Below are 144,179 nucleotides of genomic sequence, written 5' to 3'. Positions count from 1 at the left end.
GGCGTCTCCAGACTCCTGGAATGATCCCCACCTGGAATCCTGGAGAGCCACTGCCAATCCGGGGGTGCAGAACCTCAGGCTGCGGGTCAGATATGGCCCTTCAGCTTCTCTATTCACCCTCAGGGCTGTCCCAGGGCCACACCTCTCTCCTAACAGGCCTACTCTGCACCCTCAAGTTCTCTAGCCAGGTTGGAGTGTGCCTGTGAACTCTGATAATGCCTCTTTTTTGCACAAAGGAGACACGTGTGTGAGTGTGAACACTGCCTTTAGCATAGCTGCAAGGTAGCCTGCTGTGTGAAGGAGAGAGGTGCACCTGTTGCTTCTCCCACTTTTGCTTCTGGCCTCACCAGCCACTTGCCTGTGGCCCCTGGAAGATTACCCACAAGGGAACGAAGTCCTTGGGCTGAAAAATATTCCTCCCCTTTGCTGCAGACAATGCTGAGCTAGAGGGACAAATGGTCTGAGCTGGTACAGAGCAGATGTCAAGGCTTCTGCCTGCCTGCACAACACATAGTGTCTCCAGGAAGCTGTGGCCCTCTGGTCTCCCCCAGGATTGGGTGTGCTGGCTGACAGTGCCTCTCCAAGAGGCAGCCCTGCAAAGGATTCTGGGGGACTTTGTGCAGGCCAGCGTGCCATCATCCCTGGCTTCATTTCAGCCTGCAAAGAGCTGCACTTGGGGGTGAACAGATGGGTCAGCTTCAGGTTCTCTTAGTTTCTAATTTTTCCAATCTTAAACTCATTTTGCCACATTTCTGAATCAGTTTCCTTTTTTAAAAGCCCTTGTGGAAATCTCACAATTATAGCGCACATTTCTCCTAATACAAACATTTTTTAATACCATTTTGCCCAATAAAACATTTTAAAAGCAATTTTCTGTATCATAATGCATTTTTGCATGCTGTTTTTGCTAATATATGCATCCTTATGCACAGTTTCCCCTAATATACACATATGCAACTGGAAAACATCATCCAAAGATTGCAAAAGTGCAAATTTTGAGGAATTGCTGTGTTTACATGGAAATTGTTTCAGGAAGTGTGAATTATGTTGTTGTTTAGTCATTTAGTCGTGTCTGACTCTTCATGACCACATGGACCAGAGCACGCCAGGCACTTCTGTCTTCCACTGCCTCCTGCAGTTTGGTCAGACTCATGTTTGTAGCTTCGAGAACACTGTCCCACCATCTCGTCCTCTGTCGTCCCCTTCTCCTTGTGCCCTCCATCTTTCCCAGTATCAGAGTCTTTTCTCTTCTCCTGAGGTGGCCAAAGTCTTGGAGCCTCAGCTTCAGGATCTGTCCTTCCAGTGAGCACTCAGGGCTGATTTCCTTCAGAATGGATAGGTTTGATCTTCTTGCAGTCCATGGGACTCTCAAGAGTCTCCTCCAGCACCATACAGTGGTACCTCGGGTTAAGTACTTAATTCGTTCCGGAGGTCTGTTCTTAACCTGAAACTGTTCTTAACCTGAAGCACCACATTAGTTAATGTGGCCTCCTGCTGCTGCCGTGCCGCTGGGGCACAATTTCTGTTCTCATCCTGAAGCAAAGTTCTTAACCTGAAGCAATATTTCTGGGTTAGCGGAGTCTGTAACCTGAAGCATATGTAACCTGAAGCATATGTAACCCAAGGTACCACTGTAATTCAAAAGCATCAATTCTTCAGCAATCAGCCTTCTTTATGGCCCAGCTCTCACTTCCATACATGTATGGAAGTGAATTATGTAGGCTTCAATTAAAATACAAACCAAACCTATTTTATTCTGTACCCCTAGTTGTACCTGGGCTTACTTTTATTATCTGAAAACTCATCTGCTTTCTGTGCAAGCCTTTGGACAGTTGCTTCAGACCTCACCACACTGCCAACAATGCCATTTGACTTCACCCTTGGACAGAACCACAGAGCAGGTGGCAACAGCTGCCTTGACCAGGCATAGGCAAACTCAGCCCTCCAAATGTTTTGGGACTACAACTCCCATCATCCCTAGCTAACGGGACCAGTGGTCAGGGATGATGGGAATTGTCATCTTAAAACATCTGGAGGGCCGAGTTTGCCTATGCCTGGCCTTGACAGCCCTCAAAACCCTGTTTCAGCTTGCTCCTCCACAAATGCTTTAAATGAACAATAGGAGACAGTGTGATGCCAGTAAGAAGAACATACTGTATTTCAATATCAGTGGAAGGCCAAGTCCAGGTTTATATCTGGGGGTATTGTGCAATCCAAACCTCCTTTGAGTCTTCCTCTCTCCACAAGAAAAAGCATCAAAATCTTCAAAAATTACATGGAAATTTACACGCATTCTGATTTACACCCTTCTCCCCACTGCCAGCCTCCAAACCAGGTCGGGGAACAGCGGGAAGGCGCCGCTCTGCCTCCCCGCTGTCCCCCGAGCTTGTGGGGCTGGCGGTGGGGAAAAGCGCTGCTTTCCCCACCGCCAGCCTCCAAACCAGGTCGGGTTGGGAGGCTGCTATCCGCAAGCCTAGGGAGCCTGGCGGGAACTCCCGCCGACCTCCCAAGGCTTGCGGATAGCTTCCTGAAGCCTGGAGAGCGAGAGGGGTCAGTGCGCACCGACCCCTCTCGCTTTCCAGGCTTCAGCGAAAGCCTGCATTCGCTCCATAGGACGCACACACATTTCCCCTTCATTTTTGGAGGGGGGAAAGTGTGTCCTATAGAGCGAAAAATACGGTACATAAAAAAAATCCCTGGAAGATCTTAGCTTCTCTGCTTGAGTTATGTAAAACCCCCAAAAAAGAAAGAAAAAGAGAGAGGCATATTTGATTATTAACATTAATTCAGACTTCCTTTCAAAATAGCTGAATTAAAGTATTTTATGCTGCATCTTAATTACAATTCACTTTCCAAAATCAGGTTACATAGTTCATCGTCTCTGAGTGGAAGTAGAGAGATGGCAGCTGTGTTTGTTTATTAGACTGTGAGAGATGATTTACTGTTCAGCCATAACTCCTGGAGGTATAAAGAATGTTAATTCATCTATTTACCAGTAAGGTCTGAACTGATGCTAATACCAAACATGCACTTTTAAATTTCAGACCAAGAATCCCCTAACAAACTGGGGGTATCAGAATGCAGAGTCTCTTTGTTTATTTTCCTTCTGTCTCACTAAAATGGCCAGAGGCAAGGGAGGGCAGGCCTCCTGTTGCTTCATGTTTTGCTCAAAAAGGGTAATTTCTGGGCGTGGGGGGCAGTTTTTCTCACACACCTGTACAAGCTGCATCCATGAAAAATCCCTCTTCCTCCCAACCCTGAAAGGTATAGGATTCAGCTCTCTCTCTTTATCTTCACCACGCCATGGCCATGTTCAAATCTCAGAGGCTGCATTCTGTGCTTTCAGAACTGAGCTGCTCACTTGGTGCATGGGGGCACCACAATCCACGGCATCCCCTCTGCATCCGCTCAACTTTGATGTTGAGCTGGAACAGAAGATTAAATGGCATTTCTATAAATCAGGCAGTTGGAGCCACCTTGCTCCTTTGCAGGGAGCATCCATCTTTCCTGGATAAAAGTGGGATAGGCTAGGAGAGGGAGGCGTACCAGAATCTTCCCAGGAACAGCTCTCACTCTTGTTAGTCACATGCGCACATGATCTGGCTGCCACATGGGGAGGGGAGATATTGATTTTATTGATGTTCACACTACCTGAGTAACTCCTTTCCCAGCAGCTCTATAAATCTATCTTGTGTGTTCATTAGTTATTACTACATAAGTCAAATTTTATAGAGATCACAGTGTCTTATTTCCCCCCTTTGTTTTAGAACATTAAGTCTCTCTCTCTCTCTCTCTCTCTCTCTGTGTGTGTGTGTGTGTGTGTACACCTATTAAAACAAGTCATGTTGTTTTATCTCCCCCAACATTCATTCATTCATACATTCATTCATTCATTTAACTTACCGGTAACCTGTATTCTGCCCTTCATTGGAAGATCTCAGGGCAGTTCACAACATAAGCATACAAGATAAAAACACAAAAAAGACATAATAAAAGCAGGAACAAAAACCAAACAAAACATTGCTCCCCACCCCCTATTCCTCTTCTTTCTTCTTTGGCGATTACCAGTGGCGTAGCGTGGGTTGTCAGCACCTGGGGCAAGTAATTTGCGCCCCCTAACTCGTGAATTTGCACCCCCTAATCCGTGGATTTGCGCCCCATAACCCTAACCCCCAGATGTTGCGCCCGGTGCGGCCGGCCCCCCCCTGCACCCCCCACGCTATGCCACTGGCGATTACTCATAGCCGAGTAAGATTGTCTTCCATAAACAAGGTTTTAACAATGAGTCCGTAAGTGACTGTGGAGGCCAATTCTGGACCCTCACATCCTTCCACAGTGGGGACATTGGTTTCCGGGTGGGAGCTGATTACGGTGTGGATTTGCAAAATGTGCCTTCCTCTTAGCATGTTTCTCCCTTGTGTTCTGAGTTCGAGTGTCTTCAAAGTCCATGACACCTTTGGCAAAGGCTGTTCTCCAACTGGAGCACTCGCAGGCCAGAGTTTCCCAATTGTCCATGTCTATACTACATTTTTTAGATTTGCCTTGAGACAGTCTTTAAATCTCTTTTGTTGACCACCAGCATTAAGCTTTCCATTTTAAAGTTTGGAGTATAGTAGTTGCTTTGGAAGACGATAATCAGGCATCTGCACAACATGACCAGTCCAACGAAGTTGATGTTGAAGAATTCAACTCCATCTCATCCACTCCAATATTCCAGAGCTCTGGCGGCGGAAGCTGGTGGGGGGGGGATTAGGATATTCCTTTACAGGAACATCCCAATTCGCTCTCAGTGGCCAAACTCTTTCAGACCCAGCACCACCTTGCTGTGCCCACTCCTGGCACCTTCACCTTTAGGCCCCACACAGCACTTGCTTTCAAACGTGAACTGAATCCGTTTTCTTCTCCATAGCTAACTATCCAAAGCCAGTCACGTTATTTCGGCACCTGAAAGAAAACCCTACCAGTACTCTCTCCACCAACCACAATGGCGGCAAAAGTACAAGCGCCATAAATTAGATAACAGATTGCTGCCCTTTCATGGCATCCCAGCTGCCAGAGGGGACAGGCTCAGCAGCCGCACCAATTCTCCTTGCTTAACTTCTCTAAGCATTTCTGTATTCACCCTGAGGTTTTCTACATCAACCTCTATTTTGCATTTGTGGAGTGCAGGCAGGGGGAGCTTTACTACAGATACGCAGAAGAATTCCCAACTGTGAGCAGCTCCAGTCAATGTTTTCTGGCGCACAATAGCCTCTACCCGCCTCTGGCCTAACAGGTCCTCCACTCGCACAGCTGCCAAGGAGCTGAAATGTTGTCTACACTCTGTGCAATGTGAGCAAATCACCTCCTGCACTGCTGGCAAAGGCAAAAATTGAATCTTGGACTCCTCAGCTCACATGATAGCAGCTGTTTCATACATGCATGATTTCCTCACATTTTATCCCCCCCCCCCAGCTCCTCTTCCAGGAAGACTGCACACAACTTTACATTCTACAATTAAAAATCATGTTGTGGTCATTGTATGTGTTTGGAGTGAAATGGGGAGACAGACCGGGATATATTCCTCCTTTTCTGTGCATGTCTCACCTTAAAAGCCCACAAAATAATTTTGAGTGCAGCAGCACCAGCCCCAACATTTTTGCCCCTGAGGCAAACCACAAAAGGACTTCCCCCTCCCTGCTAGGGAAGAAGGGGTGAGGGAAGATCTACCTCAGGAACAAGCAGGGAAGAAGGATCTGCATTGGGATCTGCTGTCCTAGTGGCTCCTGCCACCTGAGGCAGTCACCTCAGCTAGCCTCATGGGTGGACCGGCCCTGCAGAAGAGACACTTTCCAGAATGTTCTAGGCAGCACCCACAAAATTGTTGAGCTTTTTGAGGGACTGTTTTTGAATCTGTTTCCGCTGCTTTTTCCATTGCATTGCCAATGCAGCAAAATTCTCCCCTGACGCCATTTTTACACCCAAAAACCAAGACATGTCAAGAATTTTCCTGCTATATGACAAGCCTACTCCTGGCCAAAAAGAGGCAGCTGGTGGGAAGGCAAAAGAAGTTTTAATCTTAGCTGTAGCATTAGAAGGCATGGCAGGATAGTTCCAGAAATCCGAGCATAGAACAAAGGATGCACAAAGCATTTATGCAGTTGTAGTAAACACACAAATGCATGATCTCTCTTGGCTAGGAATGAGCTTAAATCACACATTCTTCTACTTGGCTACAGAGCAGTGACTTCTTGACCCTCCCTTATCTCAATCTCAGACCAGGCCAGCAAAACTGGCCTTGCTGTTGCAGCTGTGGAAACATCTTGCAGTTGTTGTTGTGGGGATGTGTTTAAGCAGACTCAGCACTCAGCAGGCTGAGGTGAACGTGACGTGCAAACTTCAGCATTATGGCACCTCTGAGTTATAGCTTTCAGGTGTAATCAGAAATCTGTACTCTGTCCACAGAGTGTGTGAGAGATGTGAGCATACAGATGTACCACGTTGCGCCTGCAGGTTCTGGTATCTACCTAAGTCATGGCTTTCACCTGGGTTCCAAATCATTGTACACCACAGGTTAGGGCTGCCCACTTCCAATCTGAGCATCTCTGTTTTTAAAAATGTGCATAACAGATGCAAATTCAACAGGTGAAGTGGTTCCCATCACCTTGTGGATCAGGAATTGGTTCAGTAGCAGGAAGCAGAGAGTTGGACTAAATGGACAGTTCTGTAAACAGAAGGATTTGGAAAGTGGAGCCCCCCGCATGAATCTTTTCAGCTTCTTCATAAATGCTTTAGGAGTTAGGGGTGAGCAGGGAGGTGGCCAAGTTTGCTGAATTATTCACTGAAACAAAAGAGATTGTGGAGAGCTCCTAAATGCCCTCTTCAAACTGGGTGAATGGGTGATTAAAAATGGTAAATGCCATTCAATGTAAACAAATGTAAAGGGATACATGTTGAGGCAAAAAACAAATCTTAATTTTACATATACAGTCATGGATTCTGAACTAACCGTGACTGATTAGTTGTTATTTTTATTCTCTTCCTCTGTACAGCTGTGTTCACACCACACATTTAAAGCACATTCCTTATCCCCGGGCGAAAAAATCCTGGGAACTATGGTTTGTTAAGGGTGTTGGAGATTGTAGAATTTGAGGGGGAAACTAGCAAACTTGGAAGCGGGGATGTGCTTTAAATGTTGGATGTGGAAACGACATGAGTGCATGAGGCAGGCCTGTTCAGCAAGATTCCCCACTCCCATCAGCCTTCAGTTGCAGTGAAGGGAACCTGCTTCCTTCTCAAACTTTCCAGAGCAGAGGCCACAGTCTGAGGGTCCCTCCAGACTGTATTCTGCAGGAGGGAGTCCATCCATCCATTGCAGACGAGAGCTAAATCATTGTGGCGTTTGCCCACTCAGTATGGAGATGTCGTACTGGGGGGGGGGAGAGAGAGAAAGGGTTAATAGGCTGACCAATAAGAAAGCCCAGGGGCGGAGCCTAACTGAGTTTAAGGCTCAACACAGGGCTTTGGGCCATAGCTGTCAAGTGTCCCTTATTTGAAGGGACAGTCCCTTATTCCAGCGCCATGTCCCGCTGCTGTCCCTTATTGATGGATGTCCCTTAAATGTCCCTTAAATGATGTCCCTTAAATTTCAAAGGAAGCAGCTCCTCTCCCTCCCTCCCTGCCGGCCAGGGAGGAGGAAGGCTCCAACTGTGTTGCTCACCCAATAAGAAGTCTTAAGAACGACTGGGGGGTGGAGCTTGCATGCCTTGTGTGTGGTTAGTTAATGCAAGCTGAGGGGGTTTTTGAACGCTGGACACCATTTTGTTGCACGTGCTGCTGCAAACTTTGCAGTGCAAAGCCAGGCCGGGGAGCCATCTTAAGTTGAGGCTGCATAGGCCTTGTGGTACATGTGATTCAGATTATATTCAGTTGAACCTCTGGTTACAAAGTTGGGTGGACAGCTTCTATCTCCTGTTCAGTTATTTTGTAATTCAACATTAATTTATTTTCTTGAGAGATTTTTTTGTAATCCATTTGTTTTCAAAAATCGATCTACATCAGTTTCTTTCTGTGGCCCTTGTGTATATAGTTGTTTAAAATACCTCTGGAAACAATTTCTAATCTCAGCTGGGTTCTGTATATTCTTTCCTTCCACTTCTAAATTTGTAACTGTGTTTAATTTTTGTCTTTTTGTCATTTGCCAGGCCAGCAATTTCCCACATTTATTAGCCGACTCGAATGTCTTTTGTCTCATTTGTTTAATTTTCCATTCTATCTCCTGATTCATCATTTTCATATATTGCACTTGATATAGCTTTATTTCTCTCAAAATCTCTTGAGACTTTGGTTTTGCTCTCAATTTTTTTTCACTTTCCTTTATTTTCTCCAAAATTTTATCCTTCTTCTCATTTTGGATTCTCTTCTTTAATGCATTCTGTTGTATCAGAAACCCTCTCATAACCGCTTTACTTGCGTCCCAGATTACTCTTTATTCCACAATGGTGTTCATATTTATCTCAAAATAGTCTTTCAAGGTTTTTTGGGCCTTCTTAAGCACTTCTTCATCTCTAAATAAGGTGTCATTCATCCTCCATCTAAAGGAGCCAGTTGGTATTAGTTTCATTTCCATCTTAACAGCATTATGGTCGGAGCATGTTTTTGGGCAGATTTCCACTTTTCTTGTCTTTGGTGCCATTCCTCTAGTTACCCATATTTGGTCAATTCTTGTCCATGTCATATTGGCTTCAGAGAAGAAGGTTCCTTCTTTAGCCATGGGGTTCTTTGTTCTCCAAATATCAACTAAGTCCAAGTTGTCTGTCACCTCAAAGAAAGTTTTTGGTAGTCTACCATCCTTAGTGACTACCTGTCTTTGTGCCTTATCCATATGTGTAGATACCACTCCATTCATGTCTCCCATCAAAATCACATTATAATCCAGATAGTCCATCAAGGTCTCATGCAGCTTTTTAAAGAAATCAGATTTCCCCTCATTTGGTGCATAAATTCCTACTATCAAAAATTTTTCTCCTTGTATTTGAATTTCAATTGCCACAAATCTTCCTTGGTCATCTTTAAAAATAAATTTCGGTAATAATCTGTCCTTTGCATATATCACAATCCCTCTTTTTTTAACCCTGTCTGATGAAATAAACTCCTGACCAAGTCTTTTATTGATCAATAGTTTCCTGTGTAACCTTGTTATATGTGTTTCTTGTAAACAAATCAAGTCCAATTGTTCCTTTTTTCATAAATGAAACACAGATCTCCTTTTCTGAGGGGAGTTCAAACCATTACAATTCCAGCTTAATAGTTGCAGAGCCATGATGTAGTTACTTTACTTCTCCTCCAACTGCACCCAGTGCCTGTTGCTGTTCTGTCGGTGGTATCACCTTCTTCAGGTGGTCTTTTAGTTCCGGAGGTAAATCTGGTATGTCTAAAGTTTCACTTACAAGTGCTCTTAGCTCTCCTGTAACTTTCTTCTGCAGGTCTTCTCCGTGGTCTCTCCAAAATTTATCTTTGTCGTCTTCTGATCTTATTTTTATCTTCTTCCCTTTATAACTGAAGGATAGGCCTTGGGGGAATTCCCACCTAAAAATGATTCCATTGCTTCTCAACAGGGCGACCAAATCTCTATAATTGGACCTAAGGTCCAAAAGATGTTTCGGAATATCCTTATATATTTCCACTTTTGACTGATGTATTTCCAAAGTCTTCTGGAAATGCAGACTCAAGATTTTGTCTCTCTCCTCTTTTGTTCGGAGGGTGATCAAACAGTCTCTCACCCTGTTCTTCCTCCCTCCTTTTCCAAGCCTGAAAGCTCTCACTATCTTGAAGCTATCCTTCCCCAAATCTGGGTTCCAAAAGTCTGCAAATTCCTGCGTAAGAAATTCAATCAAATTGTCTTTCTCCAATTCAGGTACGGCCCTGACCCTTAAATTCACTTTTTCTCTTTCAACTCAATCATAGACAGTGTTGACTTATGGTCTTCAAGTTGTTTATGCAACGGTGGTATCTTCTCTTCTACAACAGTGGCTGTAGCGGTTGCAATTTCCTTAGCCTCCTCGGCTATCTTTCGTGTCGAGGTAGATTCCTGCAGTAATTTCTGAATAGTTTCTGTATTATTATTTACCTTCTGTCCCAAATTATTAATACTTGCAGTGTTTTGATCAATTTTGCCCGATGCCTCGGCTACTTGTTTACTTATTCTTTCCAAAGATTCATTAATTTTAGCTAGTGCCTGAGCCAGGGCATCGTCAGTTGCCATACCTTTAGGTTTAGGTTGTGCAGATGGGGTTGCTATTGGTAAACCAGCAGGGCCAGATGTCGATGCTCTTCTTTGCAGCCCACTGTCTGTACGAAATACTCTGCCAGACCTCGTTGTTTGTGACAAGTCTATCTTCTCTTTCCCATCTGCCATAACCCTCAAGATGTAGCCCAAGGTCAATCTCATACTCAAAGCCAAAGTTGTTTTGAAATGGAAAATTCCCTTTGGCCCAGCTGGTGCTGTAACAATTTCAAACTTCCTCTAGGGGGACACAGTAGCAGTCAAAAATGTCTTTAGGTAATTAACTTTCCCCTTCCGTTCCCCAATTCACAAAAAAGACAACAGTTTCTATCTCAGTTGTTGCCTGTTACTTTAAAACCAGGAGAAGCCAGTCAGAAATATTGTATCCTACTTGTATCTCAGCTGCAGAGTTAACTGTCAAAAAGTACTATCAGCCAAAGCGCGATTCTCAATACGGCTTTCTTACTGTCACTGGGAACCCGTTCCAGGGTTTTAAGCGGTGGATTTTTGCTCCTCTTCCTCTCTTTTTTCAGCAGGGAAATAACATTCAAACCTTTACCCCCCTCCTCTCCTGCAATCAAGGGGGGAAATCACTGTTTTGATGCTCGAATTATAATCCTTTTCCAACGTCTTTTAAAGCTTCCGCTTTCAAGTTCATTGCTTTACTCCATTTACAAGAACGGAAGGCAGACTTCCTGTTTATGCCTCTCCGCTTCCAAATTATTCATACAATTTGTAAAGTTCCTTTAATTCCGAAGTTAGCCTACTCACAGATCGTTGTTTTACAGCCAAATTGTCCCAGGAAAAAGGCAGCGCTCTCTGGTAATGGCTACGCAGCTTTGCTCCACGGAAGAAGCAATTACCGTATTTTTCGCTCTATAACACGCACCTGACCATAACACGCACATCGTTTTTAGAGGAGGAAAACAAGGGGAAAAAATATTCTGAATGAAACAGTGGACGTATCATTTTTGTGCTTCATGCTGTGGCCACAGACATGTGATCTGATGGTGAATTTGGGGTGACCCAATGCAAAAATCCTGAGAATCCCTGTGGATCCATGCTTTGTAACCACGTTTTTGCACCATTGCAGCCCCAGGCAACAGTGGGTGCGTGATTTTTTTTTGGGGGGGGGGACAGGCTGTAGCCATGGACATGCTATGTGCTCTGATGGTGAATTTTGGCTGACCCAATGCAAAGATCCTGAGGATCCATGTGGACCCATGCTTTGTAACCACGTTTTTGCACCATTGCAGCCCCAGGCAACAGTGGGTGTGTGATTTTTTTGGGGGGCAGGCTGTAGCCATGGACATGCTATGTGCTCTGATGGTGAATTTGGGGTGACCCAATGCAAAGATCCTGAGGATCCATGCTTTGTAACCACATTTTAAGTGGGGAGGGAAGGAAAAACACAGAAGGCTAAGAATGCAGGAGAGGGCTATAACGTGAGGAAAGGAAGGCAAAAGTTTTTTCCCACCCACCCACACAAGCCATCTCTCTCTCTCTCTCTCTCTCCCTCTCTCTCCCTCTCTCTCCCTCTCTCTCCCTCCCTCCCACCTGCATGTTTTCCGGCTGCCTGATATATATATTTTTTAATTGCCTTGACAGAAGAAAGCATTTTAACTGCATTAAGAACTATTTAGCAGCGAAACCTAAGCTTTGCCATCCCTTAAGAGGTACAGACACTGTAATCTTCCAGATCGCATGAATTTACAGGCAAAACACTGTTTAAGGATTTCATCCTTTTAAATGGAAGAAAGCATATCTGAATGCTGTGTGTCCCCAAAAACAAAAAGCAGGAAGTCAAATCAGAATTTTAAGCTGAACCTGTAATCTCTCTTCCCTTCACAAACATTGTTCCCTCCGGAGCATGGAGAGGAATTAGAAGGACGCTTTGCTTTCCCCTCTGCTTGCCTGGAAGGGAGGGGCTTTCCCTGCTCTTTGTTCCGTTTGAGCAAACACAGCAACGAAACAGAGAGGGTGGGCAGTAAGACCCTGAGGCAGAATGCAGGAAAGCAGCCACTTCCTCTTTTCAGGTTTCCCTTCTCCGTGAAGCGATTTGATTTTTGCCTGATTTTTCGGCTCCAGGGACCACACATTCGCTCAATAACACGCACAGACATTTCCCCTTCCTTTTTAGGAGAAAAAATCTGCGTGTTATAGAGAGAAAAATACGGTAACTCACAGCACCGCGCCACTTCCCCGCTCCGCTCCAGAGCCCGTTGTCGGGCTCCTTTGCCAATTGGGGGGGGGGCGCGCAAACAGTGCCCGCCGAGTCCCACGGTCACAGGCTTCCCCCGCATGTGATTTTTGAAGGGTCCCCGCTGCGCCGTAGCGGTACAGACCCGATTTCCGCAGAGCCGGTTCCCTCCAAGTCAGAGGGAATCCGCCATTACCGATGGCGCCACCCTGGAAGTCCAGGAGATAGAAGGTGCCATTCAGAATATGCAATTGGGTAAATCTCCAGGACCAGATGGACTGACTTCTAGATATTACAGATATTTAAAAGAATGGCTAGTACAACCTTTGAAAGAGGTCTGTAATTAAATAATGGAGGGGAAAAGGGCACCAGAGTCGTGGAAAGAAGCATATATCACACTTGTACCGAAAATAGAGACTGAAAAGACGTAGCTTAAGAACTATCGCCCCATATCATTGCTTAATGTGGATTACAAAATTTTTGCAGATATTTTAGCTAAAAGATTAAAAAGAGTCTTAGTGGAAGAGATACATAAGGACCAAGCAGGCTTTCTCCCAGGAAGACATCTATCTGATAATGTGAGAAACATAATTAATATTTTAGAAAAATTACAAGTGAATATAAACACTAAGGCAGTTTTAATTTTTGTGGACGCGGAGAAAGCCTTTGACAACATTTCTTGGATTTTTATGGAAAAAAAACTTACAGGGTATGGGGGTAGGCCAAGACTTTGAAAATGGTATAAGTGCAATATATTCTGAACAAAAGGCTAAATTGATTGTAAATAATCTGGTGACGGAGGAAGTTAAGATAGAAAAAGGGACACGACAAGGTTGCCCAATCTCCCCATTGCTTTTTATATCGGTCCTGGAGGTTTTGCTGAATATGATAAGAAGGGACCAGTTGATTAAAGGTATACAGGTTGGAGCCAAACAGTACAAATTGAGAGCATTTGCAGATGACTTAGTATTGACGTCACAGGAGCCAGAATCTAGTACTAAAAGAGTTTTAGAACTGATTCAAGAATTTGGTCAGGTTGCAGGGTTTAAACTGAATAAGTCAAAAACCAAGGTTTTAGAGAAAAATTTAACACCAGTTGAGAGAGAGAGGTTTCAGAATGAGACAGGTTTAACAGTGGTTAAGAAAGTCAAATACTTGGGGATTAACATGACAGCTAAAAATGGGAATTTATTTAAAGACAACTATGAAAAATGCTGGGTTGAAGTGAAAAAAGATTTGGAAATTTGGTCAAATTTGAAGCTTTCGCTGCTAGGTCGTATTGCTGCGATAAAAATGAATGTATTGCCTAGAATGTTGTTTTTGTTTCAAACACTGCAAATTGTGGACAAAATGGACTGTTTCAAGAAGTGGCAGAGAGATATTTCTAGATTTGTCTGGCAGGGCAAGAAGCCCAGAATAAAATTTAAAATACTAACAGATGCAAAGGAAAGAGGTGGATTTGCCCTGCCAGACTTGAAACTTTACTATGAATCAGCAGCTTTTTGCTGGTTGAAAGAATGGCTGCTTCTTGAAAACGCAGACATTTTGGATTTAGAAGGTTTTAACAACGTATTTGGATGGCATGCATATTTGTGGAATGATAAGGTCAAAGCGCATAAAGCATTTAAAAACCATATTGTCAGGAAAGCATTGTTTAATGTTTGGATAAGATACAAGGACTTATTGGAAAATAAAACCCCAAGGTGGCTGTCACCGATCGAAGTGAAAGCCCTGAAAAAGATCAATATGGAGGTCAAATGGCCGAAATATTGGGAAATATTGGAACAAGATGGAGATAGATTGAAATTGCAGAGTTTTGAAAAACTAAAAAACAAAGTGCGTGATTGGCTTCATTATTATCAGATAATGGAGGCATATAAATTGGACAAGAAAATTGGCTTCCAGGTGGAAAAATCAAAATTAGAAACAGAATTGTTAGAACCCAAAACTAAGACTTTGTCAAAGATGTATAACCTGCTGTTGAAATGGAATACTCAGGATGAAACGGTGAAATCTGCGATGATTAAATGGGCACAAGACATTGGACATAACATAATGATGGCTGACTGGGAACAGTTATGGACCACAGGTATGAAGTTTACGGCATGTAATGCCTTAAGAGAGAATATTATGAAAATGATATACAGGTGGTAAATAACCCCAGTTAAGCTTGCAAAAATCTACTATTTGCCCGATAACAAATGTTGGAAATGTAAAGAAAATGAAGGTACATTCTTTCACCTTTGGTGGACGTGCCCAAGGATTAAGGCTTTCTGGGAGATGATATATAATGAATTGAAAAAGGTATTTAAATATACTGTCAGGGGTTCAGGAGCAGAGGCAAGGGCAAGGGAGGAAACAGAGAGCGAGGGGGAGGAGGCAGAAGAAAAGATGAGTGATGACGACGACCCGAGATCTCCGAGTCTTTCCAGTGAATCAGAAGATTCACAGAAAGGAGCACCAGTGGCCAGGGCAAGGGGGGAGCCTAGGGGGACACCCCAGGAAGATAGAGCCAGAGGGGACTCAGAGGGGAGCAGTTGGAAATCGGGACCAGCGTCACCGCCAGAGAGCAGGGAAGAGGAAGGGCGCCAGGGATCAAGCGCTGGCAGCTCACAACAGGGGGGAGGGCACGAGTCAGGAGTGGCCACACCTCCATCGGGGAGCGAAGAAACGGTCAGACGGAAAGTGGAAGGTTGGGCGCGCGCGCCAAGTTCAAATGCACAGGAAAGTGACGCAGTAGGCAGCCCGGAAAGGGAGCCAGGTCCTAAAGCCCGGCGCAAGGAGACAGGAGGGTCCGGGGGGTCGGCGTCAGAAGAATCCCGGAAGGAAGAGACCCCGGGGGGCAGAGGGACCCAGAGGAGAACAGTCAGGCGGAAAAGGTGGAGCAGGGCTAGGATATTAAGTTGGTGTACAAGGGGCGGAGACTCAGACGGAGCTTCGCCGATCTAACGCATAAGACGTAGAGTTGCACGCAGCAGCGTGAGAATGGAAACTGTAACTCAATAAAGACTTTTACTTAATGATCGCTGGCTAGCGTGATCCTCTGTGAGCTAGGATCTGGGAGCAGCTCTGACATATACCTTCTTGAAGAAACCAGAGGCCTTTCTCCTGGGCATGGTCGGCCAATTAAAGAAGGACAGAATTTTCTTTATGTATGCTACAACAGCAGCAAGAATACTTATTGCAAAGTATTGGAAGACACAAGACTTACCCACTCTGGAAGAATGGCAGATGAAAGTGATGGACTACATGGAATTGGCGGAAATGACTGGCAGAATCTGAGACCAGGGAGAAGAGTCGGTGGAAGAAGATTGGAGGAAATTTAAAGACTATCTGCAGAAATACTGTAAAATTAATAAATATTAGAATGATGTTGGATTGAGGTTAAGTGGTTTCTAGCTGTAATGGTTTAAAAGAATATGGAAAAAATGGATTTTTAATAGGTAAAAATTTAATGTTATAATATATTAAGATTAAGGATCAGGATAAAAAGGAGGGAAAGGAATTGCTGAACTAATAAATTAAACTGGAATACAAAAAAGGGAGGTATGAGGAGGTACGGGAAACAAGTAAATGAAAGATAAGTGATGTAAAGATGGAATTATTTTTAACTGTTTTTTATTTATTTTTTCTTTTTCGTTATGTAAAACTTTAATAAATATTTATAAAAAGCAACAAAAAACAAAGTTGGGTGGACAGTGTTCTCGAAGCTACCAGCATGAGTTTGACCAGACTGCAGGAGGCCAGGAAGTCTGGAGTGCCTGGAAGAGGTGAGGCTGCAGGTCCCTTATTTTGGCTGCAGGTCCCTTATTTTCAAGGCTCCTGGTCCCTTATTTTCAAATCTGTAAGTTGACAGCTATGCTTTGGGTAGTTCCCTCGGTTGGTTTCTTGTGGGTGGGAGGCACAGGAGTCAGAGTGAGTTAGAGACAGAGGGGAGACGAGAGAGTGAATCGGATTACAGTGTTTCAAAGCATTTAAAACTTGTTTGCATTCACAATAAACTGGAATATTTGTTAATACGTTAAAACCTGACTAAGTCTGAATATATTACCGGCGAAACCTGGTTGGTGGCAGTGGAAGAGATAAACCGTGGTGGTGCAGGGTCAATAGTCCGTGGAACGAGCGAGGCCACAACCACGAAGCTCACCGGGTGACCTGGGGCCAGTCACTGCCTTTCAGCCTCACACAGGGGTGCTGAGGGGATTCATTGAGAAGGGGGGAACCAGGTACATCGGCCAAAGATCCTTGGAGACTAGGTGGGATATAAATAATAAAATAAAACAATAAAAAACGAACCACGCTCAGACATTTGTAGTTGGAAAAGTGCTGAGGAAATGCTTGAAAAAGTGTGGAATGAATGAACAGGAAGACTTATAAATACCTCGCAAGCAAATGGGGTTGAATGCAGGATGAATATTGTATTCATTATTGTATAACTGTCCTACCCCCAAGCAAATCAGAATGAATATTGGATATAATTCCTGCAATACACTCCATGTCGGGCTCCCCTCGCATGGGATCCAGACACTGCAGTTGGTGCAGAATGACGCAGCACAATGGCTGACAGGAGGTCTTGTCAGCATCTAATGCCGGAGCTCAGAGATCTGCACTGGTTGTCCATTTGCTACCAGGCCAAGTTCAAGGTGTTGCTATTATATTCAGACTGACGGGGTGTGGAGTTTGGCACCTTCAATTGGATAATTTATTCTTCTCCTAGAAATACATTTTGTATCTAAGTGGAGTGATGCAGGATCAAAATTAGCATATTTAGCAGCTCTCTTGTTGGCAAATAAACAGGCGAGCCCACCATCAGGGAATGAAGATCTCACCTACGACAAGCAATTCCCTTGGAAAACAAAGATTTGCATACACCTTCCTTTCCTCAGTTCCATTTAGGATTGTGAGCAGCAAGACCAGGGATGTATAGTTCTGTCCTTGCTAGAAAAAGCCCTGTGTCACATCACATGTCACATCACAGAACACAGGGCTTTCTCCTTTTAAAGCACATGCACATCGCTGCTCAGCTGCAGGGCTGGTGGGGTGGGGTGGGGGGTCAGCGAAGCTGAGTGTCGCAAGAGTCCCGTCACATCCTAGTGCTGGGCAGGTTAATGGGTAGGAGTCAGCAGCTTACAGGAAAGTGATTTAGCTTGTCCTGGCCAAGAACATAAGGCTGAGGAAGCACGTCCATCTGTGCAGCAGCAGCAGCAGCAGCAGCAAGAGACAACACAGTTATATGACCAAAAGAGATTGGCAGAAGAAGGACATTTGACTGGAGCAGCCCACTCTGTGCCCAAGGGGACGTGAACCTTGGAGGTATTCTGCCTTCTGGTCCAGGAGAAATGCAGTTAAACTGCTATGCTCAATTGGTCACATTTCAGGATGCAAACAGAGGCCAGCTGTCCTTGGGATGAAGCTATTCCATGAGAGAGAAGCAAGAGGCAAGGCACTGCCAAAACATCTGGCCCTCACAGGCCATGGCTAATTTTCCACATTTCTCTAAGCATCCAGGAGGGTCAGGGTTTGGCTGATGGAAGGAACACTGGAGCGTGCATTCCCTCTGCACAAATTAAATTTTGATCTGTCCCATAAGAACACCACAGATGGTGGAGTTGGCCCTCATGGACACAGACATCAATCTGAGGAGCACAGGCCGTCCTACAAAACAGGTTGCAGAGCTGGAAGAGACCCAGAACTTGTCGGAAATTTCTCAAGGGGTGACGGCAGAGCAAGTTTGGAAGAGATAAATCAGGAAACGTTTGTGAGAATGCAACTGCAAAGCCACTACAGCGGCTCTGAAGTTGAAACCTGTTTGTAACGTCAGAACTTGAGTCAGAAGTTAACAGATGGAACATGAAGATGATGTCCTGCCCCCCAAAATTACAGAAACAGAAGATACTGAGAAAAAGGGCAAGTACTTGACCTCAGCTGCAGCTTCCATTGCACAGGAGACTGAATGGGGCAGGCTACCCACCTTGGGGGGCACATCTGAAGATATAATTAAAAAGCAGAAAATTGCTCCCCATTTTGTATTTAATGGGAAATGTGGCTTTGATTTTCTAGTGCAGGGACCAGGATGCTACGCTCTACCTCTGGGACCCTGGGGGCGTTCCAAGTCATCCATACCAATTCTGTGCATGCTTCCCTGGATGTAAGACTCATGTATTTGATCTGGATGTATTGCTACACTTTGGCTTAGTACATTCCAGGCATCTTCTTCCGTCTCCATTCTCCCCCTACATGGCTGGGAGAAGGAATTCTGCAGCAATTCAGTTTCATTTTCCATGAATTCTGCCTTGTTATGTATGGATTGAGATTTTAAACAAACTCTGGTCAATTTCTAAACAAGCCTCTCTCAAATCATGGCCTATGAAGCAGACTTATTAAGCTAGCCAGTTTGTTTGAAACCAATACAGTGGTACCTCGGTTTACAAACTTAATCCGTTTCTACAGTCTGTTCTTAAACTGAGGCGTGCTTTCCCTAATGAGGCCTTCTGCCGTCGGTGCCCTTGCACCATTTGGTTTCTGTGTGTAAACTGAGGTAAAGTTCGCAAACCAGAACAATACTTCCGGTTTTGCGGAGTTCATAAACCAAATTGTTCATAAACAGGGCTGTTCTTAAACCGAGGTACCACTGTACTGCATTCATGGAAAGTGAAATGAAAATGTTACAAAACTCTTTCTTCTGGTCATGTGGGAGGAAATGAGGTGAGGACAACAGCACACAGCATGAAACTCATGTAGTGTTACGTACAAACTAATCTCTCAAGTAACTATGATTTGCTTAGTTTAAAAGACTCTTCCAATCTTCTCCTTGTAATCATGCCAGAAGAGAAAATATCACAAGTTCAAGGCTAGTTCATGATGTTAAACCATAACATAGTGTTATGTCTGCATGAGAACAGTGTGTTCAGCTAATTTCATTTCCAATAAAATCTGCAGAGGATTTCAATTTAAGTGCTCTTCCTTAATCTACAGTAATCCAATTCGTCCATGACAGTAAACCATAGTTAATTGCTCCTTCCCACTCATGCTGGGAGAAAACAAAGCATGATTTCTGGCTTAGTGTTGCAGTACTTGAACAAACCATAAACCTTGCCTTGGAGGGAACAAAACAAACCACGATCCCTGGTTTGGACATAATGCTAAATCAAGGATTGTGAACTCTTTCCTTACAATGTGAGCAGGGAACAGTTTGTACATAGGAAAGAAGGGCTGTAGCTCATGGAGAGAGAGGCACTGCATACAAAAGGTTCCAGGTTCAATCCTTGGCACTGCAAAGTAGGTCTGGGAGAGACTTCTTCCCAAAATCCTACAGAGCTGTTGTTGAATTAGATGGACCCAGCTTCCCATGTACTGTGACAGTAAGATTTGTAATAAATTTACTTATCAGAGAACTACAGCTCAATCTCTTCTTGATTTGCAGGAGTTCACTCTCTGGAGTGTCCATTCAGCTATATTTCCCCTTTCCATTACAAGTGGATTTTTATGAATGTGACACTTCCAAATTGCATTGGAAGATGCAGTGGGAAAGTGTGTGCTACGAAGAAAATGTAAGTAACACCATACGCAGAACCCCTTATCAGTTTAAAAGCAGACATCTTCTACTGACAAACCAGTTCTATTTAATTTCAGCATTTCCCACTTGAGGACAGAGTTTTAAGTTTTCAAATCTTCATTCAAAATAGTGACACTCCCAGTCTGTTCCATCTCTACCCAAATAATGCACATCTCCCAATAGCTACAGTGAGATTGATTCACAGGGAGACTGATCCAGAGTGGCTGGGGAAACCCAGCCAGATGGGTGGGGTATCAATAATAAAAGTATCATTATTGGTCAGAGCACTGTGCTAATAATGCCAAGGTCGCAGGTTTGATTCCTGCACGAGACAGCTGCATATTGGGCGCGATGATCCTCAGGGTCCCTCCCTTCCAACTCTACAATTCTGATATTATTATTATTATTATTATTAACCTTCTCCCCCTCCCAGTGATAACTTTCATTCAGCCCCGCACACCCTGCATAGAGCAAGCAAATTAAAGAATATATATATATTGGTAAAGGCTTCAAACAGAAGTGGAGAGCCATTTTTCCCCCTGCCAAGGGCTGAATTCCATTGGCGGTGATCAGTTGGGAGCTTCTTCCTGGTGGCAAGGCCACCCCCTCTTTCTCAGCTGCCCTTTTCTCTCTCTAAGGAAATAACAATTCTTACGTGCTGTAGCCCCCAAAGGCGTGAAATCAAGGGGGGAGGCTTTGTGTTCATGTCCTGCTTATGATATGACCTGGCCAGAGGCAGCTGGCCGGCTGTTCTGAGAACATAAGGCTAGACTAGATGCCACCCATTGTTCCAGGAGCAGCAGTTGAACTTGGGATGGCTGGGGACACCTCCACCTGCCACCACATGCCTCTTCCTGACTGCTCTGGAGGCCCATGGGTGCAAGAGAGGTTGCAAGAACTTGGCGCGAGCAGAGTGCTAAGACATTTCCAGGGTGCAGGTAGACAGAGAATCCCTTTTCTTATGTGTTTTGTGCGGTCTGAAGGTCTTCTCCTGTGCTGAGTTTGCTATGGACAGGTTGCGAGTATGTATGTCTGGCTCATGTGCAAATTTACCGTATTTTTCGCTCTATAACACGCACCAGACCATAACACGCACGTAGTTTTTTTAGGAGGAAAACAAAAAAAATATTCTAAATGAAATAGTGGATATATGATTTTTGTGGTTCATGCTGTGGCCACAGACATGTGATCTGACAGTGAGTTTGGAGTAGCCCAATGCAAAAATCCTGAGGATCCATGTGGATCCATGCTTTGTAACCACGGAGGAGGGAAGGAAGGGGAACCATGGATCCTCTGCTCACGACTGCAGCAGATTCCCCCCGCCACCCGCAGGCATTCGCTCCATAACACGCACAGATATTTCCCCTTACTTTCTAGGAGGAAAAAAGTGAGTGTTATGGTGCAAAAAATACGGTATACACGTGCCCATCTGTCTTGTGGCTTCACTGCTTAATTCCTTACGCACATATAATGCATGTGTTTAAGTAGCATCACAGTTTGTTGCTTGGCTTACTTTTGGAGCTATCTGCTCTGCCATGGATTCAATTATGGTCCTTGGGACTAGCCTTATGTTTTAATATTTTTTAATATTTATTTATCTACGGCTATTAGCCCATAAAATATGTACAAACATAAAAGCACAGAGGCATAAAAACCGATATATTCGACATCAGAAGGTGAACACCATGATGCAGGGGTGGGTCATTGAGCAGAGCCAAATAACAGCTTGGGGCCCGGAGAGCTCCAGGGGACGGATCCCAGAAAAAGGAAAACTGAAAACGAGATCCGACATGCACTCTCATCATAACTGTCCGATTAGTTTTGATGTTGTTGTTGTTTTTTGGTGGTTTTTGTGTGTGTGATAACCGCGTTCAGGAATCTCGCCACCTGCAGTTACAGAAGGATCTGTATCCTGCAAAAGCAGTGCGGCGTGTGACTCAACAGGCCTGCCAACCAAGCGCAATAAAGCAGGACCCAGGAATTTAGTCCTGGCTATGCTATGTAGGGGACAGTTGAACATTATATGTGGAAGAGATTCAACAGTTTTCCCATCACACACGCATAGCAGAGACACCAAATCCTTGGAAAATCTGTGGCTCAGCAGGTTCGATGGAAGGACATTGAACCTTGCACGAATAAATGCAAGTCGGTGTGGAACAGATGAAAGAGATGACATGTATGATGGAAGGCCAAGTGGTGGGGTTATTCCGTGATACCTGGGGGAGCAGACACCCCCACCCCAGGCGAGGTTGTGTTGATTTTCAATGTCTGCTAATCTTTGCTCTATAAGGCTTTTGGCTGAGCGTAAGTTCATCTTTAAGGAGTCCGCTGGGGAGATTCCGATGCTCAGAAGTTTGGCATGGATTTTTCCTACCCACGGATTGACAAAGTCGTCCCGCCAGAGGCACTGGAAAAGGTAATGGTCGGGAAGCCTATGCCAGCTGGACAGCCAATAGTAGCCTTATGTTTAAGGCACACTACCTTTCCTCCATGGGATGCGGGTGGCGCTGTGGGTTAAACCACAAAGCCTAGGACTTGCTGATCAGAAGGTCAGTGGTTCGAATCCCCGCGACGGGGTGAGCTCCCGTTGCTCAGTCCCAGCTCCTGCCAACCTAGCAGTTCGAAAGCACGTCAAAGTGCAAGTAGATAAATAGGTACCACTCCAGCGGGAAGGTAAACGGCGTTTCCGTGCGCTGCTCTGGTTCGCCAGAAGTGGCTTAGTCATGCTGGCCACATGACCTGGAAGCTGTACGCCGCCGGCTCCCTTGGCCAGTAAAGCAAGATGAGTGCCGCAACCCCAGAGTCGGCCACGACTGTATCTAATGGTCAGGGGTCCCTTTACCTTTCTTCCAAGGAGCTGAATATGTTGTGTATATGCTCAAAACAACTTTGTAAAGTAGGTGAGGCTAGGAGACAGTGACTGGCCCAACATCACTTTCACAGCTGCATGGAGATTTGAACCCTGGTCCCCCAAGACCTAATAGAGCACTCTTAACTGCTACACCTGACTCTCTTTCTGCTTTGTAAAATGTGTTAATGCTTTCTAGAAAGACTTCTAAATCTTTAGCTTCTTACCAACATGAATTATTGTCATGTGTGGATTGTGTTAGGTTGATCTGCTGCTGCTGAGATTGCCCTGCAGTGTTGCCCTGCAGTGACTATACAGTACCATGTCATGACTTCTTCCAACTGGTAGATCGGGGGTGGGGGGAGAGTGGACCCCCCAAGCCAGAAGCCTAGCTGCTGTTGGCTTCCAGATGTTCAAGTCCACAGGCTGAAACCCACAGATTCTGGACTTCAAATAAGATATGTAACATTTGCATAAATTTGCATGGTTTATTCTCATTTTCCCCATAAGAAAAAGAAGGCACACAAAGGGGAGAGGGAACAAGAATATCAGCTAATGTCAAGGAGGGTTGCAGGACTCTGTTAAAATCTTTAAAAATAAAAAATAAATTACAATGCCACCAAATTTGTTACAGAATTTTTAAAAAGCACAGTAATCTGACTACACAAAGGCAGGGCAAGCTTTCAAGTATGACTGGCATGGCTCTGGCTTCCAAGATACCACTGAGGAACAAAAAGCAAACTCTTGTTTCTTAGTCTAGACTGGGGGAGAAAGCAGGAAGAGGGCTTGGGAGTCTGCATGCCATTCTGGAAGCCAAGGGCCATGTCGATTATTTGGGGAACGTGAAAATTAGAGCAGTCTTCCCAACATGGTGCCTTCCAGATGTTTTTGGCTGTAATGGCCACCAACCCCAGCTGATGGCAGCTGTAACCCAACACATCTGGAGGGCACCAGGTTGGCAATGGCTGATATAGTGAGTGCTGGAAGAGCTTAAAGTATTGGTGGAAACAGGGCTTTTTTTCCAGCCGGAACTCAGTTCTGGCCCCTCTCAGGTGGGCACCATCGCCATTCTAAGAGAACACGGGATGCATTCATGGTGAGTTCTGGTGCCTCTTTTTCTTGAAAAATAGCACTGGGCACAAGGAATGGTCTTGCCCTACCTCCTGGCTCAAAATGTGCAGTTCTAGTTCAGGTGTTCCCGGCTGCTTTAGAGGAGACCCGGATAAGGCTTCAGGGCCAAACTAGCTATTGGAAAAGAACTGGTAGGAAATGAAGAATTCTGACTAATTTGCTAGGTTGCTCCCATGGAAGATAGGGAGGGAGGGAGGGAGGGACGAGTGCACTTCCTCTCATCTTGTATGGACATGCAAGTTTCCACAGCTCATTTTAAGGCACTCGTGGAGTTCTTCCTTGGCACTGCCTGGGCGGGGAAAAGTTTGTTTGGACAAAACGAGAAGCTGGGGCTGACCCAAGCATCATGAGAAGTCGAAAGCAGGGCCAGAGGCAGCTCTTGAGCTGGTCTTGCTCTGGGTTCCAAGTTGCCAGAGCAAAAGGATGTCAAAACTCAGCTGGGAAGAGCTTGCTCCGGCAACATCACTTTCTACCCCCCAAAAGGGCAAGAGCCATTTCTACCTGCAAAACATCAAAGAAATGCACAGACATGGCTGGAAAAGGGTTCCTCGTCCTCATTGGGCCTCAGCCCCACTGTGGACCAAGATTCTGAACCTAGAAACTGCACCATTGGCACACAGACACCCTTTTCTTGCGCCAATAAGGTGAACTGACTGTCCTCCTGCTGGGCACCAAATTCAAAGGCTGCACTTGGTGGCCGGGACAGAAATCAATGGCAGGGCAAGGGAGGAGGAGCCTAAGAAAGGAGGGAGATAATTTCATAACAGCTTTCCAAAGGGAAATCAACATTAACCAACAAAAATCACTGTTTAATATAACCCCATATAAAACTGAAGCAGCAGCAATTTTATTGAAGTACCTAAATTGAAATAAGTTTTAGAACATAATTTAAAACAAAACAAAAAACCAGCAAAAGTAGCAAAATATATGATTTGTTTTTATAGCAACTGATACCTACCAGCCACTAGTAACTTACTACCAAAGTGATATTAACTCTGGTAAACAGCAAATTTTCTTTAAAAAAAGACATGTAAATATATATTTCATATTTATACATTTTGCAGCTATGTACATAAGCTTGTTTAATTAAAAAAAAAAAGACTCTTCCGAGCACTGGCTTTGTTGGGCTGCATCCTCTCTGTTTCGCGTCAAGTGCTGTGAAGATACTCCAGGCCTTGGGGTTCCTGGTCACTTCCCAAGTTTGGTCCACAAAGCACAAACCAGGGCTGTGCCCCATGCCTGTTTTCCTGGGAGGAAGTCCTGCTGGGCTAGAAGGCTTGGTCCCAGCACAAGCATGCGCAGGAGTGCGCTGCGCCATCCCGACTGGCATCACAGAAGCAGCAGGCCCTCCAGCCCCAGATGCTGCTGCTTGGCTGAATTTAAGACTTCCCAGTTGACAGCTGAATCCAGAGTGTCCTTGGGTCACAGCCTTTGCACCTCAGGCTTAGCTGTCAGCTTCTTGAGCTGTGAAGAGGTTGTGTTGCTTGCATTTGGAAGTAGAGAGCAGAAAATGCCCCCTCTCTTCAAAGGAATGTTGTTCTCCCCAGAGTCCTTTTCAGAGAAGTGGCAGCAGGTTGCTCTTGAAGCCCAGGTGTCTGGCTCTGCCTTTTTGTTTTGTCACTGGCCAAAAGGGGGGCAGGGGACGCAGTTCAACTTAAGTTCATGGGAAATATTCAAGCAGAGATTCCCTGTGAGCTCCTCTTCCAGAGGTCAAGGACTTGCAATCATGGCAGCTTTGAGAAGAAGGGGGCGGTGTGGGTTTGGTTATTCAAAATGGAGTCTCTGCAGATCATGACTATGGCAGCTGGAAGGGGGCTGATGGCTGCCCCATGCGGTGCTCCACCACCAGTCCAGCTGGAAGCGAAGTGCACACACACATATGCACACACACACTCCTCAACACATGCACACAAACACGCTACGCTTGTGTACACGGAGGGTTTGCAAACGTCCCACAGAAGTTGCAGTCTCAGCGCCTTTTGAGTCCTCCATTGGCAAGCTGAGGTGGGTGCTTGGGGAGGCAAGGTTCATCGGGGAGGGGGTCGTGGGAAAACACAGAGTCCTCTCCTGAAGAGCAGGTGGAGCTGCGGGTGTCTGGAAAACTAGGAGAATACTGGTCCAATGGCATGGAAAGGTCCAGGTATTCCTAGAAGGAAAGGAAAGAGCCATGAGGGCTTAAGCACTGGCCAACCCAGGGTCTGGAGGCCTCGGAGAGGAGAGGGGAGCCCCAAGAGACAAATGTCAGTAGAAAGAGAAAGGGGCATTAAAGCAACAGTGAATCACTTCACCCCGAATTTTCCCACACCCAGGGAAAATTGGGCCTATCAGAACAAAGGTATCAAAATGGAGTGTGCTCCAGCGACTCTCCCCAAGAAACACCGGAATTAGTTGCAGCACTCAGCAGCAGGAGCCAAAGCCAGACAGAAGACCTGGTCGGCCCCAAAAGCCAGAGTCCCCAGGGGACTCAAAGCACTGAGCTTTGAATCCATGGTTAGTCCAGGAAGCAGCTCCCTGCAACCTTGCAGACAGACAGAATGACACCCAGGAGCATACAGTCTTTGGAAAAAGATGTATTTTACCTGGTTAGAGGTCATGGCCACAATCCTGTCTAAGTCTTCTACCAGTTGCTTAAATGTGGGTCTCTGGGAGGGAACAGCATGCCAGCAATCTCGCATCATCATGTACCTTTACAGAGAGGATAAGAGAACCGGATGAAAAATGTTTAGCACAGAGTTGCAGGACACGTAACAGAACATGGACAAGCCCATGAAATGGCTATTTTATAAACAGGTTCAACAAAAGCAACAGATTCCATCAAAGCTATGAAGCTAAAGGGAGGCAGTAGACTTCTGAGTATCAGATTTGGTGGGCAGGGAGCATAAGAAGGCAATCACACCCAGGTCTGGTATGGATGCCAGGGAATGCTCTCTACATCCCCTAAGGCCATCAGCTGCTCAGGGCAGCAACTGAGAGGGAAGAACAGACCTCTGGTGTTTTGCAAAACCAGCAACTGTAGCTCATTAATCCGCAAGATCAAAGCAGAGTGGGAAATGACACAGGAGCACATATGCAAGAAGGGCCCATGCATTTTGTGATTGCATGCATGCAATTTTCGGGATGCAACTGTATTTTGATGTTTTAGACTGCAGTTCAGCTGTGCGTTGACGTTATTTGACATTATTTTTTACATATTTTGTAAAAAAAGAAAATTGGAGAGAATGGAAGGTGAAACTTGAGTAGAGTTGGTAAGAATTAAATAAATGCCTCTGTTTCCATGGGAAATAACCCACATGTGTGTCTGTGTGAAGGGTGTGAGATTTTGTTTGCTGGTCTGACAGCCTCCACTACTGGAATGCAATGCCCAACAGCTTTCTACCAGGGTGATGTGGCTTTTGGCTCCAAAATGATTCCCCATCCTTCCTGGAGACTTCTCTGGGGCACTTGGTTTGCCACCGTTGGAAAGAGGTTGTTCAACGAGATGAACCAACCCAGTCTCAGCACTTTCTCCTGACGCCCTTCTCCATCCCACTTGGTGCCCTGCAGATGTTTTGGACTACAAGTTGTGGTGGCGGGGATGGGGGTCCAAAGCACCATCTGGAGGCCACCAGGCTGGCCAAGGCTACCCTGACACTTGCACCTTACTGAACTTGCAAACACTCCATGATCTTCCTGAGATCATAAATCCTTACAACAATCCTACAAAGAATGTTTCAGATGGAAGCTGAGACACAATGACGAATCGCATAGAACCTTGAAACAAAGTCCTCCACCCTAATCTAAGTCCAGGTTTCTGTCCACCACCTCTGACATGTGACAAGTCTTTCCTAGTCTATCATAGACTGTTTATTTCTCTGTTACATCTACGCCTGCCTTTCTTCTGGATGTGGGGTTCACAGGGGGTCTCCAGTGCAGACAACTGAGACCTGCTTAGTTCCACACTTGCGCCTAAAGCAGACCTCTTGGCTCCGGGGGGAGACACAGGCCTGCAAACTGTAAACTTCATTTTCACTGAAAGCACGTGACAGGCTTGTATCCCATCAAGTCCTTGTGTGAGTGAGCAGGACTGCTTGTGCAGTGGAAATCCCCCTCCCTCTCTTCCCCATAGGTTTTTAAACTGCTGTAAATAAATGCCCACCACTTGTAAATCAAAGGTTGCTGCTTTTTATAAATAAGAGTCAAATGAACCAATGGCTGTTGATGAACATTTTGCAAGGCACTGACGGCAAGTCTAATTTCTGCCATTAACATGCAGACTAATGCAAAAGGACTGCGTGTTTAATAGCAATTTAGTATGAAGCAGGGTCTGGATCTTTCAGCTGGGCCAACCAAGGGAACCCCAACACCGGAAGGTGCTTGCTTGAGCCTGCAGCAACCCTTGGCGTGAGCCCCTTCTTAGGTCTGAGCACCACAATCCTCCTCATTGTGTGGCGAAGGAGGGAGGTGGATCTGTTGACAGCAGCCACTGGCCAGGCTGGCTAGAACAAACTGGGAAGGGACTGAGAGTCGATCAAGACAAAAGACCAAGTTACCCCCCCTCCCCCAATTTGGGATATTCTCCTGCTGAGAAAAACAAAAATATAAAGGAAATGAAGTCTTGGTTTATTATCACGCACAGCTTTCAGCAGGGCTGGGAAAATAACGCTGAATTCCTGCCAGCGCTCATAATATGCATCTGCCGGTCAGCGGGGGTTCTGTTCTGCTGTGCCAGGCTGCTGCGCTCGATGGGGCTCTCCAGCCGGCCGGCCCTGCAAGCCTGGCAAGGAAAACCATCTCTGGGAACTCGTGTCATAGGAACAGGCTGACCTTGGGATCAGAATTGCTCAAAGCACCCCTCTTTCCTTTCGCTCCCACGTACCCAGCCACTCTGCTTCAGACGCCCTCGCATAGCAAGTTCAAATATCTGGAGGAAGAGAGACTCCACGGCTGCAGCCCCGAGGCTACGGAAGGGCCTCCAGCAAGAGGCCTGGTGGCATCAACAGCTCTCCTGACTTCTGGGAGGGGAAAGCACGAGCCCAACTTGCTTGGCATTTGGGTCGGAGAAGAAGGGAACCCCCGGCCCCCGGCTGTAACGGCCAGGGTCAAAGGCATGGCTTCTGTGAATGCCGACTGCCGGGAATTGCAAGTGGGGAGAACACCGTGAGAAACAGGGCGCTAGACGAGATGGCCGTTTCCAACATTTTATCTGTTGTGTTTAGGGATCACTTGGATATATGCTGTGTCGATTTGAAATGGCAGTATTGTTGCTGTTGCATTCATTTTAATGAAGTCTTTGATTTAACCCAAGCTGCCCCGGGCACAAGGAGAAGCAGCAAACAAACACTGCTGAAACAGGGATAGCCCCTAACATAACCACTGAAGATTAGATCACATGTAATCTCCTCCAGGAAGTTTTTGGGGAAGGGCCATAGCTCATGAGACATCCCTGGTATCTCCAGGGTGGGGTCGGCAACCTGCCCCTCCAGTCTGAAATCCTGGAGAGCCCCTGCCAGTCAGTGTAGACATTCCTGAGCCAGATGGTCTGGTATAGCTCAGTCAGTAGAGCCTGAGACTCTTCATCTCAGGGTCAAGCCCCACATTGGGTTGGAAGATTCCTGCACCGCAGGGGGCTGGACTAGATAACCGTTGGGGTCCTTCCAACTCTGTGATTCTATGACTCAGTATAAGGCAACCTCCCCTGCTTCCACAGAGACCATAAGGGGCTGATCCTTGACAAAGCAGAATTATTGCTGAAGCTTTCTGAACCATTTTGCAGGGAGGTATTTTTAGACTCTGGATTTAATGGTCTTACACGGCATTCCTCTTTAGCGGGTAATGGGTATTACTTCATTGGCTTCAAGGTATGGCGAACGAGCCCTGGTATGTTTGGAGCACCTCCCGCTCATTCTGCAACAAAGTCCTGTCTGGACAGCACCACTATCAGAGCTGGTAACACCTGAGAATCTCTCTGCCCAAAGCAGGAATAGCCTTTGAGCCAGGAAAGGGCTAAGAGCTGTAGAAATGGCAAATAAAATAAAATAAACAGCCCACGAAACCAAATGTACAATATATTGGCCTCATGCTGTGCTTTCAACACTTTAACGAGAACTGAAGACCAGGGCTGGAAGAACCCCATCTGTGCTTCTTGTCTGAGTCCAGCACAATGCCAAGGACGCGAGAGGCAGGCTGGGAAAGAGCCAGGAGGCGACACTCACAGCTCATTGGTGCAGTTGCTGGGCTTGTCCATTCGGTGACCCTCTTTCAGCAGCTTGAAAAGCTCTTCCACTGGCACTCCTGGGTATGGCGACCCTCCCAACGTGAAGATCTCCCACAGCAGTACGCCGAAGGACCACCTGGCCAAAGAGCAGAGACACAGTGTGTGGAAATGGGGTCTCCCACCCAACTCACCTGCCCAGTCCTCACGGGGCTCCTCACAACATCTGTGTGGCAGGGAAGCAGGGCACCCCTTCTGATGGGACACTGATGGGGCACATGCAGCCTGGCTCCGCTCATCCAGCGCTGACATGGGGGAGGGAGGTGTGGGAAGACACCAGGACGGGAGAGCTCCCTTCTCCAAATGGTCTCTAGCTAGCGTTTGGATTTTTTTTGTAGCTTTTTCCTTTTCTTTAAAGGTATGTATTTTTAAAATGTGTTTTTCCAACCATTCCCCCCCCCCTCCAGCTCTCCCCTATGGTCACATCTCTCCTCACAGTGCTATTTCTTTCATGGTTTTTATTCTTTAAGTTACAAGGTTTGAATAATGATTGGAGAGCCATGGCCAGACAGTGTAGCCAGTACAGAGCTGGCTCAGAGTAAAGGAACTTCCTACATTCTAAACTGAGCATCGTGTGCACATCAGGAATCACAGCAGTAGCTGTGTAGTTTAGTTATGCTTGCTTGGCTGAGAAAGAAAAACCTGCTGGATAGCTTATCTTAAAATGTTATTTCATAAGCATTTAGGTATGTTTTTTGAACTGGAAAAAACTGGAAAATTCTGAGAAGGGAAAAATCCAAAAGACAACTGTATTGCAATCTGCACATTAGTCCAGGCCAGTCCCTATTGGAATTTGTAAAAACCAAATTATTCAAGCACACCTAGCTCTCTTGGCTGTCAACAGGCCTGCTTCTCCATGAAATGGTCTCATTAATTTTTTTAAGACTTCTTGTGGAGGTGAAAAGGTATTGGGCTGACAATAAGGCAGGAGTCAGTAGCAGGATTCAAACAAACCTCAGAGCCAGACTGAAAACCCTCTTCCTGCTTATAATAATTAGCATTTCCTTAAGCAAAGGTGAACCACATCGGATCTATTTCATCTTTGGGAATGGTATCCAGCACACTGGGCTTAGTTGGAGATGCCAGGAGGCTTAAGGGGGTGTTGCCTGCATACCACGGTTGTGTGTGAATTGGACCACAAGCAAAGACACACTCCTTGGGGGAGCCATGAGCACAGGGAGCCATTCAGGAGTGGGTTGCCAGAGCAGTTGGTGTCTTGGAGCGCAACTGTGAATACTGTGGAACCAAAAGTATAGCGGTGACATTTAACAGGTTAAAGGCAAAGCAGCCCAGGGCTCTTTCCCCAATCCCTCCACCCTCGAGGTCTGAGCAGATGGCTAGCAGGAGCAGAGGCTTCAGGGCTGGGACAGAGCCCTTGCCTTCCCGGCAGGAGGTCCTTCTTCCAATTCCTGGCATCTCCAGTCTGAGAAAAGATCGCACAGGTCTTTGCCTGAGCCCTGCAACCAGTTATGCCAGACAGGACAATCTGGATAGTTCCATGGACTGGCTCAGGTTAGGTTCGTGTCTAAAGTAGCCAAGAGATACTCACACGTCACTCTGGTGCGTGTAGATCCTATCAAATAAAGCCTCAGGGGCCATCCACTTGACTGGCAAGCGACCCTAGGAAATAGGAAAGACAGCTGCATCAGCCCAAAACTGTGGGAAGGAGAGAAAGGCCAGGGTCTGTGTGCATGAATAATGCAAAAAATAATAAATATGGAGGTGTTGTGTTGCTATGAATTTAGCAGTTCAACTTTGTTGGACTGGTCATGTTGTGTGGATGCCTGATCTTCCAAAGCAACTACTCTATTCTGAACTTAAAAATGGAAAGCGCAATGCTGGTGGTCAACAAAAGAGGTTCAAAGATTCTCTCAAGGCAAATCTAAAAAAATGTTGTATAAACATGTACAACTGGGAAACACTGGCCTGCGAGTGTTGCAACTGGAGAACAGCCTTTACCAAAGGTGTCATGGGCAGTGGCGTAGCGTGGGGGGTGCCAGGGGTGCCGGCCGCACCGGGCGCAACATTGGGGGGGGGGGCGCGTTTGGCCGGCCCTTCGCAAGACAAAAGTCCATAGGGAAATCTCTGGGACAGCGGGGAAGCGCAGCCGTCTTCCCCACTGTCCTCGGACCTCCTCCGAAGCCTGCCGGTGGGGCAGAGAGACCTCCTCCCGCCGCCAGGCTTCGGAAGGATGCTCCGAAGCCTGGCGGCGGGAGGAGGGCTCTCCGCCCCACCGCCAGGCTTCGGAAGGCTGCTCCGAAGCCTGGCGGCGGGAGGAGGGCTCTCCGCCCTACTGCCAGGCTTCGGAAGGCTGCTCCGAAGCCTGGCGGTGGGAGGAGGGCTCTCCGCCCCACCGCCAGGCTTCGGAAGGCTGCTCCGAAGCCTGGCGGTGGGGCGGAGAGACCTTCTCCCCGCGCCAGCCTTCGGATGGCTGTCCTGAAGACTTGTGGTGGGAGCAGTGGCGTAGCGTGGGGGGTGCTGGGGGGCCCTGCCGCACCTGGCGCAACATCTGGGGGGGGGCGCAGAAGAGACTCGAGTGCTAAAATCCACGGGTTAGGGGGCGCAAATTACTTGCCTTGCCCCAGGTGCTGAGAACCCACGCTACGCCACTGGTCATGGGCGTTGAAGACACTCGAACTCAGGACAAAAGGGAGAAACGTGCTAAGAGGAAGGCATGCTTGGCAAACCCTCACCGTGATCAACTCCTGCATGGAAACCCCACTGTGGAAGGACATGTGGATCCAGAATTGGCCTTCACAGTCACTTACAGACTCACTGTTAAAACCGTGTTCATGGAAGACCATCTTCCTCGGCTACCAGGGGTCGCCAAAGAAGAAGGAGGAGGAAGAAGAAGAAGCATTTAGAAGAGCGCTTCAGGGTTTGCCCTGTGATGCAGGACTGTCCCACTATCCTTTTATTAGAGTCCACTGATTATACTTGGGGGATCTGATTGACTCTCAGTTTTTAGGTTCGGAAGGAAACTTCTCCCAGCACAAAAGTGTCTGGAGATCTGGAAAGACCTTTCAGTTTTCCCTTGAAGTATGTGCATTGTTAGATGCAGAAGAGTTTATTTCTCATGATGTTGCACCATAGCAAAACAATACAAATATATATATATAATCATGAAAAAAATAATCACTTCTGGAAAACAAAATCAAACATGTGCACAGCTTTAAATAAGGGTGTGAGCTGGAAGCGCCCAGTGTAGTTTTGGCATTTCTACTTCTAGCAAAAACTGCTGTTTAAATCTTGTTTTCCTTATATATAGCACATTAAACAAATGTGGCAAGCACCCCACAATCTCAAAATCCACTATGCAATGTTGAAAAGTGACTATACACAAGCAGCAATAGTGCTCTCCTAATTGGATACTCAAGGTTGCTGTTGGGGGTTTTTTAATTGGGTTTTATAAACAAGAATAATGTTTAAAAATCCTTCCATAATCATTAATCAGTTTAAACATATAATACTATGGGGCATCCTGCCAACCTAGCAGTTCGAAAGCACGTCAAAGTGCAAGTAGATAAATAGGTACCGCTCCGGTGGGAAGGTAAACGGCGTTTCCGTGCGCTGCTCTGGTTCACCAGAAGTGGCTTAGTCATGCTGGCCACATGACCTGGAAGCTGTACGCCAGCTCCCTCGGCCAATAAAGCGAGATGAGCGCTGCAACCCCAGAGTCGGTCATGACTGGACCTAATGGTCAGGGGTCCCTTTACCTTTTTACTATGGGGCAGCCCTTTACATCAGATTCCATGAATACATCTTTCAATCCATCTTAATACGGTTTAAGGCCAGCCATGCAGGATAAAAGTCTTCAGATTGAATTAAAGCCTCTGCTTCCTGGCGCAAAGGATCTCTTTTCCGAGGTGCATTTTGAAATTTGCTCTTGAATTTCAATGTGTGATCTCAAGCTGGGGTTGCCTTCATGGTGCCCATACGTGCAAAGGCATCATTGAGGTCTTCTTCTGGTGCCCACAAAGCCTCTGAGACTCCCCCCTCTCTCCCTGGCTTCTTGGTCATGAGGCAACAAGATGTCCTCACCTCATTCTCTAGTTAATTGTGTGGAGAAAGGAATGCCTGAAGTGGCACACAATCTGATATCCAGGTAGAGGCCAGGCCCAGACTTGGACCTCCTCAGCTTCAGAAAGGTTTCTGCACCCACATACATGACATCCACACCTTTTATGGGCAGAATATAATGATGAAAATAACCAATATTTTATTTTGGTCCCTTCACCACAAGGTCTGGGGGTAGACTTCAACAATTAAAACACAATATGAAAAACTGTTTAAAACAACTTACTACCACAGAAATAAGGTGGAGCCTTAAAATATGCATCTCTAGAGTCAAAAGCCACGGTTCAGAGGTGTGTCATCAGCAGTCGCCGAAAGTTGTACAATGAAGGTGTCAGATGCACCTCTGTGGGGAGAGCACCCCGAATTGGGCCCAGAAATGAACGGAGGTTTTATGGGATCTAAACAGAACCCCAGCTGGAAGTCTGGGTGCTACACTATGGACCAATGGATGTTTCCGAGCCATTGTCACAGGCAGCCCCATGTAGAGCGCATCGTGACCATCCAATCTGGAAGTGACTAGCAGCCAAGTCACCTCTGTCGAAAAGGTGCCATCGCTGGCAAACCAGTTGCAGCTGAAACAAGGCACTTGTAGCCTCTGAGGCACCACAGCCTTCCATGACAGTGTGGGATCTAACAGCCTCACAGACAGTGACCCTGTTCTTCCTAGGGGAGGGCAACCTTGTCCAGAAGACAGGCTGGCCGTGAGATGTGGTGGCCAAAACCCCTGAATTGGCTACTCACGTTGGTTGTCTTTTTGTAATAGTCTATGTGATGAATGTCTCGAGCCAGGCCAAAATCAGCAATCTTCATCACACTGTCTTCTGTCACCAACACATTCCTGGCAGCCAGATCACGGTGAATGCACTAGCGATGAGACACAGATTGTTAGGGACCTGCAAGAAAGAAGCAGCAGCCCTGGGAGGCCTTGACACCTCCCTCAGAGGAATGCAGGGGCATTTTCAGCTTAAAACAAAACAGGGAACATAACAGCAAAAGAGGGCAAAATTATTTTTGACCAAGCTAACTTGCAGCCTGCATATATGACGTGAACCAAGCAAACGAGGGACCTACTCTGTTGTTGCAAGAGAAAGAATCTCACTTCTTTGCCTCCATACCCCATTACACATTTTTGTCTGAACTTCTGTGGAATTCTGAAGCCCACACAGCCCCCCCCCATTATAACAACAACAAAGTTACAGATCCAATCAAACAATAAGCAAAGGGCTTCTGCATCCAAAAAGGCAGTATCCAATTGTCAACCTAACCCTTCTGCCTTTTTCTGCAGCAGACAATTTAAATAATTCCCTGGCCCTTCCATCCCTCTGGTCGCCTGCACAGCGGCCTCCTCAGCCCCCGTCCTCCTGTATGCACTGCACACCCACCATTCCTGCTGCGACTGCTCACCTTCTTGGACGCCAGGTATTCCATGCCTCTGGCCACTTGGTACGCGCAGGACACCAGGTCTTTGAAAGAGAGCTGCTCCTCTGGGATGTGGGTGGGGTTGTAGCAATATTCCATGCCTGGGGGGCGCCGAGCCTGCAGGTATTCCCTCAGGTTCCCTTTGGACGCATACTCCACGATCACATAGAGCGGCCCTGGCGAAGAGGAGACAGGCCTTGGGTTCAGAGAGCACAGCAGAGCCTGTCCTCATGCAATCTCCCACTCAACAGGGCTCCTTTCTGTTGTGACCAGTGGCAGGCAGAGAGGATTTGTACATTTGAGTTGCAAGACATGCTCTGGTAACCTCTGTGCTGGATTACTGCAGGGAGTTGTTATACGCAGGGCTGCCTTAGAAGACGGTTTGGGAACTTCAGATGGTGCAAAATGCAATGGCCAAGCTGCTCACCAGAACTAGACAGTTTGAGCAAATTACACTGATCCTGGCCCAACTGCACTGGCTGCCAATTAGTTTCTGGTCCCAATTCAAGGAGCTGGTGTTGACCTATAAATCCTTACACGGCTCAAGACCTCAGGGCCTTAAGAACTGCCTCTCCCCATACAAACCGGGCCAGACCCTGAGCTTGCCATCTGATGCCCTTCTCTATGTACCTCCTTCCAGAGAGGTTCGGAAGGAGGCAGCAGGAGAGTGGGCCTGATCTGTCCTGGCTCCCCACCTGTGGAATGCTCTTCCCCAGAGAAGCTCACCTGGCGCTATCATTACATGTCTTTAGGCACCAGGCAAAAACAGTCCTCCTTACCCAGGCCTTTAACCATTAAATGATCTATGGCCTGTTAAAGATGGGGGGGGGGGAGAGATTATTATTTCATTATTATGGTGTTTTTTATTATGTTTTTTATTACTGATGATCCGTAAAATGTGTTCTTACTGTTGTAATCCACGCTGGGATCTTCTGATAAAGGGCAGTATATATATTAAATAAATAACAATAAGAAGAAATTAAAGGACAAGCACTTTACAGAGTTCAAAGCCCAGCACACAACTATTCGTCTTTCTAATTGACTTTGGAGCGACCTCACACCTATTCTCAAGCAGGAAGGAATATAGAAAGCTTTCTTACACCTTCTAACCACTGGTCCATTAAAGCTCAGCACTGTCTCCTCTGACTGGCAGCACCTGGCTCACAGGCAGAAAAGGGCTTCCCCATCACCTGCTGCTTGAGATTTCCTTCAGGGAAGAGGTCAAGGGTTTCTTTCATCTTAACAAAATATATGTACCTTTTTGTAAGAAAACCTCTAAGTGGCTTACACACAAAAAATAAGATGAATTTTTTTTAAAAATTCTCAATAAAAACAGCTAAGAACAGGTAACATTCAAGAGATGATTAAACTTTCAAGAGATGATAAAAATCAACAGAAGCTAAAAAGAGATAAAACACATTTAACTAATGGATAGGCTTGTCCTTAAACAGAAACACTTTCTTTTTAACTGGGGACATTCTGCCGCCCTCTGCTCTGCTCTTCCACGGAACCACAACATCTCAGCCCTCACCATCCTGAGTACAGGCTCCCAGGAGATTGATGATGTTCTTGTGCTTGCCAATAATCTTCATCATCTCCATCTCAGAGATCAAGTCAGACAGATCTTTTTCCGTGGCGTCGGCTGAGGAAGAAAAAGACATTGGTGCTGGCAGGTTGAGATTAAGAGTGGCTCAAAAAGGAATTAGCAGCTAAGGCTCCTGGGCACCCCCCCCCCAAAAGTAGTGCCTGGCCCTTCGATAGAGACAAAGGAGAAAAAAGTGGCCATGTAATAAAGGTGCCAGCAAACTGGAACATGCCCAGAAAAGCAAAGCGGAAGGGTTTGGGTATGTTTAGCTTAGAGATAAGAGATGGTGAAGGTGATTTGATATCCATCCTCAGATATTTGAAGGGGAAAAGAAGATGGGGAGAAAATTTGTTTTCAGTCACTCTACTGGGTAGGACATGAGCCAATGACTTCAAATGACAGGAAAACAGGATTTATACAAAACCTTAGGAAGAATGTTCTGATGGTATGAGCTATTTGGAGCAGGCTGCCTTGGAAGATCTCAGCAGTTTTTAAGTAGAGGTCGGATGGAGGCTATCAGGGATGCTGCAGTAGTGGGTTTTCAATACTGATAGGGGGTCTGAATATAAGACCAGCTCTGAAGTCCCTCCCAACTGTATGATTCTACTGCCCCTCTCCATGCCTTTCTCAAGATGCGTGGCCCTGAAGGAAAAGCAAGCGCGGGATCCATAGGCCAAGTGGGGAGCATCTCAGGCGACAGCACCCCTGAAGCGAAGCAGCTGTGGACTTGGGCAGCTGCTCCCTTGGAGGGGAGCACACTGGGAGCCCCACAGCAGAGCAGGATATAAATGGAACACCAATTAAGTAATTCTAAAATGTAGCTGCCAACCAGAGAGTTCAGAGGAATGGAAACATGCTTGTGGAAGCTTCAGAACACATTTCTCTTCTATGATATCATAATTTGGATAGATACATAAACCTCTTGGCCAGCAGGCACATATAAAGAAATATATTTTTTAAAAACCTGGAGTGGTGGCAAGCAGAGCCATGATGTCTCAGTTGGTGATATTGCTACATACAGAAATGTTTTTATGCATTTTCTTTCTTATCTCTCTCTCATTAAAAAAAACTTTTTATTTACTTATTCCGAAGGGAACAAATAAACACCATTAAGCTGGCCTTAACGGCAAAAATATTCTATCCATCTTGATTTAATTGTTTAATTAATATAGGTGTAGAATTTAATCATCAGTCTTGTTTGGATAGCTATTTGGACACAGGATTGCCTATGTGAATGCATTTTCTTTCAACGGAACTAGAGAGTCTTGCCGTTATCCTGTTTATATGTAACACAAAGCAAAGCCATGGCTTGGCAGAAGCCTGCAGGTGCTCAGGGAGGAAATCAAAACTACTTTGCTCGTCCTCAGACCCTGCAGGGAGCTAAGTTATGGTTTGGCTTAGCATGTGGTCTGGACCTAGGCTTATAGTCTGCCTTGTTCCAGACAAGTCATGAGTTTGCTCCTTGTGGTTTGTCTGGACACATTCCAGGCAAACAAAAGCAATTAAGGAGGAGGCAGCAAAGTGGGGCAGTTGAGAGGTGTGCCCTGGAGGACTCCATTTGGCCCCTGGGTCTAAGTTCCCCCCATCCCTGCTCTTAAGGAAGGGATGGGATCATTCACTGCCCTTTTTGGTACAAGCTATGAAACCCATTTTGGGACACGCCAGTCACCTGATATTGCAATCATCAACGGATGAACAGATGAAAATATTTCCAAAAGTTAAAAACGCAGACTTAAGCCCCTCAATGGCAGAAAGTCAGCTGTTGTTCTTCAAGAGGCCCTTGGAACAAAGGACACATGCAGGTCTTTTGGAAGGAAACACGGAGCAGCCTGAAGAGAAGCTACAGGAAAGCCGTTACTTACATTTTAGCATCTTCACTGCCACTTTGGTCACTCGGTTTGGCTTGTCTTTGTCTAGCCCGATGGCCTCAGCAAGCACCACCTGCCCAAAGCAGCCTTCCCCCAAAGGTTTGCCCAGAATCAGCCTAGAGGAGAGCAAGAGAAAGGAGGTGATGGCAGGGAGGCTGCCCCTCTTCAGCTCCAAGTCCTCACTTGCCCTGGGCTCAACACCCAACAGAAATTTCTTTCTTCTTGTAGATGGTTCTGGCTTTGACAATCTGGACCTACAGTGGCACCTCTGGTTACGAACTTACCGTATTTTTTGCTCTATAAAACTCACTTTTCCCCTCCTAAAATGTAAGGGGAAATGTGTGTGTGTCTTATGGAGCGAATGCAGGCTGCGCAGCTATCCCAGAAGCCAGAACAGCAAGAGGGATTGCTGCTTTCACTGTGCAGCAATCCCTCTTGCTGTTCTGGCTTCTGAGATTCAGAATATTTTTTTTCTTGTTTTCCTCCTCCAAAAACTAGGTGCGTCTTGTGGTCTGGTGCGTCTTATAGAGCGAAAAATACGGTAATTCGCTCCAGAGGTCCGTTCTTAACCTGAAACTATTCTTAACTAGAGGCGTACTTTCACTAATGGGGCCTCTTGCTGCCGCTGTGCCGCCAGCACATGATTTCTGTTCTCATTCTGGGGCGAAGCTCTCAACTCGAGGTAACTCTTCCAGGTTAGTGGAGTTTGTAACCTGAAGCATTTGTAACCTGAGATGTTTGTAACTCGAGGTACCACTGTAATACCGTATTTTTTGCTCTATAAGACTCACTTTTTCCCTCCTGAAAAGTAAGGGGAAATGTGTGTGCGTCTTATGGAGCGAATGCAGGCTGCGCAGCTATCCCAGAAGCCAGAACAGCAAGAGGGATTGCTGCTTTCACTGCGTAGCGATCCCTCTTGCTGTTCTGGCTTCTGAGATTCAGAATATTTTTTTTCTTGTTTTCCTCCTCCTAAAACTAGGTGTGTCTTGTGGTCTGGTGCGTCTTATAGAGCGAAAAATACGGTAATTTGTGGTTGGGATGGAATTTTACCCTTCAGACACAGCTGTAAGTGGTATTTTTGCGTTCTGATAATGAAAATGTTGAAGAGTGGCAAGATATTGCAGTTTTCCAGTTTTCTGGAAAACCCGTGGCTGTAAGATGGGATGGAGGACTTGTGGCCTCATCATCCCTGACCACTGGCCATGCTGGCTGGAGTTGATGGACTTGGGAGTCCAATGTCTGACAGGTCACATGTTCCCCATCCCTGGACTACAATGAAAGTTCAGAATTGAACAGTTCAGGTACTGACTCCACTTAAAGTGGGGAAAGAATAACTTAGTAATTCCACCTTCCTTAATCACAAGTTATGCAATTGTTTAAAGAGCTGGTTAATACAAATCAGCAGTCAACTGGTAAAACTTTTGCAGGACTATACCACTTTAGTCTACAGGGAAGTGATACATGCCTGAATGCTCTCTTCTAAAAACAACCACCTACCATGCACACCCAAAACTATCATGCCAGGGGGGAGGTTTCAGTCTAGTGTTTTCTCTGATATACTGTTTTTCTGTGTGTAGAGCTTTTTGTTTTTGTTTTACATGCTAAAGTCAGCCTGTTTGTTTTTACAGTCCTAGGCAGGCAGCAGCCAAAACAGGAGGTTAATCATATCTCTGGTGAGACACACCTGCTCATTCGAACCAGTTGTAAAGTGATTCCGAATTACATTAGCAGCACATGATCTTGCTAGTTGCCCTTCCATCTACAGTGGTACCTCGGGTTAAGTACTTAATTCGTTCTGGAGGTCCGTTCTTAACCTGAAACTGTTCTTAACCTGAAGCACCACTTTAGCTAATGGGGCTTCCCACTGCCGCCACGCCGCCGGAGCACGATTTCTGTTCTCATCCTGAAGCAAAGTTCTTAACCCGAGGTACTATTTCTGGGTTAGCGGAGTCTGTAACCTGAAGCATCTGTAACCCAAGGTACCACTGTATATCACATCAAAAGAAGGGCCAAACCAGATGAGACTTTAAGAGATACATTATTCGGCCTCCTGCCCCTTTAAATCAGGGATGGGAAACCTTTTTTCAGACTGAGGACCACCTTCTCGTCTGGGCAATTTTCTCAGGGTCAGAGGAAAAGTGGGCAAAGCAAGAAATGTGCATGTTACCTCTGTAGAGCAGGCTAGTTTCTTTTTTAAAAAAATAATATTTATTAAAAGTTTCAAGATTACAGAAAAGAAGAAAAAATAGGAAACAACACTGCAATACATAAAAAAGAAGAGAGAAAAAACAAAGCATACAACAATACAGCAAAAAGATAAAGAAAAAACCCCACAAATCCCATATTACATATCTTTAACTTCCATTTGCTTGTTTCATTGACCTCCTCACACCTCCCTTTTTGTATTCAAGTTTAATTAGTTATTTCAGCAAATTCTTTCCATCTTTCTCAATTTTTATTGATAATTTATCTTAACAATTTAACCTATTAATTAACTCAACAAATCCTTTCCATCTTTCCCCATATTCTGTTATTCAAATTGCCTTGATTTATTTAACCTTATCTTACCATAAAATACCTTAGAGCTTGAAACTTAATACTCAATTATACATAGCTCCTTATATCATTTCTACTAAAGCCATATAGTTTCATTCCAACATTTCCCCTAATATTCATTAATTTTAGGCTAATTCCCTAAATAAAATTTTTTCTTTATAAATTTTCTTCCAATCTTCATCCAACGTCCCTTCTTCCTGGTCTCGGATCGTGTCAGTCCTTACTGCCCATTCCATCTAGTCCATCAACCTGGAAGCCTTATGTCCGAGGCCCTTAAGTCTCTTCCATGTCCCTTCTGCAGATCTTCTTCTTCTTGTTTATACCTGCACTTTTCCTTGTCTTTTGTTGGTCTCTTTCTTAATTTCTTTCCTTTCTCATTGAGGAGTAGGTCTCTGGGAGGTTCCAGCCCAAAATTATCTCCATCTCCCTTCATCAAACCAGCCCATTCCCCACAGTCCCACTCTCCACAGTCATCAATGTAATTCAAAAAATATTTAAGAGCATATTTCAAAGTCCCTCCGAAGTTAAGAACCTCCTCAGCTCCAGACTCCCCCTGGCCCACTCCAACTTCAATCTTCAAAAACAGCGGCTTATTCTCCTGCAGGGCCTCGGATCTCTCCATTTGTATTATTTGAGGTGCAACCACAACCTCCTCCATTTTCTTCTGCACTTGCCCAATCAATACAGGTTCCTGAGTTGGTCCCTGAATGGTTTCTGTATCAATATTCCCTGTTTGTCCACAGTTATTGACCACAACAGTCATCAAATCCGTTTTCTCATTCATCAAATCCATCTTCTCATGCATCTGTTCCAACAAAGCACTTGTCTTGCATAAAGCAAGCACCAAAACTTCCTCCCAGCTCATTTTTATTCAAGGTCAAAAGGACTGGTCCCACGATCTTAATCTCACAGCTGTAGAGTCCTCCAGTAGACTGCAGCAACAATTTAACAAGCTCCCTCTAGAGGAGACAATTTCTATTTGTATCCATCTTTTTAAGCCAAGTCCAACAAAGGAAAATTACTTTCATTTTTCAGATATTTTGTTTCTTTAGAATGCAAAAGGCAACAATGGAATCAGTTTATTTCTCTTCTTTAGCTATCTGTCAAAGTATTCCATTCACAGTCAGTGAACCTCTCCAACAATTTCTGTCTCTGACCCCCCGTTCCCAGGTTTGAGACGGTGGAAACTTATCTTTCTTCACTCCCTCTCCTGCAGTCTTAAACAAAGACCCCCCCCTTTCTCCTGCTTCCAAGGGGTTTTTAGTGGTTATAAATGAAGGAAATTTAGACTTTTTTAACGACTTTCCAGACTCTAGCTTACAAGGTTTTTGCTTCAGTCTATATACAAAAAGCGGAAGGCGGACTTCCTGTTTGAACCTTCCCGCTTCGGTGCCAAATTAGGATATTTCTTGATCCAATTTTCCGTTTCTACTCACGGGTACTTGTTTTAAATCCAATTGTCCACAGGAAAAAGTCAGCGCTCTCTGGCAATGGCTGTGCGGCTTCACTCCGTGAAAGTAGCAATTAGTTCGCAGCACCGCGCCGCTCACCCCACTTCACTCCGGAACCCTGAAATGGGGTTCCCCGTGAGTAGGGGAGGCACTCCTGGTGCCCTGACGAACCCCATGTTCCCAGGCTTCCTCTGCCTGGGATTTCTAGCGGGTCCCCACCTTCGCCGCGGCGGGAAGACCCAGTTTCCACGGAGCCAGTTCCTCCGGTCGGAGGAACTCCGCCATTCGCCAATGGCGCTAACCTGGAAGTTAGAGCAGGCTAGTTTCAACACACACTCGCACAACCCTCTCTATCCTCCAGCCAGGAACCAAAAGGCATGGTCAGAGTTCAAAGGCACATTGGAGCCAGGAAAAAGCACCAATGGGGGTATGAAGTAGGGCTGGGGAGGGTCTGGGGAGGCAGGTTGTGGCTGAAGTAGCATGGCCTGGAGAGACTTGAGGGCCAGGGAGGTTTCCCACCCCTGCTTGGAATTGTGGGTGAGAAGCCCTCCCTCATCCTGGCTCCAAAGTACTTTGTTATCAATAGATAAATGGGAATCTGCTACACTTTCTGTGGAATAATATTCTGTCACCTACAATGGTGAGAGATGATACCACTTTCATAGTATCTGCAATTCTCTGCCTTGTTTTGAAATACAACATTACTAGAGCTTTTCTTGCTCTGCTTCTGAAATTTCTGGAAAGTTGCAGAAATCTCCTTTGTGCAGGGGAAATGGGTTTCCTGCTCACCTCTCCCCAGAGGACCAAAACACTGGCATGAGCACTGGCCTTTTCCAACTGATACAATGAAAAAAGAGAATGAACCCCAAGCCAACAAACACAATAACTTCTTCCTCACCAGTATCTGAGGGCACAGAGTAGAAAAGGTGTCAAGACATCCCCGCTTGGCTGAGAAAGAGTAGAGTTTGTTACCTGTCTCTGGGAAGCTCCCAACGGGGGTCTTCTGGCAGCTCGTATTCAGAGACACCTGCCAGCATTGGGATCCCACTGGAGGAAAGCCGTGAGGGGCGCACAAGCATCACACCAGAGTTCATGGAAGAACTTGAATCAGCTGATACCTGCAGTGGGAAGAGTGGAAGTTACCTTCGGCAAAAGGACCCCATGAGTTCAGCTCTGGTAGGGAGAAGAGTTGCTCACCTCCAAGGAGACTATATTTATCTGTCCTGGGACCTGGGTCCTTGCTGCTGTAAACAAACTTTGCTCACTCAGGGCTTGCAAAAGTACCACAGAATCATAGAATATGGGTCACCTCCAAGGGTCACCTAGTCCAACCACCTGCAATGCTGGAATCTGAATATTTATGGCTGAAAGCCACCCAACCTCTGCTTAAAAACCTCCAAGGAAGGAGAGTCCACAACCTCCTGAGGGAGTCTGTTCCACTGTCAAACTGCTCTTACTGTCAGAGAGTTCTTCCTGGTGTTTAGTTGGAATCTCCTTTCTTGTAACTTCTTGGTTCCATGTGACAGCCCTTTAGAGATTTGAAGATGGCTATCCTGTCACCTCTCAGGGTCCTCTTTTGCCAGCTAAACATAATCAGCTCCCTCAACTATTCCTCATCAGGCTTGGTTTCCAGACCCTTGAGCCTCTTGGTTGCCCTCCTCTGCACACCTTCCAGCTTGTCAATACCCTCCATAAACTGTGGTGCCTAGAACTGGACACAGGACTCCAGGTGGAGTCTGACCAAAGCAGAATAGTGTGGGAATATTACCTCACAGCCCTGCAACCCAGTCCCTGTCATCCTCCTATGGCCAGGTCAAAATTCAGAGAGCTCAGTCATCAGGGCTCCTCTGCATTTTGTAATCTGCATGGTGGAAATGCTGAATTTTGTATTCAGCATCCAGAAATTTTTGAGCTAACTTTTCAAAACAAGCTGCTAGGCATTATGGTTTCAATGGCTGGGGGAGGGGTATATGCAAATCTGTTTAATTTGCATTACATTATACTGGCTACAGGATTCCGTTTTCCATGGCACAGAACCTAGGCTTGTTTTTACTTTTGTTACATGATGAGGTCAGGATTGCAACAGCTGCATGCAGTTTATTAAAAGTGTGGTGTAAATTACTATAGTAACAATTATGACTATGCCTTCTTTTCTCTGCTCCTGCCTCAAAGAAGCAGATCTTGGTTGCTACTGCTTCTTTCTCCTGCACTTGCCTCACTTGTGACCTCTCTTTCTCACAACCAGCACGGTTGGGCCTTCTGGCCCAGACACATGGCAAACGAAGAATGAGGAAGTCACCAGAAGACCAGATACTCTAACACTGTTTAGATGCAGGGTAGCCTACATACCACATCTCATGGAGCAACCTGCGTAATTCAGACCACAGCAGGTTCTGCTGCAGAAAGGGGCCAGCACACAGGTAGTTCTGGGTGCCTCAAGGGAGAATGGGTTTTCCCACGCCTCTCTTTCCAGCAGCCATTGCCTCCTCCTCCACTCCTTGGTTCTGCTGATTGTGGCTGGGAGAAGGACTTGGAAAGAGGCCAGGGCATGTCATTTGCACATTGTTCTTGTCTTTCTGGCCCCCAGGAACTGCAGCGGAGCCTCCTAGGAGCCAGAACAGATAGCAGAACTCTCTGCTATTGGCTTGCACATTTGTAACCCACCAAACTTAACACAGCCTACCAGTCTACTGCTTGACAACCATTTTAATGTTGCAGTTTCTAATGGGCAGCAAAACAGAGATTTAAATCTGGGCCCTGGTGGGCTGTAGCAACAGAGAATTCCTCTTGATGGGTCACAAGTTCTGCAGGCCTCCTTTGACCTCATCTGGAGTGCCTTAAGCCACAGCATGCCCAGCTCTGATCTATGCTGACCATACTAGGCAAGCAGTTGTGTCACAGGCATCACCTGCTTCTCTGTTTCCCCTGAGGGCAACGGTGGGGACTCCACAGCCCCCTTCCAATGTGACTGGACTCCAATTCTCATTAGACTCCCAAGCAGCATGGCCAACGGGTCTGGGGTGATGGGAGTTGTAGTCGTGTTCCCCAACACTGCCCTAGGGAGTTCATCCACATCAGGAATAGCCAACCTGGTGCTTTCCAGATGTTGCTGGGCTACCAGACCAATGGCCATGTTTGCTGGTGCTGATGTGAGTTGGAATCAAGCCACACCTGGAGGGCCACAGGTTGTCAACCCCTGAATTAGACCTAGTGAGCTTTGCTCAGCATGGAGGCAAGGCTCTTGCGGGAAGGGGGGTAGGAGACAATCAAACCCCCCATCTACTTTCTGTTACCTGTCTGCGCAAGGGGATGCTCTTGGCCAGCTTATGCACAGCCAGCTGGCTGTTGAAATCCGACTTCTTTGTGGTGCTCTTCATCTTGTATATGATGACGGTCACAATCATGCAGGAGATGAGGAAGCCCCCTGTGCAGTAAATGATGATCTCCAGGTACAGAGAGGAGGCCATCATAGCTGGCTTGTCTTCAATAGCTGGATTGGTGCAAAGAAAGAATCAGCACACTAGGCACTCATTCAGCAGCAACTAAAAACACCACCATAAAAAAACACCACCACGGGGGTCAAGGAGATAGAGAAAAGTGGAGAGAAAAAGCAGCTTTACTTAACTTCTAAAGGTGCCAGGTGTTGTCTGCCCTCACTTCCTGTGGCAGCCAGATGTGCTCCCCAAATAATGCAGAAGAGAAATGGATGTGCGAGCTGAAGCAGGAAGAAGGGCATGCCCTTTTTGCAAGCAGCCACTTCTGCAGCCTCCACCCTGGCTTCTAAAAATAGACAAAAGGGGGATCCCAAACCAAAGCGCCTTCATGAGTTTGCTTCTCTAGGATCCCAGTCTCTTATGGGACAGGATCCATCCCTAGCAGATTCCTAGCACTTCCTGCAGACAAGCATTGACTTCATTGTTTAGAACTAAACATGATGAAGGTGCTCTATGAACAAAATCTCCTTATGTATTAAAGATTATCCTTTTTAAGGGCACCTGAGACCAAGCAGCCAACATGTGTCAGCCAGAGAGGAAGCAGCTGCAGGGAGTTTGCCTTGTCCCTCCCTCCCAGAAAGAACAGCAAAAGAACCCTGCATCTAATAATCAGTGCCTGAGCTTGCTTTTTGCCTTGTCTTCGTCAATTCATTTTTCCTTTTGTTTTGTGTCTTTTGGACTGCAAGTCTGGGAGAATGGATGGACTTATTACTGAGCACTGTAAGCTGCTTTGGGTTATTTTTTCCAGCTGCAGAGCTGACTAGCTAGTCCTAATAAGTGCAGACCCACTGAACTTAATGGAAATTACTTAGGTTCATTCATTTCAGTGGGTGTATGGGGTGTTAGGGGAGGGGCAGTACCTCCAGTGAGAGACATGCCATGCTCCTTCTGGGGTAGTTTGTCTTACCATTGATCCCCACCCTGCTCTCACTCAGCTCTCACCTGCGGCTCCTAGAAGCTGTCAGCATGCAACAGCGGCCACAATCCGAGAACAGCTGCAACTGACTGGTCAAACCAAGTGAGGATGCTCAATGGGTCTCAAACCGTCGGGGAGTCAGGGTCTTCCCCTGCATGCAAAGACAGGCACTGGCAGATTGAGCAGATGAGACCAAGAGTGGGTCCAACAGTCAAGAAGGCGGTTTCTGCCCATGCTATAAAGGGAAGTGAGGGGCAGGTGGCTTATCAACCTGGGAAGAAGGAACTCTCTGATCTCCTAAGCCTCCAGTGCCTTGCAGAATATCTTCAGGAGAAGAAAAGGCTCAGGAGTAAACTGTACACAAACTCAGAGTGGAGTCCCTAAGACGGTTGGATGGCACCTTGTATGCCTCTTTCTGGCAATTCCTGCAGCCAAGCTGGTGCCAAACATCTTGCTCTGCCTTCCACTGGACACCATCGGCAAGGCCGAGAGAAGGGGTAAATGCAAATTTACAAATGTAAATGCTAAATTCACTGTTCTGCTTATTTTTGTCTTCAACACTGCCTCCACACTAGAATGTGGCCCAGAAAGAATGTGACCCTTGGGCTGAAAAAGATTCCCCAACCTCATCCAATTGGGTGAATATTAATTGGGAGAATAAAAATGGTCTTTATACTCCTCCTCAAGAGAAAGGCCAAGGAAACTGGAAGCAGCAAAGAAGGGGCTCTCATGGGTGTATCTACTTCTTCTAGCCTTTGCCAACTGGGTCCCCTCCAGATGTTTTGGAGGATAGTTTCCATCTGCCTCAAGCAACACGACTGGTGGGAGCAGAGGCCCAAAGTTTCTGGAGGATACCTGGGTGGCAAAGGCTGGCTTGCATGTTAACGGAGGCCAGAGAATTCTGGGGCTACTGGTGTGCTCCAAATAAGAAATTTCATGGAGTGGCAAGTGGGAGTCAAAACAGAACAGGTGCAAAATGAGTGCTTGTGTGTGTGTGTGTTGCTGAACTCTGTTTGTGATTTCCCAACCTATTTCTTTGTAAAAGCCAAGGAGTGTTGAGGACCACATCACAGCTGCCTGCCAAACCTTTCAGAACTACATGAGTAATGCTTGCATGAGTTAAATGTGTCAGATTCTGTTGTTTGCTCTGTTGAACCATCTCTTGCAGGTTTTGCCCAGAAACGTTCTCAGCAGGCCTGTCAAGTACAAAGTGCTTTCACCTGGGGTCTTCCTAGTTGTGTCAGCATCAGCTTAATGCTTGTTTGCAAAGAGAGAACTCTTAGTGAGAAAGTGCAAAGCCTGTGTCAAGGCCAGAAACATTTTTCTGAACTTGTTTTGGAGAGGGCATTGGAGCTGTAATTTGAAGAGAAAGAGATGAAAAAAGGATGTTCCCTCCCTCACTTTAGTCCTCCCACCCTTAGAAAAAACAATAAGCAACAGAGAGAAGATGGATAGAGCATGTTGTTGGAAGGAAACGGCTGCCATCTTGCCCTGTTCAGATCACAGGGCTCTGAGTGGAAGCAGGCTTGACAAGGAAAACAAAAGACTGATAACACAGAAAGTTTTTTTCCCTGTAGGTGTACAAATAGCACATGACCTCAAAAACTTTCTGAAGTTGAACATTACCAGTTCTTGCCAGCCAGCTTTTGATGGCTGAAAAATGAGCCCTGCATCAACCAGGCAGGGTGGAACAAGAGCCCACAAAACAGCAGTTTATGCAAAGTAGAATCCAAAAGAGAATGCAGGAAGAATAGCAGAGACTTCAAATTAAGCAAAGGCCAGATTCCATTCCCTTTCAAGGCAAGGCCACCAAGAAAACAGAGCCATATTCGGGATCTTATGGGAAAGCAAGCAGATATTGGGGAGCCCATTTCCTAGTCTCAGTTCTTGGGGGACTAGAATCCAGTGTGCCCATTTTATCACAGCCACCTCACAGAGAGATGAATCCAGTTAAGAAAAGGGCCATCTTCACCCAAGCTCTCCAAGGCTTGTGCATGATTTATTTTATCCCCCTTTTTGCAGTAACCCACAAGCAATATGGGTTTGAAGGCCCCCTCTACAGACTTCCTGTCACCAGGAGGAAAAATAGCCACCTATCAGTGTGGGGGTGTCTGCCTGTATGAACTACATCGGTTTTCTTTGCACAGATGTATGGATATAAGGGGAAGCTACCCTAAGACAGCTAGTTGCACAAGCCTTCGGTTCTACAACTGGAACATCATCATAGTGAGACTCCTGTGTCAACTGCGAAGTTTTGAACATTTCCAAAACATAGACAAATCAATTGCCAGACCACACTCAAGTCCCAGGAATGAGTAAGTAGGAGCTCTGTGAAAAAGTGTGTGAGAGGAGGAGCTGCACCCCTAATTTTCAGCACCATCAAATAAGCCTCCTCTGGTGGATCCACAAGTACCCAGTTATACTGACTGCAGTCCAATAGCTGCCTTTTGACCCCACTTTAAAATTGAAAATCTGGGCTGGGAGTGAGGTCCAAATAGGAGGCTGTATATATGGAGACCTGTATCTGACACTGGAAACCTGGAATCCCAAAACACCTAGCTCTGCTACCCCTAACTGCAGTATGTGGGTGGTCCATGATCTCCCCCAATGCATCCACATAGGTCCACTGGGCGCAGGTGGGGTTCTGTTTTAGAACTCCTTGCTGAGAAGGCAGCAAAGTGCATGGAGAGACTGATCTTGCCCAAGAGAATGGAACCAGCTCTGTCGGAACACCTGGACCTCACTTCTGGTTAAGCCCAAACTGGAAATTCACCATGCCTTGGTCAGCAAGAGCCACCAGATGTGGAGATGGACCATCCCAATTCCGCAGAGAAGGAAAATGGGACCACAACAGGGCAGATGGCTCACTGACTGTCACACCAGGGATATCTCAATTGCCAAGCTCCAATCATATTTGTTGCTAAGCAACCCTTCCTCTAGGAAGGAACCAATTTGTGAGACGACTCTGCCATCTTGGGGGTGGCTCTTGCGGACCACAGCGTGCTCATCTCCATGCATAGAAGAGGACAGCAAGGAGGCAGAGAAAGGAACAGAACCAGTATATACCTTCCAGAACCGTCAACCATGCAGAGTGGTGGGAGATCCCAATAGAATTACCCGCCAAACATGTATACTGCCCAGCATCCTCAAAGGAGACATTCCTTAAGTGAAGGACTTCCATTTCTTTGTCTGTTGTGTTAACACCAGCCGTCTAGAAAGGGGAAAAAATGGAAGCAAAGGGGGAGAGAGAAAGAAAAAAAAAAGGAAAATAGGACGAGCAAACGTAAGACCCCTTTAGGAACCAAGGTGCAGGAGGAGGAAGAGGGAAGGGATAACATGCCCCCCAAGACCTCCTAAGGAACACAGACACCACTGCAGACATATTGCAACAGAGAGCCTTAGGACAACCTCCAATCCAGGCTGACCTAAAGAGGCAATGTTAAAACAACAACCCTTCACCAAACTGAATTTCCCTGCCCATCTGACATGCTGGTGATGGGCCACATGGAAAAACTAACCTTAGGTGGGGGGAAGAACCAGCTTAGTTTCATGGGATGGGAAGAGGAATAATGGTGGAAGGGAGATGGGAAGACAAGAAAAGAAAAGAAAAGGGAGCAAGGTCTGGGTCAAGAAGTGACAGAGCACTAGGAGGAGAGGCCAGGCTCCTGTAAAGAGAGTCATGAAAAAGAAATTACCTTTTTTATTTTGCCGGGGAGAGCAAGGGTACTCCAAGAACCCAAAATCAGATATGCAAAAAACTCAGGTTTCCAGACTTTAATTGGTAGGTCAATTAATTGGTGACAGCCAGTTTAAAATTGGCAGGGCTGCACAATTAAATGGTATGGACATGCATTTTTATGTGGCTTTGATTTTGCTGTCTCAAAAGGACACCTATATTTAGATTTTTACAATACTAAAATCAATGTAATTAGCTGGTTACCTATCAGGCGATCAAAGCATTTCTCCGGCAGCCTTCGTAAGAAAAATACAGAGAAGCCAATGCAATAAAGTTTAGCTTGATGTTTCAGCAAAAGAATCTGGGGGATGTTTTCTTATATTGGCTGAATTAATATAGATAGAAGGTTAAGAAAGCTCAAAGAAGGGAATGATCTGTTAAAATGAGGAACAGGGAAGGACATGAAACTAAGCTGACCAGCCCCTTCTGAGGATTTTTCCATGGCTTACTGCACCAGAAACAGAGAAGAAACAGGAGAGCCACAAGAGTTTGGTTTTCCCACCACGAAGGACTGGCCATTCAAGCAAGAGCCCCAAAGTGGCGTTCTCCCCGTTTACCTTCAGCCATGGGTCTGGTGACGGTCAGCCACGCAGACTGGTTAGCCTCACCAATATAATTGGAAACCTTACAAACATACTCCCCACTCTCAGCCTCTGTCACATTATACAGGGTCAGCACCTCCGCATCGGAGCTATTAATTCCCGAGCTCTAGAACAAGACCAACAACACAGGAGTCACTCAATGGCCAACGGACGGGCACGTCGCTCCATGATCAACAGCAACAATCAAGTGGGCATCTCCCTATGCCCACAAGCCAGAGGTGGGGGGAACTCAAGCTCTCTGCCCATCCCGCCCCCTCTCGCTGCAAGGATATCTCCTGGGGGCACAAACTGCACCCTTCTCACATCTTAAGGAGCAGCAGTACTTAATAGCTGTATGGCAGGGCCAAGTTCATCAGATGCTAGAACCTGGAGAACTTGCTAAGTGCTTTACAGTTCAAAAAACCCTCCAAACCAAGCCTTTTTACTTGTTAATTTTTAGCATATATAAAAAACCAGTATACCATTTATGTCATAGAATAAGACATGTTTTAGATACATCATAAAAAGTAAACAAACATGAAAGCCACAATACTCTTTTGTTGGGCATACTAACCGCTAGCTTGTGATTAAAAGTACTTTAAACTATTTTATAATATCATTTTGGTGGCATTCAAATTAGCTTAAATGAGGTTTTATTCATGCATACAAATCTCTGTCTTAACACTCACATTTTGGCCCTGTTTGCTGGGATAAATTGGTTCAAAAGCAATGCACTAATCCCCATTTTTCTACCCAATTCTCCTCTTTAAGGTGCTTAGCATTCCTTCAATAAACCTACTGTAAGGTGTTTAAAAGGCACAGATGTCTCTTGATGACCAGGTTTTAGTATCACAACCAGGTTGGATTCTGCTCACTGTCAGAAGCCCAAGGCATGGGATTTGAGCTTTTGCACAGCTATAAATAGCAGAGCAAACACATGAGGCAAATGTGAGTTGTGGCAACATATTGTGGGGTGCTCTCCCCAGAGAAGTTCGCCCGGTGCCTTCATTGTACACCTTCAGGTGCCAGGCAAAAACACTCCTCTTTAACCAGGCCTTTGGCTGACTGACATTCAATGCCCTTTTAAAATGTGTTATTAGGTTGTCCTTGTTTTTATCCTGATTATGTATTTTGTGATTTTATATTGTGATTTTATCCTGTGAACTGCCCTGAGACCTGGGGGTGTAGGGCGGTATGCAATTTTAAAAAACAAACTCGCTGAAGGCTATAAATTAAATTCTGAACCCATCCTCCACAGCACCAGCAGAACCATATCTGCTCTGTTTATATTTGGAGAAGTTACTGGTGTGCCACCAGTTCTTCCCTAGCCTTATGGCAACTGCATGTAACAGTAAACAGCGCCACATAAGACTCACATCCTCCTCCCTATGGGGGATTGTAAAACTTCAGGAAGGACTTTTGCTCCCACTTTTAGTTAATGCCAGCTTCTTGTTCCATCTGAAGCAGGGATAGTGTTTTAACTTTATTATAGCTCCATAACTCAAAGTTTGAAGTTGTATTGTTTAAAAACCACAGTGAGAGCTAAACCATAAATCCTGGTTCAGGCGAAACAACAACCTGGAGTTAACTACAAGCAGAAGCTTTCAAGTTAATCTTCCTGGCCACATGGTTGGGGAAGAGGGAACTGCAGGAGGGAGGCTAGGCCTCTTCACTTGGGGCTAAAGCATGCTTAGGCGTTGTGTCTGAATGAGGTCAGCTGGTGCTGTGCTGTGCTTTGGCATCCCAGCCGTACTCCTTTGGTTGGGAATGGCCAAATTCAGTACCCTCCCACAGCTATTTTTCTTTTGCATGCTTTGCTGTAGAAATCTCATAATGGGGAACTTGGACCCAGACTGAGCTGGCTTGACTTAGTCTGGCTGATCTACCAATTGGAAATAGATTATCCTGCAGCATCAATTTAAAACGGTCTTGTCCCTTGCTTGTAGCCACCTTACATGTCTCCCTCCCAAGGCAGTGGAAACAAGCCCCATGTTAACAAAAATGTCACCCATCACTTGAGATAGTGGGGTTTTCTTTTACCTTCAAGACCTGCACATAAGGCAAGTTATTTGGCCCAATCTTGCTCCCATTGACCTCAATGTGCTTCAACCACTGGATGTGGGGCTGAGGGTCACTGTAGACTTTGCAAACAAATTCAACGTTGCTACCCAGGGAGACGGTCTTGTTAGCCGGGAGCCCAGCTTGTAAGATAGGCCGGTGAGGTGACCTCTCTGGAAAAGACACGGAAGAGAATGGTTTCAGGCAAACTGGAAAAGGAGAGAGAGGAAGACCCACTTGCCTTTTTATTTAAAACATTTATATACTGCCTTCCAACCAGATGGTTTCCAGGCATTTTTTTTTTAAGTAAAGCAACAAGAACATCAATGATAAATAACAGAAAAAACAGTCCGTAAGACCAGCAACTGAAATAGCAGTTTACAATGAAACTCAAACTTTAAGAAGCCCAGGACAGCATAAAGGTGTTTGTCTGGCGCTGGAATCATTACAAAATTGGCGCCCTGTGAGCCTCGCTAGGGAGGCGCAAGCAGGGGGCCAATACAGGGAAGGCCCCATCCCTGGTCACCACCCACCGCACCTCAGATGGTGCTTACTTCCTTCCAAACACCCCAATCTAATATGTCTGAACTCCAACAACCCTCACTTATTCATAAAAGCATTTCTATACAGCCGTATCATAAAATATTGGGGGGGGGGTGTTAAAACATAAAACACAATTAAAAAAAGTATTTAAAAATATCAAAATACAGATAATCATTAAGTAAAAACTGAACAGCTGCCAAGGCTTGGTGGAACAGAAAGGTCTTAGTGAGACTCTTGGAAGTGAAAAGCAAGGGTGCCTGCTGGATCCTTCCTGGAAGAGTGTTCCACACCATGGGACTGGAAGCACAAAATGCCCAGCTTCTGGCTGAGACCAGTCAGCTCTGTGTAAACACCAGCCTCAGTTTACCAGCCTGCATCCAGCCCATCAGCGCCTCCAAGCCCTGGGCTAACATCTCAAGCACCTCTTCTGATTCAGATGGAGCAGACTGGACAAATGGCCACTCCAATGGCCACAAAACACTCAAGAGCCTTGCTGAATGATCATGTCTATGTGGTTGGAGGGTTTGATGGAACAGCACATCTCTCCTCTGTGGAGGCGTATAACATTTGCACAGACTCGTGGACAACTGTGACCAGCATGACAACCCCCCGCTGTTATGTGGGAGCAACAGTCCTGAGGGACAGCTTTGTGCCATAGCAGGATACGATGGGAACCTGCTTCTGAGCAGTATTGAGTGCTATAACCCTATCATTGGCAGCTGGGGTGACATCCCTGGGAACCCAAGGGTGTGATGCTGGTGTTTGTGTGCTGCGTGAGAAGTGACCTTAGGGGGAAGGCCTTGCGAGAGCTCTTCTGTGGAACAAAGAGACGATGGGAGAAAGTACTGGCTCACTTGCAGCCATGCTCTTGTAGCTGTGGATGCAGTGACCATTGCTATCTGGCCTGTGCTGCAGACCTTCAGGCTCATTTTCAAAGCTACTGATTCCATTCAAAAAAACCAATCCACACACAAGGCACTTTGAACTGAAAAGAGAGAAATCACATGCTCATGTAATGAGAACCCTGTGAAAGTGAGTTGCCTAGAGCAGTATAGATGTCTATGCTGCAGGGCAGAGTTGAAGAAGGAGCAAAAAGGGTTTTCTTGTGTGTGTGTGTTTCTTTGTGGCTGATTAGCTGTTTTCCCTGTGTAAAGGTCAGAGGGGGCAGGGTTATACCCATCTTTTAGATTTAGGGGAGCTAGTCTCAAACGTTTGTGGGGGAGACCTAGGTGTTTTTTGTGTGTGTGTGTGTGGAGGGGAAGTTATTTGTCCTGTCCTCAAGCTTTTTATGATGGAGGACCTCTGTAGCCACCCCCAACGACACGATCTCAAGATGGAAGGGGAGGGAACAGCTGCAGTCGCCTGCGATTCCTGCGCAACGTTTGCCATCTTGCCAAAGGTTGCAGGCAGCTTTACCTGCAGCAATTGCATGTTGATTGCCCTTTTAAAAGACAAAGTTCAGCAACTAGAGGAACGTGTAGCTACGCTCCAAAGAATTAGAGAGCTGGAGCTCTTCTTGGAAGCAACAGAGCACACCGTCTCCACCAGAGAGGAGACAGGGGACTCCCCTGAGAAGGAGGATAGTTCAGCAACACAGGAGCCAGATATATGGAGAAACGTGACTCAAAGAAGTAGGAGGCCCAGGGTTCACTCTGATTGTTTAGAAATACACAATCGCTTTGAGGTCCTCTCCCCTAGCATGGAAGACGAAGAGCAGACTCCATTTGAGGATCTCTCCCTCATTACAGTCGATCAGGTATATGAAGACGAGCAGCAAAGTCAGTCCTCAGGGAATCTGCAGGCGACCTTGGAACGGACAGCTCACAGAAGAACCCCGACCAAACCTAAGAGGAGGCGTGTAGTGGTGATAGGGGATTCCCTACTGAGGGGAACAGAAGCAGTGATCTGTGGGCCTGACAAGATGTCTCGGGAAGTGTGCTGTTTCCCCGGGGCTAAGATCCAAGATGTAACTGAACGACTGCAAGGAATCATAAAACCCACTGACGAATACCCCTTCCTCTTGGTTCATGTGGGAACCAATGACACTGCAAACAATAGCCTCCAGAAGATCAAAAGAGACTACGAGGCTCTCGGCAGGAAATTGAAGCAACTAAATGCACAAATTGTCATCTCGTCTGTCCTCCCAGTTGAACGACGTGGCCCAGGGAGAGAGGGGAAAATAGTGGAAGTGAACAGCTGGCTTCGCAAATGGTGTAAACAGGAACGGTTTGGATTCTTAGATCACGGACTGCAGTTTCTTGAAGATGGACTTCTGGCAAGTGATGGGCTGCACCTCACAACGGTTGGGAGAAATGTTTTTGCCAAAAATCTCAGAAACCTCATCAGGAGGGCTTTAAACTGACTAATGTGGGGGAGGGAGACAGTGCTCCTGAAGGTAGGAGTCTATCAATTAATGAAGATGATCATCCAAATGTCATAGACCAAATGGAGCAAACAGCACGCGGACCTAGTGGAGGGAGGAAAAAATCCTTAAATAAGAGACACGGGGGAATGATTAATGGACTTCAATGTCTGTACACTAATGCGCAAAGCATGGGAAATAAACAAGATGAGCTTGAGCTCTTGGTACAGCAAACTAAATATGACATAATAGGCATCACTGAAACCTGGTGGGATAAGTCCCACGATTGGAATGTAATAATGGGGGGATACAATCTATTTCAGAGAAACAGACCAGACAAGAAAGGAGGAGGAGTGGCGTTATATGTCAGGGATGTGTATACCTGTGAAGAGATCCAAGATTTAGAACCTCAAAGCCAAAGTGAGAGCATTTGGGTCAAAATTAAGGGAGAGAAGAATAACAGAGACCTCATTGTGGGAGTTTACTATAGATCCCCAAGCCAAACGGAGGACATAGATGCTGCCTTCCTGGAACAGATGGCCAAGCATGCAAAAGGAAGGGAGATAGTAGTAATGGGGGACTTCAATTACCCGGATATTTGTTGGACGTCAAACTCAGCCAAGAGCATAAGGTCAAACAGATTCCTCACTGGCCTTGCAGACAACTTCATTGTCCAGAAAGTGGGAGAAGCAACAAGAGGAACAGCCATTTTAGATCTGGTCCTAACCAATGTTGATGACCTGGTTAGTGGGGTAGATGTGGAAGGATCATTAGGCGCGAGTGATCATGCTCTTCTGAAGTTTACTATACAGCGGAAAGTAGCAGCCAAGCATACTAGGACTCAATTTCTTGACTTTAAGAAAGCCGACTTCATAAAACTTAGGGAAGTGCTGGGTGAGATCCCATGGACAGCAATACTAAAAGGAAAGGGAGTTCATGATGGCTGGGAGTTTGTTAAGAGGGAGATAGTAAAAGCACAACGTCAGGCAATACCAATGAGACGAAAACATGGAAGGTGCCTAAAGAAACCAGGGTGGCTATCTAAAGAACTTTTAACTGAATTAAGATTAAAAAAGGATGTGTACAAAAAATGGAAAAGGGGGGAAACCACCAAAGAGGAATTCAAACAAATAGCCAGCACGTGTAGACACAAAGTCAGAAAAGCTAAAGCACAGAATGAACTCAGGCTTGCTAGAGAGGTTAAAAGCAACAAAAAAGGCTTTTATGGGTATGTTCGTAGCAAAAGGAAGAACAAAGAAACAGTGGGGTCACTCAGAGGAGAAGATGGTGAAATGCAAACAGGGGACACAGAAAGGGCTGAACTCCTCAATGCCTTCTTTGCCTCAGTCTTCTCCGATAAAGAAAACAATGCCCGACCTGAAGAATTTGGAGCAAATGATTCAGCAAAGGAAACACAGCCCAGAATAACTAAGGAGATAGTACAAGAATATTTGGCTAGATTAGATGTATTCAAGTCTCCAGGGCCAGATGAACTGCATCCAAGAGTATTAAAAGAACTGGCAGATGTGATCTCAGAACCACTGGCAGTCATCTTTGAGAATTCCTGGAGAACAGGCGAAGTCCCGGCAGACTGGAGGAGGGCAAATGTTGTCCCTATTTTCAAAAAGGGGAAAAGAGAGGACCCAAATAATTACCGCCCAGTCAGTCTGACATCAATAGCAGGGAAGATTCTGGAACAGATCATTAAGCAAACAGTCTGTGAGCACCTAGAAAGGAATGCTGTGATCACCAATAGTCAGCATGGATTTCTGAAAAATAAGTCATGTCAGACTAACCTGATCTCGTTTTTTGACAGAATTACAAGCCTGGTAGATGAAGGGAACGCAGTGGATGTAGCCTACCTTGATTTCAGCAAGGCATTTGACAAGGTGCCCCATGATATTCTTGTAAAGAAGCTGGTAAAATGCGGTCTTGACTATGCTACCACTCAGTGGATTTGTAACTGGCTGACTGACCGAACCCAAAGGGTGCTCATCAATGGTTCCTCTTCATCCTGGAGAAAAGTGACTAGTGGGGTGCCACAGGGTTCTGTCTTGGGCCCGGTCTTATTCAACATCTTTATCAACGACTTGGATGATGGACTCAAGGGCATCCTGATCAAATTTGCAGATGACACCAAACTGGGAGGGGTGGCTAACACCCCAGAGGACAGGATCACACTTCAAAACGACCTTGACAGATTAGAGAACTGGGCAAAAGCAAACAAGATGAATTTTAACAGGGAGAAATGTAAAGTATTGCACTTGGGCAAAAAAAATGAGAGGCACAAATACAAGATGGGTGACACCTGGCTTGAGAGCAGTACATGTGAAAAGGATCTAGGAGTCTTGGTTGACCACAAACTTGACATGAGCCAACAGTGTGACGCGGCAGCTAAAAAAGCCAATGCAATTCTGGGCTGCATCAATAGGAGTATAGCATCTAGATCAAGGGAAGTAATAGTGCCACTGTATTCTGCTCTGGTCAGACCACACCTGGAGTACTGTGTCCAGTTCTGGGCACCACAATTCAAGAAGGACACTGACAAACTGGAACGTGTCCAGAGGAGGGCAACCAAAATGGTCAAAGGCCTGGAAACGATGCCTTATGAGGAACGGCTAAGGGAGCTGGGCATGTTTAGCCTGGAGAAGAGGAGGTTAAGGGGTGATATGATAGCCATGTTCAAATATATAAAAGGATGTCACATAGAGGAGGGAGAAAGGTTGTTTTCTGCTGCTCCAGAGAAGCGGACACGGAGCAATGGATCCAAACTACAAGAAAGAAGATTCCACCTAAACATTAGGAAGAACTTCCTGACAGTAAGAGCTGTTCGACAGTGGAATTTGCTGCCAAGGAGTGTGGTGGAGTCTCCTACTTTGGAGGTCTTTAAGCAGAGGCTTGACAACCATATGTCAGGAGTGCTCTGATGGTGTTTCCTGCTTGGCAGGGGGTTGGACTCGATGGTCCTTGTGGTCTCTTCCAACTCTATGATTCTATGATTCTATGATTCTATGATTCTATGCCTCTGGCCTGCTGCATCTCTAGAGCAGCGGCACACACAAGGAAGTTTGAGCATGGCACCAACGGTTTGTGCCTGAATGTTTCCATGTACCAAACATGCTGAAGTGCAGACTTACTGTTAGTGAGCATTGTGTGGGCACATGGTATTTGTTTCTGGAAGCTTTTTACGCTCTGCACAGACTTGCCCATGGTGCTGAGGGGAAGAGCCAGAAACACAGGCTGATGCATGCAACTGATAAACACTGTGTGTTGGTGTAAGCAATCTGGCCTTCCACCGTAACGGAAAAGGGGGCAGTGGAGACTATAGCTTGCTGGAATATTCAGTCTTATCTGCTGGGAAGAAAGGCAAGCAGACAGGAATACTGAATTTCATGTTTTTAACAATTTTACCTGAAGAGAGGGTGTGTGTTCTAGTATCTGTGAACAAGAACCTGTTTACATCTGCCATCTAAGGCAAGTTTTTTAGTGTTAGTGGAGCAGTAAAGTAGCAAATCTTGACATATTGGAGGGAAAGAATATATATTGTGCTCTGGAAGGCGTGCATCTGCCCAGGCCACTTAGGCTGCATTGCAAATGTCCCTCCAATCTCCACAAATCACTGAACATCTCTTCTCAACCCCATACTGGTCTTAAGCTTGATACCCTGTGCAGGCCTTCTGCATGAGCACTGTCAGCACAGGTTGTCTTACACGCAGCTTTTATTTTCTTGTGCTTCTGCTTTAGCACCAAAGTAGGAGCATGATACCGTTATACAGTGGTACCTCGGGTTACATACGCTTCAGGTTACATACGCTTCAGTTTACAGACTCCGCTAACCCAGAAATAGTACCTCGGGTTAAGAACTTTGCTTCAGAATGAGAACAGAAATCGTGCTCTGGCGGCGCAGCGGCAGCAGGAGGCCCCATTAGCTGAAGTGGTGCTTCAGGTTAAGAACGGACCTCCGGAACGAATTAAGTACTTAACCCGAGGTACCACTGTATTTCGTTAAGAGCACACTAATGTTTACACTGCATTGTCGTTTTACCTGCTGTCATTTCTCTCCAGACCCAATTACAACAACAAGGGTTTTTAAAAGTCCTCTTTCACATAAACTGGAACATTTGCTCAAGGCATCTCTTTCGTGGCGCATTTATGATTCTCTTTACGTATTTTAATTACCCCTCTGGTGTGTTATGCAGCTTGTACTAGATATGTGAATTCATACCACATTGCTGAAATGGACACCTGAGCCTGTGGATAATGTACCTGCAACCCCTCACGGATGTGCCCTAAGCATTCAGCATGATCCTGGAGCTCTCTCTCTCTCTCTCCCGCCCCATGACCCTCTGAGCTTCTTCCTGTGTCACACAGCTCTACTGGAAGCCAAGGGGTGAATGTATTTATTTGCTGGGTGATACTGGTACGTAGGCTGAGACCCTATCTGCCTGCGGACTGCCTCGCCAGAATGGTGCATGCTCTGGTTATCTCCCGCTTGGACTACTGCAATGCGCTCTATGTGGGGCTACCTTTGAAGGTGACCCGGAAACTACAACTAATCCAGAATGTGGCAGCTAGACTGGTGACTGGGAGCAGCCGCCGAGACCATATAACACCGGTGTTGAAAGACCTACATTGGCTCCCAGTACGTTTCTGAGCACAATTCAAAGTGTTGGTGCTGACCTTTAAAGCCCGAAACGGCCTCGGTCCAGTATATCTGAAGGAGCGTCTCCACCCCCATCATTCTACCCGGACACTGAGGTCCAGCACCGAGGGCCTTCTGGTGGTTCCCTCACTGCAAGAAGCCAAGTTACAGGGAACCAGGCAAACGGCCTTCTCGGTAGTGGCGCCCTCCCTGTGGAATGCCCTCCCACCAGATGTCAAAGAGAAAAACAACTACCAGACTTTTAGAAGACATCTGAAGGCAGCCCTGTTTAGGGAAGCTTTTAATGTTTGATGTATTACAGTATTTTAATTTTTTTTGGAAGCCGCCCAGAGTGGCTGGGGAAGCCTAGCCAGATGGGCAGGGTATAAATAATAAATTATTATTATTATTATTATGGCCAGAGGATTGGAGAAGATCAGTCTACATCCCAATCCCAAAGAAGGGCAGTGCCAAAGAATGCTCCAACTACCACACAATTACACTCATTTCACACGCTAGCAAGGTTATGCTTAAAGTTCTACAAGGAAGGCTCAAGCAGTATGTGGACCGAGAACTCCCAGAAGTGCAAGCTGGATTTCGAAGGGGCAGAGGAACCAGAGACCATATTGCAAACATGCGCTGGATTATGGAGAAAGCTAGAGAGTTCCAGAAAGACATCTACTTCTGCTTCATTGACTATGCAAAAGCCTTTGACTGTGTCGACCACAGCAAACTATGGCAAGTTCTTAAAGAAATGGGAGTGCCTGATCACCTCACCTGTCTCCTGAGAAATCTCTTTGTGGGACAAGAAGCTACAGTTAGAACTGGATATGGAACAACGGATTGGTTCAAAATTGGGAAAGGAGTACGACAAGGCTGTATATTGTCTCCCTGCTTACAGTGGTGCCTCGCAAGACGAAAAGAGTTCGTTCTGCGAGTCTTTTCGTCTTGCGATGTTTTTCGTCTTGCGAAGCACGGTCCGTCGCAACTGCGTCTCTTCAAGCAGCTTTTAAAAAAAAGCGCAAGACGTTTTCGTCTTGCGAAGCAAGCCCATAGGGAAATTCGTCTAGCGAAGCAACGCAAAACCGAAAAACCCTTTCGTCTAGCGAGTTTTTCGTCTTGCGAGGCATTCGTCTTGCGGGGCACCACTGTATTTAACTTATATGCAGAATTCATCATGCGAAAGGCTGGGCTGGATGAATCCCTAGCCGGAATTAAGATTGCTGGAAGAAATATCAACAACCTCAGGTATGCAGATGACACAACCTTGATGGCAGAAAGTGAGGAGGAATTAAAGAACCTTTTAATGAGGGTGAAAGAGGAGAGCGCAAAATATGGTCTGAAGCTCAGCATCAAAAAAAACGAAGATCATGGCCACTGGGCCCATCACCTCCTGGCAAATAGAAGGGGAAGAAATGGAAGCAGTGAGAGATTTTACTTTCTTGGTGACAGCAGCCACGAAATTAAGAGACGCCTGCTTCTTGGGAGGAAAGCAATGACAAACCTAGACAGCATCTTAAAAAGTAGAGACATCACCTTGCCAACAAAGGTCCATATAGTAAAAGCTATGGTTTTCCCAGTAGTGATGTATGGAAGTGAGAGCTGGACCATAAAGAAGGCTGATCGCCGAAGAATTGATGCTTCTGAATTATGGTGCTGGAGGAGACTGTTGAGAGTCCCATGGACTGCAAGAAGATCAAACCTATCCATTCTTAAGGAAATCAGCCCTGAGTGCTCACTGGAAGGACAGATCATGAAGCTGAGGCTCCAATACTTTGGCCACCTCATGAGAAGAGAAGACTCCCCGGAAAAGACCCTGATGTTGGGAAAGATGGAGGGCACAAGGAGAAAGGGACGACAGAGGACAAGATGGTTGGATAGTGTTCTCGAAGCTACCAGCATGAGTTTGACCAAACTGCGGGAGGCAGTGGAAGACAGAAGTGCCTGGCGTGCTCTGGTCCATGGGGTCACGAAGAGTCAGACACGACTAAACAACTAAACAACAACAACATTATTATTATTATTATTATTATTATTATTATTATTATTACTGACTCCTTGCTTTGGGGATATTATAGCATGGGATAATGATGCATTTTCGAACAACACTGAGTTTATAAGTTCTGTCCTATCACATCAGTGTTTGTGATTAATTTCTTATGTATTTTTTAATAAAAGTATCTCTGGTACCTGAGGGGAGGGGCGGAGATGGAGCAGCGAGATGGAGCTGGGAGTCACCCGCCTACCAAGGGCGCTTCTCTCCAGATCTCCTGGAATCTGCTCCAAGAGGCTTCACACAAGAGGCTGTTGAATAGCCTGGTGGACAATCCAGACCCCCGTTGGTCTGCAGTGAGGCAGCCTGGCCTCGCTCCCTGGTCCCGCGGGGATGCTCCTTCCCATGGAGGGGGCAATAGCTTCCATTCACATTGGAGTGGGAGAAACAGGGACTGCTCTGTAAAAAGTGTTCGGCCCTGCCTGGTTCAAGAAAGATGAGAAGCAATCAAGTGAGCATGAACAACTAGTCAGGTGCAGATCAGAAGTTGGACCCAAACTTCCCAGAAACAAAGAGAATTAGGCTGGCAGGCCTGGAACTGAAAGCCCCCACCCCCGTCTGTGAACCTCGCATCTTCACTTGTGATGTGACAAAGCAGGGATTAAGAAGTTATTTTCCCCTCAACGTTGCAAGAGGTTGGAGCCAAGATTTTCTTCCACTTCATCCTAGTCAGTCACTTATTAAAAATACAAAGGGACTGCTTCCTCCTCTAATCCCTCTAGCTAAGGAGTGGGCCCTCCTATATCCTAAAACCATATTCCACTTCCTGAAGTAAACATCACAGGACCAGCCCTCTCTCTGCCAAAGGCTGTTCTTGCCTGGATTTAAGGAGCATCTTTTCTGCAGTGCTTTATAGGGTTTTCTGACCCAGAAAGGAAACAGACCTTGCCATGCCCTCAGCCCACAGCCCTGGAGAGGATCAGAGCCTCTGCACTTAAGAGGCCTGTGCCAAAGGGGCTAAGATCACACCTTTCCCCTTTAACCATCTTATTCAATCCATTTTCCAAAATGCAAAGCATAACATTAACTGTACGCAGGAAACAGACATCAAGTAAAACATAAACAATTAAGAAACAGACGGACAAGCTAAAAATACTGTAAATGAAATCTCATAATTAGAAGATCAAACTTGCAGCAAACTTGCCACACAAACTTATGTTTCAAAAGTTCTACGCACAAACAATACATTGTGAGATGGTACTGACATAGCAATGATTTGTTTGTGATAGATATAATTACAAATATATGCAAGCTCCTTATTCTTTTATTTAATATTTATTTTGTTACATTCTCTATATATGCGCTGTACACTGCTTAGCTGTACTTGTTTGCTAATTTTTGGTGGCCTATTGCCGTCTAGGTCTTCTTTCCTTGTACAGAGAATTCCAATAATAATAATATTAATAATCATAGAATCATAGAGTTGGAAGAGACCACAAGGGCCATCGAGTCCAACCCCCTGCCAAGCAGGAAACACCATCAGAGCACTCCTGACATATGGTTGTCAAGCCTCTGCTGAAAGACCTCCAAAGAAGGAGACTCCACCACACTCCTTGGCAGCAAATTCCACTGTCGAACAGCTCTTACTGTCAGGAGGTTCTTCCTAATGTTTAGGTGGAATCTTCTTTCTTGTAGTTTGGATCCATTGCTCCGTGTCCGCTTCTATCAATACTCCTATTGATGCAGCCCAGAATTGCATTGGCTTTTTTAGCTGCCGCGTCACACTGTTGGCTCATGTCAAGTTTGTGGTCAACCAAGACTCCTAGATCCTTTTCACATGTACTGCTCTCAAGCCAGGTGTCCCCCATCTTGTATTTGTGCCTCTCATTTTTTTTGCCCAAGTGCAATACTTTACATTTCTCCCTGTTAAAATTCATCTTGTTTGTTTTGGCCCAGTTCTCTAATCTGTCAAGGTCGTTTTGAATATTAATAATAATAATAATAATAATAATAATAATAATAATAATATATTATTTGTACCCCGCCCATCTGGCTGGGTTTCCCCAGCCACTCTGGGCGGCTTCCATAGTTTTGAAGTGTGATCCTGTCCTCTGGGGTGTTAGCCACCCCTCCCAGTTTGGTGTCATCTGCAAATTTGATCAGGATGTGTTGTTTTTTTAAAAAAGATATGGGCGATGGAGTTAAACAATTGGGGAGTATTTTGCTGTTCAGCTTGGGAAAAGAAGGGAGATCAAATATTGGAGAAAGGGTTGCTGCTGCTTTAGATCACAACCTTATGTCCCCTGCTAAGAAGATTAGGAAGAACTTTAAAAGTCCCTTGGTTTCACATTCTTAAACCACTAACATAGTTGAGAGCCCCAAGCTCAGACTCAATAATCATATTATACAGGAACTGAGCCCGTTTATCCAGTTTTAGGAACAGTTTTGGCATTACTACTTCCTTGTCTTTGTGTGTCTTATCAGAACTTACACTGTCTTATCTGGTCTTATATTTTTAACTGGGTGTGTTTTGTTTTGGAAACTTTCTGTACAGTATACACAATTTCATAAAACCTTTTGTCCTTTTGTCCCCCTGGCGGTGTGCATGGGGCTGGGGGTCACAGAGGCATCCCTGGGCAGTCCACAGGCACCATGGTCTCCCTTTCCGGTGAAGAACCCTCTGCCGTCTGGGCTCAGCTGACCCAGGTTACAGCTTGGAAAGGGCACTTCAGAAGGTTCTGACAGTTCTTAACACCATTTGACCCAGAAAAAATCCAGGTCAGATGCAGGCAAATAAAAGAATGAATAAGCGCCACAGTGCTCCCCACGGCTTGCCAAATGCTCTGGGGATTCCCATTGTTTCTTTGGAGGCTGTCTTACAATACCCTATAAAGGCAGCTCTGACACTTGGAATTGAGTTGGGGTATAGAGAAGGAAGGAGGCTGCGATGGGGGGATTCATAAGCAGCAAACAACCAGGCGGCAGAGGAGGGGATTGTTAAACCAACAATCTCTGTGGGGCGGTTAAGGGTAAGAAATAAATAGAAGTTCCCAGGTTTAGTTCCCAGCATCTCCAGGTTGGGGCTGGGAGAGAATCCTGCCTGAAATCCTGGAGAGCCGCTTCCGCCCAGTGAGATGGACGTCTGCCTGTGGCAGCTCATTCTGCTGAGCGCAGCCCTGGGCGTCGGCCCCAGAGCCCAACCCTAAAGACACCCCCGCAGGAACAGTGTGACAGTCCAAGCAGCTTACCCCTGGATGGCCCAGCTGAAAGCCATCATTTTTTGTGAGCAGCCCAGAGAATTTAGGTTATATGACTATAAAGATACAGCAAATGAATGAATGAAACAAGTAAGCTTGTTTCTGGTTCACACATCCCAGGCCACCTCTTCTGGCCAATGGGCCCCCAATTGCACCTGAGAGCACCATGAAGCAACATCCGTCAAAGGCAGCAAAGGAGAAGTGGGCAGGTGAAGTTCTTGTCACGAAACTGGGGTTTGGGTTTGGGGGTGGCTAGCTATTCATCAAAGGTCAAAGGTCAGACAAACCTAATGAGGGCATAGCTGATTAACAAAGGGCCTGCCAGTGTGGGGAGTGAGCATTCACAACCCCCTTTGTTCCCCCTTGCAGACTATTCCCTTCAGTTTGCTCAGTGTAATCAAATTAAATTGCATTTTTAATGGTTCATTTAGTGGCATTTAGAGCAACTCCACAAGTGGAACGGCAGAGATCAGCCTGCCTGGGTTGGGAATTAAGGCTAATAAGGAGATTAATTGGGGAGGGTGGCAAGGAGGAGAGAGTGTTTCCGTCTGGCCTCTAAAATTATCATCAGTGAAAAATGAAGTACAGCTTCATGCTTGGGCTGCACAGCCAGCAGCTTGAGCCCACTCGGTGCACACCTCAGGACAGCCAGTCTGAACAAAGAGACAATTCAGAGCCAAAAAACAAAATTCACCCAACCACTGTCTCCTATCCCCTCCTGACACTGAGCCACATACATCCGGCTACTTGCAGAGAATTCCTGCCTACACAATCTTTGCGTGTACCAAGGAGCAAAGGAAGTGGAGGCAACTCAACCCTGCCCCCCTGGTCCTGCTGCTGCATTTTCCTGGGGGGAAAGCTGTCCACCGAGAGACTGGATAACACAACCCCCACCCCAATGATGAAGCACACAAGGAACGTTTCTCTCCACCCCACCATTCCAACTCTCCATGCTGTAAAAAAACAAAAGCATCAGAACATCCGGGCAACCTGATATGTATTAAAAATAACATCTGTAGCCGCATAATTTGTAACATAGCACAGGCAAAGAAGTGATGAGACACCGGAAATAAAGCAGGCTTGGATGACTATATTCCACTCCTGATTTTCTACAGCAAACCAAAAGCCAACCTTGATTAGAAAAAAGTACCCTGAACACGTCCAGTTTCACATTTTAAACTCATGTAACTCATCATGGTTTTGCTCGCTTCCTGCCTTGGGCCAGTCACCAAAACTTGACCAAAACTACTTCATATGGCTTATGTGAAGCTCCAGAGGAGAGATAAAATGGCTGCAAGAAGGACTTTGTGCTTGCATTACAGGCATCAAATGTTGCTTCCTTGTAAAGCCTCTTTGTAAAGAGATATTTTTCCCACCCTCCAAATTTGTCTCCATTGAGGCTCTGACCAATGTGGCATCATTACTGTGTTACTGCACTCTGACTTCTGAACAGAGATAAACTCTCTAGGAAAGCAATTTATAACTAACCCCTCGGTTTCCACACTCCTTCCAGCCTCCCATTTCCCTTCCTTTGTCCAGATCTCCTTACCAACAACGTCAAGCTGGTAGGTATGGTTTAGGGTTCCGTACTTGTTCTCCACAATGCAGGTGTAGTTGCCTTTATCTGATGGCACAACCGAGTCCATGATGATGCTCCAGGTGGCATGACGGACCTGTGGGGAAACAGACATAGGCTGATCAGGAAGGTTACCTGCTGATTGACGGCTGAGGCGGAGGGAGCAATGGCTCTGTCCCCTTGGGTCTTTTCATCTCAGGAGCAGGGCCAAAGGTCTTGCCTGCTCCTGTGCTGCATGTTCTAGGCTGCACATAATTGCTGTTCGAGGTCATGTCCCCCCCCCTTGCTAGAGACTAATTGCTGCCAGCTGCTGGGCTGACAACAGAGCTAGCTACATCTGGAAACTGGGATGATGGACAAGTGGGACAAGTTTTGTTGGCCAGTACAAGAACCAGTCTTGGAATTCCTCCAGCTGCTCTCCCACACAAAGAAGATTTCACTGTGCCCAATTCTAGCCAGGGTGGTGTATTCAGGGGTGGCCAACTCTCAAGAGACTGCAATCTACTTTCAGAATTAAAAACTGGCAGCGATCTACCCCCTTTTGGGGGGGTTCAGCTCAAAGTTGTAGAGCTTTCTTAGGGAGGAGGAAAGCCCCGTTTTTTGGGGGAGAGTTCTGGGATTTTTTGGGGGGGTTAAAGGCAAGGGACAAAGAAGGAAAGTCACTCACAAAAAGATCGCTATGGATCAAAACAGCAGCAAAGAGAAAGCTCTGTCTTCTCTTCCAGAGATCATACAACAATGGAGGGTGGGGCAAGGGGCCATGGCAGGAGTCAGTTTTAGCGACGCTAAGGAAAGGGAGCCAGAGATTGACCGTGATCTACCATAACCTCACGGGGATCTACCAGTAGATCACGACTGACCTGTTGGGACATCCCTGGTGTATATAATGTGTGCCACAGGTGAACTCACTTGCACAAGCACAAAATTCGGCACAGAATTTGACATTTAGACAACCCCACTTTCTATGCTGTGCCTTGCAAACCCTCACAAGATGGCTTATGAAACAGCCAGTAAACAGCAAAAAATTAAAAACAGACCAATAGGTCAAAACAATTACAGTGGTGCCCCGCAAGACAAATGCCTCGCAAGACAAAAAACCCGCTAGACGAAAGGGTTTTCCGTTTTTCGATGCGCTTCGCAAGACGAATTTCCCTATGGGCTTGCTTCGCAAGACGAAAACGTCTTGCGAGTCTTGCGATTTTTTTCGCTTTCCCCCCTTTTTCTAAGCCGCTAATAGCCTTTTAGCCGCTAAGCCGCTAAGCCTTTAATAGTCGCTAAACCGCTAATAGCGCTAATCCACTAATAGGGTTGCTTCGCAAGACGAAAAAACCGCTAGACGAGAGACTCGCGGAACGGATTATTTTCGTCTTGCAAGGCACCACTGTAAAGACATCATGAGCTAAGCTGGAAAAAAAAATCCTAAAAACAAACATTAAAACAGTAAACCTTTTGTTTTTGCCCACTTCTTCCTGTGGTCCAGTCAGCAAGTCTCATTCTAGTCTACCTCACATGGCTGTTGTGAAGATACCTAAGAAACTCTAAAAGGGCTGCTAAGGGGAATTTGGTGCTTGAAGGCATCAAACATTGGTTCCTTTTACCATAGTGACACATCTTTGTACTATAAAGAGACATTTCCATCCAAATCAGCATAACTGCAAGGCTTCAGCCAATCTAAGTCTGGCTCAATGCCTGCATGTTCTATGATATTCAGCTGAGCTTACTCCCAGGTTAATGTGCACAGGGGACTGACTCCTAAGGAGTTATTTTAGGCCTCTAGCACTGGGGGTGTGAGCTGTGGGAAGCAGAGTGATTTGCTTTCCTTTTTTAAATGGTGTATGTGTGTATTTGCTATTTAAATTTTACATAAAAGATAGTGAGGAAAAGCATACGGTTGGTATTTTTCCTAAGTGCTCAGTAAAAAAACAAAGTCCACTCTCAACCTTTCAGTGTTGTTGTCCAACAGCAAAATCACTAAACACAGTGAGACTTAATACTGAATAAACATGCAAAGGATTGCATGGCACAGGTTGAATATACAGTGGAACCTCGGTTTCCGAGCATCTCGGAACCTGAATGAGTCAGAACCCGAACGCTGTAAACCTGGAAGCCAATGCTTCCATTTTCAAATGTGCCTTGGAAGTTGAATGGCTTCTGAGGTGCGTTTCTCCATTGTAATTGCTGACTGGCAATTGTGCCTCAGTTGTCGAACGTTTTGGAAATCGAACAGTCTTCCAGAATGGGTTATGTTTGACAGCGGAGGTTCCACTATATTACAAGTTGTCTTTTAGGTATTTCCCCCCCAAGCACTGCATGGAAGTCATAGGTTTTCATGCTTTCTGTAACTTTAGAACTCCACCACTTCAGACAGCCACTGAACCTGCAGCAAACCTGGCTAACTATCCAGTGATGGACACTTGTCTTTCTCCGGGTTTTTGGGCAGCCTACCTCTGCTGAGGGAGCAGAGACAAACCACAGAAAAGAGCACCTGGCCTCCAACCTGCTTATGGGATGTGTGGTGCATCTGGCTGCCATTGGGGGAAGCGCAATGCTAATCCTGCCTCCCCCCCCCATGCTTTTGCTGGCTGGAATGTGTCCCTGGACTGCATAATGCCTCTTCCTTGTGTCTCAGTGTAAATGTATATCCTTTGCTCCACCCACTTTTGCCTCTGGCCCCACCTACCACTGGCATTTGGCCCTCGGAAGGCTGCCCAGAGGGGAATGCGGCCCTTGGGATGAAAAAGGTCCCCAATCCAAGGTTCAACTCAAAACGCTTCTGGCCAGTCTTTGGTCCTCCAGGCTGGAATGTGCTAGGAGTATGAAGCCAGAGTCACGGCCAGGTAGCCAATGTCTCTGCATCACAACTCCCCTTTCAGCTGCTACCAACATTGGCTGGCAAAGGCAGCAAAGAGAACAAAGGCAAAGCCGCAACATGGGCAGGCAGATTAAAACTAAGGAAGCTGCGGCAATGACTATTTCTGGAAAAAAGCCATTACTTTCAGGAAGTGCCCGGGAGCTGTTGCTTGATCAGGTTCAGCCCAGGAGAAAAATGACAGGGACCATCTGATTCATTAAAGCCACTACTGATTCTTCAGGCACAGCTCTTTGACCAGACGTGAAGATTAAAAAGGGGGAAAGTAGAACAGGATGGTTCTTGTCTGCGTCAGTGGCTGCTGCTAAAGGAGTTTTATTTGTAGCTGAGGGTCCCTGGCTGTGCCAACAGTGGGAGGTGCAGAGGCCACGCTCTGCTTGTGAGTCACTCCAGATGGAAACAAGTTGTTCTAACTGGAGGCAGCAGCGCCCGGCAGCAAGCGCCAGAATGACTTCTGCATTGTCGCACTTCCAGCCAAACGCCTCCGCCTGGCTTTGGAGAGGTTCAGAGATGATGAGACCACATCTAGCTGGAGGCAGGCCCTATTTGCAAGACATGCTGAAGATATTTTCCCAGCTGCAACAGGCACGTAATTTGGGGACGTAATCTGTGATGTGGCATAAGAAGCTCCAGGAAGGAGGGGAAAAAGGACCATCAACCAATTTCGAAGCTTTTTGTCTTGATCAATCACCTGCTTTTCAGTCAGTGAGCTAATTGTTGTTGTTGTTGGCTTCCATGTGTCTTGGGAGACGATGCAAGAGAGTGCCTTCAGAAGTCAAGTCAAACTGTCAGAGACTTACAGCACCTGCTGTGGCTGTAGAGACAGACTTTGCTGCAGGTGAGGCACCTGAAGGCAGCTGGTCTTGCCTCTACACGTGCACCATGACACCCCACACCTGTGGCGTCTGCTTGGTGGTGGTGGGTTGGCACCTCCCTCACTGGGGGCTGCTTAAGAAAGGCACCTGGGCCCCGGAGGAGCATGCATCTCCCCGAGGACACTCCCGCTTTGTATTTTATATAATGCCAATATACCGTCATCACTACTAGTATGCTAATATCCTGTTATATTATATCCTGTAAGGAGCTCAAGGAGACAATATATGGTTTGCCCTTTCTCCATTTGATCCTCACAAGAACCCTGTTAAGAGACAGTGAATGGCCCAAGGCCACCCAGTGAGTTTTCTTATTTGAACCCAGGTCTCCCAAGCCCAACACTCTAACCCATGGGTAGCCAACGTCATTCCCTCCAATGTTATGGGACTATAGCTCCCATCATCCATGACCATTGGGTCATGCCAGGTGGGGCTAGTGGGAGAACGGAGTCAGATCATATCCGTAGGCAACTGACTGCATTTGGGAGCCCCCCCCCCAAAAGCCTGCCATCCTGTGGCCCTAGGAACTGCAGTGCCTCCTCCTGCTTTAGAGAACAATTAGTGCCATTGTAACACCGTCTGCTATTTTCCACTAAATTAAGGTAAATGAAGGCTGCTGGTGCACTGGAACTTGTGTGGAGGAGGGCAGTCAGGATGGTTGCATGTCTGGAGACTGTGCCTTGTGGGAAGCAGCTGGGGGAAGGATGTGTTTGGCATGGATGGGAGGAGGCTTGGGAGACGTGTGGTGACCATCTTCAAAGGTCTCAAGAGCTGTCCCATGGAAGATGGAGCAAGCTTGTTTTCTCCTGCTCCAGAGGCCAGGACCCAAGCCAATGGTTTCAAGTTGCAAGAAAGGAGAGTCAGGCTCAACATCAGGAAGAACTTTTCTGACAGCATGAGCTGTTCAACAGTGGAATGAACTCTCTCGGAAGGTTGTGGACTCTCTGTCAGGAACCCAGGCTGCTGTCTTGATAACACAGCATGCAAGTTGTAATTAGCTTGAAGATTTATTGTAATACAATTAGTCTCGGACGTCTAACTGAGCGTCCGTGCCTTACGAGTCAGTTGACCCTTCTGAGCAGTGCTTCCTGGTTCTGCAGAATATCCTGAACCTATGACCCTTACGTTTCTGGGTTTGTTTCCTGTCTAATACCTTTCCCATACGTCTACTCTTTGAGCTCAGGGGATTAATTGCCTCCTCTTCCGCTGAGGAAACGCTACCCCTCCTGCTTTCTGAAGCTGCCTGTGCTTCTTGAGCGAGCTGACTTCTCGCCCTCCCACTCTCTGCTAACACCTTATCTACATTTAATTCTGTGTCAGAGGGAGGGGGAGGGGGACTGCTCCCAGATGTCTGGCTGCTTCCTAACTCTTGTTGTTTCTCTACTTGGGGCAGATGTGTTCACGACACCATCCCTCCCTTAAGATTCTCCTCCTCCTTCTCCTCTTGTTCCTCCTTCCTCCGAGGGTCGCTGTCTAGGCCTTCCCATCAGTCCTCCTCATTCTCTTCCACTTCCCTTTCCTCTTGAGAGTTTCCCTCTGTTTCGAGCCCCACTCTGTCTCGCTCTCTTCTTCTTCCACCCCCTCCTCCTCCTCCCTCTTGGTTTGGGTTTGTTGGGGTACCAGCAGTGAAATTCTGCCTGTAACCTAGCGGTGTGCACGTTTCCAGAATCCTCCCAAGAATTTTCTTCATTCCCATAACTTTTCCAAGACACTAAATACTGCAATCTCCTTCCCCTCCAGCGAGAGTCCAGTACCTGCAACACTTTGTATTCTCGTTCACCTTCTATCATTATTGGTGGTGGGGGCGCCTCCTTAGGTGCTTGGTATGGGTGTGCAGGAATCACAGGAGACAACAAGGACCTATGAAATACAGGGTGTATCTTCATGGAGACTGGTAACTGAAGCCTGAATGACACTGGGTTAATTTGCTCCACTACTTCAAATGGTCCCACCCTCTGAAGGTCCAATTTCCGGCACCTCCCCTTGTTAGGCAAGTCTTTTGCAGACAACAACACCTTATCTGTCTCCCTTATATGTGTCCTTAGATTGCTCCAACTGCTCTTGTAGTAAGCTGTACATAGCTGCCAGCTCTTCTGCAAAATGATCTGTGTCTGACAATGACATGCCACCATCCTGCACTGGTAAGGCCCGTGGGTGTTGTCCCAGGCAGGCAAAAAAGGGAGTTTGTTGGGTAGACGGGTGTACTGTGCTGTTGTATGCAAACTCCACTAGGGCCAACTTGTTGACCCAATCGTTCCATTGATAACTCATGTAACATCACAGGTACGGTTGCAAGGTTGCATTCGTCCTTTCTGACTCTCCATTTGTCTGTGGGTGTCTAGCGGACGTGAGGCAAACTTCCACCTTCAGCAGCTACATTAGTTCCCTTCAAAACTGGGAGGTAAACCGTGCTCCTCTATCTGAGATGACCTTCAAGGGCAGCCCATGCAGCTTAAACACATGTTCCAAGAAGAGATGTGCAGTCTTCTGTGCCGAGGGTAACTTCTTATAGGGCACAAAATGCGCCATTTTAGAGAACAGCTCCACCACCACCCATATCACTGTCTGCTTATGCGACTCAGGTAGGTCAGTGATAAAGTCCATAGCTATTGCCTCTCATGGTCCTTGAGGTGCAGGGAGCGGTTGGAGTAGTCCTGCAAGCGCTTTGCGGGGCTTCTTGACCCACTGACAAGTCTCACACGCCTTTACACAACCCTTTGTTTCTTCCTTTACCTTAAGCCACCAAAACTGTCTTGTCACTTGGAACAAGGTTTTGTACTGTCCAAAATGCCCCGCCATGGAGTTGTGACACTGTCTCAAGACCTTGGCATGTAGCTTGCCCTCTGGGACATACAGGGCTTTTCACTTATACAGCAATCCCCCTCTTTCAGCAAAACCTTCCACCGCTGTGTCTCTCCTCTGTATTGCCTCCATATTCCTCCTTGCAAACTCATCCTCGGCAGGGTGCTTCAGGAAGTCGGGCACCTTGGCTATTGAAACCGCTGCTAACTGTATCTGTTCCAGCTTGAGAATGTGCCTCTGCACCGGGGCAGCCTCCTCTCCCTGATATTCTGGCTTCCGGGAAAGAGGGTCTGCTCTTTGGTTCTGAGGAACCGACACATACTGCACTCTAAAGTTGAATCTGGTGAAGAACTGTGCCCACCTGATCTGCCTCTGGTTAAGGTGTCCAGCCATCTCCCAGTGTTCAAGATTCCGGTGGTTGGTGTGCACTATAACCTGATGTTGCGCCCCCTCTAGGAAATGTCGCCACGTTTCCAGAGCGTGCCAGGTAGCAAGCAATTCCCTCTCTCATATGGTGTAGTTCTGCTCTGATGGCATCAGCTTGCGCAAGTGGAAGGGACACAGTCTCATGGCCCCATTCTCATCCTCTTGCAGTAGCACTGCCCCCAATGCCCTGTCAGATGCGTCAGTCTCTACTACCATATGTCAGTGTGGGTCGGGATGCACTAGGTACTCTTCTGAGGCAAACATGGCCTTGAGGTTCTCAAACGCCCTCTGTGCCTCTTTCGTCCACTGGCAGGGTCTCTTACCTCTTAAGCAGTCCATGAGAGGAGCCGTCAGCCCTGATTATCTTGGTATGAACTTACGGTAGTAGTTCACAAACCCCAGGAATTGTTGCAAGTCTTTCTTGGTTCTGGGTTCCTGCCACATCACCACTGCCTGCACCTTGGCGGGATCCATGTGTACTTCGTCGGGGGTGATGTGGTAGCCCAAGAACTCTACCTCTGTCACATGGAACTGACACTTTTCTAACTTGGCATACAACCAATTTTATCTGAGCCACTGCAGCACCTCTTTCACATGTTTTACAGGCTCTTCAGGGGTGTCTGAGTAAATCAAAAGATCATCTAGATAATACAACACTGTAGAGTCCACCAGACCCAACACATGATTGATGAACGCCTGGAACATCGCAGTTCCCGATTGTAATCCAAATGGCATGACTAAGTACTCAAAACTGCTGTATCTTGCACAAAAGGTGGTCTTCTACTCATCTCTCGCTGTCACCCATATCAAGTAGTAAGCCCCCCTCAAGTCGAGCTTAGTGAAGATCTTTGCCAATCTCAACCTCTCCAGCAGGTCCCCGATGCATGGCAGGGGATAGCGATTGGGTACTGGTACCTTGTTCAGAAGCCTGTAGTCATTGCAAGGCCTCAACTCTGAGGTGTTACATTACTTCACGAAGAGCACAGGGGCACCCTCTGGGGCTTTGGATGGACGGATGAAGCCGCATGACAAATTCTTCTCCAGAAATTCATTTAATGCTGCCAACTCCCCCTCTGACATGGAGTACAGCCGGCTGTTGGGTAGCTGAGCCCCCAGCAACAAGTCGATTTTGCAGTCGTAAGGCCTGGGGGGGGTGTAGTCTGTCCGCTTCCTTCTCACAAAACACATCTCTGTAAGCCTTGTATGGTGGGGGCAACTGTCCTTCTTCCCCCGTGAGGGGCCTAAGATCTCCACTGAATCTGGTACTCTAGCCCCTAGACAGTGTAGGTGGCAACAGGCCGGCGCGAAAGTTATGGATCTCTGCCCCCATGAGATCACAGAATCGTGTCGGGATAGCCATGTCATTCCCAGTACTGCGGGATAGGTGGCTAACCTTGTGATGTGGAACGATATTGTCTCTTGGTGGCCCGGTAACTCTGGGCCTACTGGACTCGTGGCATCTGAGATGCGCCCCGAAAACAAGGGGTGCCCATCGGTGGTCTGCTCTCCCTGGAAAGACTCTAAAAAATCCACTCAAAAGCATAGAATTATGATCTCAATGGTTATTAGCGCCCTAATATTACAGTAAACAATAAGAGAAAACTAGAGCTTAAATGGTGGTCCAGGGAGCCATTAGTAGGCTCGGATATATTATCAGATGGGCTCTGAGGTTATAATGAGAGTAACAAATGCAAATACTGAAAAAAAGTTTGTCTCTTTTTAAGTTTCCACCACATGCTGAAGAGGCAACCCATTTCAACTTAACAAAAACAGTTTGTCTTTTCAGCAACAAAAGCATCTTTGGTGGACACTTCAAAGAAATACCATATTTTGAACACAAGCATGGCAAATTCAGAAGGGTAGACAATGAAGAAAAAACAGACCAGAATAGCAAACAGCACAACAGAGTTTAAAGTCTCTGCACAGGAGCAGGAATTGCCCCTTTCTATATTCTCAGATCTGCCTCTGATCTCCAGACAAGCAGGGATCCTACCTTATATCCACCTATACGATGGTCAGGCTTGAATTCCCTGCCATTCTTCAGCCAATGCAGCGAAGGGGTGGGTGTCCCACTTGAGGGGCACCTAAACTTCACGGTCTTGGCAGCGGGAACAGCATGAAGCTTCTTCTCCATCTTCTCAGGGTACGTCCAGTAAGGCGGAATGGCTTCTACAGGAGACCACCCCCACCCCAAAAAAACAGACAGAGAGACAGATATGCGAGTAAGTTGGGGCTTATAAATATTTAGCACATCGTGAAGGGGGAAAAGCTCATGGCACCAGGAAGAACACGTCTTGTAACTAGAAAGTAGCACAATTGAATTAGGAGCCCTGCTGGCCGCTGGGTTCTGGCTCCCTGCACCCTCAGGACAGCTGCTCAAGGGAAGCAACTTCTAGATGTTGAAAATGGGACACTTGCCCAGCTTTCCTGGTCCCCAAAATCAGGTGCCACTGTGGAATTAATCCTGTCCCACTTCTGTTGCTCTACTCTCAGGAGGGACAATTTACTGCTGAGGGAGAAGACGAGGTCTTTGCCAGCACTCTGGGTGCCTGTTTCCTACCTAGCCTACCGGTAGGCACTAGGAACCTGCTGGCCCTTGGGCATGAGAGGGTGGCCCAGAGGCTGGAAGGGGTTGCAAGAGCCACACTCCCCACCACCAAGGGAGAATGAGTACTTCCTGCTAACTGATCCCCCACAGGAGGTGGAAGCATTGCTAAGTAGGTTTAGGACACTTCAAGGGCAAAAAAAGAAAGGCATCACAGGCTTCATAGAATACTCCCAATGGACAGATTCCAGCTGGAAAAGCATCACTGCTAGCAAGAGAATTTGAAAAATAAAAATCCTGGCTGTGTTCGTAACTGACAAGTTACATTAACTGATTAATGTCACACGTACGATTTGGTCTGGAGTTATCTGCCTCCTTCTCCTCCGAGGAAGAATCGTCGTCATCGTCATCGTCTTCAGCAGATGGAAGAGCATCTAGAAAAGGAAGTGGCTGGAATCATTTTTGAGTGGGCAGGATGCTAGCCTGCAATGATGCAGGAGAAGGGAAGCTGACTCTGAGCCCCACACATTTACCTTCCTTAACAAGGATAATGGTGGGCACTTGCCTTTGGGATTGTGTTAGTTACACCAATCATACAACTGCACTCATTACCTATTTGCTTCCAGACCCAATTCAAAGTTTTGGTATCACTTTTAAAGTCCTGCATGCCTTCGGTACCTCTTGCCCCTCCCTAAGATCATGGGCCACTCTTCCCTGCATCTCATCTAGGGTGAAAGAACATTTGAGTAGAAAGAGAGAGAGAGAGAGATATCCTTTGCAGTGGCTGCACCCAGACTGTGAAGTGTGCGTGGCTCCCTCCCTATTTTGCTCTGCTTGTTGAATACAGTTTTATTCCAGAAGGCCTTTTCTGAATATGACGGCTAATGTTTTTATGTTTTGGTTTTAACTGCTGACCCCTGACTCCTTGGTGAAATGTTGTTTAGGTAGAATTCCCATGGTTAAATGTTCTATGCTGCCCTGAATGGTGCTTTTGCACCAAGATGGCAGGACAGAAATTTTAATAGGGAAATCTGTCCTGAGCACCTGGATCTGTTGGGCTGCTTGGTATGAAAGTAAGTGGGACTTGGGAGGAGAAAGAAAACCCCAGGACACCACTGAGGAATACATGAGTGGGACTGGGGCCCCCAATGTACTTCCCAGCTTGCCCCTTTTTTTCATTCTTCATTCTGAGATGACCCCCTGCAGGCAAACTTGCTGGTATTGGGGGCTTTGACTTCATCCACACTTACTTACCTTTTGCCCATCTCTTTCCAGGCACAGCTTTTTAGTTCAATCAGAGCAAACGTCCATTCGGATTTCCCGTGGATTACTGTATGCTCCAATGGAGTACTAGAGAGAGGGTTTTCGTGGGAAAAGCTCTCACACGGAGCTTAAAAGTACAAGCTATGCCTGGAAGGAGCGGATGAAAGTTATGTTTGGATAAGCCCTTCTTTCCGCTTTTAGGAACTCTGACAGGCTCCTTGTGGTAGGGATGCCAGTGGCTGGCAGGTGAGGAGTGGGGACGGGGGACACAACTGGAAAGAGTTGGCTCTGCCTGTCATGGGCTCCCCCTACTGTTGGCCTCCTGGCCTTCCACCCTACCCAGTCTCAAGCAGACATTTTGGCCGGCTCCCAAAGCCAGTCAAAGTCTGTGGATCTTGTGGTTGGGTTGGTCAATCAATATCCTTTCAGGAGTATCTCGTCTGTCACTCTGTATTGATCAGCAACCCTATCAGCTTGAGATAAACAGCTCAGCACAGGAAAGAATTAGTCTGGGTCATACCATCTCAGATTGGAGACAGAAGATCACATGCTTCTGGATTTATTTACCGCATTTTTCGCCCTATACGGCGCACATGGTTTTTTTTGGGGGGGGGGGAATAAAGAAAAATAAATTATTTCCCCCCCAGGCGCGGGGCTGGGGAAGCCCGAGCTTCCCCCGACCCCAGCCCCCAGAACAGGCTGCTATCCACAAGCCTAGGGAGCCCGGCAGGAACTCCTGCTGGGCTCTCCAGGCTTGCGGATATCTGCCTAAAGCCCGGGGCTCGCTGCTCAGCGCGCCCCAGGCTTCGGGATGCAGGCTGCTATCCGTAAGCCTAGGGAGCCTGGCGGGAACTCCCGTGGGCTCCCAAGGCTTGCGGATAGCTTCCTGAAGCCTGGAGAGCGAGAGGGGTCAGTGCGCACCGACCCCTCTCGCTCTCCAGGCTTCAGCGAAAGCCTGCATTCGCCCCATAGGATGCACACACATTTCCCCTTCATTTTTAGAGGGGGAAAAGTGCGTCCTATAGGGCAAAAAATATGGTACTTACGGGGGGAGGGAGGGGAAAATCCATAGCTTGTCATGAGATGTCTAGAGTTCTCCTTTGCTATCTGTTTTAAAAAATGGGAAGGTGTTCTGAAATGAAAGGTTCTCCTCATCCCCAGTCCGCTATCAGAAATTTGAAGCAGGGTGGCCCAAGAACAGTTTTATCTTTTGATAAATTGCCTGTCTAGATAGAACCTTGCAATGGCCATGAGAGTCAGCAAAGAGATTTCCCCACCCTTCAATCTGCAGCCAGAGTGGGACTCAGTGTTAGTCCTATCAGAGTTAAACTTGTCATAGTCTCTTCAATAGGTCTACTCAGAGCCAGACTTAGTTGAATACAACCCACAGTTGTATTGTGAAATGTGGTATCCTGGCACACTACACATCTCAAGCAAATCTGTGTAATCCCTCATTCCACAAGGAATTATTTGTGGGAAGAAGAACAGAACAAGGCAGTCAGCTGAAACTTTACTCACAACCAATGGAATTCGTATTCAATTACCCCTCCCCGCTGTCTGAGCTTTTGGCAGGATTTGCCCACTTTGTAGCCATAAGGACTATAAACTTGAGCCTAAATAAAAGAAAAACCAAGATTCTCAAGAAATGGAGTTTTATACAGTTGGCACTGTAGAGCCATGATGACCACATCATGTCCAATGCTTTCCGCTCCACCATAGCTTCTGGTCAAACTGGGTTTGCCAGTCTCTGTGGCACCTTCAAGAACAACTGAACAAAATCTGAAACGCTCTCCTGGAAGCACAATTAGCACTTCCTGCCTTAGATGTGTGCTCACTGTACTGTGACTATCCTGGGAATCTATTAGGTGTAAGTAATTCCTTTGACATGAGCGAGCACACTTTTGCCCTGCTCTTAATAGCTGTGCTGTCTTTTGAATGGACAACAACTCCATCCCTGTTCTTGGCTTTGTTGGTGGACAGTCAATCCAGTTGGAAAATTTCCATGGAGGCCTGGACTATAATAGCACCTAAGGAAGCCTCCTGCAACCACTCTGGGACCAGCAGCCAAGAAAGGAGCAAGAGGAAGCCGCCTCTCCAGGAACTACAAGGTGATGGAGGTCTGAGCTCCATCAGAGGAGGGGAAGGCCTGGTCTTCACCTGCTGGTCTACCAGCAAGGAAAAGAGCCTGCAAAGATGCCATCAAAGATGCGCCTTGGAACTACTCCTCATACAGTTCCCTCATACATCAGATCCAAGGAAGGACTTGAGTCAGAGCAGGTGACTTGCACTCAAGCACTTCGCATGTGAAGAATTGAGCAACACCCCAAACAACCCTGCAAGAGGCAGATTAAGCTGAGAAGCAGTGAGACTTGCTGAAGACCAAGAATCCAGAATGGGGTTTCCTTGCAGCCAGACTGGATACTATCTGCTGTGCGGAGGTGGGGAACCTGTGGCCCTCCAGGTTTTATTGGATTCCAACTCCCGTAGGCCCCAGCCTGCATGGCCAATGGTCAGGGATGATGGGTGCTGAAACATTTGGAGGGCCTGAGCAATGCCTACACTAGTTTGCTGCCCCTCATCCCTGCGGTTGCCTGCTACAAACCTGAGACGTTCACGGAGAAGTAGGTGGTCTCGCTTCCAGAGGGGCTGTTGGTCATGCAGGCATAAAGCCCTGAGTCCTCTGGCACGGCGTCCCTAACCTCCACCTCCTCCCCTGTGATGCGCGTCCGGTTGTTCTCCGAGAGCTGGACCCCATCTCGTACCCAGTTGATGCTCTGCACATCATCCCGTAGCCGGCAGCGCAACTGGAGGAGGTCACCAGGGTGAGCTGAATAAGACTCCACTTCAATGCTTGCTTTGGGCAGAACTGGAAATGTTAGAGGAGACAAAGAGACAGAGAGGGAGGGGGGAAACAAGGGGGAAGCAAGGTGTGAGTGGTTTATCGCAGATGCATTACTCTGGCAGCATGCAAACACTGGGGAAGAAGGCATCCCTCCTACAGTTGTAAAACACAGCCCTCAGCTGGCATGCAGGTCGTTTGGAAGAGCGGAGGGAGCAAGGGTTGGGGGAGGAGGTTTCCATTTTTATTACTGACACAGGGCCATCAATGTACACAGTGCTCTGTTTTTAAAAACTTGTTATCAGAAATGAACTGCAGCCACAAAGCATCGTGCTACAATGGGCAAACGTCTAGATCTGACCCAGCCCAAGACTAAAAGGCAGGACGAGATGGGAAACCCAACTCTGGCAGGAGGGGCACCTACCTGAAGCTCAGCAGCTGGCAAGCTGGCTGCTCTACAGCCTTCAGAGCAAGGAGGGCATAGAGGCAGCAAGGGTTAAAAGCAACGCAAAGGATTAAAGCCTGACCGACTGCATGGACCGCACTTGGATATAAACTTCCCCATTAAATCACTGTTTGCTCACTGCTCTTGGTTTCCTTGCACAATTGTGGGGCAATGTAGACATATGCAGATCAGCATGTTGTAAAACTGTCCCTGAACTACATTGGTTCATTTGCAGGTGAGGAGGCAGGGATTGCATGTTTAAGTATTTCTCCATACAAACAATTAAATGCACATTGAAAAGTAGATTTCAGAGAGATGAGTTCTACTTTTGCTTTCTTGCCTGACACATGAAAGGAATTGTTTCCAGGGAAAAATAGTTAACCTTGTCACCACAACAGCACTGATACACTCTAAGAACAGTTTTACTGTCACATCTATTCTTTGCTAGAAAATAGGACCTGGCAAACAAGGAAATCACCGGTGTTTGGCTGGAACACTCATTTCACCATCTTGAGTTATTTGCTGGGTTTCATTATTGAACTGGGAGGCGGACTCACCATCAATCACAACTCTGCTATTACTTACACGATCATTTAACTCAGGATGAAAGAGGTAGAATAAAAACAGCTGATTTTGCTGGGTTAACCAACTCAAACTTACTTCAACCTCCATATTACCTCTATGCCCGTCAACATTGTACTTTGAAGTGAATTCAGGTGGTGATATCCCAAGGCATACTGCAAGAGGGTAGGAATATTTTATTTAATGGAATTTATTGACTGACTGAACCCAAAGTGTACTCATTAATGGTCCCTCGTCATTCTGGGGAAAAGTGACAAGCGGGGTGCCGCAGGGTTCTGTCTTGGGCCCGTTGTTGTTCAACATCTTCATAAACAACTTGGATGAAGGAATTGAGGGGATGCTCATAAAATTTGCAGATGACACCAAACCGGGGGTGGGGTGGGGGTGGCTAATGCTGCAGAATTCAAAATGACCTTCACAGATTGGAGAACTGAGCCCAAGATATATATAGGATGGGGGACGCCTGGCTTAGTGGACCACAAACTTAACATAAGTCAACAGGGTGATGCAGCAGCAAAAAAAGCTAATTCTATTCTAGGCTGCATCAACAGAAGTCTAGTGTCCAGATCAAGGGAAGTAAGAGTAGCACTCTATTCTGCCTTGGTCAGACCACATCTGTAATACTAGGCACCACAAATTAAGAAGGATGTGGATAAGCTGGAAGATGTGCAGAGGAGAGCGAACGAGATGATCAAGGGTCTGGAAACCAAGCCTTATGAGGAATGGTTGAAGGAGCTGGGTATCAGTTACAGATAGGTAGCCGTGTTGGTCTGCCATAGTCAAAATAAAAAAAATCCTTCCAGTAGCACCTTAAAGACCAACTAAGTTAGTTCTTGGTATGAGCTTTCGTGTGCATGCACACTTCTTCAGATACACTGAAACAGAAGTTGCCAGATCCTTCTATATAGTGAGAAGGTGGGGAGGGGTATTACTCAGAAGGGTGGTGGGAATGGGTGATTGGCAGATAGCTGAGATGAGCCTGTTGACGACTCTTAACGACTGCAATAGGTCTTACAGGAAAAGGCAAGGGGTGAGAAGGAGGTCTTACAGGAAAAGGCAAGGGGTGAGAAGGTGAAAAATGGCTTAGTCATGTATAATGAGATAAGAATCCAATGTCTTTGTTCAGACCAGGTCTCTCCATGGAGCTGGGTATGTTTAGCCTGGAAAAGAGGAGACGGAGAGGAGATATGAGAGCCATCTTCAAATATGTCAAAGGCTGTCACATGGAAGAGGGGACAAGCTTGTTTTCTCCTGCTCTGGAGAGTAGGACTCGAACCCATGGCTTCAAGTTACAAGAAGGGAAATTCTGACTAAACATACAGAAAAACTTTCTGACAGTAAGAGCTGTTCAACGGTGGAATAGACTCCCACGAGAGGCGGAGAGGTGGACTCTCCTTCCTTGGAGGTTTTAAAGCAGAGGTTGGGTGGCCGTCTGTCCTGGATGCTTTAGCTGAGACTTCTGCATTGCAGAATCTATGATTCTTTACATTTATATCCCACCCTCTTCTGGAGTCCAGAGCAGCATGTAACAAATCAATCTTGTGGAACAATATTCAGTACAGTGGCACCTTGGATTAAGAACTTAATTCGTCCTGGAGGTCCGTTCTTAACCTGAAACTGTTCTTAACCTGAGGTACCACTTTAGCTAATGGGGCTTTCCGCTGCTACCGCACCACTGGAGCACGATTTCTGTTCTCATCCTGAAGCAAAGTTCTTAACCCGAAGTACTATTTCTGGGTTAGCGGAGTCTGCAACCTGAAGCGTCTGAAGCGTTTGGAATTCATATTCCAAAATGGGGAGGTTTTTTGATTCTACAGTTTCTGAAACAAGGCTCCCACCTTTTCCCCTTTAGTATCTTAAAACCTATCTAGTTAGCTGAACTCTGCCCCCCATGCCTACCTTGCACACCAAATATGAAGGTAGAAAAATCCTGTAAGCTCATAAAAGTTACTAACTGCTTACCAATGTTAGCTATTTGTGGTGTAACACAACACTGATTTTCTGGGTCTTTAGGCTGCCTAAAGATGAATTTTATTCCCCATGTTCAGCACAATGCAACACTCAAGGAAGAAACAGCAAATACAACAAAGCTTCTTCCTCTTTTTCTGGTGGAATCCATCATTTTAGCCATTAATTGACAGAAACTTGACTTTGGTGCTTGGGATACTGATTTCTGAGCCATTTGCTGAATTATTTGCCTCCCTACAACACACACAACTCTAAATTAACTCCTGCTGAAAATAAGAGGGAGGCAGCATCCTAGGCTGGAATCTGATGCCAAAATTATTTGACCCAAGAGAGCACTTTGAGAAAGGAAGGAGAAGGATTGCCATTAGGCTTGGGCTCTTGACTGCAATCTCAAACCTTTTACAGAGCAGAGCCTGCCAGATCAGAGCCAGCCTTCTCAGTGGTAGAATAAGTGCTTAATTCTTGGTATCTTCAGCTGGAACTATCTCAGGTAACAGGGCTGATAAGTCCAGGGCTGGAGGAAAGAGGTCTAGATCAGGGTGAGGAACCCATGATGATCTGCAGATGTTGCTGGACTATAGCTTCCACTGTCCTTGACCATTGGCCATGATGACTGGGGCTGGTGAGGAGGTGTGAGCAATTGACCCTACCAGGGCTCTGGGGCCAGGGATACTGCATGTTGGCACGAGGCCTGCCTTGGCTCACCTTGGGGCTGCTTGCGTGGCACTTTGTCCTTGGGAACATCAACGGGAGGGGAGCGAGTGTGGGCCTTTTGACCTGCACGCTCCCTCCCTGCCATGGGAAACTGAACAACATGAACTGGGGCAAGGGACACAATGCTGCACTTGCCAGTTCACTTGTTCTGGTGAGAGGCACGAGGGAGCGGTGTGCAGAACAGAGAGCTTCTCCCCCATCACTCCCAAACTGTGCCCCAGGAGCAAAGTATCACCCATACAGGCCCCCTCTCAGCTCCGCTGTTATTCCTCCTCTACGCAGGGTTCTGTCCAGAACCTTAGAAGTTGAGCTCCCCCATCTACCCTTTTGAGCCTGTTATCACAAGAGAACAGAGCTTGGGACAATACAACCCTTTCACGTTCTGGCATGCTGCTGTTAAAAAGTTATACAAAATGGCCTCATTGCCGGGAAAGGTTGGCTTCAGGGAAGTCTGCTGTTATTAGTTTGCCGTTCGGAGAATCCCAAGCTTGAGAACAGATGAGAAGCAGCTGCCACAAAACCCAACATTTGTTAGGAGAGCACAAAGATATCTTTTTCCTTTTCCTTCCACAGCTCTGCAGCTGGGCTCTGCTTGCCCTCAGTCTGCCTTGTTCCTCTCTAAACCCAGAACGGAGGAAAAAACAGAAAGGGAAGAAGAAAGTGGAAGAGAGGAATGCTGAGATGGTGTATGAATCTGTTCCAGCTGATCTTGCCATTGCTCCACGGAATGAATTTTCACTTCCCTCAGAATCCCCGGATTCCATTGCTTTCCTTTTTAAAAAATCGTTTCTGTCCCTTGTGGGGCTATAGAAAAGTATATTAATATGAAGCCAGGGCCCACAAAAGTCAGAGACTGCAAGCCAGAAGGATCTTCCACGTGGCTAAAACCACCTGAGATGCAGGGTGGTGTGCAAAAATTGAGATGAATGTACAGTGGAACCTCAGGTTACGTACCGTCCTCCTTATGAAGGTTTCAGGTAACGAGCTCCCCTAACCCGGAAGTAGATGCTCCTTGTTGCGAACTTTGCTCCGGCATGCGAGCGGAAGTCGCGCGCTAGCAGCAACGGGAGGCCCCATTAGCAAAAGTGCGCCTCATGTTAAGAATGATTTCGGGTTAAGAACGGACCTCCGGAACGAATTAAGTTCATAACCGTAGGTACCACTGTACAGCAATAATATTTATATGAGTAGTTTACCCCAAAATAACACTTAAAGGCGATGCTTAATACTTCCTTTTCCAGCCACCATTACAGGAACATCCCAGAACAAAACAGGCTTGAAAAGCAACAATGTGCTCCTTTACATGGAACCCCGTCAATTCAAATTTGTTAATCAAACTTTAATTCATTAAACCGCCAATGAAATGGATTAATGCCTGGCTTACAGCTGTAATTTTAAGATCAGGATGCAGGCACGGCCACACAGCCCTTAGCTGCTTATCTATAGAAGTTGAAACAAACAGTGACCTCGGATCATGAGGCTGGTTTGGATGAATAAGCAATGAGAGATGCACAACAGAGTTTAAAGTAGTGAACACACAAAGGCTGCATTCAGAATCAAGGTAAATGATGGCTTATCGCGATACTGGGAACAAGCCACAGCCTCACTTGGCATGCAACACTAAGCCAAATCATGGTTTATTGAGAACACACAAGTGTACAGGCTCACAAAGAGGAGATGGTGATTCTTTTGGCTCTTCTGCAGTTCTGTTGCTGCTGCTGCAAGTTAAGCAATGGTTTGGATTTGCATGTCACCAAAACCCAGGCTTGTGGTTTTCCTCTTCTAGGCAAGCCATTAGCCGTAAACCAAAAACAAACCTTGGTGACAGTTTGTGTTTTGCCTGGAGTGGCCCCAAACCGTGAGAACAGACAACATGCTAAGCCAAACCATGGATTCGCTCACTGGAGCACAGCAGCACGGCTGGAGGAGGAGTAAAGCAGTAGGGTTTTCTTCTCTGAGTACCTGCGTGTTCATGCTAAGCCATGGTTTGGCTTAGTGTTACATGTGAACCAGATGACACTGAGCCCTGGACTCACATGTGCCCCTTCGCATTTCAAGATGAAAAGGAACATACTGGAGCCCAATATTCTTGGTATACATTACAAAGCATCTCCTGCTCCCTGGTTTACACCAAACTGCAAGGCTTCACCACTCAAATTTCTTTACAAAACCTTGTCTGTGACTGTATCTTTTTCCGTTGAGTCTTCTAGCTTCTCTGTGGTTCTTCTTAGGGTCAATCCCTTCACACCCACAGGGACTAACAAGGATGCTGCTAGTTAAATGCCTCTTAATCTCTCTGTGTCTGTGTCTGCCTCTCTCTCCGTGTAATACTGGTATATTAAGCAGTTTTAGCCTTTTCAGTTCCCAGAGAGACCTGCTGTCCTCAAACAGAGCTGTCAAGGGCATCCGATTCCTGATGTACCCCTCCGCCCCTGCAGACAATGTCTGGGGAAGAGCAGCCCTCCCAGAAGGACATGAATTGTGTACCCCGTGTTCCAAAGATTTGAGGGCCTCCTATTGCAAACACAAACATTTGACACCATCTGAGCATTTAGCAATGCCTGGATGCTTTTTTGATTTGCAGACATCAGCTTCAAGGAGCACAGGTGGGGTCACCATGTCTCAAAAGTCAATGAAGCTTCCCTTCCCAGCACTGTTCTGTATGAAACTGCCATGATTAATGCCTTTTCTCCCTGTGATAGACAGCTGTTCTCTCCCAGCACCAGCTGATGAGACAAGGAAGTCAGAGGGCAAAGGCAGGCAGAGTGCAGGCTGGTCAAGAGGCACAGTGGGAATGCAGAGAGAATGTCGGCACAGGCTAATGACCATATCCAGCTCCATAAGCCAGAAGGTGCAGCCTCAAGGTGCCTTAAATGGATTAGTGGTTCCAAAACATCTCTGCTCACCATCTCTGCTCAAGGGACTACTTCATAGTGTTGCTTTAAGACCACTGAGATATGGTTGGAAGAGAAGAGTTTGGATTTGATATCCCGCTTTATCACTCCCCTTCAGGAGTCTCAAAGCGGCTAACAATCTCCTTTCCCTTCCTCCCCCACAACAAACACTCTGTGAGGTGAGTGGGGCTGAGAGACTTCAGAGAAGTGTGACTGGCCCAAGGTCACCCAGCAGCTGCATGTGGAGGAGCGGAGATGCGAACCCGGTTCACCAGATTACAAGTCTACCACTCTTAACCACTACACCACAAACAGTGTAGAAATAAAATTGTCAATAAATTAAAAGTCACAGCCACCACTGCCACATTGTCCTCAGAAGCCAGCAGCTACTCAGCATCTTATCTCTGCAGCTCCACAAATGAGGCCTTCCCCTCTTTCTTTGGGTGCTGACATCCTCAAAAAAAGGGTCATCAGAGTCCCTGGGCTGGCAGTGGAGCCTCAGTCTGCTCTTCAGGTTGCCTAGGTGACGGGCTTACTTCCTCTTTGCAAGGTACCAATCCTACACTGGAACTAAGCCAACAACAGTGGTACCTCGGGTTAAGAACTTAATTCGTTCTGGAGGATGGTTCTTAACCTGAATCTGTTCTTAACCTGAGGTACCATTTTAGCTAATGGGGCCTCCCGCTGCCGCTGCGCCATTTCTGTTCTCATCCTGAAGCAAAGTTCTTAACCCGAGGTACTATTTCTGGGTTAGTGGAGTCTGTAATCTGAAGCGTCTGTAACCCGAGGCACCGCTGTATTTCAAAGCTCTCTGGGGCAGACTGGACCGACTGCAAGCACACCAACAGGCCCCTTCCCTTCCCCAAACCCCTCTGTTCCAGGAGCAGTGCTGTGGCTTTTTCACTTGGGCACGCTAATTTAGGGGAATCCCCTTTGATCGCTGGGCTCCATCAGGCTCCAAGGGCTCTTTGCAACTTAGCGCAGCAGCCAGGTGCAGCTCTGATCGGAGCAGCGCACAGTCCACTGGTGGCCAGAGATGCCAGCCCCCTCCTCACAGATCCTCCTCTGGCGGCTCTTGAACAAGCCTGCCCCCCCTTGCCCCCCTCCCCATTTCCAGCAATTGTTTAATAAGCCAGATGATCTCTCTGGGCTTTTGTGTCCGCCCCTATTGTGCAGAAAGACTCAAGAGACGCCTCAGGCAGATCCAGGCCTCTGAGAAAAGCTTTCGTCCTTAACAGAGCCTCTGGTAATCACCAGACAATTCGCATCTAGGAAATTACCATAACACTGGGCAGAAAGCAGGACTCTCATTCCCACAGATTTTTGGGGGTTGGCAGAAAGGGGTGAACTGGTAGGAGATAGGAAGAGTAGACTAGTAGTATTTGTACTTTTTAAATAAACCGTGCCCGCTTTCCTATTAAATGCTATCAAGAGTATACATATATGACCAACAGGAATTTAAGAAGGCATCATTTTCCTCTCTGTTCTGTATTTGATACATGCATCAGTTTCTATACTACTGCACTTAGTTTTCCACCAAAAATGACATTGTTCCTCTCACTATCCACAGCACTGAAATTATGTAATTTACGCAATCAATTATGTAAACTACAATGTCATTACATTATCCCACCCTGTTCAGCCACAGTGCTAGACTGATTTCCATTCTGGACATGGAACGAGTAAGAGAAATTCAGCAATCTCCACTCCAGTTTTCCTTGGAATTCTCCAACATCGCTAATGACCCAGCATGTCCCACTGCTGGAATTTGTGCAAGAATAATGTCAGACTCCCTGGAAAAGACCCTGATGTTGGGAAAGATGGAGGGCACAAGGAGAAGGGGACGACAGAGGATGAGATGGTTGGATGGTGTTCTTGAAGCTACCAGCATGAGTTTGATCAAACTGCGGGAGGCAGGGTAAGACAGGAGTGCCTGGCATGCTCTGGTCCATAGGGTCACGAAGAGTTGGACACGACTAAACGACTAAACAACAACAATGTCAGCTGTGGGCTGGGGGAGGAGGGAGAGGAGAAAATGCCACATGTGCCTTGAGCAGGTTCTGGCACTATGGCTTGTCCTCTTCATCTGAGCCCCATCCACATGACTGCCTAGAGGGGGAGGCGGAGAAGGAAGGAAGAGGCTCCTGCTCCCTGTCGCTTTTCCAGTGAGGAGCTGTTTCCACTATTCAGGGGTGCCCTGCTGCCGGATGCTCTGGGTGGGACCCTTTCCCCATGTACTCCATCCTTGTTACATTGCCATTGCCTAATTTGTTTGCCTCTGGGCAGAATCCACACCACCTCCTAGAGCAGGTTTCCAAGCTTTTTGGGTCCACGGTTCCCCTGACCAACTGCATTCTTTCTGCAGCTTCCCTGTGGGGCTTAGGGGCTCAGTTATGTCCCCCTTGCCTGCAGAGCCGGCAGCCCCTCACCCCTCCCTTGCAGAGGGGTCCCTCAGCCCCCTCTCCTTGGGACTACTCTGGGCAACTGCAGCTGCACCCCCCACCGCCCCACAGGGGCCTGGGAAGCACCCAGGGTGGATTTGATTTCAATCACTAGTCAGTAAGACTTGATTTAAATACTTGTTTTTTACAGAAAGACTCATTCTTGCTGGTATAATCTTAATATTTACAACCAGATGAAGGTTTCATTTTTAGAACAATAAATTTTCAGAGTAGTTTTTACAGTTATATCAAAAATTACTGATTTGGTTATACTATTAGAAATACATTGACACATAATTATTAAATTATTGTGAGGTTTAAAAAGTTAAATGTTGATATTTGGGCAACTTTTCTGCTGTACTTTATTGGAAGGAGAAAAAAAATCATTTCCTTAATAACAATTTAAACAGTTTATTTAACTAAAACAATAACATAGAATATGTATCTATGTTTGTTAACTGATGTGGTTAAACAATTTTTAAAAAAAACAACAACCTTAGACTGAATTTTAGCACACATGAAAAACTTAAAACAAATCCTTATTTCCTGATGAATAGGCTTTGGACTATAATGTAACTTAAATTGAAAACTATCTTTAGAAAGACTTTTCCTCCAAAAGCAATTTATTTTAAAAATTGATTTAAATAAAAAAAACCTGTTTTTTTATTTTTAAATCATTGATTTTTATCCACCCTGGAAACGCCCCCTGGCCAGTCCCACAGGCACCATTTGCCCGGGGAGCTTGGCAGCTGCAGCAAACAGCTGTGCAAGCCTTTGGGAGGCAGAGACTTGAGAGGGCATCAGAGGAAGGGAGGGAGGGAGGGAAAGAGGGACAGAGGCCAGTGTTGCCCGCGGCTGCACCCCTGGCCATCATTCAAGGCACCCCAGGGTCTTGGAGAAAAGGGGCAAGGTGTACAAGGATTGTTGTGATTTCTGCTCCTCTCACTGCTTGCTTGCTGGAGGACAGGTGGGTAGGAGCAGCAGCAAGGCCAGGAGGTCCAGGGCCTCAGCAGGTGCCCAAAATAATGCCAAGTCGGTCCCGGGGAGGGGAATAAGCAGCAACACGCAGCAGAGCCAGGAGTTGGCAGCTGGGCTCCTGCAAGGGCATAAGAAAGCCCTCCCGACTCTCATCCCATGGACAGCTATAAGAGTTGGGAAGTAGAGTAGGAAACATTGTGAGGTCTACAGTTCAAATCTCACCTATGCCACAAACTTACTCTGTCAATGTGGAAAGCCACAGCCAGCATCTCAGACATCTACACTTGCAGCTGGTAGCCAACGTTGTGTGCTGGAGATGTTGCTGGCTTTCAGCTCCAATCAGCTTCAGCCATCATGGTCTATGGTCAGGGACGATGGGAGTTGTAGTCCAAGAACTCCTAGAGGGCATCCCACTGCTAAGCATATTTGTGAATGTTAATATCGTGCCGCACCCGAAAAAGGAATGGCTGCAAATCCGTAAGATGCAGACCCTATCTGATTAAGAAAATCCAGTTGATAATCATAATTTCTATGGTGTTATTTCATGAAACCCAGAATTCCAATGTTAAATCAACTACAAGACATACACAGAGTATAAGATATGTAATGAACAATCTAATAGAAATGTGGACAGGAGCTGAAATAATTTAGATAAATCCTTCAGGTCAACAAAACAGGCCAGAGTTTCTCAAACTTGGGTATCCAGATGCTTTTGAACTACAATCCTCACCATCCCTGACCACTGGTCCTGCTAGCTGGGGAGGAAGGGAGTTGTAGTCCCAAAACAGCTGGAGACCCAAGTTCGAGATATACTGGCGCTAGGCACACACCATTCATTTAAATGACACCCACCCCCAAAAGAATCCTGGAAAGTCATTTGCCCCTCACGGAGCTACAATTGCTAGCACCAGTAACAAACTTTTTTTCTGTGATCATCATAATGGTTTCCAACCTTATGGCATTGTTGTAACCATTACTGAGTTAATGTAGGCGAACACTGTGAATACTTGAAATGCGCAAAATAGATCCAATTCTACAACTCAGATTTCAGTTTTGCTCTCTGAAAGCAGAATGGGGAACATAAAACCTACCTAGATTTGTGCATCTAGCTCAGTACAGTGACTGGCAACAGCTAACATAAGGGTAGAAGAAGGTCCCTGCTGTATCAAATCAAAGTCCTAGCTAGCAGAGATGAACAAGTGCCCCCCCCCTTTGATTCAGTCCCTGATTTAGTCCAGATCAATTCAGACCCAATTCAACTCAGACTATGAATCCAAAATGAAAACTGAAAATATGAATCATTGTTAGTTCCATTCATATGCACTGGAAACCAAAAGAGTCATAACTGCAGCTCCCCATTTCACCACCCTTCTATGTGCTCCTTCTATGGGATTGTTTTACACTTTTGCAACATTTTGGAGAAAGGCTGTCTGGCTTTCTTACAGAGTGTTCTGAGATGCAGACTGGTCTGTATCAATCCAGGCCTGATTCAGATTCAGTCTGGAAACTCAATTCAGTTTGGAATTCAGCCAAACTGGTTGCACAGTCCTCCTGTCTAGTGTTCTGTTCTCATGGCAGGATGCTACAGGATGCACACAAGGAAAGCAAGTGCGCTCTCCCAGGCAGTCAGGCAAAAGTATTTCTCTGTCCTACCTGGAGATGCTGTCCTTGCCTGTAACACATGTGATGGCCTTTCCCTCTTGCCACAGCCTTAATGCTTTGCAATACAGAGACACTCAAACCTCTTTGCAGCATCTGGTGGGGCCACTGGGAAACAGGATGCTCAGTTAGAGGGACCTTTAGTTCGACCCAACCAGGACTCTTCTTAGGTCCACCCCTGCCCTTTGCTTCATATTAGGACGTTATGGGCCAGTGAAAGCACAAAACCATTGTTCTCACCGAACCCAATGGAGCAGGAGAGGCCCGGTTTATCCATTTAAACAAAGCTTACGTAAACTCACCCCGGGGCAAACAAACAGGCTGCCGCATGCTCTTTGCGGCCATTTACACATACTTCAATGACAGAGAAATTGAAACAGAGATGATTGATGGAAACCACAAAAACCCCATCTACACTGCATCCCCCAGGGGATTTGGCAGAGGGTGTCTGTTAATACCCAGTGCCTGAGGCTGAAATACAAGAGCCTCTGCCTGCTTGGAGTGCGCTGGGGCACACACAGCCACCACAGGGCTGGATGAAAGGGGCAGATTCTTCCAGGAATGGTTACATAATGGTTTTGAAACAAGCCTAAAAATTGCAAGCATGATGTAACGTCCAAAAGCTCCGTGCTGCACTTCTGCTGAATTTTACTGCAGCTTTGAAACGGAATTAAATCCGAGTTTAGTCTGGTTAAGGCCTGACCAGATGGCAAAACTCAACAGGTTCTTAGAGCTGTCATTAGCTTTCCAGGGATTTCGGCAGGAGGAGGGGGGGGGAGAAATTTCAGAAGAGGGGAGGGAAATAAGACCCCCCCCAGCCCAGGCCCAAGCCCAACTCCAGGTGGGAAAAAGCCTGAGAGCAGAGAACTCATTGGCAAAAGAGAAGGGGGGGGGTGTTTGGGGGTGGGGAGAGGAGAAGCACTAAGATTAACCTTTAGTCTTTCAGTATTTATCCAGGGCCTCAATACAGGCATTTTTCAGGAACAGATTTTTACTTTTTTTGCATGCAAATGGCCCTGTGCCAGACTAGGCCATCTGAATGTTAAAAAACAAAACAAAAAACCACCCTTCTGCATTCAGGGCCCTCACAAAACAGTGCAAACTGCTGTTATTTGCCAGGACGGATTGCAATAATGCAGCCAACAAAGAGATGCAGCCAACAATAAAGAACTGAATGGCTGAGATCAGCAGGTCCCCTTGCCGGTTGCCATGGGAACCCCACCAGGGCTTACTAAAGGTATTTCCTGAAGAAAAAGCGCACACATGCCCAACAGCTCTGCTAATCCCAACAGGAAGCGCTTACTGGGCCTCTGGGGACTGGCCTCTTTCTATGGGGGGGGGGGTCCCCTCCAAATTGGCCTTTCCTCAAGGCTAACTATGATCTGTTTGCTGGGAAGCGGCTGCAGATTGCCTTATCCAAGCCCCCCCCCCCCGCTCCTTTTACACAGAGACTCATGCACACAACCTCTGTCTCTGGTAACGGCAAGCAGTTTTCAGTGCTTGAGGTCATCCTGCTGGAGGAGGGCATCCTTCACTCTGCTCTCCCTCACAACACCGCCTCTCCACATTAGAACATGGACACGGTCTGGTTTATAAACTCCAGCCTCTGCCAGATATTAATGAAGGGAAGTTGTTGGACACATGAGAGTGCACAAGAGCAGGAGCTCAAGGGCAAACAAAAGTTCACAAGAGTTGGAGCAGGAGTGACAGTCCAAATTATGTGGGAATGGATCCCTTATTGCCAGGGTGGGGGTTCAAGAACCTTTCAGGGTGGTCCCTTCCTATGTTAGCCAACTTCTTGTTTCATAAACAAGTTTCAAACTGTGTTCTGGGGACACACAGTGGGTTTGGGGTCTTCCCTGGAAGCTTATTAGCCATTACTCCATGAGAAGTTTGGCAATGGGGAGCAACCTTCCTGAAAGCAGCTTGCCTGCCGTGTGGGGAAGTGCTGGGGAAGATGCTCGAGGCACATGTTTCACGCAGCAGGGAGGCCACAACTGTTCCTTGCGTGAACCAAGGGTGTCCTTTGGCAACAGGCGCAGCGCTTACTTGATGGCATGTAGTGCCGAGTATTAGCTCAGGTGGCTTTAAAAAGGGATTAGACCAGGCATAGGCGAACTCGGCCCTCCAGATGTTTTGGGACTACAATTCACATCACCCCTAGCTAACAGGGCCAGTGGTCAGGGATGATGGGATTTATAGTCCCAAAACCTCTGTAGGGCAGACTTTGCCTATGCCTGGATTAGACAGATTCAGGGAAGAGGAGAAATCTAAATGGTGATGTGCACCCCTCCAGGTTTACAGGCATTTTAATGCACATTGCTCTTAATACATTTTTGTATGCAGCCTTCCTTTAATACAGTCATACCTCGGGTTGAATGCGCTTCGGGTTGAGTGTGTTCGAGTTGCGCTCCGCGGCAACCCGGAAGTAACAAGCATAAAAAACCACTGCTGTAAATAATTATATGGGCTCATGTACTTCATATCCCATTTTTTCTTGCAAGAGGACAGCAGCCCAAATGGCTGCTGGGATTTGGGGCTGCACTTTTCCAGACGCATGAGTGTAGCACTGGAAGAGTCCCAGTTTTGGGCTGCTTCATATGGGAAGATATGGTACTTAGGTGTGCATGAAACAGGCACAGCCTGGACCCCTTTGCTGTACATGTGCATGCATGCAAGCGAGAGAGAGACAGCAATAGTGATGAGATCTAAATACTTAACCACAATACTCTTAACGCAGTAGTCCACTCTACACACAAAACCTGCTGCAAGACAGATCTAAAAGCACTGAAAGCTCCTTTTAGATCCTATAGGGGAGAGTGAATTCCAGTTTTCTGACCTTAGTCACTTAGAATACGGTACTTCTTTCTCATTTTGCAAACGTACTTCTGCTTTTTGTGTTCATCCACAGGACAAGCCTTTGAACCAAGCCACTATTATTCCTACTTTACAAATGGAGAGTGCAGCAGACATGCCCTAGTCCTCTACAAAGGAACTGCAAGGACAAAGTTTGGCTCAACTGGTCATCCATTGGACATAGTGGCTGGGCTTGTGTCTAATGTTGCGCAAGTGTTTCCATTTGCAGAATGGGACTTTCCCACCCTTGTCTCCTCCTGCACATGCCCCATGCCCTCCCATTGCACAAGTGAAAATCCTTGCACTGACAGGACGGTTGCTTAGCATTACAGGCTACCACTGATTTACACGCGTCGAACTGATGCACAACCGTACATGCGTGCATTGCAACAACCCAGAAAAGGACAGGAAAAGGGGCAGAAATGCAAGGATTAAGGCTTTCTGGGAGATGATTTATAACGAAATGAAAAAGATATTTAAATATACCTTTCTGAAGAAACCAGAGGCCTTTCTCCTGGGCATAGTCGGCCAATTGGTGCCAAAGAAGGACAGAACTTTTTTTATGTACGCCACAACAGTATTGGAAGTATTGGAAGACACAAGATTTACCCACTCTGGAAGAATGGCAGATGAAGGTGATGGACTACATGGAACTGGCGGAAATGACTGGCAGAATCCGAGACCAGGGAGAAGAGTCGATGGAAGAAGATTGGAAGAAATTTAAAGATTATTTACAGAAATACTGCAAAATTAATGAATGTTAGAATGATGTTGGATTGAAGTTAAGTGGTTTTTAGCAGCAATACTGTAAAGAAATATGTAAAAATGGATTGTTAACAGGTGATAACCTAAAGTTATAATATATTAAGATAAAAGATTAAGATAAAATCAAAGAGGAAAAGGATTTGCTGAATTAACTAATTGAACTGGAATACAAAAAAGGGAGGTGTGAGGAGGTCAGGGAAACAAGCAAATGAAAGATAAGATAGGGAAAGACTGATTTGTTTTTAACTGTTGTTACTTTGTATTTTTTATTTTTTTGTTTTACTTTTTTCTTTTATTTTTGTAATATGCTGAAATTTTAATAAATATCTTTTTTTTAAAAAAAGGAAAAGGGGCGGAAATGGAGGAATGGAGCATAATGGGAGCATTGTGGGCTTATGCATGCTCTACCGTCACATAGAATCATAGATGTAATGATGTGGAACACAACTCCATGTTTCCAAAGACAACACTGTGAACGACTCCACAAGATCATGTGTGTGTTAAGAAAGAGATAGAAAGGAAAATACAGACAGACACTGGTCTTCTCATGGGCAACATTCCCTGTGAGAGGTTGAGGAAATTGGGTGAGGGACAATAGTAAAAAAATCTGATTGATCTGTTCCACTTTTATTTTTTGTATTTCACTATGCAGGTCCCTGCTTTGGGAGTCTTTATGGCTGAAATGTAGTATACAAAAACAGCAGAAGGAGCAGCAAATCAATATATGAATAAATAATAGGATGAATTTGAAGGAAGAGTGGTTGAGAAGAGACTGGCCTAGCACGTTCATGGACATTACTTTTTATAGACTTCTCTGTAAAAGGCATGACTTCCAGTACCTTTCTCATGTTTTATGGCATATCATCGCTCATGGTAGCAAGATGCTTTCCATTTTTCTACATTAATAGCAGTGAGGGTCTATGCTGGGCCCCTGCAGGGGTCCCTCCTATCATGGACTCCATGGCTTGAGCTCAGTGGCAGGACTTTGGGACAGACGCCCATGTCTCCACTCAGCAGAATCAGCAGCAGCCCCCCAAGTGCAGCAGAGCTGGCTTGTCTCACTTACTTCAAATGCAGCGATCAATATATTACCATCTTAAGAGGGAGCCCCTGTAGGATCATTAAGTCCTTCTTGAATTGGGAGACTTGCTTCCCGTGGGAACATGGAACAAGGCTGCATTCCTAAGCTTAGCACAGGGGCAGTCAACATGTTGTTGGACTACAACGCCCATTATCCCTGGCCACTGGCCATCCCTGCTGGGCTTATTATGGGAGTTGCTGCTGAACGACCTTTGGTGAGCTCCCCATGCCTGACATAGGTTGGACAACCCACATCTCAGTATCAAAGGAAGGAAATGCGGTTTCTTTGATAAGCAGTCTTTTCACGTGCACTTTCCGCATTTCTTGTTTAGTGTGGCAGCAGGAAACTGCCATATATGGACATCTCCTAAGATTTGGAAATAGTTAAATATACTTTGTAGAAAGGGTTAGAGAGGGTTTTGGAGCAGGGTTATCTAGGGGCAAGATCCAACTGAGAATGAGCTTATTGACAGGGGAAGGCATGCCGAATACTCCACATCATCTCAAATTTCCAGTCCAGAAGAAATATTTACTCTGCAAGGACTGTATACATAACACCCCCTGTCCCAGCTGCCCACTGGGCATCTGCCTGTGCCACAGAAACCAGCTGGCACAAGTCCAAACAGCCTGCTGAAACCATGCCAACAAAAAGGAGTTGGAGGGGGAGGAGAAAGAAATAAAGGGTACCCTTTAAAAAGTAGGGGTATCACAACACAAGGTACACACCAATATTACAAACCACTCACATTTATATAATGAGATTTATAGAATAGATATTCCCACATATAGTAAGCTGCAATAATGCTAACTGACATGGAAAAACACACACCATAGGTCGGCTAGTATGATGTTTTCCAGAATCCACAAACCGTCAGGCTGCTGGCTTTAAAGGCACATATCCATGGTCCAAGAAAGGATTCCAGAAAGCTGTGAACCAGAGGAAAGAGGCCTCAAATATATCCAGGATAGGGCTAATGACAGGTACTGCCACTGACATCACTCATCTCCAGGTAAGCTATAGACCAGCAGACTACTCTCCAAGGCCCACAAGAAGAGGAGAGTTGTCAAAACATTGCCCCAGCTGCTAAGCACAATCCCCCCAAAAGCATACTACAGATAATTGAAAGAATATTAGAATTTGGGAAAGTAGCCGGCTTCAAGTTAAACAAGAATAAAACCAACATTATAGTCAAAAATATGACTAAGCAAGAAAAGGAAGAACTACAGGAGATATCAGGATTAATAACAGTAAATAAGACCAATTATTTAGGAATTTGGCTGACCAATAATAATGATGTATCTATTCCAAATGATACCGATAATTGGAGGAATGGGAAATCTTAGACTATGGCAAAAAGAGCTATCCAAATTCATATGGCAGTATAAAAAACCAAGAATTAAACACAAACTTCTAATAGATAAAAAAAATAGAGGTGGACTAGCACTACCTGACCTAAATTTATATTACGACGCTGTTTGTTTAAATTGGCTAAAAGAGTGGATTGTATTAAAAGATGGTAATTTGTGAGATCTAGAAGGATTTAACAATTGTTATGGTTGGCATGCGTATTTAGCTTATGAAAAAGGGAAAGTACACAGGGGATTCATGAACCATGTCATAAAGAAATCATTATATAAAACATGGACAAAATATAAGGATCTCCTAGAACCGAAAACATCATGGTGGGCATCACCTCTAGAAGCAATTACAATAAAAATGAAAATTATGGAGTTAGAATGGGCCACATATAAAGATCTGATTAAGGAAAAAGACAATAAATTGGTAATTAAAGATTATGAGGAAATTAAACAACACCTTACGGGTTGGATCCAATACCATTAATTGCATGAAGTGTTCAGGACAGATAAGAAAAAAGGTTTCTCAAATGAACCTTCATTATTAGAAAAAGTGTTATTACAAAACCAAACCAAGGTAATATCAAAAATGAATGATACATTATTGGAGTGGGAGGTCAAAGACGAAAAGGTCAAGGAGGTAATGATCAAGTGGGCTTTAGATATTGGGAAAACTATTAACTTAACAGCATGGGAAGAACTATGGTGAAAGAACTGGAAATTTACAGTCCATGAAGTATTGAGGGAAAAGCTAATCAAGATGTTTTATAGATGGTACTTAACACCTACCAAAATAGCTAAAATGTATAAGACAAAAACAAATCTGTGCTGGAGGTGTGGTAAAACAGAGGGGACACTTATACATGTTTGGTGGACCTGTGAAAAATCAAAAGCTTCTGGAACACAGTATATGACGAGCTTAAAAAAATGTTTAAGTATAACTTTATGAAAAATACAGAAGCTTTTCTACTAGGGATAATGGACACAGGTATAGCAAGAGAAGATCAGAAAATATTCCTCTATGCTACAGAAGCGGCAAGGATCCTAATTGTTAAAAACTGTAAAAAAGAAACTGTGCCAACGAAAAAGGAATGGCAAGACAAACTGTTAGAGTATATTGAACTGGCTAGATTAACAGAGGCAATGAGAGATCACACTAGACTAGAGTTTCAAAAAGCATGGGGGAAATGCAGAGAATACTTCACAAAACAGTGCCCTGAAATACATACCTGGACTGGTTTTGATTAAAGTCTGCAGGAGACTTTGTAGATATTTAAGTTATAATTAGAAAAATCTTAATAATTATTTAATAATAATAATAATAATAATAATAATAATAATAATAATAATGGAAATAGTTTATAAGAAGATACAGGATATTTCATTGTTTGTATTGTTGTATGTTATGCTTACTGTATGTTATGTTCCCGTTTAATGAGGGTGGATTGTGTATTGGGGGATGGGGGATTTATGCTACGTTGTAAATAAAATTCCAATAAAATTTATTAAAAATAAATAAATAAGCACAATCTCTGACCTTTGGGCTACTCAGAAACTGCTTTCTCTCCCCACACTTGCAGTCTCCCCTGAACACAACCTCACCTTTAATCACAACATCAAACACAAATCAGTTACAGATAGGTAGCCGTGTTGGTCTGCCATAGTCAAAATAAAAACATTCCTTCCAGTAGCACCTTAAAGACCAACTAAGTTAGTTCTTGGTATGAGCTTTCGTGTGCATGTATCTGAAGAAGTGTGCATGCACACGAAAGCTCATACCAAGAACTAACTTAGTCAAACACAAATCAGTAACTGATGTTCTCTAGCCCTTGGTCCACACACTATTGCAAGCACAAGATTTACATAAAGTGTGGGGTGGCTCACAGAAAGCAGAAAAACAGGAAGAATGAGAAATGTTAAAAGCTATAAATGTCCAGAGGAATGAAAAAAGTACTTCTGAGTTGTTTGTTTTTAAAAATATTATATTTCACCTTGGGGGCCATGTGGACAAAAAGGTGATTCATCATTTTTATTAACAAATATTAAATTCCCAAACAAATTTGCAACAGAATAAGAGCTAGAAAAGAATTAATAACCAATAGAACACTTGAATGTGATCCTTTATTCCTTCTATTCAGCTGTTCTATATCAGTTGGGGATGAGATGTCGCTTATGGTACAGCCATCTCAGAAGGTCCCAGGGTCGCTTCCTGGCAACTCAATGTAGGGCTGAGAATATCCCCGTTCTGGAGAGTCACTACCACTCAGGGCAGGCGCTGGGGATACTGAGCTAGACTGACCAGCCGTATGACTCAGGATAAGGCAGCTTTGCTATGGTCTTGTTTCCGTGAATCATTAGCATTTTATGTGGCAGCCTTCCTCCAGCTGAAGTCCTTCTTACGTTTTGAACCACAGCTCCCAGCAGCCCCTGCTGCTAAGCTGTCCTGGCTGGAGCTCATGGGAGTTGTAGTCCAAGGCAGCAGGAGGACGCTGGGCTGGTGAAGACGGGTGCATGAGAAGAGCTGTCAGAATGGGAATGGGGCAAGGAGAAGCAGCTGCTGTTCCTGCCGCTGCTGCAGGATGGGAAAATAAAGGGTACGGATACACAGCTAGGGCAAAACCAACACTATATTTAAAATGAAAAGCAAAATAATATTACTTTTTTTTTTTAGTTGAGAATACTTCTTTTTAGTGTGAATACTTTTAATATTAATTGAAAATGTTTTAGTTTGTGAATGTCTATGTGGGTTGCCTACAGTGCTGCTCAGAGGAGAACAATTGGAGTTAATGAATCTAACGGATTTGGTTCACTGATTTCAATGGGTTTATTCTGAGCAGAGGTTAGTTGGCCACAACCCCATTTGTGTGTTTACAGTGGTACCTCGGGTTACAAAGACTTCGGGGGTTCCTTTACCTATTGAGATAGAAGTTCATAAAAAAGCGAAATACCGTATTTTTCTCTCTATAAGACGCACCAGACCACAAGACGCACCTAGTTTTTGGAGGAGGAAAACAAAAAAAAAATATTCTGAATCTCAGAAGCCAGAACAGCAAGAGGGATCGCTGCGCAGTGAAAGCAGCAATCCCTCTTGCTGTTCTGGCTTCTGGGATAGCTGCGCAGCCTGCATTCGCTCCATAAGACGCACACATATTTCCCCTTACATTTTAGGAGGGAAAAAGTGAGTCTTATAGAGCAAAAAATACGGTACTTAGGGATATGGCTAACAGCAAAAAACATAAATGTCTACAAAGACAATTTTGAAAAAGTGTGGTCTGAGATAAAAAGCAATTTAGAAATATGGAGCAGAACGAACCTTTCCCTACTAGGAAAAATAGCAGCGATAAAAATGAATGTATTGCCAAAAATGCTCTTTCTGTTCCAGACAGGCCCAGTAATGGTGAAAGATGATTGCCTCAAAAAATGGCAGAAGAATATTTCAAAGCTTGTCTGGGGGAGCAAATGCCAAGGATTAAACACAAGATACTTACAGATATAAAAGAAAGAGGCGGGTTTGCCCTCCCAGACCTCAAATTGTACTACGAGGCTGCATGTTTAGTATCGATTAGGGACTGGAGAAAACTGGAAAACGAAGAAGCACTAGATCTGGAAGGTCATGATAACAGATTTGGATGGCATGCATACTTATGGTATGGGAAAGGGAAAGCCAGGAAAGCAAAAACAGCCTCCAGAAATGTTTTGAGATTCAGCAAACGTGAGCAGGGCCCAGAAGCAGCTGATCTGGAACCTCCATGCACACCTTGTGACACCAGCCACTGGTGGTGATGGAGCAATGAGGAAGAAATAGGAGGGGATCTGGCAGCCTTATACTGATTGCACGGTTGCTGGAGCGGAAGTCTACAGAAAGTGGAAGAGGCGACATGCAGATAGCAGGGGCCTCAGTCAGGGAGACTTTGGTGAAAAGACTCTGCTATTCTGCTACAAGGTAAAGTGAGACAGGTCTCAACCTGCTGTGTTTCAGGTAGTTGATTTGGGGGGTTGCAAAGGGAAATGCAGGAGCAAACATAGGAGATGAGAAGCTGTTTCATGCAGAGTGAGACCACTGGGTCCATGTAGCTCAGTTCTGCCTGCACTGACTGGCAGTGGCTCTCCAGGATTCCAGGCAGTGGACATTATTAGCCCTATCTGGATGTGGTTGGGATTGAACCCGGGGCCTTCTGCATGCACAGCCAAAGCTCTACCCTGGAGCTCTGGGCCTTCTGCAAGGGGCAGAGATCCCCCAAGGGGAGAGAGACACCTGGGGCACAACCCACGCGGATGTTCTCCCATACAAGCCCCTTGGCATGAAGCAGGAGCTGCAGAGGAGCACAGTGCCTTGTCTCTGGTCTTGAACAGTGAGAAGTGGCCACCAGTTCAATGTGATGCATCAAGTCCCAACATTTTTGGTGGCTGGCCGTGTTTGTGTGCAACTGAATTGGCTGAACTGGATTGATCTTTATGCTACAAAAAGCTTTACCTGCTGGTGTTAAAGGACTCGTAACCCTATCTTATGATGTTTTTATAATGTTGCACTATTTTAGTGTTGTTAGCCGCCCTGAGCCCGGCTTCGGCTGGGGAGGGCGGGATATAAATAAAATTTATTATTATTATTATTATTATTATTATTATTATTATTATTATTATTATTACCTATCGGACAAGCAACCAAGAGCAAAAAGACCACAGAATCATTAGGGCACATTTCTCATGAACTATTACACCCTTCCCAAGCTTCCTTCGGATTTCACCCCAAAACAAATACTTAAAATTGCTGCCCTGACTATATAATATATACACTTTCAAGCAGATCTAATTCTTGTCTTTTGCACAAGTCTTATTCTTTGGCGATCACTCGTAGCTAAGTAAGATTGTCTTCCATAAACACAGTTTTAACAATGAGTCCATAAGTGACTGTGGAAGCCAATTCTGGATCCACACATCCTTCCACAGTGGGGACATAGGTTTCCGGGTGGGAGCTGATCATGGTGTGGATTTGCCAAGCGTGACCTTTTTGCACAAGTATGACCTTTTTGATCACTTGCCTTCCATCATCATTTTTTCTCATTTAAATATCTTATAGGCATAGTAGTCACATGAAGATTTTAAGTACTGATTTCTACAGTTTATCTGAATTCCTGATGTTCTAATTTGAAGGTTCAGATACATTTAGATTAGAATCTAGATAAGTCAGGCATGAGAAAAATAAACTGTTGGTCCTACTTGCTCCTACAATGCACAGACAAGATTAACTTTATTTTTACACAATTGCCTTATCAGGACTTATGAGGTTCTTCTCTAAAGATACCAGATTAGGAACTCAAAGATCCAGACACTTAACTGCTCAACTGAGACCAAAAGGATTGGTGACCCAGAAACAGAGACAGTTACAGTGTAAGGTTCAAATTTGCAGTGACATTATAAAGTGGCCCTTCAATCCAATGAACATGCTATGTCTCTGCCTTATGAACCCTCTTCTGCTGCAGCGTTTTCAAGCTCCTGATCCAACCACTGACCTCAGGCCAGAGAACAGCTTGAGGTACAGTTGTCTACAGCCCCAGCTGGGGAAATGGACCAAAGCCATCCAGGTGCAAACCTCTGCTGTGCCATTTCATCTACTGCCAGCCGTGAACAGGATCCGACTTTCTCTTAAAACAGAAGAACTTCTTCCAAGGTACCATTTGAAGAACGTGCATAGTCAAGAGGATCAGCAAATCCCAGCTACCAACCCACAGTCTACCGACTCCAAGACAGACGTATAGAAGACACCCAAGACATTCACAAGCCTAAGTTCAATTCGCAATAAATATATGCATCAGATAACAGATTGCAAAACAAATAGCTTTTGTTTTCTTTCATTTTTAAATGAAATTCCTTTCAAAGTGTCCAAAATTTGTTAAGTGGTTTGTATGCTGTTTGAAACTGCATGTCTAAAATTCTATTTCAGAAAATAAGAATTAAATTTAAAACAAACAATTAAACAAAGACATAGGGGGTATTCTCCCAGCCCCATCATTTATTGCAGAGCTTATAAACTAAGTTAAGTGCAGTGGTGCCTCGCAAGACGAAATTAATTCGTTCCGCAAGTTTTTTCGTCTAGCGAATTTTTCGTCTTGCGAAGCACGGTGTCGGAAAAGTTTTGGAAAAGCTTCAAAAATCACCAAAAACCTCAAAAAAGGCTACCACACCGCGTTCTATGAGTTGCTCCTCGAAGTCAAGTCACAACTGTATTAACAGTGTTAAGAAAAAGGAAACAAACTTGCAAAAAGCGCAAGACGTTTTCGTCTTGCGAAGCAAGCCCATAGGGAAATTCGTCTTGCGAAGCAGCTCAAAAACTGCAAAACCCTTTCGTCTAGCGAGTTTTTCGTTTTGCGAGGCATTCGTCTTGCAGGGCACCACTGTATCTACTTGAATTATGCCTGTTACTCAAATGTAAAATTTCTGAAGAGTGCATTTACTCTTAATGTTCTTGTACATGCAGATAGGACAAAATATGTATTTATTCCTGAACATTTCTGGAGCGATGCTAAAGGCAATTCAGCTTTGTTCTTGTGAACGCTCTACCACGTTCCTTTTGATTCACCAAGAGAACAAAAATACCACTGAAAACTGAAGCACATCTACAGCTGGCAATGGCACAAGAGGTACTAACTCAGCCTACCTTGCTCAGGCAGAGTTTGTGCTGGTCTTGCCGTGGACAGTGTGGCTGTGACCAGCACAGCCCAAAGAATGAGGCACTTCCAGGTCAACATCCCAGTTCTCCTGCTACTGGATGACCACTGAGCTCTCAGACGCCATGAGGGTGTGCAGCTTTGGTGCCTGTTTGCAAAACGAGAGAAGGTGGTGGGGGTCTCACTTGTTCTCCAAGGTGCACACTTTCAAACACTGTAAATTCAAAAACAACAATTAATGTACAGGAAAATAATTATACTACTGTCCTCAATATCTCAATTATTTTCTCCAACAGTCTAAAATCAGGACTTTTTGTGCAGTGTTTGTGCGCTTTTGTGTCTGAGCAAATTTAAGGATGCAATCACACTGCAGATTCAAAATAGTGGAAAGGAAGGCGACTGAAGCTATGAATTGGGACTGGGGAACCTCTGGCCCTCCAGATGTGGCTAGACTTCAACTCCCATCATTCCTAACCACTGGCCATGCTAGTTGGGGCTGATGGGAGTTGGAGTCCAACAACATCTGGAGGGCCACACTTTCCCCATCCCTACTGCAAATTCCCGAGGCAAAAATCTCAGTTCCTCACTCAACTAAAATTCCCAGGCACCTTTGGGAGAAGCCATGCCTGTTAAAATGGTGGCAGGGAGTTGGTCATGTACACTGACATGAATTCTATCAGCAAGTAAGAGCAGCAATCAATTGTTATTAGGCCCAAATTAAAGTAAATGCTAAGACTGTGTATAAAAAACATTATTTTGTTGCAAAATAAAATAAATATTCTGCTATTGCTGCTTTTGGAATTTTTTCTCAATGGATCAGCACTGCTGGTTGTAGCTTTTATAGTTCAATCCACAGTAATTTCTTTGTGATGGCCTATTTATACATGGTATCACCCAGTGTTGAGAGTCAAATAATAAACATGCATACATAAACAAGCCCAAAACTCCTATGAAGTGGGTGTTTGCAGCAACAAAACTCACAAGATCACAATACAACCACTAGCCTGAGACCCATTGAGATGGCTCCACTATTCTAACAAAACAGAATCAGAACACACTGTCTTCTTTTTGTACTGTAAATAAGCCTGATTATGTGGTTCATTACAATTTTGTTGGTTGTCACTTTCTTCTCCCAGCTGTAATGATGGAAGTTCTAGCATCTGGAAGTTGTGAAACTGTGTAGATCACATCTGGCAGTACTTTTATTTATGTTGTACATTGATAGTCTCACATCAAAGAACTCCAGGTGATACAGCTGAGGTTCGCAGGTTCCCCTTCAGACGCTGACCAGACCCATGCGCTACACCTTGTACTGTCCACCATGTCCTCAAGCCAAGGTATAAGTGAACAATAAATTCACACACAGCACAGCAGAATAACCAGCTTAGACATACTGGAGCACCAAGTCTAGTGCGCCCTCCAGATGTCTTGGTCTACAGCTCCCACCAGCACCCAGCTAGCACAACATCCACAAAATCTGGAAGTTGGGGAAGATGACACTAAATTTTTGTTCTTTCAAAAAAATAATAATTTCTTATTCTTAAAGATACAAAGTTTGTAAGTTGCTACCTTATTCGTTACTGGCTAAAGAAAACAGCATAGGATCATTTCTACTAGAGATGCCTTGGTCTATTCTACCAACTTTTAAATGTGTTGTTGTTGTTGTTGTTGTTGTTTTATGACTCATTCTACAGCCAAGCCGGCCCTCAAGGCAGCTCACAAAAATTAAAATTAAAAACCAGTACAATGCCAAAGGACAAATAATTACTATTTAAACTTAATAAAAACATTCAGCGGTTAGCCCATACCAAAGACTCTCTTTCAAACTGCCTTTGCCAGCCTCCTCCTCTCTCCCCAGGCCTCCCCTGCCTCAACTCCAGCGGAGGCACTTGGAGGAGCAGACTGTTCCCAGAGGCCTCTGGGCATGGGCAGGCTGCTGCAAGGCCTAGGTCCCTGGGTGGGTGCCAAGCCATCTTTGCACAGGGACAGTGGGGAACCGCCTGGGTAGAAGCTGGATGCCAGGCCAAAGTCTGCTTGGTTATCTTGCCCTCCCAAGCCATGGCGCCTGGGACATGTGTACTGATCCCGGCAGTTAAACAAACGCTGGCACCAGACCTCTGAGCAAAAGAGCGGCCGCCAGACCCAGATCGTACATTTTTAAAATAGCTGGCTTAAAATGTTAAATCGTTTTGCTAACAAGCGAAATACTTGGCTGAAGGGTCTCTGGTATTTTCAGGAAACAACTGCCCTCTCTCTTAAAGGTTCTGTTTATCAACCCTCCTCGCTACCTGAGACACAACCCAGCAGAGAATTTCCCTTGCAACCAGGCTCTTTTCTAAGAGAAACCTGCTGGACAGAAGGAGAAGGGGAAGCGCAGGGGCAGAGCAGGCTCCAAACCCTGAATTTTTGTCCCCTGAAACAGCTCACGGATGGTTCAGGGAAGAGTCACCGGGAAACCTGTCCTGGCTTCCCCGAGTGCCAGGTTCATACTTCCAGCATGAATCCCAAGGACAAGTCACAAGCCGTGATGTGGCCGTCCTTCAGGCTGCACAGAAAAGAGGCCCTGGAGACACTGAAGTGGCGTCAGCAGGAAAACATGCACTTCTCAGCCAAATTGGAAGGGGTGTGGGAGCAGGGGGCATGAAGAAAGGACATCAAAGCCCAGTGGCCTCCTCCCCGGGAACAGCAAAGAAGGAGGAAAAGGAGCAGGTCCTCCTGGGGAGATATTCATGACAACTGCCTTTGCCCAAAGCACCACGGAAACCAGCTTTGTGAACTTTGTGCAACAGCTAAAAGGAGGGCAGGCAAAGGAAAAGAGGCGTCATAGAAACCTGGGGAATTTACATCTTGTGTGTGTCTACTCAGAAGTAAGCCTCACTAGAGTTCAATGGGAACTGGTCCCAGGTGAAGCAGGCATAGGATTTCAGCCTATTAAAATATTTAGGAGATCTATCATGTGGAGAACAAAGTGTTAAGTGGAGTGGAGGATATTGGCCGCATTCTTGATGAAGTAGCAAAGCTGAGTCCAGGCTGTAGAACCATAGAATTGTAGAGTTAGAAGGGACTCCCAGGGTCATCTAGTCCAACACCCCACAATGCAGGAATCTCAGCTGAAGTGACCGCAGGTGGTGAATCACTTGACAAAAGAATCCCCCACTCTCCCAGAATTCCCTGCATGTATTAAAGTAGCATTCCAGGGCGAAAGCTTCCCTAGAATTGCCTTCTCTAAATTTGCGTGGAATATGATTCCCTCTGCCGTCTTAAGTGGTACAGCTAGACCAGAGCTGGCTCCAGGTTGTGGTGCCTCCTTGGGCAAGATGCCTCCATGGACCCTCCTCCCCTAGAGAGGGAAAGGTAGGAAGCCTCCTCACACGAAGACCCACCTCTTGTCCATCTAAGCCAAGGCCCAAGGGCTGGAAATGGCCCCATCGCCTTCTCCATCCGGCCCGCGGACAGTCCGGGAATAAGCGTGTTTTTACATGAGTAGCATGTGTACTTTTATTTAAAACGCATCTCTGGGTTGTTTGTGGGGCATAGGAATTCATTCATTATTATTTTTCAAAATATAGTCCAGCCCCCCACATGGTCTGAGGGACGGTGGACCGGCCCACGGCTGAAAAAGGTTGCTGACCCCTGCTCTGAGTACTGCCTGCCCCGTGGCAGCAGCTCTCCAGGGTTTCAGGAAGGGGACATGCTCAGGGATTGAACCTGGGACACCTCCCATGCCAACTAAGGTCTAGCTCTTTGTCAGCATTGGCAGCACCTGCTTCTTTTCCTCCCCCTTATTGCTACCACCTGCCTGCTTGCTTGCCTGCGAGGCAGAAAACCAAGGAGTGAAATCTCTGCTCTTCCTTTCACCACCACGACTGCCCAGGAGCAAGAGGCAGACAAATAAGCAGATGGCAAGGGTGACAAGAAGATGCAGGAGGACTTTGCCAAGGGCCCCCTGTTGGGTGTGCACCCTCAACAGACGCCCAATCCTACCAGCCACAGATACCACTCCTGAACGGGCCAAAAGTTCACCATCTTAGAAAGACACTTCCTTTGATAGTACACTAAAATCAAGACACGCCAGTCTTCAGGAATGCTTATAAAGCACACGCAAACACTTTTGAATTGTCTTTCACACTGCGGTTAAAGAGAAGTCTAAGCCAGAAGTCTACAGCTGAAGTGACACACTTCTACAAACTCTGTCCCTATGGGACTTATGGGACAAGGAGAATTCTTTCAAAAAAGGGATACGTGGAATCTCACGGAAGGGGCTATGCAAAGTGTAAAAGGTCCTGGAAACGAAGGCTGCACATGCCCCCCTCCACCCAATTCGGATCCCAATCCAGTGCTTTGGAGCAGCACAAACCTGAACTGGATCCAGGACCTGAACTGATTCCTACGCCTTGCACAGAGTGTTGCAGAGCTGTCTGGTGGCAAGAAGAAGGGAGAATAAGATGCTCTGGCAGCCTGCATGGCTCTCCTCTCCCTCCCAACTGCATGTTTGATCAGGCGATTAAACCCTAATGAAACATATGATCCGGAGGGGAAGAAGGAGATGTCTGCAGGCCAACTGAGCATCTCTCCCCTCTCCTAGCCACCAGGTGGCTTCTTCCCTTTGAACAGCCCGGGGCTGCCTCAACATGACCCATCCAAATCCTGGACTGCCACAAATTGGCCCAATTGGGATCCAGAATTTGGCTCCATCTGAAGTACTGCCAGCATAGAAGCCACTTTTAGGATTCTGTGCCTTTCGAGGCAAAACACTCCCCATTGACGCCTTCATGTAACACCCTTGTTGCTAGACTATTCCGCTTGAGGCTGCAGGTGGGGGAGATTGTGCAGGTTGGGTTGCAACCATCTTCCACCCATGCAAACAATTTCTATGCTGGCTTTCCCCCAAAAGTAGCCTTCAAGGTGGCAAGCAATGCTAAAAATAGCATGGATTGCAACTTGTGCATCAACCACCACCATTTGCCACCCGATTAAAGACATCAGCTGATGCGCTTTAGTTGATTAAGGCACTTACTCGTGAGAAAAGGTGGGGGGTAATCTAAAGAAAAATGAAGAAAAGTTATTTGATGGCACATGCATGCCCTGGCAGCCTTCATCTAAGAACTGCTCAGCCTTCTCGCGAATGCTTTGTTCACGATCTTGCTCCCAGTACAGTCTCTCCCCCCACCGCCACCTCTACTCAAGCACAAGCCATCTCACCCTTAAAGGGGGACAGGCTCATTGTCAATGCCCCACCCGCCTTGCATCTTCTCTTGGCTGCTTTGTAATTTAGTTTTCTAATGGTTTCTAATTGTTTAAATATTTCTATGTAAACCAGTTTACGAGGTTACTATGAAAAAGAGCACTTAAAAACACACACAACCCATTTGGCATATTTATCCATTTATAGGTTCTAGCTCTCAAACAAGATAGCTGCAGCCCTTAAGACTAATACGGGGGCATCTTTTCAGTTGAGGTGTCTGTTTCTCCCCAATTAGCTGACTAAACTCTGCTGTCCTCAAAAGGTAGTACTACGTGGGGTGGAACTGGGCAGGAGGCCCCCACTTGGGGACAAAGACCCCTCACGGGTGGGTGCGGAGTGTGGCTTCCCCTCCCTTCCTCGCAGCCTGCTCTGCGGAAGGGAAGGGAACTCAGAGGAGGCTTGTGGGCACATGAAGGCGCAGCTCTTCTTGGTGTTTACACATCCTTTATATATACACCTGTAGAGCACGACTGTTCCTTTCAGAGGGCTTGGAGTGCAAACAGAGCGGCCAGTCAGTTCCTCCCTCCCACGAGTGGGAACCTTGCCTGCTGCTCCCCTCCAGCTTCCCTTAACCCCCAGGCCCTGCACATCCTCCTTGTTAAAAAAGACTTCAGTGGTTAGGCAGACATTTTAGAAGACCACAGGCTGGCTCAGAAATGGGCCACGACAGCTTCTCCCCTTGCCTGTCCCAATGCGACGAAACGAGGTGCATGTGCAACCCACTGGCGCATGGATGAAGCACCAAGGCAAGCACACATGCACAGCAACACACCTTGCTCCTGCATAGCCCTGGAAATGGACTAAAAATACTAGAGCCACATCACATGTTTTGCAGGGGTGCCAGGGATTCTCCTTATTTATTTATTTTTATTTTATTAATTAATAAAATTTATACACTGCTTCATTGCAAAAACCCAGTTTACAAAAATAAAAAAATCATGAGTAAAAAGAGTTAAACGCAACTACAGTGGTACCTTGGTTGTCAAACCAATTGGCTCCCAAACACCGCAAACCCAAAAGTGGTCCAGTTTGTGAAGGTTTTTTGGAAGCTGAACTTCCGACGCAGCTTCCGATTGAGTGCAGGAAGCTCCTGCAGCCAATTGGAAGCTGTGCTTTGGTTTTCGAACGGTTCCAGGAGTCGAACAGATTACGTATGACAACCATGGTAGCACTGTATTTAAAACATTCAAAAATATTTAAAGTCTTCAGTAAAAACAGATGAAAACATATGTTAACATTCTATGTATCTGGCTAGGCTGGTCTAAACAATAGTTATTATCAGGCACCAAAAAGCATATAGTGAAGGTGATGCCACACAAAAAGATGGATTTCTTATGAATGCAGGAGGAATGTTATGTGGCACCTAGAATAGTGCCAGCTTCTGCACAGATCAAAGTGGTCGAGCAGACACACATGGGGGGGGGAGGAGGTAGACTGGCCCCATGTTTTTCAGGGCTTTATATACCAACTATAGCACCTTGAACTTGGCTCAATAGCAAGTTGGCCGCCAGTGCAAGCCGGTCTCTGAGCCCTGGTGGAGAAGGTCTCTGAGCCCTGGCGGAGAAGGTCTCCTTTCTGTCAGGAATCTGCACTAACTGCAGTTTCTGGAACAAGTGCAAGGGAAGCCCCAGAGTGTGTTGCAGTAAGGAAATCCTGAAATAACCAATGCTTACCTTTCCTGGTCCAGGAAGAATCGTAGCAGATGGTAAAAGGTACTTCTAGCCACTAAGTCTACCTGGGTGATCCAGAAGCATCCCCAGACTGCCAACCTGCTCCTTCAGGGGGTCCAACCCCACCCAGGATAGGCAACTGACCGATTTCTGAGACACCAGAACCACTCACTGACAGGGCCTCTGTGTTGCCAGGATTCAAGGGCAGCTTGTTTGCCCTCATCCATCTCACTAAGCACTGACCCAGGAACTGCATGGCCACTCCTGAGTCAGAACTGTGCAGAGGGCCTTCTCGGTAGTGGCACCCTCCCTGTGGAACACCCTCCCTTCGGATATCAAGGAGATAAAGAATTACACAACTTTTAGAAGACATCTGAAGGCAGCCCTGTTTAGGGAAGTTTTTAATGACTGATGTTTTAATGTATTTTTAATCTTTTGTTGGAAGCTGCCCAGAGTGGCTGGGGAAATCCAGCCAGATGGGCTGGGTATAAATAATAAATTATTATTCTTATTCTTCTTCTTATTATTATTATTATCTGAAGGCAGCCCTGTATCAGGAGGTTTTTAACGCTTGACGTTTTTATTTTGTTTTTAGATATGCTGTAAGCTGCCCAGAGTGGCTGGGGAAACCCAGCCGGATGGGCGGGATAGAAATAATATACTTTGTTGGACTGGTCATGTTGTGCGGATGCCTGATTATCATCTTCCAAAGCAACTACACTATTCCAAACTTTAAAATGGAAAGCATAATGCTGGTGGTCAACAAAAGAGGTTTAAAGACTCTCTCAAGGCAAATCCTAAAAAATGTAGTATAAACTAAGGTTACCAGATTTTTTTTCAATGAATCCGGGGACACTTTTCAGCTTCAATGGATTTTGTCAGGCGACTGATTTGTAAATCCAGGGACTGTCCCTGGGAAACGGGGACACCTGGTAACTTTAGTATAAACACCAACAACTGGGAAACACTGGCTCGTAATCTGGTGAACTGGGTTCGCTTCCCCGCTCCTCCACATGCAGCTGCTGGGTGACCTTGAGCCAGTCACGCTTCTCTGAAGTCTCTCAGCCCCACTCACCTCACAGAGTGTTTGTTGTGGGGGAGGAAGGAAAAGGAGAATGTCAGCCGCTTTGAGACTCCTGAAGGGGAGTGAAACGCGGGATATCAAGTCCAAACTCTTCTTCTTCTTTTGAAAATGCTCAAACTCAGGGCGAAAGGGAGAAATGAGCTAAGAGGAAGGCATGCTTGGCTAATCCACACCATGATCAACTCCTACCTAGAAACCTATGTCTCCACTATGGAAGGACATGTAGATCCAGAATTGGCCTCCACAGTCACTTACGGACTCACTGTTAAGACCGTGTTCATGGAAGACCATCTTCCTCGGCTACAAGCAATCACCAAAGAAGAAATCATTTATGATGATGATGATGATGATGATGTTATGGACAGAGCCCTGTCATCAGCATAGTGATGGCACCTTGCCCCCAAACTCCTAATTCTTACCCAGAATACAGTCTTATCTATCATTCACAGAACTACAGTTTCCATAGCTCCTTGCGGATATGAACATACTAGACCAGTTTCAGATGGGAAAGCGTTCTAGGAACAGCAGGTGTGCCACTCTGCGCCACTGAGGCCACCTGAGCCTTGAGCAACAGGAAAGTATCCAGGAGCACCCCTAAGCTACGAAGTTGCTCCTTCTGAGGAGTGTAACCCCATCAAGAGCAGGCCACGTCCCAGCCATCTGGTCTAGGGAAGCACCCACTAAGAGGGCCTCCGTCTCAGTGCCTCAACTGGATTGAGCTTCCATTTGTTGGCTCTCATCCAGTCCGTGACCAAGACAAGACAAAGGTCCAGGACATCCCCAGCCCCACCTGCAGGTGTAAAGGAGAAGCAGAGCTATGTGCCATCAGCAGATGGCTGATGACATACTCCAAAACTCTGGATGACCCCACTCTGCGGTTTCATGCAGATGTTAATAATAATTTATTATTTATACCCCACCCATCTGGCTGAGTTTTCCCAACCACTCTGGGCAGCTAATCAACATATGTTAAACGGCATAGGGGATCAAAATCGAACCCTGGGGAACCCCACATTGTAAACTGTCCCGGGTATATGATTGAAGGGTGGGATAAAAATAAATGAACAAACAAGGGTTTGACAAAAGCTTACAGAATCCTTTAACTGTAGAGATGGAAGGGGCCCACGGGTTATCTAGTCCAACCCCCTGCGAATCCCAACTAAAGCCTCCAACAAAGGAAAGCCAACCACCTTCCAAGGGAGTCTGTTCCACGGTCAAATGGCTCTTGCGGCCCAAAAGTTCTTCCTGTTTACAGTGGTATTTTGGTTTACAATCTTAATCCGTTCCGGAAGTCCAGTCTTAAATAAAAGCGGACTTAAACCAAAGCATGCTTTCCCATAGAAAGTAATGGAAAATGGATTAATCCGTTCCAGATAATGAAAAGCAACCCCTAAAACATGAATTTTTCTATCTAATGAGACAATTGATCCATAAAATGAAAGCAATAAACCAGGCGGCAATCTATTATCCAGTATTAAAAACTGGCAATGATCTACCCATTGCCACTGGAGGGACAAGACGGGAGGGGGGAGTTTAAGGGGTGTGTGGAAACACTCAAACTGGAGGGATGAGGAGCGCGCATGGGGTGCGTGTGGGGAAGAAGGTGGCTAACTGGATGCAGGAGAGGAGAGTTTCGGGTTGAGGGAGCTGCAGATTGCTGAGGGGGCGTTTCCCCCCCAAGCCCCTGCTGGGGCTGCTCTCCTCCCGCAGCTGCAAGGGAGAGAGTTGCGAGCCCACCAACCTTGCCGCTGAGGGAGGAGAGCAATCTCTGCAGAGGCTTGGGAGGGAAGTGTCCCCTCAGCGATCTGGAGCTGAGCTGCTTTGAGGAGAGGGGGATCTCAAAAGATCTGATTGGCGGGCTCGCCACTCTCTCCCTCGCAGCTGCAGGAGATGCCATGACAACCCCCTTCTCCGCTGCCGGACAACGGAAGTGTGGCATTCAAAACGGAAGTGCACCTGTGAACAGAGTATGTTCGTAATCATCATCATCATCACAACCCGGAGCACTAATTTCTGGGTTGTAATTGATTGTAATCCAAAATGGTGGTATACTAGACTGTTCGTAAACCGAGGTACCATTGTAGTTGGAATCTCCTTCCTCTGGAGCATCAGGAAACAGGCTCCATCTTCCACACGACAGGGATTTGAGGGTGGCTGATTTCTCCAGGCACACTTATTCATTCATTCATTTAAAAACATTATATGCTGCTTGAAGCAGCCCAAGCATTTCCCCGGAGAACAGGGGGACAGCAGCAGTCATCACATGAAGCCTAGGGCTGGGCAATATCTGGTTTTCAACATTGTGCTATACAGTGTATCACCAGCTAAACAGTGTGATATACCGATATATCAGGATGTCTGAAATAAGGATGAAACTATTGGCTGGTTTCACGGTTTCTCCCACATTAGGATTTTTGCATAGGACACACACACACATCATGATTCGCGTTATATTACCAGGTGAAATATTATGAAACCAATATCCTGATATGGACTTCAAACTGGTTTTGGATAATGTATCAATTTATCACCCTGCCCTAGTAAAGCCTGAATGAAGTCATGAGATTGGCAGGTGGGTGGTCCTTTGCACCACACCTGAAACTGGATGAGAGACACACAAGCTAGACTTCTATGGCAAAATTCCACCAACGGGGCGCCACAGCAGAGAAGGCCCTTCCTCATGCCACTGCCATGGGTTATGCTCCTCAGCAGAATTACACAAATGTCCTCCCCAGAAGATCTCAAAGCCCAGGCTGGCAGTGGCAGGAAGGAGTCATGCAGGAACTTGGCTCCCAAGCCATTTGAGACTGGGGGGCCTCTTTGGCCACTGGGACACTCCCCAGGTCGCAGCTCCTTCCCATCTACATCCCTTGACTCTCATAACTACTCTTTCTTGGCAGGATGAGGACCAGAAACCGACCCACTGTCAAAAGGAACCTGTACATTCATTGCTTTGCCTTCTGGCCTGCCCCCCACCAACTTGCTGCCTTGGGAAGGCCGCTCAGAAGGTAATGTGGCCCCCGAGTTCAACAGGGTTCCCTAATAATAATACTATAATAACGTTATTATTTGTCCCCTGCCCATCTGCTGGGTTGTCCCAGTCACTCTGGGCAGCTTCTGCTACAGACCAAGGAAGCCTTGGGGCATTTTCCCTGGGGCAGGGCAGAGTCTTGGCTGAACTCGGGGCCAGCAGGTCCAACCTACACAAAAAGAGCATTTCAGATGCTCCAGTGCAAAGCCAGGAATATAAAACTGATAAATCCAGCTGACTTCTGTTGCCAACTCCTCCCCACCCCAACTGTGTACCTTGAACACAAACAGCCTTGAGGCTTGCTTTTGTTTGGTTACAGAATTAGCTCTCCATATTTCACACAGCGGGAGGAGGGGGGGGGAATAAATCGAAGAGAAGCTGCTGGGTGATTCAGCTGCAATGGAAACTTCATCTCACCATCAGCCTCCTCCTATGTCACCCGCCGGCTCCGTGGGCTCAGCTATGTGACACTGTGCTAAAAACACAACTTCCAAACAGACCCACAGGAAGCCTAAAATCAGGCCATACCAATTACCACAGGTCAAAAAAACGTCCAGGACTATTCTGAGGCAGAAAGAAGGGCGGGTGAAAGAGAGACACTGTAGATTAACCTCCTCCAACCGCGCAGCCTCCCGACAGATGTTTGGGACTGCAATTCCCATGAGGCACAGGCTGCGGGTCTAATGGTGGGGAATGAGGAGGTGGTGGTCTGAAAGCACCTGAGCAGTGGGAAGCCCACAAACAGGGCCTGGGCACCCCAGCATCAGCTGGGGGAAGGCTGGCACAGGGGGCCCCTTGATTTGAGGATGGGGTTTATCCTTAGCACCCACTGACAGGGGTTCATCCATAAGCTCTCAGAATCAGAGAATGTCTCCAAAAGAACTGTCCCTCTGAGCGGGCACAGAGTTTATTTCCCCTCTCCCAAGAAGAGTAGGGGTGGCAAACATCAGCCTGGAGGCTAAATGTAGACCTCCAGGCCTCCCTGTCCGGCTCTGCGCACTCTCGCCAGACCACACCACCCACTGGCCCTCTCCCCAAACTCTCGGGAAGGTGTCCTTCCTCTGGCTGAACCAGGTGGAGAAACCTCCGGCACTTGTGTGGCTGAACCAAAGCAAGAGATGCATTTGTTGCTCTGCAAAGTTTTCATTTGCTTCTTCCTACCCCTGGAATGGGACCCCCTGCTGTGGCAATGAAAAACCCCAGACTGGGGAAAGTTCAGGCAGGCTGGGGCTGATGGGAGTTGTAGTTCAAAACACATGGATGGCACCAGGTTGAAGAAGGGTGCATCCACTTGTAATCTTCACAGCAAACCTGTAGGGCAGGTCACTGTTATCACTATCCCCCGACCTGCGGCAAAGCAAGCCGACCGGGCGCCTGGGGCAGCGTGCGTACCCTGTGCCCGGGGGCAGAGCCAGCCACCCAAGGGGGCACCGCAGGACCTCCAAGGAGTCTGCCTGCCTCCTCCCACTCAGCCGCCCTACAGCTGAGGGGGAGGCGGCGGACGGACCATTTGGGCAACGCAGAGCCTGCAGGGGCTCAAGCCACCCTGTCACTCCCAAGAGAGATGCATGGCTCAGCACGCTGCAGGCCCCGCAGTGAGTGCCGCCCACCATTTTGTCACTCCCCCCCTCAGTGGGAACACCCAGGGCGGACGGCACCTACCGCAACCCCCTTGCTATGCCCCTGTCCCTGTCGTAAGATGAGCGAGAGCCAGAGACAGTTGGTTACTTAAGGGCACCTAGTGGGTGAGTCTGTGACAGAGGTGACATCTGAATCACTTCATCCAGGGACAACCCCTAGATTAAGGGACTTTTCTTCTTTAAGTTCTCAAAGCACTTAACACAGCTCAAGGTAGTCATCTGAACTATCCAGATGTTTAACTGAGACTCAATCACAGTTAGTCCGTCATTGGAAAAATAAGACTTCAGAGCCATCTTGCCCCAAAAGGGCAACGAGACATTGTGTTTTGACAGCTGAAACCTTGGTTTAAGGAGGCATTTGGCGCCTAGCTTATATATCTGAGTTTTTAACATTGGCCCTTGATCCATATCTCAGTCTCATAGCAATTATGCTATACCAATCCTCATTAGGAACCTGAAAAAATATGCCACTCCTTACCAGTTAACAAAGGTTTCCTAGCCAACTGGAAATGATAACAGTAGAACACCACAAAAGGAGTCCTTTACATACTTGCTGAATTCATTCCATGCACAAAAGGTTAGGCTAGATTTCCCACTCAAGCCTTTACCAGACTGCACGCCCAATAATTTATGCAACAATTAACAAGATCACTTAAAAACTAGAGTCAGAAAAAATCCTCCCTGAGAGCTTTGTGTACCTCTACATGTCAGGCCAGAAACAATTTGCTTAAATAAAACCTATTTAATTACACTGGGAGCAGAGGAAGGAAACCACACAAATTAATGGTTAAAGCAGACTCAGAAAAGTCAACATCCAGGTATGCAAAAGCAAGCAGCAGCCTCCTCCCAGCGCTGCAGACTCACACCTAGCAGGCAGACCAAGAGCACAAGCAGAATACTGTACTCAGCACTCATGCCTCACAACAAATGTAACTGATTTGTAAGAAAGACTGTACAACCTGAAAAGAGAGACAAGGCGTGTACTTTTGTAAACATATATATATATATATATATATATATACACACACACACATATACATATATATGAAACAACCAGCAGATACCTCCCCCAAAGCAGCCGCAGCACATGGGGTCTGCCATGTATAGCCATGTGGCCAGCTAAAGACCTCTGGGCCACTTGGGGGGAGCCGAGGTGGCTTCGCATGTGCTGGGGAGGGGACATTTCTTGCCTAGAGCAGTCAAGTTCAAGTGGTCGACCGCGATCAACAGGTAGATCCCCTGTTGATCCTGGTCGATTGTGGGAACCGTATTGACCGTTGGCTGATGAAAACTGCAAAATGATAGTTTCTGCCCCCCTTCCTCTGTCCCCCCGTTGTGTGAAGTGGGCGGAGTTTGTCATTTTCTCTATGCGTTGGTGAATTTGATTATTGCCTTTATTGCTGTGTGCCTCTGTTAGTGGTGTAGTTTGAGGTGAGCGTTCTTCTCCCTTAAAAAAAGCTCAACAACTCTTGCCTCTCCCCAAAAAGCTCAACAACTGTGGTCAATGACAATGGGTAGATCACTGCCAGTTTATTTATAGTAGTAGATCAGTCTCTTGGGCGCTGGAGGACCAAATATTTATCTTCCCCATACCCACGAGCCTGCACAAGTGAAGCCCCTCCCGTCAGGATTGCACCTTCTGTTCCCCAGCGGGCCAGGTGCAACGGACGTTGTGGGAGAAGAGGGGGAAGCTAGAGAAGCAGGTGGTTAGACTCAGCTCTCAGGTACACCTGGGGCAAAAAACTGCCCATCCACTGCAGTGGAGGGACTTCTTCTTCTTCTTCACAGGCCACAGATGCAAGTGGCTGGCACAGAAGACGACTGGGGAGAGGGGTCCCAAACATCATCCACCTGCTTTCTCCTCCTCCTCACGGAAAGCCCAATTCAGAGCCTTCCTCTTCTGTGTGCTCTAGAGCTCATCCTGCTCATCCCAAAGGGGCTTGCACAGCAGGATTGTGTCCCAGGACTGCCTGCTTGGTTCATCCTCAAAAGACGTTTTGAATCAGCTGCAGTTTTAAAAAATGGACAGATGATCCTGATCTACGGGAGACTGATAAAGATCCTGTATCTCCTGAAAGGAAGAAAGGCCTCTTCAGCAGAGCCAGGCCCTGTCCTCCTTGGAAGAGGAATTGCACGTAATGGAGGGCTCTTCCCCAGCCCACAGTCTTGTTCCCAAGTGGAGGCTTCTTTCCATTCCAGTCAGGGACTGTCTTGATGTATTTTAATCCTCTCTGAAGACGACAATGTAGGGGCACCAATGCATGCCAGCCACCCCCACCCCCCAATTACAGAAGCGAAGTGCTCATGTGGGGCAGTGGAGAGAAATGGCCTCCTGCCAAAGAAGTATGTGAGAGACCTTGACACAGCCAAGGCTTGGCAAGCTCCCCATTCCTCTCTTACTTCCCCTGATCATTTACATCTACTAAATCTGAGGGAAGCAAAAGGTCCACAGGAATCCATCTGCTCAAGTTGGATGATGTGTTTCAAATCTTCTCTCCTTGTGGGGTTGCTTCTGGCATATATATAGAGAGAGAGAAGAGAGAGAGAAGCAATTTCTCCATGGGACTTATGGGTCGACCCCCTTTCTGACCAAAGGCACCAGAGGTGATTTCCAACATTGAAGCCCAGAAATGCAGCTCTTTATTCCCTACCCTTCGCCCAATGCTACATCTTAATCACGTTTGGGAGCAAAATGGCCGCAGGCTGCCAGCCACCAGGAGAGTTATTTTCCCATGCTCCCTCGCAAGCGGAGCTGTTTTTTCATTGGTGTTCCTGGGAACTCTGCAGTTCCAATGAAGCTTTGCAGTTCTCAGTGAGCAGATCCATAATGACAGGCAAGGTTCTCTGAAAGACAGCTGGTCCCTGGAATCCACAGGTCCAGAGGAAAGTGGGAGCATTCCAGGGCGGGGGGGGGGGGGGACAGGGATCGGGGATAGATCTCTGGGTAATTTGCAGAAGATCAGCCATGGTTTTCTCACTCCCAGCAGTTTAACAAAAAATACGACTTTTTCTACTACTACTTTTTTGAGACTCTTAAATCAGGCTCTTGGAAGCAGAGTAAGATGAGAAAGAAACTGAGCTGAGTTCTGGTATTAAAATAAATTTATGGGGATGAACACTCTGCTCCTCGATTCTATGCTCCGCACTGCACACAAATCACTATTTTACACCTGGCTGGGCCTTGGGGTTCTTGTAAAAAAATCTAGTAGAAGCCTCAAGCCTGAGGTCTGCCCCGTCCTGTCCTACACGGAGTTTGCTTCATGAAGGCATAATATGTTTGGATGCAGAGAGTGATGGGCATCTTAGAGATCGCTCCCGAGAGTCACCCTCAATGTGAGGAAGTCCAAGGCAGACAAATCAATGTGGAAGGGTTAGGCTTGGACAGCTACTGCCCCAACCTTTTGGCTTCCCTGGCAATTACTCAGCTTGGAAGTCCCCTACCTGCAATCTAGCTCATTAGGTGGGCTTAGGCAAGCTTCCACATATCAGAATAATATTGGCCTACTTTGCAGGGTTGCTGTACTTAAGTGCTTTGAAAACTTAAAAACACAACAAGCATTTTTACCATAATCCTAAACTTATTTACATGAAAAGGAAACCAATGTTTTCAACTGGGACTTCATCCTCAAAGTGAAGCTCTCTGAAGAAAAGTTGCCAGCACTACACACTTCAGACTTCTTTACAGCAACAAGGCTTCCTGGCAGATGGGCTTGCCAAGGAGTGCCAAACTTCCACTAATATTACAAGATTAAAATTCCCCGAGTTCCATGGGGGCAACGTCGCAGCAGTCAATGTGCTTTAAGAGCAGAGTAGAATCGTAGTGTTAATACAGTGGTACCTCGGGTTACATACGCTTCAGGTTACAGACTCCACTAACCCAGAAATAGTGCTTCAGGTTAAGAACTTTGCTTCAGGATGAGAACAGAAATCGGGCTCCGGCAGCGCGGCAGCAGCAGGAGGCCCCATTAGCTAAAGTGGTGCTTCAGGTTAAGAACAGTTTCAGGTTAAGAACAGACCTCCGGAACGAATTAAGTACTTAACCCGAGGTACCACTGTATTGACATTTCTCCAAAATTCCATATAGGTTTGCTTTTCTACACCAAAAGACCCCCGAGTTGTTTTTGACAAGACCCAAGCCTGGACATGTGCACCCACTTTTTATCTCTCTCACATGCACACAAAGTACTAGGAAATTATTGAGGCCGCTATGCCCACCTCTAAGGCCTGTCTCTAACAAAGGGAGAGAGCAGTGTAGTGGTTAGAGCAGGGCTGTCTGAGGTGGAGCTGCAAACCCCAACCACCAGCAAACCCCAACCACCAATCATTTTATCCAAGTTATAAGCTTCTCCTATTTGAAAGTAGTGTAACCAGTCTCGCACCTTCTCTTTAAGTTTGTCATAACTCTGCAATTTCAATTTGTCACCTTCCTGTTCTAAAATTTCCCAATATTTCGGCCATTTAGCCTCCATGTTAAGTTTTTTCAAAGCTTTCGCTTCCATAGGTGACAGCCACCTTGGGGTTTTACTCTCCAGAAAGTCTTTGTATCTTATCCAGACATTAAACAGTGCTTTCCTGACAATATGGTTTTTAAATGCCTTATGTGCTTTTACCTTGCCGTACCATAAATATGCATGCCACCCAAATATGTTATCATGCCCTTCAAGGTCCAAAACGTCTGTGTTCTCAAGAAGTAGCCATTCCTTCAGCCAGCAAAAGGCTGCTGACTCATAATAAAGTTTAAAGTCTGGCAGGGCAAACCCCCCTCTGTCTTTAACATCAGTAAGAATCTTAAATTTTATTCTGGGCTTTTTGCCCTGCCAGACAAATCTAGATATATCTCTTTGCCACCTCTTGAAACAGTCCATCTTATCAATGATTTGCAATGATTGGAATAAAAATAACATTCTCGGCAATACATTCATCTTAATAACAGCAATACGACCCAGCAAGGAAAGCTTCAAATTCGTCCAGATTTCTAGATATTTTTTCACCTCTGACCAACATTTCTCATAGTTGTCTTTAAATAAGTTCACGTTCTATAATGTTGAATTATAAAATAACTGAACAGGAAGTAGAAGGTGCCATCCAAAACATGAAATTGGGCAAATCTCCAGGACCGGATGGGCTGACTTCTAGATAATATAGATCCTTGAAAGAGTGGTTAATACAGCCTTTAAAGGAAGTCTGCAATGAAATATTGGAAGGGAAAAGGGCACCGGAGTCGAGGAAAGAGACGTACATTACACTTATACCGAAAACAGACACTGAAAAGACTCAGCTTAAGAACTACCGCCCCATATCACTACTTAATGTGGATTACAAAATCTTTGCAGACATTTTAGCCAAGAGATTGAAAAAAGTGTTGATGGAAGAGATTCATAAAGACTAAGCGGGCTTTCTCCCGGGAAGACATTAGTCTGACAATTTGAGGAATATAATTGATATTTTGGAAAAACTAGAAGTGAACATAAATACTAAAGCAGTTTTGATATTTGTGGATGCGGAGAAAGCCTTTGATAATATTTCTTGGAGTTTTATGAAGAAGAACCTATAGGAGATGGGGGTAGGCCAAGGCTTTGAAAACGGTATAAGTGCACTGCATGAGACAATGTTGGACTACATTGACTATACTAACATCATTTTGATGGGTGATATGAATGGAGTTGTCTCCACACATATGGATAAGTCACAAAATCAGAACTTGACTAAAGATGGCAGACTCCCAAAGACTTTTTTTGAACTTACAGACAATATGGATTTGATTGATATCTGGAGAACAAAGAACCCTCTAGGTAAAGAAGGAACATTCTTTTCTGAGGCCCATCTTTCGTGGACAAGAATCGACCAAATTTGGACATCTAGAGGACTGGCACCTAAGACAAAAAAAGTAGAGATCTGCCCTAAAACCTGCTCCGACCATAACGCCTTGAAAATAGACTTAAGACTTACACCAGCTGGATCCTTCAGATGGAGAATGAATGACTATTTGTTTAGAGATCAGGAGATTGTAAAGAAGGCCCAAAAAACGCTGAAAGATTATTTCGAAATAAATTTGAATACTTTGGTGGAAAAGAAAACAATCTGGGACGCAAGTAAAGCTGTTATGAGAGGGTTCCTGATACAGCAGAACTCTATCAAGAAAAAACTCTGGAATGGTAAAAAGGACAAGATTTTGGAGAAGATAAGAGACGGAGAGAAAAAGCTGAGATTAAACCCAAAATCAAAAGAAGTTTTAAGAGAAATAAAATTCCATCAAGCACAATATGCGAAATTGATAAATCAAGAAATCGAATGGAAAATTAAACAGATGAAACAAAGATCATTCGAATCTGCAAATAAATGTGGGAAGCTGCTGGCATGGCAGCTGAAAAAGAGACAAAAATTGAACTTTGTTACCAATCTGGAGGTTGAAGGAGAATGTATTCAGAAACCAGAAGATATTAGAAAGTGTTTCCAGAGATATTTTAAAAAACTATTTACTCAAGGACCCCAAGTTGAGACTGAGATAAATAATTTTCTAAGAAGTTATGGCCTGCAAAAACTAACACAAGACAAGCAAACAGCCCTGAACTACAAAATAACACAACAGGAGATTGAAAGTGCCATTCAGAACATGCAATTAGGCAAGTCTCCAGGCCCAGATGGACTTACCTCCAAATACTATAAGACATTGAAGGAATATTTGGTCCAGCCATTAATGGAGGTATGCAACCAAATTATGGAAGGGAAGGGGGCACCCGAATCGTGGAAAGAGGCATTCATCACCCTGATCCCAAAATTGGAATCTGAAAAGACTCAACTTAGGAACTATCGCCCCATCTCACTCCTAAATGTGGATTACAAAATTTTCGCTGACATTTTGGCAAACAGATTGAAAAAAGCTCTAAATGAAGTAATTCATAAAGACCAAGCAGGCTTCCTCCCTGGCAGGCATTTGTCTGACAACACTAGGAATATCATTGATGTTTTGGAGTTATTACAGACAAATTTGAACACGAAGGCAGCTTTGATCTTTATAGACGCCGAGAAAGCCTTTGATAATATATCTTGGAAATTTATGAAGAAAAATTTGGAAGGGATGGGAGTGGGAAGGGCGTTCCAAAATGGTATTGAAGCAATTTATTCAGAGCAAAAAGCTAAATTGATAGTAAACAATGTGGTGACAGAGGAGTTTAAAATTGAAAAAGGGACACGACAGGGGTGCCCCTTATCACCCTTGTTATTTATTTCTGTCCTGGAGGTGTTGCTGAATATGATTAGGAAGGACCAGCAGGTGGAAGGAATACAGGTCGGAGAAAAACAATATAAACTAAAGGCCTTTGCAGACGATTTGGTTTTGACATTACAGGAGCCAGAAGTTAGCACAAAAAGAGCTTTAGAACTAATTTCTGAGTTTGGTCGGGTGGCGGGATTCAAGCTAAACAAACAAAAAACCAAGGTTTTGGCAAAAAATTTGACACCTTCAGAAATAGATGGGTTTCAGAAGGAAACAGAATTAAATGTCGTTACAAAAGTAAAATACCTGGGGGTTAATCTGACTGGGAGAAATTTGAATTTGTTCAAAGATAATTATGAAAAATGTTGGTCGGAAATTAAAAAGGACCTAGAAACATGGTCAAGATTGAAACTTACCTTGTCGGGTAGAATCGCAGCAGTTAAGATGAATGTATTGCCAAGAATGTTGTTTTTGTTTCAAACCCTTCAGATCGTGGACAGAGTGGAATGTTTTGGAAAGTGGCAGAGGGACATTGCGAAGTTTGTCTGGCAGGGCAAAAAGCCCCGAATAAAATATAAAATATTAACAGATGCAAAGGAAAGAGGGGGGTTTGCCCTGCCGGACCTAAGATTGTATTATGAAGCTGCATCTCTCTGCTGGATGAAAGATTGGTTTCTGTTAGAAAACACTGATGTCCTAGATCTGGAGGGGCATAGTAATGCTTTTGGGTGGCATGCATATCTTTGGTACGACAAGGCAAAGTCTCACAAATTGTTTAAAAACCATATTGTCAGGAAAGCTCTATTCATTGTCTGGACTAAATACAAGGACTTATTTGAAAGTAAGACCCCGAGGTGGTTATCACCGGTGGAGGCTAAGGCCATAAAATTACGTAATATGGAGAGTGGCTGGTTGAAATATTGTGAGATAATTGAAAGAGATGGTGATACTTGGAGGTTGCAGAGTTTTGAGAAACTGAAAGGTAAGGTGCGAGACTGGTTTCATTATGCCCAAATCTTAGAGACTTTTAAAAAAGACAAAAAAAATGGTTTCCAGGTGGAAAAATCAAAATTAGAGACAGAATTACTTGAACCTAAGACGAAAGTGCTTTCAAGAATGTATAACTTGCTGCTTAAGTGGAACACTCAAGATGAGATAGTCAAATCAGCTATGATAAAATGGGCACAAGACATTGGGCACAACATTATGTCTGAGGACTGGGAAAGGTTGTGGACCACCGGTATGAAATTCACGGCATGTAGTGCCTTAAAGGAAAACATCATGAAAATGGTATACAGGTGGTACATGACCCCAGTCAAACTTGCAAAGATATATCATTTGTCTGACAATAAATGTTGGAAATGTAAGGAGGCTGAAGGAACTTTTTTTCACCTCTGGTGGACATGCCCGAGGGTGAAGGCTTTTTGGGAAATGATCTATAACGAGTTGAAAAAGGTGTTTAAATACACCTTTCACAAGAAACCAGAGGCCTTCCTCCTGGGCATTGTGGGCCAGAGAGTGCCAAAAAAAGATAGAACTTTCTTTTTATATGCAACTACAGCAGCAAGAATTCTTATAGCCAAATACTGGAAGGCACAAGAGCTACCCATGCTGGAAGAATGGCATTCGCAGCTGATCGACTACATGGAAATAGCTGAAATGACGGGCAGAATCCGAGATTTGGGAGAAGATGCAGTGGAAGAGGACTGGAAAAAATTTAAGGACTATTTACAAAAACATTATAAGTTATATGAATGTTGAGAATTTGCTAAGTGTTCTGGAAAAACATGCTTCAGTATTGAAATTGGTAAATGTTGGAAATCAAGTTAAGACTTAGAAAGGTATAAATTGTGGACTATATAACTAAATGAAAACACAAAAACATTTGAAATAAGGTATTAATTTGCTGTTTATTTTTATTGTAAAGAAAACAGGGGATGGAGGACGTGGGGAAGTCGGGTTGAATATGAAAATTGATGTGAAAAAGTGAACTTTTTTTCTTTCTATAATTTCCTTTCTTTTCTGTAAAACCGCTTTTGTTGTGCTATTGAGGATGTATTTCTTACCCTGGAAAAAAGCAATAAAAAAAACTATTATAAAAAAAAAAGAAAACGGTATAAGTGCAATTTATTCAGAACAAAAGGCTAAACTAACTGTAAATAATGTAGTGACGGAAGAATTTAAGATAGAAAAAGGGACACGACAAGGTTGCCCAATCTCCCCATTGCTTTTTATATCGGTCCTGGAGGTTTTGTTGAATATGATTAGAAGGGACCAGTTGGTTAAAGGTATACAAGTCGGAGCTAAACAGTACAAATTGAGAGCATTTGCAGATGACTTAGTATTGACATTACAGGAGCCAGAATCTAGTACTAAAAGGGTTTTAGAACTGATTCAAGAATTTGGTCAGGTTGTGGGATTTAAACTGAATAAGTTAAAAACTAAGGTTTTAGAGAAAAATTTAATACCGATCAAGAGAGAGAGGTTTCAGAATGAGACAGGTTTGACAGTGGTTAAGAAAGTGAAATACCTGGGGATTAATATGACAGCAAAAAATGGGAATTTATTTAAAGACAACTATGAAAAATGCTGGGCCGAAGTGAAAAAAGATTTAGAAATTTGGTCAAACTTGAAGCTTTCACTGCTGGGTCGTATTGCTGCGATAAAAATGAATGTATTGCCTAGAATGCTGTTTTTGTTTCAAACATTGCAAATTGTGGACAAAATGGATTGCTTCAAGAAGTGGCAGAGAGATATTTCTAGATTTGTCTGGCAGGGCAAGAAGCCCAGAATAAAATTTAAGATATTAACTGATGCAAAGGAAAGGGGTGGATTTGCCCTGCCAGACCTTAAACTTTATTATGAATCAGCAACTTTTTGCTGGTTGAAAGAATGGCTGCTTCTTGAAAATACAGACATTTTGGACTTAGAAGGCTTTAACAACGTATTTGGATGGCATGCATATCTGTGGTATGATAAGGTCAAAGCACATAAAGCATTCAAGAATCATATTGTTAGGAAAGCATTGTTTAATGTCTGGATAAGATATAAGGATTTACTGGAAAACAAAATCCCAAGGTGGTTGTCACCGATGGAAGCAAAAGCACAGAAAAAGCTCAATATGGAGGCCAAGTGGCTGAAATATTGGGAAATTCTGGAACAAGAGGGAGATAGACTGAAATTGCAGAGTTTTGAGAAACTAAAAATCAAAGTGCGAGATTGGCTTCATTATTATCAGATAATGGAGGCATATAATTCGGACAAGAAAATTGGTTTCCAGGTGGAAAAATCAAAATTAGAAACAGAACTGTTAGAACCCAAAACTAAGATTTTGTCAAAGATGTATAACTTGCTGTTGAAATGGAATACTCAGGATGAAACGGTGAAATCTGCTATGATTAAATGGGCACAAGATGTTGGGCATAACATAATGATGGCTGACTGGGAGAAGTTATGGACCACCGGGATTAAATTTACGGCATGTAATGCCTTAAGAGAGAATATTATGAAATTGGTATACAGGTGGTACATGACCCCAGTCAAGCTTGCAAAAATCTATCATTTGCCCGATAATAAATGTTGGAAATGTAAAGAAACTGAAGGTACATTCTTTCACCTTTGGTGGACGTGCCCAAGGATTAAGGCTTTCTGGGAGATGATATATAATGAACTGAAAAAGGTATTTAAATATACCTTCTTGAAGAACCCAGAGGCCTTTCTCCTGGGCATAGTCGGCCAATTGGTGCCAAAGAAGGACAGAACTTTTTTTATGTACGCTACAGCAGCAGCAAGAATTCTCATCGCAAAGCATTGGAAGACACAAGACCTACCCACCTTGGAAGAATGGCAGATGAAGGTGATGGACTATATGGAGATGGCGGAAATGACTGGCAGAATCCGAGACCAGGGAGAAGAGTCGGTGGAAGAAGATTGGAGGAAATTTAAAATTTATTTGCAGAAACATTGTAAAATTTTTGAATGTTGATGACATTGAAATGAATTGAAGGGGCTCTAGCAACAAGGTAAAAAGTATGAGGGGAATAATAATAGATAAACTAATAGATTATGAATTTGCTGGACCAAATTTAAAAGGGATACAAAAATGGGAGACGTGAGGAAGTCAGGAAAATTAAGTCAATCTAAAGTGGAGAGATAAGAAAGAGAGAAATGTTGTTTTTCTTTTATATGTGTTTTTTCTTTTTTCTGTGTTTAATGTTTGTATTTTTTGTATTTTTGTGCTTTTGTATTTTGTATCTGTTTTGCATTTGTTTTTTCTAAACCTTTTTATTGATAAAACCTAATAAAATATAAAAAAATAATTCAACATTAATTTACTTTCTTGAGAGATTTTTTGTAATCCATTTGTCTTGAGAAATCGGTCTATATCCATTTCTTTCTGTGGCCCTTGTGTGTATAATTGTTTAAAATACCTCTGGAAACAGTTTCTAATCTCAGTTGGGTTGTGTATGTTCTTTCCTTCCACTTCTAAATTTGTGATAGTATTTAGTTTTTGTCTTTTTTTCATTTGCCAGGCCAGCAATTTCCCACATTTATTAGCTGATTCAAATGTTTTTTGTCACATTTGTTTAATTTTCCATTCTATTTCCTGATTCATCATTTCCATATATTGTACTTGATATAACTTTATTTCTCTCAAAATCTCCTGCGACTTTGGCTTTGCTCTCAATTTCTTCTCACTTTCTTTTATTTTCCCCCAAATTTTGTCTTTCTTCTCATTTTGGCTTCTCTTCTTTATTGCGTTCTGTTGTATCAGGAACCCTCTCATAACAGCTTTGCTTGCGTCCCAGATTACTCTTTTTTCCACATTGGTGCTCATATTTATCTCAAAATAGTCTCTCAAGGTTTTTTGGGCCTTCTTAAGCACTTCATCTCTAAATAAGGTGTCATTCATCCTCCATTTAAAGGAGCCAGTTGGTGTTAGTTTCATTTCCATCTTAACAGCATTATGGTCGGAGCAGGTTTTTGGGCAGATTTCCACTTTTCTTGTCTTTGGTGCCATTCCTCTAGTTACCCATATTTGGTCAATTCTAGTCCATGTCATCTTGCCTTCAGAAAAGAAAGTTCCCTCTCTTCCCAAGGGATTCTTTGTTCTCCAAATATCGACCAAGTCCAAGCTGTCTGTCATCTCGAAAAATGTTTTCGGTAGTCTACCATCCTTGGTGACTACCTGTCTTTGTGTCTTATCCATATTTGTAGATACTACTCCATTCATGTCCCCCATCAAGATCAGATTGTAATCCAAATAATCCAATAAGGTCTCATGCAACTTTTTAAAGAATTCAGCTTTCCCCTCATTCGGTACGTAAATTCCTACTATCAAAAATTTCTGTCCTTGAACTTGAATTTCAATTGCCAGAAATCTTCCTTGGTCATCTTTAAAAATAAATTTCGGTGATAGTCTCTCCTTTGCATAAATCACAACTCCTCTTTTTTTAACTTTGTCAGATGAAATAAACTCCTGTCCCAATCTCTTATTAGTCAGTAATTTCCTGTGTAACCTTGTTACATGTGTTTCTTGTAAACAAATCAAGTCCAATTGTTCCTTTTTTAATAAATGAAAAACACTTTTTCTCTTCCAAGGAGAATTTAGACCATTACAATTCCAACTTAATAGTTGCAGAGCCATGATGGGGTTACTTCGCTTTACCTCCAACTGCGCCAAGTGTCTGTTCTTGTTCTGTCAGTGGTGTCACTTTCTCTGGACCATGCAATCCAAAAGATAAGTTTGCTATATCTAGTAGTCCTTTTTCCAGTGCTTTTGGCTCTTCTTCGAATTCCGCTTCTTTCTGTAGATCTTCTCCGTGGTCCTTCAGAAACCTATCTTTGTCATTGACTGATCTTATTTTTATCTTTCTTCCTTTATATTTAAAGGAAATTCCCACCTAAAGATGATTCTATTTCTTCTGAACAGGGCAACCAAATCTCCGTAGTTGAGCCTTAAGTCCAAAAGGTGTTTTGGAATGTCAAATATCTCCACACTTGAGTCGTCAATTTCTAAAGTCTTTTGATAATGCAGATTCAGGATTTTGTCTCTCTCCTCTTTTGTAAGAAGGGTAATCAAGCAATCTCTCACCTTGTTCCTCCTTCCTCCTCTTCCAAGTCTAAATGCACTCACTATCATAAATTCTTCCTTCCCCAAATCCTGTTGCCAGAAATCTGCAAATTCCTGCGTAAGGAAATCAGCCAAATTGTCTTTCTCACGTTCTGGTACAGCCCTGATTCTTAAATTTCTTTGTTTCTCCTTCAATTCAATCATAGACAATGTCAAACCGTGGTCCTCAAGTCGCTTATAAACCGGTGGTTTCTTCTCTTGAGTAGCAGTTGCTATATCTTTTGCTTCTTCAGCTATCTTTCGGGTCAAAGCAGATTCCTGTAGTAATTTTTCAATAGACTCTGTGTTGGTATTTACCTTCTGTCCCAAATTATTAATGCTTGTGGTATTCTGGTCAATTTTAACTGATGCTTCGGCTACTTGTTTATTTGTTTCAGCTACTTGTTTAGCTAAGTTTTCCAAAGATTCATTAATTTTCCCAAGTACCTGTGCCAAAACGTCTTCGGACGACATAACTTTTGATTTAACTTGTGGAGGTGCAGCCCCTGGTATTCCAGATATTCCAGAAGGACCAGATGTTGAAGCTCTTCACTGCAACGCAGTATCTGTCCGATAGGGTCTGCCAGACCTAGTAGTTTTTTCCTGTGTCAACTCTATCTTTCCTCTTCCATCTGCCATAACACTCTCATGAGAGTCCAAGGTCGAACAGCTGAAATTTGCACACAGCTGAAATTTGTTTTGAAATGGAAAATTCCTCTAGCCCAGTTGTTATTGTAACAATGTCGAGCCTCCTCTAGGGGGACACAGTAACAGCCAAAGCTTGCAACTCTTAAAAAGGAAAATAGTCTTTATAGGTCCCCCAATTCACATAAAAACAACAGATTCAGTTGCACTTAATCAGTTACTTTAAAACCAGGAGAGGTTCAGAAACACTGTATCTCTTTTGCAGAGTTAGCTGTCAAAAGTCCTCTGCTTACCGATAGGCTTTCCACAGAGCTGCATTCCTTATCTCGGGGCAGTCCGTTCCCAAGTTTTAAGCGGTGGATTTTAGCTTCCCTTTCCCCCTTTTTTTGCAGACAAATACAGTTCAAACCTTTCCCCCCTCCTCTCCTGCAATCCGGAGGGGAGATCGCTTTCCTGATGTTGAGATTTAAATCTTTTTTCAAGCGTCTTTCGAGTTTCTGCTTGCAGTCTCTTTGCTTTGATCTATTTACAAGAAAGGAAGGCAGACTTCCTGTTTATATCTTCCCACTTCGGTGCTGAATTTACTTGTTTTCCCCTTTAAATCCAATTTAATCCTACTCACGGGTAGTTGCTTTCAAAGTCAAATTGTCCCAGGAAGAAGTCAGCGCTCTCCGATAGCGGCTGTGCGGCTTCACTCCACGGAAGAAGCAGTCGACTCTCAGCACCACGCCGCTCACCCCGTCTTGCTGCGGAGACCTTAAAAGGGTTCCTTTCGCAATTTGGGGGGGCGCAAAAGGTGCCCGCCGAGTCCCCACGTTCACAGGCTTCACCCGCCTGTGATTTTTAAAGGGCCCCCGCTTCGCCGCAGTGGTCAGACCCGATCCCGCGGAGCTGGTCCCTCAGAGACTCAGAGGGAATCCGCCATTATCGATGGCGCCAACCCGGAAGTCCCCACCAGCGGCACAATTGCCAGCCTCCCGCAGAGGTTGGCTGGGAGGCAGACAGAACCACTCCTACAGAGTAGGCAGCCTCTTCTAGGAAGGGGTAACTTGAGACTCTGAGAGACATTTGGTTCTTGCTTCTTGTGGTATAGACATTTCTGCCACAACAAACTAGTTTGCGAATTAATGCTCAATGGGCGTGTGCGTAGGTAGATTTTTTCCAGAAAATTTTCCAAGATTTTATTCTTCCACGGGGGAAAAAAATCATTTTTATAAGTTCTTTAGTAACAATGAATGGGTGACAATCACAAATAATAGGCAAAGCTTGCCAGTTTCAAAGAGGGGTTTTTTTTGGCTTTGTTTGTTAAACACAAGTAAAATGAGCATGCTAAATTAGATAATTCTGTAGGGCATCAGAAAATTTTCCAATGCAAACTAATTTCCCCTGGATGCAGATTACTCTATACAAATTACCCCAATTTGCATAGGAAATAAATCAAACATGTTTTCAAGGACTACAGTCCACTTCATCCGATGTCGCCAATATTCTTGAATTTTATGCATCTGATGAAAGGGACTTTTGTCCACAAAAGCTAATGCCATAATAAATTTTATAGTTTTTAAGGTGCCACAAGACTCTTGATTGATTGTAATAAGAGAAATCCAAAGGATCTTATTCACACAAAGCAAAATGGCTCAGAATTCTACCTCCCAATATCTAAATGCATAGCCACCTAACCACCCCTGGACCACACTCCTAGACCAATGTGCCAGATTAAGGCATTTTGGTCACATTCTTAACCCAGTGTTTTTGTTTTCAGCCTACTCTGTTAACGTCCTCTTCCCTCTCTAGTTCTCTCTTTTCACTCTGCCCAACCATCTGTTAACCTTTAGCCCTTTTCTCTCCCCATCCCAGGACGCTCTCTCTATGCAGGTCACCCACTCTGGGCCCACCCCTCTCATTGTCACAGGGGGTCTCTCTTCATCTTTACCTTCTAATAGTCTTGATACATCTGGGGCAGCTGTGGCTCTTTCAGAGCACCATCCACCCTGGGATAATCTAGATTGCAAAGTAGCAGCTGAATATTCTCCTTTTTCGCAAGGCACAATTACACAACAACTGAAGCTGAAGTCCTAGAGCAGGGCTGTGGAATCTGGTGCCCTCCAGATGTTGCTAGAGAACAACTCCCATCATCCGTGACCACTAGCCATGCTGGTTGTCACGGACAGGTTGAACAAAGAAATGGTGGGAGGAACCAGCTGGGGAACCCTCAAGGGAAGACGGCTCAGAGACCGGGGAGTAGGGGTAGGGCAACAATGAGAGGTGAGAGCGATAAGGAGACTGGGAGGAAGAGGTGGTGGAAGCTGAAGAGGGAACCGGGCTGAGTGAGTGGGGAGAGTCTGTCCAGAATCAGAGGCAGAAGCTGAAGCGTGGGAAGAGGGAGACTAAGAGGCAGAGATGAGCCAGGATGTCTCTGTCTCCTGCTGCAACAGGCTCCCCTCCCCCCTTGTCTCCCAGAACCAGAAGAAGCATGAAAAGGGCGGAGGAGAGGTTGGCTGCACACAGGCATAGTCTCCGATTGCTTGGGGAAAGCCCTGGAGAGGAGGGGTCTTAGCTGGCTGTGGGGAGGTTGGAACTTTCAGTCTTGGCAACTGATCTTCATGGAGTAAGGCCCCAAGGAGTGTGAACTGTGTGCCCAGTAGGTCTAACACTGAACCAACTCTGTGGAGGTTGTGCTTTTGCTAATAAAGAGTTGACTGACTGTTCCTGCGGCACAGGGTGGGGCTAACTGAAGTTGGGAGCCCAAGAGCATCTGCAGGGCCACAAATTCCCCATCCCTTACTCAGAGGTAGGTATAAAATACACAAACCTTTTTCACAAATCTGCCAAGAACCTACAACCCTCAATTCCCAGTGGCTGAACTTTCATCCTTTAAGCCATGCTGGATATGTCAAAGAAAACCCAGGAAAATCTGAACACTGGTCAAGCAAGTTCAGTCGGTAGAGCATGAGACCCTTAGCCTCAGGACTGTGGGTTCAAGTCCCACGTTGGTCAAAAGATTCCTGCATTGCAGGCGGCTGGACTAGATGACCCTTGTGGTCCCATCCAACTCTGTAATTCCATGGATCTAAGATTTAGATGGGTTCAGTTTAAACAGAAGTGAACAAATCAAAACTGGCTGAACAATGCAACAAGAGAATTATGTGTTTTATAGGTCTTGTTCCAAGAAATACTCTTCAGTTACAGAATGCCAAACTTCAAAAGAAGTGCCAATTATCATTTGGTCTGTTCCCACCTTTTCAAGATAGAAGTATCAATGGGATAAATTTCTAGGGAGTGTATTTATGATCTGGTTAGGATCTGGTGGTATTTGGAATCTTTCCTTAAGAGTTCCCAGGATTGTATAATAGCCATTTGGGGCTGGAGGGATATGTGCAGTGAATAAAAATTAAATTGCGCATTGACAAAGGATGGAAGCTTGCAGGTTTGAAACATACACCAGTTTTAGCTATCCCTCACTGTAAAACAGTCCTGGTTTTCAAACTCTTGAATTCAAGCCCAACACAACTTGAGAAAAATCTCTGCCAAGTATTTAACTCACACTTAACCTTATTTGTGGTGCAAGAGTCACTTCCTGCTTAGTCAAGGTGCAGGACCACTGATCCACTCATGCCGAACATGTGAAATGATTCCATTGAAAAGCCCTGCTTTTGAGGCCATGCATGAAGCCATTAAACTTTTTCTTGGGGTGCTTGATCTGTGATAGCTCATTCACACAGAAGTCACCACTCTGAATCATCAAGTGAGAAGCTCACAAAGAAAAGCAGCTCAGAAACAGAAGGAACTGCAAATTCCCATCAAGCCAAAAGTGCCATCCTGTCAAAGAGAGAACAACCCCCCACCCCCGACAACGCCAAGCAGTTTCGCCAGGGACAGCCAACTCCTTTCAGAGAATAGCAAGAGCTCGGCTCTCGCACATCACAGGCCTCCCTAGTCCCCCTTACCCCACGGCCCATGGGGAGCCCCAGGCCTCTCCTGATATTCCTCTCCTCTAGTGAGCTGTTACTCAGGGATGCTGATCCTGGAGGCACAAGTAGCCATTAGGACCAGCAGCCATTGACAGCCCTTTCCTCTATGCATCTGTCTAATCCTGCACAAAAGCCATCTAAGTTGGTGCCCCTCACGGCACCTGGTGCAAGGACCCTTGAGCTGTGTCTCCCAGAGCGGGATTACCAAATAGGCAGAGTAGGCACCGGCCTACGGGCCCCAAACCTTTTAGAGGCCCCATGTCAGAAGGGAATTAGAGAGCAAGATAACAGGTTGTTGCTGTTGTTATTGTTTCATATTAAATAAACAGGGGTAGGAAAGGAAGGGGACTTTCAAAGGACAAGGGATGGCAGGATCTGGTGGTCGAGGAGATGGAATTAGGCACAAGGCAAGTGGGGCTGGGAAGGGGAAAATAGAAAGGAACAGACTCCTTCACTCTGAGCTTCTGCATCAAGAACTTCTGCCTACAATAAGGAGGCTACGTACATCACAATACCTCCAAAATAAATGTCTATCTTTAACTTGATGAAAGTTGAGCTTTGGAACACCTTGCCATAAGGAAAATGTTGCGGCAAGGAATTTAGCACTTTCTAACAATCCACAGGTTATCAGAGCATAAAGAGATGGCAGGACTTGCCAATCAGTTGTGCCAAAGGTTGCTTCCACCTGCCACCATTTAGTGACTGGCTCTTCCCTGCACCACCATTTGGAGACAGAATTTTTTTATTATTACATTTCTATACTGCCCTTCATCAAGAGATCCCAGGCTGGTTCAAAGAATAAAATACAACATAAAACACAAGTGAATAATTAAACCAAAACAAAAAGCCCACCTTTAAAAAGCTGTAGGATAGGCCTGGTTGAAGAGGAACATTTTTGCCTGGCACCTAAAATATATAATGAAGGGGCCAGGCCAACCTCTGGAGAGCATTCCACAAAACAAACTTGTCTTGGGGGTTGCCTAGGAGTCCCCTGCAGGTGGAGGTGCACCCACAAGGTCACCCTTAAAAGCAGCATTCATTGTAGCCAATAAAACAGATGATAGTGGGCTGTTTCGGCAGTTGCTCAGTTTTGCAAATGTGTGCCAGGGTCCCAAAAGGCTTTACCCTGCTGCCTCTCAATTGCTAGGCACTTGCCATCTCTTAAGTCCTTCTGGGCATGAATTCCATTGCATCAACATTCTGGCCAGCTCATAACACACAGTTGGCAAGAAATAAACGTTCAAAGAAGAGCAATCATGGTTGTTATATTGCACTATGGCTGTCCCAGGATGTGCTCTGAAGGCTCATTTTTTTCTTTTCTTTCCATAGCAGTGGAAGTCAGCTTGCAGCTGAATTCCTGGACATGCTAGGAAAGCAGGGGAAGAGAATCTTTTGCAGCTGCAAAGCCACATTCACTCCTGGTCAGCCTTCTAGGGGCCACTTGGCAGTGGTGGGCAGAGTCAGAGGCAAAAACAAGAAGAAAAATCTAACTTTGTAGGATAGCCAAGTTTCTATGCACCCACCAGAGGTCAAGGACACATTCTAGCCTGGGGTAAACATTCAAGGAGGGTGTGGAGTATGGCTGGAGAGGAGGCGTGTGACCTGGGAACAATTGTAAGAGCCAAACAGAGACCTGGAGGGCAACATCTGGCTTGGGACCAAGGTTTCCCAGCCCTGTAACTAGAGAATAAGCCCCACTGAACTAAATAGGATTTACTTTTGACTAGATGTGCTTTCATTTGCACAACATACGGTTTCAAGCAGGCACTCTTCAGTCTGTTTGTGTCAACAAATTCCATAGGAATCACTGCACTGAGTCTCTCGCAGGCAGCTAAGAGCCCCGCGGTATCTCAGCAGATTTACTGTAACTTAAGCTCTTGTGGATGAGAGCCAAACCTGTGCACAAGATAAGAAGAGGTGACCCTGCACTTTCCTTGAACACATTTGGGCATTGCACAGAAATGTCACAGACTTACTGTAGCTGCTACATTTCAGGGGCTTTGGGCTCTCCTGCTTATATCCTCCCCCCACCCCACCCTGGAGTCCACTGCTGCCAACGGAGGAGGAGGCCTCATGCAGCTAATGGAGGCAGCTCTGGAGTCCACAAAAGATCACAGCACAAGTAAATCTCTTAGTCTTTCAGATGCCAGGAGGCTCTCTGCTCTTTCTGCATCTATCAAGAGCAGTCTTCCCTCCCCTTCAGCCAAGCAGGGTGCAAAGTAGCAAGGGGAGAAGCCCGCGGGGCTCCTTCCTCTGAACCAGCCTTCGTAAGGGAAAGGATGGGGTGTGGGGTTGGGATTTTTCCAGGAACCCAGTAAGAAACAGGCATCTCGGAGGGATTCTGGATGCCTGCTGGCTCACACACCTCACCCTCTGTCCCAACCTTTCAGAACAAATAGATTTCAAACTTTAACAGGATTTAAACTTACAGCATTTCTTAGGTCTGTGTCAAAGGTGCACCAACAGTCACATTGAGCAACAGGGAGAAGCTCAGCTCAGCTCCTGGCTTCCCAGGAGGGTGGGCAGAGTCCTCAGGGTCTGCCCCCAGGTCCCAATTCCACAGACCCTGCAGCTCCCCAGTTTGGCGACTGGGAGGGCAGCTGATATTCCTAGGATGTGGGGGGGGGCGCTGGGGGCTGATCCTTTGCCTTAGGCAACCCAAGCACAAGCCACAGAAAGATCACACTTGCTCTGGCGGAGGCAGGAGTTATTTTAGAATAACTACCACTCAGCCGCTGCCTGGTGCTCGGCAAGATGCCCTCGAGGAGCTTACAATCTTCATTCCGAGAGCGGAGAGAAGGCCGGCAATTCAAGCTGAGACCGCGAGCCAAGGCAGCTCATGGGGCCGACTTCGCTTTCGCGAGGGGTCGGGATTCGGGGGTTAAAGCAAAGGCTTCCGCGGGCAGGCGCCCGGATTCCCAGTTCGCCCATAAAGGGGTTTGCCTAAAAACCAAAACGTACCAAGTCGATCCCCAGAACCAGCTTAGCCGCTAAACGCAGGTCGACTGAGCATGCCAAGAGCGCCCTTGCCTCCCCGGCCCCGTCGGGCGCTGATCCGCCGCCAGCGGCGATTCCCAGCCAGCAGGATGCGGCCGCGCAGCTCAGTCCAAAGCGACGGCGAGGCGGCCAAGCCTGCTCCGCTCCCCCGACGGCGGCGAGTCGCCTCCCGGGGCCCCGCCGCGCTCCCCCGCCCGCCCGGCGCCCCTCCCTCCCATCCCGCCCCCCAAGCAGCACCAGGGCGGGCGGCTGGCCCCAGCCCCCCCCCCCGCCGCCGCCGCCCCCGCCCCCGCTGCACCGCCGGGAGCCCGACGCCGGGGGCGATGGCGGACCCGCTTCAGCCGCGGGAAGTTGGCCAGCTTCTGGCCGAGCCCCGCCGCTGCCCCCTCGCCGCCCGTCCCCGGGAGGCCCGGCGGCCCAGCGCCAAGTTGGCCGGGAAAAGTTTCTGCCGCCGCCGCCGCCTTGTTGGAGCGACTTACCGCTGGGCTGGGTCCCTCCTGGGCCGGGCGGCGGAGCGGGAGCCCGGCAGGGCCGCGCGGGCCCGGGAAACAATGGGCGGCTGGGCGGCTCTCCTCGGCTGGCGTGGCCGTCCCGGCTGGCGGGCCAAGGGCAGCCTCCTCCTCCCGGCGGGCCACGAGCTGGCGGCGGCGGCGGCGGCTGCAGCGGCGGCGGCGGCTTCTCGCTGAGGCAGCCGGAGCCCAGGCGGAGAGTGGCTCCCGCAGCGCCGCGCCGGAGCCGCGAGGGAGCCTCGCTCCGCCCCCGCCCCGCCCCGCCCCGCCGCCGCCTCCGCTCGGAGCCCGGCCCCGCCAAGCCCCTGTCCCCAGTCCGGCCGCGATGCTCCCCCCGCTTGCCGGGGAGTAAAGCCCATGGACTCCAGGAGGACTTACCGCTGAGTAGCGAGGAGAGGCGCGTCCGTCTCCTCGGCCGGCCTTTTGCGGCAGGCTTACTCGGCGGCAAGCCGGCCAAGTCCCCCAGAAGCCCCCGAAGCGCCGGCGCAGCTGCTCCTGCGCCTGTTCCCTCTGGGCTGGACTCGGGGCAGGAGAGCAGGGACCCCTCGGCCCCCGGAGCAGCTTCTGGAGGAAGGGAAGCCGCCTTCCCATCTCCAGAGCGCCCGCCCTCCCCCGAAAGACCGCTCAGTCTGGAGCTGGGACCGAGGAGACCGAGGAGACCGAGGCTCCAACGCCCTCGAGCGCCCCTTGGGCAGCCGCTCTCACGAGGTGGCTGGCAGGATAAAAGGAGCAGGGAGAAGCAAGGGCAGGATGTCACCTTCAGCTCCTTCTAAGATGGGTTATAAATGCAAGAGGTAAGTAAAATTGCCGCTCATAAGGTTGAAGTCCTGGCCATACTTGCTTGGAGCAATCTCATTTCCAAGACAGCGTGTCTAGGACCAGGATGCAAGTTATGTATTGAAGTTCTCACCCTGGCCAAAAGGAGTATTGTGTATGTAGTTTTCACTCAGGTCCACGTCAGTTACTTTAGGTGGGAAGCCCTGGGTTGTTGTTGCTACAATGTTGACAGCCGGCTGCCTATAAAAGCAGGCCAGCTGAGCTGTTTGCTGTTCAGTTCTGTTCCAAAGTACAAATAAAGAGCTGCTTTGGAGAATTGCTGTGTCGTCTGATATGTTCACCCACAGCTTAACACTGGCGACAAAGGTGGGATTGATGGACATCAGAGCACAGCCAGATGTGGCCACTCTCTGAGCTGAAACACTGAGCGAAATCACGGAGCAGAACCAATTCAGAGCTGACCATTCTGGCTAGGGCACAGTGTTCCATCCATCACCTCCATGTTGGCATCGGAACCATGGCTTCACTTGTGCCTCTACCGCCGTTTGCCCCAGCCTCTGAATCATGGGACTCCTACCTCGCTCGGTTCGATTGCTACCTCCAAGCAAATGAGCTGATGGAAGTGTCAGAGGAGCGCAAGTGGGGCCTCAGTCTCTGGGGGCTTGAGGTGTTCAAGACGGCCCGAGCATTGGTTGCGCCTCTAGCAGTCCAGGCAGAGCCGTGGGACACGATCCAAGAGAAGCTCCGCAACCACTACGCGCCAAAGCCGTCCAAGATTGCTGCCCGCTATGCGTTCTACCGCCAGAACCAGGCCAAGGGGGAGTCAATTAACAACTACACTGCCGCCCTCCGACAGGCTGCAATGTACTGTAAGTTCCGAGACTTAGACGATGCCCTGATGGATCGAATCATCTGCGGGGTCTGGGACATCCGTCTGCAACGGCGTCTCCTTGCCAAGCCAAACCTCACACTGCAGAAAGCCATTGAGGGGGCCGTGGCCTCAGAAGCTGCTGAACGTTCTGCCCAGGAGATCCGTAAGGCCAGCAGCCCGGGTCTTGCTAGGAAGCCAGTTCCAGTGCATCACAAAGAGGCCAGCAGTGTTGAGGCATCCTCCAGTGAAGATGATGACATGCACCAGACAAAGCGGGAGTGAGGGAAGTTCAAACAGAAGTCCATGGGCCAGTCAGAATGTGCCAGCTGTGGAGGCAACCATTCTCATGCCAAGTGTCGGTTCAGAGACACCATCTGTCGGCGATGTTCCAGGAGGGGCCCCATTGCTAAGGTCTGTCGATCGGCTCCATCCAACACACACACACCCTTCGCCATCTCGCAAGTCCAAGTCTTCCTCTCGGTCCGCCAAGGGAAGCTGTTTCACCCTCACCAACTGCCACTGCCCGTCCGGAACCATGATTGGCCAAACCGACTCGCCTACACATCGCAAACTACACGTCACCGTGCTCATCGAAGGAGCTCGTGTGACATGGAGATCTGCCTTGTCCGTCATATCCTGGAGCACCATCAAAAGACTCATGCCCAAGCTTTTCCAAGAGGCAACTCGACCCAAACCACATACATTTGAGAGACTACCAGGGAAACGACATCCCCGTGGTAGGTGTTGGCTGGTTCCGGGTCACTTTCAAGAATTTTTCAGGCCTGCTCCAACTGGTGGTGGTTGAAGGCCTGCGGCCTAGCCTCCTAGGGCTAGACTGGTTTGATGCCCTCAGCCTGGAAGTCACCGGCATCAACTGCATCTCCAACACAGAGGTTGATGGCCTAATCAAAGACTTTGCTGAGGTTTTCAACAGCACTTTGGGTCAATATACAGGTATGCCCATCTCCTTCAGCCTAGATCCACAAGTTGCCCCCATCAAACTAAAGCCACGCCGGGTCCTGTTTGCTCTCAAGGCTAAGGTGGATGAACAACTTGATAAGCTGATCACCCAAGGAGTTTTGGAGCCGGTTGACCACGCCAAGTGGGAAACCCCCATCGTCACGCCCGTCAAGCAGGACGGGTCGGTACGAATCTGCGCCGACTACAAGTGCACGATCAACAAGGCACTTCAGCAGCACGCTTACCCAGTTCTCGTTGTCCACCACCTGCTGAATTCTCTGGGTGAGGGTAGGGTCTTCGCTAAACTGGCCTTGCCCAAGCCTATCAATAACTGCCTGTTGATGATGCCACTGCTGAAGCCCAAACGATCGTCACCCGCCAAGGGGCTTTCCGGTGCCGCCGTTTGCAGTTTGGGGCAAGTGTAGCTCCTGGCATCTTTCAAAGCCTCATGGAGCGTCTCCTGCAGGGGCGCCCGGGTGTGGTGCCATATTTTGATGATGTCTTGGTATCCGCAGACTCAAATCAGCAGCTGTTCGAGCGCATCCACGCTGTGCTGACCAGGTTCCAGGAGGTAAGAAAAGTTGAAAAAAGAAAAGTGCCAGATCGCCATTCCGCAGCTGGGTTACCTTATCAACGCCTCCAGTCTTCACCCGATGGCATCCAAGATCCGGGCCATTCAGCAGGCCCTGATTCCAAAAAGCAAGGTGGAGTTGCAGGCGTTCCTGGGGCTGCTGAACTTCTACAACATGTTCCTGCACCACAAAGCAACACTAGCCGAGCCTCTACACCGCCTCCTCAGCACATAGGTACCGTGGTCCTGGGGTCATTGGGAAACGGCGGCTTTCAATGCAGTCAAAGCCCTCCTCTCATCGGACAGTGTGCTGGTACAGTACAGTGAAGCCAAGCCGCTGGTCCTCGCTTGTGACGCCTTGCCCTTTGGCATCGGCGCCGTCCTCAGTCACTGGTTTCCAGATGGTAGGGAAGCACCGCTCGCCTACTTCTCCCGGACGCTGTCTCCAGCCGAACGGAATTACAGCCAGCTCGACAAGGAGGCACTGGCACTTGTGGCT

General features: G+C 46.1%; 1 protein-coding gene across 14 annotated transcripts; it reads right to left on the bottom strand.

Moving 5' to 3' along the window:
* Positions 1–23,335: 23,335 nt before the first annotated feature.
* Positions 23,336–141,087, bottom strand: FGFR1 (fibroblast growth factor receptor 1). 14 transcript variants are annotated; one of them, XM_083480437.1, is made up of 18 exons: positions 140,880–141,087; positions 106,372–106,595; positions 81,742–82,005; positions 78,227–78,310; positions 77,325–77,500; positions 68,336–68,459; positions 53,972–54,162; positions 51,908–52,058; positions 46,492–46,694; positions 44,177–44,322; positions 39,192–39,313; positions 37,276–37,386; positions 35,730–35,920; positions 35,067–35,189; positions 31,798–31,868; positions 30,190–30,327; positions 26,578–26,683; positions 23,336–26,144 (listed from the first exon to the last, which is right to left on the bottom strand). In XM_083480437.1, the coding sequence occupies exons 2-18, from the start codon at positions 106,460–106,462 to the stop codon at positions 25,968–25,970; spliced, it is 2,469 nt and encodes an 822-aa protein (XP_083336563.1). In that variant the 5' UTR covers positions 106,463–106,595; positions 140,880–141,087; the 3' UTR covers positions 23,336–25,967. The 14 variants fall into 14 exon arrangements, with proteins under 14 accessions (XP_083336563.1, XP_083336567.1, XP_083336561.1 ...); XM_083480441.1 differs by lacking the exon at positions 51,908–52,058 and adding an exon at positions 50,681–50,825 and having other exon boundaries at positions 46,498–46,694; positions 140,880–141,086; XM_083480435.1 differs by lacking the exon at positions 51,908–52,058 and adding an exon at positions 50,681–50,825 and having other exon boundaries at positions 81,902–82,005; positions 140,880–141,082.
* Positions 141,088–144,179: the final 3,092 nt, after the last annotated feature.

This window comes from Podarcis liolepis, assembly GCF_965112155.1.
Source record: "Podarcis liolepis genome assembly, chromosome: 16".
In the NCBI taxonomy this organism is placed as follows: domain Eukaryota; kingdom Metazoa; phylum Chordata; class Lepidosauria; order Squamata; family Lacertidae; genus Podarcis; species Podarcis liolepis.
This window is presented reverse-complemented; position numbering and strand designations above follow the sequence as displayed.

Excerpts from the sequence above, each read along its gene's own strand:
- FGFR1 (XM_083480437.1), bottom strand. The coding sequence starts at position 106,462 with ATGTTGACCTGGAAGTGCCTCATTCTTTGGGCTGTGCTGGTCACAGCC. Across the intron at positions 78,311-81,741 it reads CTTCTCCGTGAACGTCTCAG|ATGCTCTTCCATCTGCTGAA; the intron begins GTTTGTAGCAGG and ends TTCCTTTTCTAG. Across the intron at positions 52,059-53,971 it reads CTTATGTGCAGGTCTTGAAG|AGCTCGGGAATTAATAGCTC; the intron begins GTAAAAGAAAAC and ends GTCTTGTTCTAG.